Source organism: Hyperolius riggenbachi, chromosome 9, assembly GCF_040937935.1.
Source record: "Hyperolius riggenbachi isolate aHypRig1 chromosome 9, aHypRig1.pri, whole genome shotgun sequence".
Taxonomy (NCBI): domain Eukaryota; kingdom Metazoa; phylum Chordata; class Amphibia; order Anura; family Hyperoliidae; genus Hyperolius; species Hyperolius riggenbachi.
In genome coordinates this window covers 93788393-93895616 of record NC_090654.1, presented here as the reverse complement: position 1 = coordinate 93895616, position 107224 = coordinate 93788393, and the positions used below count along the sequence as shown (strand labels likewise).

At 45.5% G+C, this 107224-nt stretch overlaps 1 protein-coding gene across 6 annotated transcripts; it reads right to left on the bottom strand.

Annotated features, from left to right (window-relative positions):
• Positions 1–5768: 5768 nt before the first annotated feature.
• Positions 5769–106853, bottom strand: LOC137532567 (uncharacterized). 6 transcript variants are annotated; one of them, XM_068253208.1, is made up of 17 exons: positions 106760–106853; positions 102785–102880; positions 100053–100127; positions 95301–95391; positions 92140–92276; positions 88128–88250; positions 74135–74204; positions 70176–70787; positions 54930–54963; positions 48839–48872; positions 47757–47795; positions 39645–39704; positions 36173–36439; positions 32508–32571; positions 23145–23261; positions 7005–7142; positions 5769–5937 (listed from the first exon to the last, which is right to left on the bottom strand). In XM_068253208.1, exons 2-16 carry the CDS (start codon positions 102869–102871, stop codon positions 7006–7008), a joined length of 1947 nt encoding a protein of 648 aa, XP_068109309.1. In that variant the 5' UTR covers positions 102872–102880; positions 106760–106853; the 3' UTR covers positions 5769–5937; position 7005. The 6 variants fall into 6 exon arrangements, with proteins under 6 accessions (XP_068109309.1, XP_068109313.1, XP_068109312.1 ...); XM_068253212.1 differs by having other exon boundaries at positions 36209–36439; positions 106760–106851; XM_068253211.1 differs by having other exon boundaries at positions 74144–74204; positions 106760–106851.
• Between the last annotated feature and the right edge of the window lie 371 nt (positions 106854–107224).

Sequence of the window (107224 nt, the reverse complement as noted above, 5' to 3'; positions counted from 1 at the left end):
ATATTTTCTTCCAGCTGTACCACAGAGAGCGGAAAACCTTAGGATTTAAATACAATGATGAGCCCCCCCCCCCCGCCAGTCTCCAAACATGACCCTTTTTTTCTTGAACTCTTACTTCTGTTTTTCTTTTTCATCTTGATTTAATCATCTAAGATTCCAGGACGCAAGCTCTACCTATACTGCAATTACACTGCTCCATGTGTACAATGCAAGTGTTTACAGTGCCTGGATATATGTACAGCGTGGCAGATGAAAGCAAATGACTCACTTTCTGGACGATCCTTGTATGCACGTCTACAAATGCACTTAAAATTGTCCCAAAAAAGTAAAAGTCAAAACATACATACAGACGTCATACTTACCTCCCGTGTAGTCTACTCATCAATCTCTTTCTACTCTCTCACGCGGCGCCCTGTTTGCCCACTGTGATCGATGGAATTCTGTCCTCCATTTTGAAAATTGCCATTACTCCATAACAGCTTTCCGGTCAGCACACTGTTAACTACTACAGGACCGTGTCACACAAATGGGCGTGAACGCGGTGGCTCCCCCAGGACTGTCTAACGCAGATTGGTGTAAAGTCCTGGGGGAGTGTTTTGCAGGATTGTGCGTGCAACGCGTGCGCATCCCCGCTTGGATGACGGAGCTCCGCTCTGCCTTCAGTCTCCCAGTGGCGATTGCTGCTTGGAGACTGTTAGACAGCACCGTCTTTTATTGCTGTATAGTGCTGCGATCTATGGCAGCGCTGTACTGGGGACACCCGTGTCACGCGGCTGTCCCCTCCAGAGGCTCAGGGGTGATCCGCTGTCATAGGCTGAAGCCTATGACAGCCGATCGCAGTGATTGGCTGGCAGGGGGAGGGAGCTAGGGGGGAAAAAATACACAAATTTATTTAAAAAATAATAAGAAAAATATTTATAATAAAATAAACAAACACCCTGGGAGCGATCTTTGCCCAAAAACAGAGAGCTCTGGGGAATCACTAGTGTGCTGACATATACGGCCCTGCAGCAAGCCCTTAAAGCTGCAGTGGTCTAATTAATCGCCCGCTTGACCCATAGGGAAACATGGACATTACCTTGCTCATCGGTAGTCCTTTCCGTTATAACTGACAGCAATTAATATATACGTGACAGCAACTGATATTTCAGTTCTGACAAAACGTCAGAACTGGAAGGGATCGTTGTCAGAAGAAAAAGGTGAGCTGAGAGGAACTGATGGCGAGATAAGTATGTAATATTCATTTGCAGGTACATCATGGTTTTATTTTAAATAATATTACTCGGTTTAGGTTCACTTTAAAGGGAATCTGAAGTGAAAATAAACATGATATAACAACTTGTATGAGTACAGCTAAAAAATAGAACATTGGTTACAAAGAACAGAGTCTTTATATTGTTTCCAGTACAGGTAGCGTTAAACTTCAGTTATCTATGCAAAAGAGTTCCTCTGAGCTCTCCGACCCAACTTGGGTCGGAGACAGCCAGATTCTCTGAAGCACATATACATCATAGAAACAGCGAGACAGCTTCAGATAGGATTTTACTGCAGGAAAGTTCAAAGGGTCATTAGTTCATAGTTTAAAATACAGTGTGTGGTTTTTAATTGCAAATATGACAGAATGATGCAATGTTATAATAATAAAAAAAAAAAAAAGCTACATAAAATAAAAAATGTGAGACTCTTTCTTTGCTACTAATGTTCTATTAATCATCTGTACAACACCTACAATTCATTATATCATAGGTTTTTTCCGCTTCAGTGTTAACTATTCCTGCCATTGAGGAAAAGGGGGCACTTGCCCTAGGGTCCCCATCCTCTTCCAGACCCCACCATCATTACCCTACCCCTTACCCCCAGTGGTCTCCCCCTGACTGTTCCCGAGACCCCGGGGACCCTACATGATGTGTAGTTGCATTGTAATAACTCACCTATCCTGGCAGCTGCTCCATCCATGCCCCATCTTTAGCCCCGCTGCCTGCCTCTACTCTATGACCAGGCTATTTAAGCATAACGTGTGCCCCATTGAGAAGAGGCAGGCTGAGCACGGACCTGGCAGCCGTTAGGACAAGCGAGCTACTACAATGCAGTCATAAATTGTACAGGGTACCCAGGAAGCAGTCAGAGGAGACCACCAGGGGAAGGGAGGAGACAGGCTGCTTAGAGTCCACGGTGGCTGGTCTTGTTGGGGGGGGGGGCGGGCGGATAGGGGCCAAGTTACCTTTGCTCCAGGGCCCCACATGCCGTGTAAACTGGCCCTGGGTATTTAGCTGTAATAAACCGTTATTTGCTTTCTTGCAGACAATGGCAGCCACAACTGCAGTGGGCAGCAGAGGCTTTGATAATCGAGGATCATGATAAGAACTTGCATAAGACATAAATGAAAATCACCACAAATACTTAATGTCCTATTTATTAACAAAATTTTTTTATAAGAATATAATACATTGAGACTCTTCTTAAATTATACACAAACATATGTACAGTGAAAACTACTGCTCTGGAAAATAAAAGGTGTTCTACAAGCACTCGAAATCAGTTTAACCCCAAGATCTGACTGACGGGACTGAAAACTCTGAGCTTATAGGACAGCTGTAGCAGAACAGCACTATACCTGGAGGAAAGACGCATAGGAACCATAGCTGGGTATTAGAGTACAGACCTGTGTCTGCTATGTCTCACTAATCAGGAAAGACCACCCATGTGTGGCTATGACATTTATTGGATCATGCGGAGAAGTGCTCCAGCAGAGTACAGGATTTTCCAGCACAGAGGAAATAAAGCAGCTTTCCTAGCCATGAGACTGGTGCTGCCTGGTCTTCTGGTTTCAGGATTACTCCATTTGCTTAAATGGAGCTCCTAATACTGTGCCGGAGGTGGTGCCCACAGCTTCCAGGGACTGGCACTGACCATGTATGTAGACTTCACTTTTATCTTCTTGGCACAATGCTCTTCTCATGACCATACTTCAGGATGCGAGCATATTATGGGTTCTTCTTTACACTTTCCAGGTCCGGAATAGTGTTAGTCACTGTGTGTGTGTTTAAGGTGCTATATTAGATTCAGAGGGGAATTTATATTTAGGACTTGAGGGGGGCAGAGGGGTTGGAAGGGGGTTATGCAAGGATTTTGGAATGTTATGCTTAGGTTCCAGGAGAAAGGGGGTTAGGCTAGGGTTTAGGAAGGAAGGGGGTATTGGTTGGGTTTTGGAAGGAAAGGACGGGTGTAATGGAAGGATTTTGGAAGGAAGGGAGTTATGCTCGGGTTTCAGAAGGAAGGGAGTTATGCTCGGGTTTCAGAAGGAAGGGAGTTATGCTCGGGTTTCAGAAGGAAGGGAGTTATGCTCAGGTTTCAGAAGGAAGGGGGTTATGCTTGGGTATCAGAAGGAAGGGGGTTATGCTCGTGTTTCGGTAGAAAGGGGGTTATGCTCGGGTTTCAGTAGAAAGGGGGTTATGCTCGGGGTTCTGGAGAGAAGGGGGTTATGCTCGGGATTCGGAAGGAAGGAATGGGGTTATATGCTCTGGTTTTCAGAAGGTAGGGGATTATGCTAGGGTTCCGGAAGGAAGGGGTTATGCTCGGGTTGTGGGAGGAAGGGGGTTATGCCAGGGTATCAGAAGGAAGGGGGTTATGCTCGGGTTTCAGAAGGAAGGGGGTTATGCTGGGGTATCAGAAGGTAGGGGGTTATGTTCGGGTTTCGGAAGGAAGGGGGTTATGCTGGGGTATCAGAAGGTAGGGGGTTATGTTCGGGTTTTGGAAGGAAGGGGGTTATGCTCGGGTTTCGGAAGGAAGGGGGTTATGCTTGGGTTTCGGAAGGAAGGGGGTTATGCTTGGGGTATCAGAAGGAAGGGGGTTATGCTCGGGTTTTGGAAGGAAGGAAGTGGATGTTATGCTAGGTTTTTGGAAGGGAGGGCTATGCTAAGTTTTTGAAAGAGGGGTTATACTAGGTTTTGATAGCTTGCACTAAAAATGCACAGAGCTGAGCTGTCAGAGCTGAAAGTACCGAAGAACTGTACACAAGTGTCAGAGAAAAGCAAAACTGCCTTGTAAAGTTCAATAAACACCCCTATGCTGCTGTGCCAGAAACTATGTACCCAGCGCTCTCTTATCTGCCACATAATATAGCTGCGCAGCATAAAGGATGGCGACACCGTTTACCAGAGCCGGCTAATTCACGTTGTGCGGGTCCCTCCCTGTACTTTTGGATGCTGGTGCATATCCCACTGGCAGCAGCCACCATGAGCTTTCCACCCTCTATATGCCCACCATATTACGGCCAGCCAATCAGCTTTCATGTAATTAAAGCAGATTTAAGTTTTCACCCACCATGTTCAAAATAAAGTGAGATTTCACGATTAAATTGAAAAAAAAGATTTACGGTAGATGACTTCATAAGATTGCCTAAATTAAGAAAAACTCCAGTCTAAGTGGATTGTGGCAGCTATAACATTTCCAAGGTAGCTGTGTTACTGATACTGAAAGTGAGGAAGATCAGGTCAAATAAAACAAGTGGTTAGTGTTGGGGTCAGCTTAGGTACGATAAATTTCTTACCCATAACACGAACCTAATGGGAGTGTGACCCAGGACAGTGAATGAGCTCGGGAAAGGCTTGGCAGGGGTCATGAAACAAAACACCTTATGCCAAGTTTTTTCTATCGGTACCTTGTGCATCCTGTAATCCCTCCCCTCCCACAAAACGCTAAAGCATAACCCAACAAGTCATCCCATCGGAAATCACTGCACCATACCGTAACAGTAACAGCATGAAAGCCCCTTTAGACCTATAGTGTGAAAAGGAGCCCAAAGCCTCCAACCCTCCTTGGCCAAGCAACCAGTGAGAGCATTGTTCTCCCCACTTACCCCGCCCACTACCTGACAGTTCTCGTGCATCGCTTTGACATCCCTCCTCCTCCATGGATAGAAACAGATTATACCGATAGCTTTCAGGCTAGTGACATGTCTGTATAACCTCAGCCCTGCAATGTCACAGAGGTACCAATCTCCACCAGGCAACAGTCTTCATATGTGTGTACGAGGCTTAAGGTAAACCTACAGATCTGGACAGCTGGAGGCGATGATACAAAAAACATATACAGCTAAAGGTTTTCTGTGAAAACTACACAGTAAAAAACTCAAAGGTGTCAGACATTTAGACTGCTGAAATTAAAACACTGCAAACTGAACTGTAGAGCTTCCCTATTGGTCAGTGAAGCCACTGCAGACTACTAGTAAAGTATGGAATATGGACAAGGCAGGATCAGAGTCCACTGTCAAGAAAACAAGAAAAAAACAACCATTTTGACGTGCAGTGAAAAAACATGCTGTTTTTGGTAATCCCAAGCCTGCGTCGGGGTAAACGCTGGGCAGGATATGCAGAGAGCGCAGCAGTTTGGCATTCAGAACTCACCTACCCTAGATCCGGACAGTCGCAGCAAGTCTTCTTCAGGTCCTCCAAGTCTCCTTATTACTTGAGTGAGATCGCCATCTGTCACGTGACGACAGAGAGTGATCTCCCCATAGAGAGAGCACCTCCTGGAGGACAGGAAGCAGAAATGCTGCACTGGTCTGGATCCTGGAGAGGTGGGGGGAGGGGAGGCTACCTAAACTGGGGAATCCCTCTGGTGTGTGGTTATTTCTGTATTTTAGGGTCTAAAAAAAAAAAAAGAAAAAATTGCACTGCTTTTAGACCCTATAATCTGGAAATAATCATACTGCCAAGGAGGTTAATGAGATGCATTTGTCATAGTAAATACAGTTTGGATTGGCCAGATTTGTGACAGGTGCACTTTACAAATTACTATCCAGAGAACAAGGCTTGGTGGAGCTCTATAACACAGTGTACACAAAATAAGAACTTGTGTCATCTTGTCCTGACCAGAGCTGAGCATCCTCTTCCTCATGATTTTGTTGAAGGACCATAACGATGGCAAAGAGACAGGCTGGAATAGGAAACACAAGACAATAATTAATGATGCTATTCCCCATTCTATCCTCCTTACTACTCACAGTGAATCCTAAAGGTGGGTACACACATTAGATAAAAGTCTTTGGAAAAGGCAAGATCACAGACCAATTTTACCCCATTACATGTAGTATGAGAGCCATACTCTACACAGTCTATTTTATTGAGCTGAACTCCCCATCAGATAAAAATCTTTGCAAGATGCTGCACATAAAGATGCTGTACACATTCAAAAGATCAGTATCTGCAAAAGATCCGTTCCAGCAAAATGTATTTATAGGTCTATGAGATCTGCAGATCCTCATACACACCTTGTTTAACAGACATTAATCTGCATATCTGACAATCATCTGCAGATCAGAAAATCCATCCTGGTGGATCTGATCTGCAGATGAATGTCTGTTAAACAAGGTATACTGACAAATAAAAAAACAAGACCAGGCAGTATAAAATAAAAAATTGGTATCAGCTCAAAACCATTAGCATCTTAACTATTTTAATTACTACACAATAATATCAAAGACTTGTGTTTTACACGTGAAATGGGGGAACAAAACATGTTTATATTAACTTTTTTACGTTTCTGAAAAGTTTGATCGACTTTTCTCTACCATCTGTTTCCCCTTCTCTCTACTTCTTTACACCATTCTGTAACTTTCCTGAATGGCTGTTTGTTATCTCACCGACAACTCCAGGCTGGAGGAAAAATACCAAACATCTTATTTGTTTTACCGCATGTCTTTGGGAATTGAAGTTTATGAGGCATTTACCTTGATCATTTACCTCAGTAGTCAGTCATTTTAGTTTTCCACCCTTTGTGGGTTGACGTTTGACAAAATGTTTGGTATTTGTCACAGAGGTACTGCCTCTGCCTACGAAACATGAGGTTATGAGTTTGACTCCCAGTGGACGGGGGGAAAAAAAGTTGTTTGCTACTTTACCGCATGTGATAATGCTTTGTAAATTGAGCCCCAAGTCAAGGACAATGCATAAAAGAGAGCTGGAGGACTGAAGCAGAAAGACAAAACGGATATCGGCACTTACGTTAATGTTTTGCTGTAGAACTCTCTGTTTTTGATCCATGTGGTAACACTCCTCTCTGAGGCTGCGCATTGATCCATCCTCCTTGTAGCATCTCAGACGACATTGTGTTGGATTGATGAAGCCAGCGGCTTTGCGGCACTGCAAATCAATATGTACGTTAGAGGCTTTATACAGTATCAGGAGAGGACTGGGACCATTTGGCTTGTGGGGCAAACACAACCCAAGTGTCCCTAGGAGGAGGGTGTTGAGGAATGAGGAGTACCAAAAGAGGTGGGTGGTGCCACAAAAGTGTCAAATACAACGTGACAAAGTTCCAGTAGCCCAGCTGTGCAGTGCTCACCACAGTGCATTACCTGCTTTTCAGTCCCGTTTCATCTGAACTTCCTCCAGAATTGATAACGGCTTTCGGGTTTACCTCACAGTAGAGGTGCGCGCACACCTGTGACGGATGTTGCTAGTCGGGGATCGGCACCTGATCCCCTTGGGAGACATTTCTGGGCCAGGCTGTAATGATGTGAAGTCAGCTGAATAGCCGAAGACACATTCTATTGCTATGTGGGAAGGAGCGCGAAGGGAGGATGGCACAGCGCATATGAAACATCACGCAAGGGGCAAGGAAGCGAAGAGTTGGCTGTCAAATTGATCACATTACTTGTGGAGCGGTGGTCAGAGGCTAATTAATATATGCCTGGTTATCGGCTGAGGTGGTTGCTATCGGCCGCCTCAGCCGAATTTTATCATGCGTGTGTATGGAGCTTAGCTCAGGTTTGTGGTACTTGCTAACTACTGATAGTGGCAGGGATCACCTGTGACCGAGACTGTGGCCACCTACAACTACTGGCTGATACGGGGGACTACCTATAACGGTTAAAATGGACCTGAACACAGAACTTCCTCTCTGCTCTAAAAGATATGCAACAGCATAATGACCTTTAAACAAAAACATTTCTTTGTTATAGCTGATACTAATCCTAAAATAAATCTTCACAGTTTCTACTTCCCGATTCAAGGAAGCAGACATATTGTTAACATCCTGTGCTTTCAAATGAGCTTATCTGCTGTGGCAGTCATGTGACACGGGAGTGATCAAATTACAACTTGTGATTAGACACAAACGAGAGGGAATTAAACAGGATGCATTTCTCTAGGTTTTCCCTTTTGTTCAGGTCCACTTTAACAGAGACTGAAAATCCACTTAAAGGGATACTGTAGGGGGGTCGGGGGAAAATGAGTTAAACTTACCCGGGGCTTCTAATGGTCCCCCGCAGACATCCTGTGCCTACGCAGCCACTCACCGATGCTCGGGGCCCGCCTCCGGTTCACTTCTGGAATTTCAGACTTTAAAGTCTGAAAACCACTGCGCCTGCGTTGCCGTGTCCTCGATCCCGCTGATGGCACCAGGAGTGTATAGCACAAGCCCAGTATGGTCTGTGCCTGCGCAGTACGCTCCTGGTGACATCAGGGGAAGCGAGGACACGGCAACGCAGGCGCAGTGGTTTTCAGACTTTAAAGTCTGAAATTCCAGAAGTGAACTGGAGGTGCGGCCGGAGCAACGGTGAGTGGCTGCGCGGGCACAGGATGTCTGCGGGGGACCATTAGAAGCCCCGGTTAAGTTCAACTAATTTCCCCCAGACCCCCCTACAGTATTCCTTTAAGACTGCTGGCCAATGTGGCGGGAACCCTGTGTTCCAAGAATGAGAGACTCTGATAAGGACTGCATAAATTTACACAAAAGTATAGTATAAAAACATGCTTCAACTCAGAACGTTTTCACCTCACTTGACAATTTCTACAGTTTAGCACAGAGAGGTAGCCAAACTGAAGCAATACCTAGATTAGTAACAGTGTAGCTCTATTAGCATAAGCAGATGGCCCCAAAACAACTCCTTTTAAAGAAAATAGTGGCATATGGCGTAATACCTTCCTGGGCCAGTCCACCCTGTACTGTATTTCTGTAAACTGTATACCTGCAGTCACTTAAAGCTGAAGCCTTTGTATACACTAATGGCAGCAAAGAAATGAAGACATCCATTTCCATATTTTCATCTGAATGCTGCACTCAGTGACATAAAGTAACTAGAGGAGAGCAGCCCCTGCGACCACAGGGGGGCCCAGAGCTGCGGGGATCCCCAACTACTAACCTGCCCTTCCTCTGATACAGGGGACTATAGTTCAGATTGGGTGTTTTTGTGGCTACACCTGTTATGGGTGTGAAGATCATGATGGCCACAGTTATTTTACAACCCTTGTGAGATGAGCCCCAAGGCTGTGAAGGGCACCAAGGGGAAGCAGTGGCAAGGGTGTGACCATTGAAGGGCCCCATTAAAGATTTGCTGGGGGTCCCATGAATTTTAGTTACGCTGCCGTGTGGTCATATCCTAGAGGGAGTTAAGCTCAGGTGGCAGAAAGTAGGAACCTCTAAGGAGATACAATAAAAGCACACACAGAACAGACCACAACTCAAAACCAGAAAACACAGTGACAAATGTTAACAGGTTTACCTTTATCAACAAGCACCTTGCCTCTTTTTGCTATATGATGTACCACAATTTACAGTGCAGTTCTCCGACTTAGAAACTTACTTGTGAAGTGATAGCTATAAACTATATGCATACTAGCAATAACTGTCAGCCCTAAGGAGAAGAACTCATTCCCTACGGCATGAGTTCCGTGCACAAGCTCATACAGACATATCCTTTAAGGGTACCTGAAGACAAAATGTACAAACTGTGTGGCTTTTCAGCTTCACTGGCCTCCCCATGTGTTGGAGCTACGCCCCATGTTCAAATCTGTCGAACTAAGGGTGTATACTCTGTAGAAACCGTGCACACCTAAACAGTTGAGCACAGCAGCCAGGAACAAGATATAGAACGGTTTGGTTTTTAACATTCTATGAATGGAGGAGGGAAGAGGCAAAGTTACAGGGTTTAAGAGAGGACAGAACATCAGAAAGCATTAGCCTTGACTAGGACAGGCATTCCTATTTCCTATTGAAACACGTTTGGCTGCTATTGGCTGGACTGAAGTGTGACGTCTTTACCGGATATCCAGTTTCCTCCTCTGTTGCAGAGCTACTCCAGACTCTGGAAGTTCACCGGCCGGGAACAGGAGTCTGTTAGAGCCTGCCCCAAGACTGCAGTGTCCCCACTGCCTCCCCCACAAACTATCTGCAGTAAGCAGAACTTCTCATGGGAAGATATGTGGGTGCACTGTTTAAACCAGTCGCAATCTGGATCCATCTGACGCTGTTGAAAATTGATCAACAGCGGGACGTATTGGTACTGATTACACGTTTAAGCGGACTTCAAGTTTATGCAGAATGAAACACACTAGGGTTAAAGAGTGCACTCTAAGCTGCTAGTTGGTGGATCGGTACATAGTACCCAGTATTAAAGGGAACCTAAACTGAGATGGATATGGATTTTTCCTTTTCAAATAATACCAGTTGCCTGACTCTCCTGCTGATCCTGTGTCTCTAATACTTTTAGCCACAGCCCCTCAACAAGCATGCAGATCAGGTGCTCTGACTTAAGTCAGACTGGATTAGCTGCATGCTTGTTTCGGGTGTGTGATTCAGCCACTACATCAGCTAAAGAGATCACCAGGACTGCCAGGCCACTGGTATTGTTTAAAAGGAAACATCCATATCCATCTCAGTTAAGGTTCCCTTTAAGTTGGGAACAGGTCACTAGAGTTCCAATTGAAATCGGGGTTTGTGAAACGGTGTGAGCAGACATGGAATGAGTGGTGGTTTTAGAGTGTTAACCTATCTTTTATTCACATCTGTATATTTATTATGCTTATTTTAGGTGGTATATGGTTTTTATTGAGTGAGCATTTTTATTGCTGATTAAAAAGGCCTTTAAGACTAGTTACAATTCAGCACAAATCTGCATAACGTATTATTGTTATACAAGTCTTTCTGCCACTGAATGGAAATATCATCTATCAACTTTAAGTTGCACTTGCTACAACTTCCTAGAAACCATAGCAACAGTAAATGGCTTTATGCTAAAGATACCCAGAATTCTCCTCTCAGTCTTTTGGTCTCACCGATTTGAAAGCCTGCACAAAGCAGGATGTTACATTTACTGCTTCCTTCACATCCCTACAGTACCCATTGGGGTTATTGCAGGGTCCCCCAAGTCCCTCCGCTCTGCTCCGACCCCCCCCCCCCCCCGATTGCCACCGTTATACGTACTAGCCCCCGGATCCCGCAATAGTGCAGCCTCTCCAATCATCTCCAGGCTTCGCTATGGGGAGAAATCGGGACTGCGCATGACGTCATGTCCGATCGTCGCCATAGCGACGACTGAAGCTGATTGGGGAGGCTGCGGCTCTCGCAGGATCGCGGCTGGGTAAATATAAGCGCCGGCGATCGCTGCAGTCAGAGAGGTGTGGGGGACTTGGGGGACACAGGTAGCTAGCCTAGTGCTAGCTACAAGGTTTACAACAAGTTTTATTCAAAAAATTACTCCCGCAGACGCAACCACCGAAACTGCGTACCGCAGGAAAGTTAACAACTGGCAGGGCCACAACTCTGAACCTTTCCATATGCTCCACTTGGAAGGCATAGGAGAGAGCAACCATCACATTACCTGTCCGGTAATGCAAGGTGTTTTATTCCTATTCCTCTTACTGAAAAATGTCAGCACTAGTCACAGCTTGGCAAAATCCTGTGCATTCTGCATCTCTCTGCATAGTGATCTCACTTTGTTTTTGTAAAGCTCCATACACACAGTAGGTGGTTCTCGGCCGAAGGGGGCCAGTTGTGGAATCTCACGTGTACAAGGGCCCCAATGCACTGTTGAGAGATCCGGAGTGCCACATCATCTTGGCCGATTTCAGGCCAAGCCCAGTGTTCTTCCCCTCCCCCATCATGCACTGTGCCATCGTCTCTTTGCCACCCTCCATAGCAACAGAATGCGTCACTAGCCTGTAGGCTAGCAACTAGTGTACTGAACTGGAACCCTGAACTGTTGCCTGAGGGATAGCGTTTTATCCCTACGGGTGACAGTAATTGTCCATGTGTACTTACGCTTCTTTGTGCTAAATAAGTGTTTTCTTTTTAGTTCAATGTTTGAAAAATGCAGATTAATTTCCATCCTTTGAGCACAAAAGTACTGTAATTTGGAAGTGACTGCATCTCCCAATCGGCTACACTTTTTAGCCATGTTAAGGCAGGAATCTTCCGTCCGCTTAAAAGTAAGGTGCACTTTAACCCATTAGCAGCATCAAAGGAATTATCTTGTTTGAGACAAGTGCACTGCTTTTGACTTCAGTTGGCAGAACTCATTGAGCTGTAAATTCTTGGGATGCTTTGATGTCTCTCTGCTAGTAGAGGATATGGAAACTGAAGGCAGAAGTCCTCTGTTATGGTCTCACATTGCCCTCTTGTGGCCACAAATACACATTACAGCAGTACTAATTTGTAGCAAAGAAATGGAACAATGAAAAAAAAATGTGCTAAAATAAATTGGCCTGGAACACTTGCAAAGCAAAGTGAATCTGCCATGACAGAACAGGTAACCTTGCTGCTGTCTGCATTTTAAACAAAGCAAGCAGAACATGAACAAGGAAGACTGCACTTTTACAAACGTAGTGACAATACTTGCTCCCAGATTCTATCCTGCAGGTTCCCTTTATAAACCTGAAAGCCATGAGATAAACCAGAACACACTGGAGCAATTAGTGTTCATCCAGCCTGGGAACTCCTTGGAATCCCTGAGAAAGAGATTGGCCTGTAGCCAAGCAAGTGTAAGCTGGCCTGCTTAGCTTGCAGGTCCCTCCACGACCACAAAGCCAAAGAGGACTGAAGATGCAGCAACATTACTCATCTGTGTATCTATCTCAGCAACAGAATATATAAATGCAGACAGGGCAAATGAGCTGGATGATGGATTTGCTTCAGCTGTACAACCCTTTGGATATACTGGCGAGTCTGCACATTGCTGCAGCATGTTTTATGCTCCTTAACAGAGAATTCATAAAAATTACAAGAAAACCTAAAAGGGGATCTGTACTAGGGATGGTCAAGTAGATGCAAATAACTGAGTTGATGCAAATGTATTCAGCTTGAAAAATGAACCAATCAAATCCCCCTAAGTTAAAATTGTATTGGTTCATTATCAAGCTGCATAAAAATGTGCATAAATTTGCATCAACTCGAAGTTATTTGCATCTACTTGTCCATCACTATTCTGTATGCAGTATTTAGAGTAACCTGTTCTGGACTCTTGCTGTTTGTATCTTTGCCTGGATGTAAATTCCCCTCTCCCCCCCCCCCCCCCCCCACGAGCACCCGCCACTGCTAAACTTAATAGCCTGTGTGCCAATCAGATTGGCTCCTGACCCTGTGAGCCAATCGCAGTGATCACAGTATAAAGGAAAAAAAAAGGCTCTAGTCCTTAACAGATTTGGTACCGGCAGGCTCTGGCCCTTTAAGGACTAGAGCCTTCTATTCAATCTTGAAGTTTGCTTCCACAGCCAGCAGCGATCATTTTGGCACTGGGGATGGTCAATGAGATGCAAATAATTTCAAGTTGATGTGGCATTATGCAAATTTTGTATGCACATTTATGCAGCTTGAACATGAAACAATCAAATCCTGCTGAGGTAAAATTCAACGTATTTATTTTCAAGCTGCTTAAAATCTTCATAATTCTGCATCAACTCAAAATGATTTGCATCTCATTGACCATCCCTACTCGGTACTGCAGAAAGCTGTGACATAGAATTTACGCTGCATCAGAGATAGAGAGCCACAGATGCAGTAGATTCTCACTTCCGTGGTCCCAAGCCGGTTAAAGGGAACCTGAAGTGGGAGAGATAGGGAGGCTGCCATATTTATTCCTTTTAGCCAATACCAGTTGCCCGGCGGGCCTGCTGATCTATCTGGCTTCAGTAGTGTCCAGAGTCAGGACAAGGTCCTCCAGCACCCAAGGCTGAGACACCAAAGTGCGCCCCCCATCCCTCCCACTCCAGCCGTAAACACAAAATATGGGATATATGCTCATTTGTGTATGATTATACTTGTAGATGCATTTTGTATGATATGCACTATGCCTTATGCTGGTTGTACTTTCTCTGCACAAACTTCTCGGTTAAATAAAAAAACAAAAAACAGAACTCAAGAAAAGCTTTATGACCTATATGTCTTAAGTGCAGTCCAAAAATAAGAGTTCTTAAGCCTGTTAATCTCAAGTACCTAAATAAAGCACACATTTAATATCTGATATTTGGCCTCTGCATCCATGACTTTCTGTCACAGATACCAACCAAGCATTTGACCTCTTCCTGCCTACAGAGCCAAGTATAGACCATAGTAGCTTGGAGGCTGAAGGCCTCTAGTGAACACACAGATGATATTTCAATATTAGAAATCTTCCATCCCTCATACACTAATGAACTAATAATCGTGATTGTAAAAAGCTGAACATTGTATTTTCTGGGTTGACAAGTGCTGCTCCTTCCCTTCTCAGCTAGCCTGTGTGTTATTATTATTATTTAGTATTTTATTTAGCGCCGACATCCACAGCGCTGTACAGAGTATAGTCTTGTCATTAAGTGGCCCTCAGAGGGGCTCACAATCTAATCCTACCATAGTCATAGTCTATGTATGTTTCGTGTAATGTATGTATCATAGTCTAGGGCAATTTAGGGGGAAGCCAATTAACTGTATGTTCTTTGCGATGTGGGAGGAAATCGGAGTGCCTGGGGAAAACTCACACAGACTTGGGGAGAATATACAAACTCCTTGCAGATGTTGATCTGGCTGGGATTCGAACCGGCCACTAACCACTACACCACCGTGCTGCCCATGTGTACCCATAGTGAGAAACAGGAGGGCGTGTCCTGGACTTCCTAACTCTCTTTATTCAGACAGACACTGGGTGGGAGCAGGAAGAACTAAGATAAGCATTAAAGAGGAATTTTACTAAATATAATATAATTAATAAAATTGCTTATTTTTTACTATATTCATTTATAAAAGACTGCCAGTGTTTGCCAATTGAAAAATCTTTATTCACTATGATTTACATGTTTACTGCTGGCAGGTGCATCACTGCGGAATGTTTGTTCACTGTGTTCCAAACCCAGAAGAAACAACACCTGGCCTCTCAGAATTCTGGGAGGAGAATTCTGCATATCAAACAGCCTAAGCTAAAACTCACTGGGAGGGCGGGGCTACATACCAATATAGAGCTATATATAGATACAGGAAGTGCTTCTGAGGCTGAAACAAGGATAATTAACATAAAGGGAGTATACTGAATACTTTACTACATTCTACTATATGTCATTACGTTTCCTCTTTAAGGCTGCAGAGATAGATAGAGAGAGAGAAAGAAAGAGATTGGGAACAGCAGTGAACATCAAAACTGTTCTAAGAGAAACCGTATACAGATTGGCCAATCATGGCAAATTTTCGGCAGATTTTTAAGAATATTTTTTAAATTTGATAAAATGCAATGTTGAAAGCAAATTTACTTGTCCGGTTTCTGTTAACTGCAGCTTATGAATATTGTGTTGTCCGCAAAAGTGCTCAAAACAAACCATCTTTGGTGAACTACCTGTGGAGTAAAAGCCAGGGAGATGGGACATCATTGATAATGACATTGCAAGGAAACCAGGGTTGCGCAGAGGCATGATGGGAAACATGGGCCTCAAAATGTAACTTAGACCAGGAGCTGTGAAAGCAGAGGCAAACTAACATTTCACATTCTTTATATTCATGCTGCAGAATCTGTACACAAATATTATAGGACAACCGGGTTACGGTAAGAGCAAAAAAAAAAAAAAAAAAAAAAAAAAAAAAAAAAAATTATATATGAACATATATAGGGATTAGGAAATCACAGTTACTAGCAGTTAAGCTGTTTAACCAGCAGCTGTATTCAGTGATTTGGTAGATCATACCTCCCACTTCTGTGTGGGTGTTATTTGCTTGTTAACCTCCCTGGCGTTCTAATTATGCACAGCTGCGCATGGTTTTTTAAGCCTATTTTTTTTTCTCATGTAGCTAGCCTATCGCTAGCTACATGATGCCCCCCCCCCCCCTCCCTGCAGTTTCCCACCCACCCCTCCGATCACCGCCGGCGCGCTTGCCCATAAGGAAATCCCTGAATTCTGAACGGGATTTCCTTTAGGGCTTCCCCGTCGCCATGGCGACGAACGGAATGACGTCATCGACGCCGTGACGACATAGGGAGTCCCGATCCACCCCTCAGCGCTGCCTGCCACTGATTGGCCAGGCTGTGCACAGGGTCTGCGGGTGCCCTCTTTAGCGGCAAAGTACTAGCTGCGCGTTTGAAAAAAAAAAAATTATTCAAATCGGCCCAGCAGGGCCTGAGTGGTGACCTCCGGCATCTCAACAGCAAGACTCCCCACAAAAGAAAAATAAAAGAGTGTGTGTGCGTGTGAGTGTGTGTGAGTTTTACATATTTATTAAAAAATTTTTTTGAGAAAACATGTGTACATAAGTATTCACAGCCTTTGCCATGAAGCTCAAAATTGAGCTCAGGTGCATCCGGTTTCCCCTGATCATCCTTGAGATGTTTCTGCAGCTTAATTGGTGTTCACCTGTGGTAAATTCAGTTGATTGTAGAAGATTTGGAAAGGCACACACCTGTCTATATAAGGTCCCACACTTGACAGTCCATGTAAGAGCACAAAACCAAGAATGAAGTCAAAGGAATTGTCTGTAGACCTCCGAGACAGGATTGTTTCGAGGCACAAAAATTTCTGCTGCTTTGAAAGTCCCAATGAGCACAGTGGACTCCACCATCCATAAGTGGAAGAAGTTCAAAACCACCAGACCTCTTCCTAGAGTCTGGTCAGCACTCTAAACTAAGCAATTGGGGTACCGTTTTCCCCTAAAATAAGACATCCCCTCAAAAATAAGCCATAACTTATATTTCAAGCATGCTTGAAATATAAGCTCTCACCTGAAAATAAGCCCTAGCTAATTGGGACTCTTTGCTAGTGTATGGGGAGGTGTGCAGTCTCTTACAGCACCTCGCTTCTGTCTGCATCCTCCTCCAGTCACCTGAAACGGCTCTGGAGTATGCTGGTGACAGGCTCAGATGAGCTGTGGGCAGACGCCACTATGCGCTGTAGCACTAACACACGCTCAAGCAGGAGCAGGCAAGTTACACTGTCACCGCCCCCACCCATGCCAGTACGGTACAGCAGGGTGTGTTGAGGCAGCTTGTTCCATGTAAGCGAGGGACCAACACCAGTACACTGGCTCCGGATCTGGTTACATATGTGAGCAGGAGCTCACCAACTTTCCTGCAAGTATTGAGCCCTTTTCTTCTATGCCACTCTGGCCAGGAATAGGACTTTGAGGAATATATGCTTCACCACATACCATCAGCCCATATATAGCTGGCATATATAGCAGGCGGCCTAAGATCCCCTGCATATTGTAACATACTGGATGTCCTTGAGGCCCCCTGGGTAGCTGCATAATAGGGCTAGTGTTAGGATACACTGTGTGGGGTGAGTAGTGCTGGAGGCATAGGGTAACCTGTGACAGTGGCACCAGTCATTTGCATACGCACTTGCTGCGCGATGTCTTGGTGCAGTAACTGTCACCGTGGTTGCCTTTCTGTGTTACTTTCTCAGTGAACGCTCACTACCAGGTATCATGTTAACAGTGTCGCTATTTTAATGGTCACAAATAATGTTGTTTAAATCAAATTCAATTTGTACTTTGAGACCACTACATATATTGTGTAGTTAACCCTCAAAATATAAGCCCTCCCCGAAAATAAGCCCTAGGACATCTTTTGGGGGAAAATTAATATAAGACAGTATCTTATTTTCGGGGAAACACAGTAGAATGGCATTAGGGAGGAGTCCAAGAACCTTATGGTCACTCTGTAAGAGCTCCAGAGGTCCTCTGTGGAGAGAAGAGAACCTTCCAGAATGACAACCATCTCTGCAGCAATCCACCAATCAGGCATGTATGGAAGGAGTGGCCAGACTGAAGCCACTCCTTAGTAAAAGGCACATGGCAGCCTGCCTGGAATTGGCATAAAAGGAACCTGAGGTTCTTCTCCCATTAGAAACAAAATTCTCTGTTCTGACGAGATAAATATTGAACTTGGTGTGAATGCCATGCATCACGTTTGGAGGAAACCAGGCACTGATCATCACCAGGCCAATAACATCCCTACAGTAAAGCATGGTGGTGGAAGCATTATTCTGTGTGGATGTTTCTCAGTAGCAGGAACTGGGAGACTAGTCAGGATAAAGGGAAATCAAAGCACTCTTGAACTCAGACTGGGGCGACGGTTCATTTTTCAGCAGGACAATGACCTTATGCACACAGCCAAGGTATCAAAGGCTTCAGGACAACTCTGTGAATGTCCTTGAGTGGCCCAGTGAGAACCCAGACTTCAATCCGATTGAACATCTCTAGAGAGGTCTTAAAAATGGCTGTGCACTGATGCCTACCATCCAATCTGATGGAGCTTGAGAGGTGCTGCAAAGAGGAATGAGCTAAACTGGCCAAGGATAGATGTGCCAAGCTTGTGGCATCATATTCAAAAAGACTTGAGGCTGTAATTGCTGCCAAATGTGCAACGAAGAATTGACCAAAGGCTGTGAATACGTATGTACATGTGATTTTTCAGGGGTTTTTTTTAAATAAATTTGCCAAAACCTAAAGTAAAAGTATATATATATATATATATATATATATATATATAATATTTTTATTTATTTTTGGGCCCAGTTCCTCTCCCTGGTGTCTATTGGAAGGCACCCCCAAAGAGAGCGAGTGGCCACTAGAAACCAGAGAACATGCTATGGGAAAGGGAGGGAACACCACTAGACATTAGAGACATTGTAAGGGGTTGGGGGGTTTACTGGGGGGTTTACTAGACCCCAGTTCCACTGTATGAGGGAGAGGAGGGAGGGGACCATCTATATGGGGTTGGGAGATGGCGGCGTTAAGACACCAGGGCATTTTCACCTGAGTTTTCTTCTAGGAGATAATTTTTCATCTTCGATTTAAAATAACTTTCCAGCATTTTTTAACTGAAAAAGTACCAAAAGTAGGTGAAAAAGTACTGTCAAAATTATTTTGAGTATTTTCTGGCTTGCTGGTGGCTTAACCCCCTGGGCGATACAATTATATCGCCCAGGAGGTGGCGCAGCACTATTTTTTTTAATTTTTTTATTTTTTAAATCATAGCCGCAGCGCAGCGGCATCCCCCCACCCACTCCGATCGCCTTCGGCGATCAGAGTAAGCAGGAAATCCCGTTCAGAAAGTGCTAGCTGCGTGTAACAAAAAAAAAAAAAAATTATGCAAATCGGCCCACCAGGGCCTGAGAAATCCTCCTGCGCGATATACCCCGAGCTCAGCTCGGGATTATCGCTCAGGAGGTTAAAAGGCATTTTATTGACAAGTTTAAAATTATCACCTAGGAGAAAACTCAGGTGAAAAAATGAATTGCATATGAGCCCGGGGGCCATATGCAATTCACTTTTTCACCTGAGTTTTCTCCTAGGAGATAATTTTTCATCTTCTATTAAGCACTCTGCAATAGAAAAGGTAGGTGAAACCAGCGTCGGACTGGGACACTGGGGGCCCACCAAAGAAATTTCAACCTGGGGCCCACACATCCCATGATTGCGGTGAAAAAAGGGTGTGACCATGCACCGGAAGGTGGGAGTGGTCATGATGTATTATGGACAGGGCCAAATGTACATGATCTTAGCAGCATTGTAATTCAGAGACACTGCTGCCCAGCAAAACTTTGCATAGAGTCCCCTCCTTCAATATAAAGTAATGTCCTTCTTTGCAGAAGTTGCGACCGCATCGGGGCCCTTGGGCCAAAGGGGCCCCGAAGGGCCCTCCCTCAACTACAGTATTACCTCTCTATTGGTCCTGTGCTCATAATAATCACTTCTATAGATACTTTGAACAGTGGTAATCATTAACAAACTGCTCCCCATCCCTTTCTTGCACCTCTGACACTGTAGTTGCCATTGGCAGGTTTTGGTGCATCATATCAATTGTTATGTATAGAGTGCTTGGGGGCCCCATTGTAAAATCTGCATCGAGGCTTACAGCTCCATAGTTACACCACTGCTCTCAGCATGAGTGATTACAGCACTGAGAAGAGAATTTTTGTGCTGCAGGCAGCAATTGGAGCTCTGTCAGACAAGGAGGGGGGGCCCACCAGAGACTTGGAGGCAGGGCCCACCGAGGGAAAAAACTGTACTCCTGTGGCCCAGTCCGACCCTGGGTGAAACAGTACTGTCAAAATTATTTTGAGTATTTTCTTGCTTGCTGGTGGTTTAAAAGGCATTTTAATTACAAGTTGTAAAAATTTCACCTAGGAGAAAACTCAGGTGAAAAAATGAATTGCATATAGGCCCAGGTATGCTGTATGGGGGAGGCAGGGGGAACCATTAGGACCTCTTCCTTGCATTTATGTCCTGAGGGTGGATTCTGAATCTAGATTTTGGGGGACATAAAAACAACCTTATTGTATCTTGTATCATTTTATTAAAATCTTTCCTTTCACAGTTTTTATTTTTTTCTGTTGCTCCTGGAATCCTGCATATTTTCATACCCATATACAAATCGTGGCACTGGAACCACCTGTCAGCGGCGTCTCCATCAGCTGGAGGAAGCAGGTTGGCTGCGGCCTGTTGAAGCCTGGTGGAATGTCTCCTACACACTTTAAATAATTGTCACCTTAAAACGATCAGTAGTAATGGTTTCGGGTGGCATATAGAATGAGCGCTGTACAGCCATGCAGCACATTCCATTATGTGGAGAGGACATACAACTGGCACCTCATAATGGGGAATACAGTATATTAACAACAGCAGCCAGGCATAAGCTATCCAACTTACCCAGTCACTGAAGGGGAGACTGATAACATTGGGTGACACCTGTAGACAACTCTACATTTAATGGCTAAAATGGACAGTCACAAATCATTTTGGCTAAGTAGTTTGAAAAGCATTGTCAAACCAGTGTAAAGGGTCCTTTCCAGATATCCAAAAACGTTCACAGGTATATTAATCTATCACAGGTTAACTGGTTCTCATTCCACAGTTTTGACCTCTTAAAGGGGAACTGAAAAGAGAGGTATATGGAGGCTGCCATGTTTATTTCCTTTTAAGCAATACCAGCTGCCTGGCAGCCCTGCTGATCCTCTGCCTCTAATACTATTAGCCATAGCCCCTGAACAAGCATGCAGCAGATCAGGTGTTTCAGACTTTAAAGTCAGATCTGACAAGACTAGCTGCATGCTTGTTACTGGTGTTATTCAGATACTACTGCAGAGAAACAGACCAGCAGGGCTGCCAGGCAACTGGTATTGATTAAAAGGAAATAAATATGGCAGCCTCCGTATACCTTACTTCAGTTCCCCTTTGAGGTTCCTGACATTTTTGATACGTGTAATTTTGATACAGCAGTAACTTTTCAACTACTCATGCCATCTTAGTGATATCTTAGTATATCTTGTTTTCTTCAGTACAATCTAGGCTTTCTTTGGGTCATATTTTTTCACTAAACTATTTTATTTTGTAGGCATTTTTTAGGGGGAAAAATTAAACGTAAAAGCAGAAAATACACTTTTTTTTCATTTTTCAGCATTCCTAGTTTTCACATGACACATCTCACAGTTATAAAAATGAATTACTTGGCCCTTCCCAGTTAAAAGGATACCCCATAGGCCATAATTTATTAACAGCTAAGCACATGGCAGAGCGTTATCGCCAGCCTGCGCGTCTGTGGCGATTGGATGCGTTTGCTAGGGCAGCCGTTCGGGGGCCATAAAGCTGGACAGATACATTGCTAGGCAATGGCAGAGCAATTCATCTGTAGAGCACTGGGGCCCCGAACCTTTGCCCGAGCAATTGCATCTGATCAGTACAGGTGGCAGTCATTAAAAGTTTATAAATGGGTATAGGTATTGCAGGGGTTAACAATGGGTTAATAGGCTAGGCTGGGGTTAAAAATTAGGTGGGGGGGATTTAAAAAAAAAAAAAAAAAAAAAAAACACTTTATTTTATTAGGACCATGTCACTTAATTTTTTTTTTACTTTTACAATTTTTTTCTCTTACGTAAATTTATTATAAGATCGTTGCTAGCAATAGCAACAATCATTTGCGTAAAAAATCTACAAGGAACAATTACCAACTGGCATAACATCTATCTGTCTATCTTTATCTATAATAGGCTACGTGCCTCAACCTTCGAGCAACAAGGAGAAGTATCGCCCTGCCCCCAGGGCCAGTCCAAGCAGAAGGGGCCGGTCCAAGCAAGAAGAAGAAGTAGCGCCCTGCCCCCAGGGACAGTCCTAGACTTGCCACCGAGCTGGAGGGTGTCCCGCCGAGCTGAAGGGGGGTAGCGGGCAGGAAGGGGGTAATGGGCACAGCGGCGGGGAGGGGGGGGGCCGGACCCCCCCTCCCTCACCTGGGTCCCCCATCTGTGCTCCCCCTCTAACTTAAGTTGAGAAGCAGCCGCCGCTATTAGCAAGAGGCAGCGGGCGGGGATGACTCACCTCTTCTGCGTTCCACTGTCGTCACTTCCTGCAATGCCGCCCACTTACAATACAGCGGGCGGCATTGCAGGAAGCCACGACAGTGGAACGCACGCTGGAACGCGGAAGAGGTGAGTCATCCCCGCCAGGTGATGAGACCCAGGTGGGGCGTCCGACCCCCCTCCCCGCCGCAAACTTAACCTGGAGGGGGAGCGCACATTGGGGACCCAGGTGAAGGAGGTGGGGTCCAACTCCCCTCCCCGCCAGTGCGCCCAATACCCCCTTCCTGCCCGCTACCCCCTTATGCGGCGTATGCTACGCCGCGGGTCGGCTAGTACACTATATAAACCTGTCTCAACTTCTTGTCCATATAGTTGTCCTACCTGTTTTTGTCACAAAGTAATGTCTGAGTAAAAAAAAAACGCACCCACCCATTTTACAGTACTGGCAGTCCCAGTATCACACATTGCATTTTTGGGTCCTATCCTGTTTTGAAGAAGCTCCTGACTTTTCTACCAGGAGTAAATACTTTTATATTAAGCTATTAGATTTAAGACTGATCACATGGAATACTATTATTTTCCTATAACTGAAAAGAAATAGAATCTTTGGAGAGCTACCTGTGGGATACACACAAGGTGGATGAGGCATCAGTGGTGCCGACATGGTGGCGAGTCCAGAATTGTTGAGAGGTGTGTTGGGAAATATGGGCTTCGAACTAGAACTTGGACCAGAAGCTGTGAAAGCAGAAGCAAACTACATGAAACACATTTCACAGTCTTAAGCTTCATTCTGTAGATTTTGCACACAGAACATTGGTGGACACAACAGGTTATGGTAAGAAGTGATGAGCAAATATATGTTAGTCTTACCCAGGATGCAGATACTGGGATTAGCAAATCACAGCTACTAGCAGCTGTTATACCAGTAGCTACATTAATTAGTCAGTGATTTGGATGCTCTGACTTCCCCCTTCTCGGTGAAGCCAGTTAGCTTGTTGGGATAATTTGTGGTCATCACTAGTGAGGAGGCGAGGATAGAAATCCCTCTAAAATGTAATTTTTAAAAAAAAAAAGCAATGCTTTCTTAGGGCATGAGCCCACTGACGCAGTTGTGTCCGCTTTTCAGTTACACATCAATGTTACAGATGCTGAAATGCGGACAGAAGCGGATGTTGCATTAGTGGGCTCAGGCCCTAAAAGTGTACCCGAGCAGAAACTTGGGTCAAAAAAGTAAATACTTACTTAAGAGAAAACCTTCTAGATCAGTGGTTCCCGACCTTTTTCAAGCCATAACACGTCACGCCAAACGGTCACATCTCTGTGACACGCTCTTGCTGGCGATTGCTACTGCTGCAGGTATAGTGGTAGCTGCTAATCAGTGTCATATACTACTGTTGATCTAGTGTCAGCTGCTAATAAGTTGCTGTAAAACTGCTGCCAAGCTACAGGATTGTGTTTGGAGGATGCATGCAGTTGGTAGAGGACACGTGCCCCCCAGTACAGGTGTGCTTTGGGAAAACAAAAAACAAAACCTCACCAGCTCTGTTACATATACACAAAGCACATACAGTGGTTTGCAAAAGTATTCGGCCCCCTTGAAGTTTTCCACATTTTGTCATATTACTGCCACAAACAGGAATCCATTTTATTGGAATTTCACATGAAAGACCAATACAAAGTGGTGTACACGTGAGAAGTGGAACGAAAACCATACATGATTCCAAACATTTTTTACAAATAAATAAATGCAAAGTGGGGTGTGCGTAATTATTCATCCCCCTTTGATCTGAGTGCAGTTAGTTGCCCATAGACATTGCCTGATGAGTGCTAATGACTAAATTGAGTGTACCTGTGTGTATATTCTAATGTCAGTACAAATACAGCTGCTCTGACGGCCTCAGAGGTTGTCTAAGAGAATATTGTGAGCAACAACACCATAAAGTCCAAAGAACACACCAGACACATCTGGGATAAAGTTACTGAGAAATTTAAAGCAGGCTTAGGCAACAAAAATATTTCTAAAGCCTTGAACATCCCACGGAGCACTGTTCAAGCGATCATTCAGAAATGGAAGGAGTATGGCACAACTGTGAACCTACCAAGACAAGGCCGTCCACCTAAACTCACAGGCCGAACAAGGAGAGCACTGATCAGAAATGCACTCAAGAGGCCCATGGTGACTCTGGACGAGCTGCAGAGATCTACAGCTCAGGTGGGGGAATCTGTCCATAGGACAACTATTAGTCGTGCACTGCACAAAGTTGGCCTTTATGGAAGAGTGGCAAGAAGAAAGCCATTGTTAACAGAAAAGCATAAGAAGTCCTGTTTGCAGTTTGCCACAAGCCATGTGGGGGGGACAGCAAACATGTGGAAGAAGGTGCTCTGGTCAAATGAGACCAAAATGGAACTTTTTGGCCAAAATGCAAAACGCTATGTGTGGCAGAAAACTAACACTGCACATCACTCTGAACACACCATCCCCACTGTCAAATATGGTGGTGGCAGCATCATGCTCGGGGGGTGCATCTCTTCAGCAGGGACAGGGAAGCTGGTCAGAGTTGGTGGGAAGATGGATGGAGCCAAATACAGGGCAAACTTGGAAGAAAACCTCTTGGAGTCTGCAAAAGACTTGAGACTCTGGCGGAGGTTCACCTTCCAGCAGGACAACGACCCTAAACAAAGCCAGGCCAACAATGGAATGGTTTAAAACAAAACATATCTATGTGTTAGAATGGCCCAGTATAAGTCCAGATGTAAAGCCAATCAAGAATCTGTGGCAAGATCTGAAAACTGCTGTTCACAAATGCTGTCCATCTAATCTGACTGAGCTGGAGCTGATTTGCAAAGAATGGAATCATGTATGATTTTCGTTCCACTTCTGTGAGACTATCAGACTGTTTCACCAACATTCCTGTTGTGCTCTACAACTTACAGCCCCAGGCCGCCCAAGAGGCGGGGTGAGGCAGGTTCCTCAGGTGGCAAAACTAGGGGGCGGCGCCCCGCCTGGCCGTGGGTGGGGTGCCGAGCTAGAGGGAACAGCAGTCAGGAAGGGGGAGCAGTAGGCACAGCAATGGGGAGGGGGGTCAGACCCCCCTCCCCCACCTGGGGCTCCCATGTCTGCTCTCCCCCTCCAGCTATTTGCTCAAATAATTTGCGACACTTCCTGCAACCCTATGTACTTCCAGCAATCTTACTACCTATTGGGCAGCATCCCAAGTTTGCCTCAGGCAGCAAAAAGTATAGAATCGGCCCTAGGAACTGATCTAACAATGATCTGGATTAACTTTGTGGCAGGAAGTTATGAATGAGCAGAAGTAGGGTGTAAAGTTAAAAAGTGCATCCCCAGCATCCTCCTCAATGTGTTCCAGAATCCCACATACATACACACACATTCTTCATCTCTGTGTAATGAATGGGTCAGTAAAGTAATGCTACACAAAGAGATTCTGTAAATATTGCTTCTAGATATCTAAAGACTTCTAAATAAGTCCTGGGCCAAGCTGTACACATTGTATAACATAGCTATGCTTTACAAGTTTAGTTTGAATGTTTTACCTGTAAGCTACTGCCGCCCTGCCTCCCACTTCGCCTTTGCTCCGATTCTAGTTAGAGCAGGAACACAAAAAAATGGCCGACGATGTCCACGAAAGTGACTCCAGCGGCCATTTTCTTGTAGCCCTCTAATTACAAACAGAGCAGAGGAGGCGTTACAGCGGCAGCTGAGAGGTCAAACAGGAGCCAGAGTGGGAACACAGAGTATGCGTCAACACATACCAGCGGCTGCCGTGACACATTCTGGCCCCGGGGCAGCGGCAGAGAATTATGCAGAGGCTTCTCTCTCCTAAAGTACTTATTTTCTGAAGTTTTTAACACCTCAGCTTCTCTTTAAAGTAGAGCTGAATTTAATTAATTAGTTAACTTTGCATATAGATCTGATTAGAAAGTAGCCGTAATTTGTATCCACACAGTAGTTAACATACACAAGAATGAGGCTGGTTTCACATATGGTGCGGTCGGTACAACTGTCCTGCGGCAGGAGAGCCTGGGGCAGGACAATCACACCTCACCATTCCCCCGTGCATATCACTGTGCGTCAGGAGAGCCTGGAGCAGGACAATCACACCTCACCATTCCCCCATGCATATTGCCCCAGGGCAGGACAATCACACCTCACCATTACCCTGTGCATATTACCCTGTGGCAGGAGAGCCTGGGGCAGGACAATCACACCTCACCATTCCCCTGCGGCAGGAGAGCCTTGGGCAGGACAATCACACCTCACCTTTCCCCCGTGCATATTACCCTGTGGCAGGAGAGCCTGGGGCAGGACAATCACACCTCACCATTCCCCTGTGGCAGGAGAGCCTTGGGCAGGACAATCACACCTCACCTTTCCCCCGTGCATATTACCCTGTGGCAGGAGAGCCTGGGGCAGGAAAATCACAATCACACCTCACCATTCCTCCGTGCATATTACTCTGCGTCAGGAGAGCCTGGGGCAGGACAATCACAATCACACCTCACCATTCCTCCGTGCATATTACCCTGCAGCAGGAGAGCCTGGGGCAGGACAATCGCACCTCACCTTTCCCCAGTGCATATTACCCTGCAGCAGGAGAGCCTGGGGCAGGACAATCGCACCTCACCTTTCCCCCGTGCATATTACCCTGCAGCAGGAGAGACTGGGGCAGAACAATCAAGCCTTACCATTCCCCCGTGCATATTACTCTGTGGCAGATTGCACCAACAGGGTAATATGCACAGCTCCCCCCAAAAACAGCGACGTGCTCCTTACTTGACAGGAGGTATGCCACTGTTTTCCACCTGATCGGTGCATGTGCTCCACACCGCAACAATCTAAATAGACATTTGCAGTGCCATAGACACCAATGCAAATGCCTGCCATGCAGTACTACTTGACAACACACTGCAGTCTGCGTTGCCTCTGTGTAGTTGTGACCACTTCCGCCGTATCGCACTGCAAGTAGTGTGGCCAGTCTCATATAGACTAATGGCCACTGCGACACGGGGAGTGGCGGGGGAGCATGATACGACACAACGCTATAAGAGTGAACATAGCCTAAAGGTTTGGCTGGAAAGCGTGGCATTTTAGAGGCCACCTGAAGCGAGATGTAAAATGATGAGTTAAAATGTCCAAGTACAGTCCAAGGCCTACTTAGAACTGGCCTGTGTTCCTTTTCTGTTACTATAAGGGTTAGAAAATACAGAGCTCTACACTACAGGTTCTATGCAGTAGCATAACTCTCATTGACAATCAGAGGTCGTAAAACTCCTGTGTGACTGAGAAAAACACATTTGAGTACAGGGAATAGATTAAAATGTTCAAAATTTGTGTGCATGGGAGCTGAATAACTTGGATTTCTATCCTTTAAATATTAAATAAGACTATAGGCTCTGGAAAAGTTCCATGTAGGATTAGTACTACGTACAATTTTCGCTTTGTTTAAGCCAACACTATTGTGCCTAACAAAATACATTCTGGGAGATTTCTATATGAGCAATCAGCCTCGAGACTTTTTCTCTGCACATCAGGAAGTGGTCATGATGACATGGAGGCAACTAGTAAGTGTGAAAGTAGCACTCTAAGGGTGGCCCTGTTCACATTGCATGCGTTCCCATCCGCGTTAGGGGAACGCGTGCAGGAGGCAGACACGCACGACATCAGACAGTGCATAGACAGCACTGTCTGATGTTCGCACTGCATGCGTTCCGGACCGGCGCGGTCTGGGAACGCATGCTGCACACATTTTTTGCAGAAACGCGCGGCTGACCCATTCACTTCAGGTGAATGGGATCAGCCACGCAACGCATAGAAATGCAGATGGTGTTGCGTTCCGAACGCATGGCCATCCGCGTTTCATAACGTGGCCTAAATGTTATTTGTCTTGTCTTGTCATACACTACTCGATTTTGCAGGCCGATCTGCAACAACCTTCTTAGCTACTCAAATGATCGAATCGGAGGAGAATCTTTGCCGCAACATGGCCACCTGATTGATGTTTCAATCGATTTTGTTCAAAAGGATCGATTGGGAATGCTGACAAAATCGTGGTCGCAAAGGTAATGATATTTGAAAGTGCGACAACCTGTGAACCTGATGTACCCATCTGCCAGTGTCGGGATGGAAGATCCTTGCCAGGTTATAGTGTTAGAGATGCCCTGACCTCTTCACCTGGGGCTGGCATATAAAGGCATTTCAAGCTATATAAAATACACACACCAAAAATGCATTTGCCCCACTTACAAGCTTGTTCACACAGAAGGCTTTAACCTCCTTGGCGGTAACCCCGTACTATACACGGGGTAGCCGCCGCGGAGGATCACATGGCCCCAGGACCATTTTTTTTTTAAATGGTGTCCATACGCTCTATCTAGCGGATCACTAGCTAAGCGTATGCTCAAAGTTGCTCTGGTCCCCCGTGATCGCCCACAATGGCTTCCGGTATACGTACACCCCAGCATTCCCACGCCGGCGCAGCTGCCCAATCCGCTCCAGGCTTCGCGATGACGGCGATCGGGATTGCGGTTGACGTCATGACGTCGTCATCTCCGATCGTCGCCATAGCAACGCCGGAAGCCGACCGAGAAACTGCGCTTTTCGTGGGATCATGGCGAGGTACGTATAGCCGGCGGCGATCGGCGGGCATGGGGGGGACCGGAGCAACTTTGGACATATGCTTAGCTAGTGAAATGCTAGCTAAAGCGTTGAAAAACATTTTTGGGGACAAAAAACCTCCCGGCGGACGCAGCCTCAGAAACTGCGTACCACCAAAGGGGTTAATAACGTGAACCTGAGGTGAGAATAAACTGATGAGATAAACAATTATATTTATCCTCCTACTCCTAAAAATGTATGCCAGGGTTTTCTTTTATACATTAACAAAGTAATTTGCATGCAAACGAGAAGAAGGTGTAGACCGAGAGCCTGATATAGTGTAGTATTTAAAGCATAGGGATATATTGCACAATTTTAAGAATTTTATACTCACAAACACAGGTAACCGCAAAGGCAACCACTGTAATCGCAGGTGGGGAGAATTATAACCTGACCCTAATCAGGTTTAAGAAGTCACGCTCTGTAGATAGGAAGAAAGATGGGGTAGCACCCCTCCACCCAGGGTGGACTATATATACTTTACAAAATTTCTTTGAACAGAGGTGCCAAAATACGATAAAAACGTCTAAAAAATGTTTAAAAGGGGAAAGCGGTGGACTTACCTCCCTCAAGATTAAAAAAACAGGGATTTGTTATTTATATCAAATACAACATCTATTGAACATACACTCCACTTTGCAACGCGTTTCGCAGGCAGATTCCCTCTTCATCAGGCAATAATCGGAGCGACTACAAAGTGTCTGTAGCATGGCCAAGCGCCTCTAAGTGGAGTGTATGTTCAATAAATTTTATTTTTGATATAAATAATCTTGTTTAATCTTGAGGGAGGCAAGTCCACCGCTTCCCCCTTGTAAACGTTTTTTAGACATTTTTTTTCCTACTATGGCACCTTTGTTCAAAGAAATTTTCTAAAGTAGGTTTCATGTTTTACGATCTCTAAATTAGTGGCAGCCTATTAGGTGTCCTGGAGTTACAGAAAGGTCAATAGTTCATGTATTTTATCGCTCCCTGCCCTCAGAAGTTGTATTCTGCCAGGAAAACTTTCTGGCTGCAATTTGCTTATCAGTGATGTTTACTATATTGACAAGGTACCGACAAAACAGAAGCTGTCACTTCCATGTCTAGAAATTAACTTTCAGGCAGAAAAATAAATAAATAAAACAACCTTGATAATATGTTTTGCGCTGTACATACACACGTTTATCTCATGTGACGTTGCTTCAGGTACACTTTAAACAACGTATGCTGGACACTAAAAGATACTACATTGTGAAGGATTCCAGAGCAGTGGAAACCTAAGAGGACTAAACGGACGTCACAAGCTGTACTTCAAAATGGATTATTTAGAATGAGATCGGCAATGGCAGCTTCCATACTCAGCACAGGTCCACATTAAAGGCAACCTGGAATGAGAGGGCTCATACAAAGACAGAGAGGCGCTCATGCTTGCTACACAGCCATAGTAGTTAAGGCACCTGTTTTTTCACTGACCTGAGTTAGCGGCCAAGCACCCGCAAAACGCGTTGTCAATTTTAGGTGCTCAAATAAAAGACTGTTTTTCAATAAACTGGTCCAAATTGTTTAACCTCCTGGTGGATACAATTATATCGCCCAGGAGGTGGCGCAGCACTATTTTTTAAAAATTTTTATTTTTTAAATCATGTAGCGAGCCCAGGGCTCGCTACATGATAGCCGCTGTGCAGCGGCATCCCCCCGCCCCCTCCGATCGCCTCCGGCAATCAAAGCAAACAGGAAATCCCGTTCAGAACGGGATTTCCTGTTTGGCTTCCCGGATGACGTCATCGACGTCGTGACGTCAGAGGGAGGCACTGATTGGCCAGGCTGCGCACGGGGTCTTGGGGGGGGGGGGCGGCACCGCGGGTAGCGGCGAATCAGCGCGGAGCGGCGGCGATCGGTATATACACGCAGCTAGCAAAGTGCTAGCTGCGTGCAACGAAAAAAAAATTATGTAAATCGGCCCACCAGGGCCTGAGAAATCCTCTGTGGCGGCTTACCCCGAGCTCAGCTCGGGATTATCCCCCAGAGGGTAAAGAGAGGTAAGGTTCCCTCTCTGTTTAGGACATTAACAGCTTATTAGCCTATCTTTTATTCATTGGGCGCCTCCACCCGTTTTACGTGACGTGAGAGGTATATGGAGGCTGCCATATTTATTTAATTTTAAGCAATACCAGTTGCCTGGCATCCTGCTGATTCTCTGCCTCTAATAGTTTTAGCCACAGACCCTGAACGAGCATGCATATCAGATTTTTCAGACAAAAATCTGACAGGATTAGCTGCATACTTGTTTCAGGTGTGTGATTCAGACAGTACTGATGCCAGGATGATCAGGAGAAAAGCCAGGCAACTGGTATTGTTAAAAGGGAAATAAATAGGTCAGCTTCCATATACCTCTCAAATTAAATTTCCTTCAGGGATAAACTCCTCCCTTTAAAGAGTTCCTAAACCAAATGGAAAACAACGAGTTTCACTTACCTGGGTCTTCTACCAGCTCCCTGCAGGCATCCTGTGCCCACGCCGCTCCTCCGTTCCCCCGCCGCAGCAGTTTCATTTTCGCCAGCGGGCCACTGCGCGTGTGCAGCCCTGGCCATCCGTATACTTGTCCGCATTGCCGTCCGCAGGACGCTATTGTGGACAGCACCGCGGACAGGTGTATGGATGGCCAGGGCTGCGCAGACACAATGGCCCACCAACTCCCAGTCAGGAAAAAACGAAACTTAGCGGCGGCGTGGGAACGGAGAATCGTTAAACGGCGTGGGCACAAGATGGCTGCAAGGGGGCTGGTAGAAGCCCCAGGTAAGTTAACACATTTAGTCTAAGTTCCCTTTAAAGCCATTGAGTCCACACCTAAAAAAAAAAAAAAAAAGTCAGATACTTACCTAAGGAGAGGAAAGGAGAGGGTCCTAATGAGCCTTCCCTCTCCTCTCCCGGTGCGCTTGGTGCTGCATTGGCTCCCCCGTTCAAATCCCCCGCCACGGGGACTTCGGAAATCTTCGGGAGCTGAGGCGGCTCCATACTGTGCACGTGCGAGTGCGTCATAGAGAACGCTCGCGCATGCGCAGTGTAGAGTGGCCCGTCTCGAATTTCCAAGGCCTCCCTTCGGCGGGAAAACCGCTGTATTTGACCGAAATGAAATGGTCAAATACGGCTATACCGCTACGGGGAAGCCAGCGCAACAGCGGGGACCGGGAGAGGAGAGGGAATGCCCTATGGGACCCAGAGCCTCCCTCTCCTTAAGCGAGTATCTGACTTTTTTATTTAGATTTCGGATCCCATTCACTTTAAGGATACAATGCTACAAACTGCAAAGGCTGTTAAAACGGTACCTTGTTTTTTGCTTTTGGAATCTTTGTGAGAAGGATCATTCATTTTCTTCTGGTCTTCAAAGGCCTAGTGTAAACAAAACAAAAAAAAAAAAAAAAAGGAAAAGTCAGGTACTCGTATTCGAAATCTATTACAAAATTAGAACATAGTGTAAAAGTTCATTTATTTCAGTATTTCAACTTGAAAGGTTAAACTAATATATGAAGTAGACTCATTACATGCAAAGCGAGATATTTCAAGCCATTATTGGTTATAATTTCCATGATTATGGTTTACGGCTTATGAAAACCACATAATCAAGATCTCAGACCATTAGAATACTGTGAAAATGCTCTATATTCTAGGCTCAAAGTGTCAGACTCTAATCGGCTAATTAATCCAAACGCCTGCAAGAGGGTTCCTATTTCATATATCTGTTTTACCTTTCTACTTAAAGACCGCTCCATGCCAATGGGCATGGCCGCGGCGGCAGCCCCAGGACCACCTAACGCCAATTGGCGTCAAGTCCTGGGGCTCTGTTTTGCAGGCGATCGCGCGCAGGCTCCGCCCCCTCTTTAGTCTTTGAGAGGCAATCGCCGCCCGGGAGACTGTTGTACAGCGCTGCGATCAGCAGCGCTGTACTGGGGACAGCCGTGTGACACGGCTGTCCCCTCCTGACTGTCGGTGGTGATCGGCTGTCATAGGCTGCAGCCTATGACAGCGGATCACATGGATTGGCCAGCAGGGGGAGGGAGGGAGAGCGGAATATTATCAATATAAAAAAAACAGCAGAATTTGTTTATTTTTGCCTTAATGTTTGTTTTTCTTAATAAACAAATAAACAACTTGGGTGGGGATCAGACCCCACCAACAGAGAGCTCTGTTGGTGGGGAGAAAAAGAGGGGAGAATCTCTTGTGTGCTGTGTTGTGCAGCCCTGCAGCTTGGCCTTAAAGCTGCAGTGGCCATTTTCACAAAAATTAGCCTGGTCTTTAGGGGGGGGTGGGGGGGGGGGGGGTGTTCCACTGTGGTCCTCAAGTGGTTAAAGTGGACCTGAACTCTTGCACAGGACGGAAGAAAAACCGAGAAAAGAAACCAGTGTGTATTTAGAGAGTTTAGCCTGTTTAATTCCCCCTCATGTGTGTCTGATCATAAGTTGTAATTTGATCTCTCTCATGTCACATGACTGCCACGGCAGAGATGGCAGATAAGCTCATTTGAAAGCACATGATGTTAACAATATGTCTGCTTCCATGAATCAGGAAGTATAAACACTGGAGATTTATTTTAGAGTTTAGCCTGTCTATTTTCCCCCTTATCTTTGACTAATCACAAGTTCTAATTTGATCTCTCATCTGTGTCAGCTGGCTGCCAAGGTAAGGGCTGGTTCAGATGGACGTTTGGAGGCGTTGCGTTCGTTGGCGTCGCGGCGGCAATGCGTTCGGGCTTTCAGCAGCGTTCGCATTGCGTTCGCGTTTTTCTTCCCCTAGGGAGACATTACCCGTCGCGGTTAACCGCCCCTGGAAGCAACATGTAGCTTCCAGGGGCTCCTTGAACGCCAGTGAAAATCGGGACCCGAACGCCGCGTTCGTGCAAACGCGTGTAAAAGCTTGGTACAAACGCTCCCATTCACTTGAATGGGAGCGTTTAACGCCAAGCCCCGAACGCTGGCAGTAAACGCTCTGCAAGCGTCCGTCTGAACCAGCCCTAAAGCAGCTAATTTGTAAACACAGGATGTTAATACTATCTCTGCTTTCATGAAAGCAAGAAGTAGACACTGTAGATTTATTGCAGGATTTGTATCAGCTGTAACAAATAAATGTATTTTTTTAAAGGTTAGTATGCTGTTGCATATCTTTTAGAGCAGAGAGGACGTTCTGAGTTCAGGTCTGCTTTAACCTGCCTGGCGTTCTGATTCCCGCGGCCGCGTGAACTTTTTTTGTGCATATTTTTTTTATTATGTAGCTAGCCTAGCGCTAGCTACATGATTCCCCCCCTCCCTGCGGCGTCCCTCCCACCCCTTCGATCGCTGCCGGCGCAAAGACGCGTCCAGAAATCCCGTTCTAAACGGGATTTCCTTCAGGGCTTCCCCAGTCGCCATGGCAACGAACGGAGTGACGTCATCGACATTGTGACGTCACTGGGAGTCCCGATCCACCCCTCAGCGCTGCCTGGCACTGATTGGCCAGGCAGCGCCTGGGGTCTCGGTGGGGGCGGCCCTGTATCGCGGCGGGTAGCGGCGGTGATCGGGTAGGACACGCAGCAAGCAAAGTGCTTGCTGCGTGTTTTAAAATAAAAATTATTCAAAATTGGCCCAGCGGGGCCTGAGCGTGATCTCCGGCATCTAGGGAGGTTAAGTTGAACTACTGAAATAAATGAACTTTTGCAACTGTGCTTTCTGTTTACGGTAGAATGCTGCAGGCCTCAGTTTACGACAGGGGTCTCAAACTCAATTTACCTGGGGGGCTGCAGGAGGCAAAGTCAGGATGAGGCTGGGCCGCATAAGGAATTTCACAATCGCGGAGCATCGCCGCCTCTGCCCGCCCCTCTCACTCTTCCTTCACAGAGAGGGGCGGGGAGAGGCCACGATCCGTGTGGCGATTGACGTCAGGAGGGGCAGAGCTGAAGCTGAAAGCTCTGCCCCTTCCAGGAAATGCCGGCGGATTGCCCCCCAGGCGATTTGGGGGCTCTGCAGCCCTCGTTTAGCAGCGGGGATGCGGCGGATTACTTGGAAGCACTGAAGCGAACTATAAGGAAGCTTTTGCCGGCGAGGGCCACAAAATATTATATCGAGGGCCGCAAATGGCCCGCAAGTTTGAGACCCCTGGTTTAAGATATCTGTTCTCAGAATAAATGCCCTTCCATCTGAAAGAAGTGAAGCTGAAATGCCATCAGAAGAGGCCCATTTCTTGCAACACGCTAATTGTGTATTTTTACGCTAGCAATACACAGCTTGATTATAGCCTGATATGCCAAACCAATCAATTCCTAATATACAAGCAAACTCAACTTTCAAGATTTCAATAGAGGTCTATTGAGCATCAATAATTATTATCATTTAGTATTTATATAGCGCCGACATCTTCCGCAGCGCTTTTCAGAGTATATATAGGCTCGTCACAATTGAACCGCAAGCAATATTCTGCTGGAAGAAGGGCAACACTATGGGTCATTGATCTGCTACGGCTCCTGAATTAAAGGGAACTCGAAGAGAGCGGTATATGGAGGCTGCCAAACGTATTCCATTTTAAGCAATACCAGTTGCCTGGCAGCCCTGCTGATTCTTTGCCTCTAATACTTTTAGCCACAGACCCTGAACAAGCATGCAGCAGATTCAGGTGTTTCTGACATTATTGTCAAATCTAACAAGAATATCTGCATGCTTGTTTTTGGTGTGATTCAGATACTACTGCAGCCAAATAGATCAGTAGGGCTGCCAGGCAACTGGTATTGTTTAAAAGGTGATAAATATGGCAGCCTCCATATAACTCTTGCTTCAGGTTCACTTTACCAAGTGTAAAAAAACAACAACAAAAAACAAACAGAACGTTGTGGCGTGAGAACCATGAATTTGAAGATAATGGTCCGCAGCACATCTACAGCTGCACAGCATTTTATGGGTCTTCAATAAAGCCAATTTACACTTGGATGTGGTGCGGACCATTATCTTCAAACAAGATGGATCTTCACCCTGTTGGTACAAGGGGTTGGTTCCCGCACACCCACAGAGGATTGCCGAGGTGCTGTTCCATCCTTCGTGGCAAGCAGGGATTTGGCATTTTTGAATTGCGCTACAGTAAATGCCTTCTTTTCCTCTTCCAATTTCAGCTTCTCATCTGCAATGCGTTTTTGTAAATCTTCCACGCGATTCTTGTGTTTTACCGAAGCTTCCATAAAGACAGAACAGACTTTCACAATGAACCTCTCATCATCGCCGTCTTCGATGTGGTAGGTTTTCTGAGGAGATGAAATAGTTGTGTTACACAAAGATAACGGATGTGACTTGTATCCATTTGTCTAGGTCAGTGATTTACACTGATCTATGGCAGTCTTTCAACCTGTATTCTGTGGATGTTAACCATAATTCCATATGGGCTCTCCAGGGATGTGTGAAAGTTTTATAATTACGTACTGGGCTCCTCTGTGTCATCTTCACTCACACTTACTTGGGCCCTCTATGTCATCTTCATATAATCCTAAGTACCAGCCTACCATGTACCGTATATACTCGCATATAAGCCGAGGTACCCAATTCCCCCCTGAAATCAGGAAAAAGTTATTGACTCGCATATAAGCCCACTACCCAGTATGGTCCCCTCCCCAATATAGGGTAAATAGACAGCAGAGTATACATAGCCAGACAGTGTGAATAGCAGGGAAGCAGATGCCATAAGGCAAGGTAATGATGCAGGCTCAGGCAGTAAACATCCTCCAAGCACTGAAAGGGCAGCAGTTTTTAATCAATCATTGCCCGTTTGCCTGTGGTGAAGTTTGATTTTGATATTGATCACCTAGCTATTGATCACCTGCAGCTCTTCATCTTCATTAACTAGGACAGTGTAAATGGTGAGAGAAACTTGCAACACTGAGGATTCCTGCTGTTTCTGTATCAGCCCTCCTACTCCCTCAATATGGTGTGGAGTGTGTGGCAATAGGACAGCTGACCTGTGCCCCCGTTGTGGCTACAATGAAGAAGAGTGGAGAGAGAAGCATTCCATGCTGCGTTGGGGTCCCCATTGTGCCCTGTGCCCCCCCCCCCCCCCCGCGCAACATGATGTGGGGAATGCGGCAATAGGACAAGTGACCTGTGTCCCAGTTGGAGCAGAGTGGAGATATAAGCATGCCGTGTAGCACTGGGGATCCCCGCTGTGTGCAGTGTCTGTGCTCGTCCACCTCCCGTAACAATGTGGAGTGTGTGGCAATAGGATGACTGACCTGTGTCCCATTGTGAAGGCTGTGGTGGAGTGGAGTGAGCAATCGCGTCCCGTGCAGTGCCGGGGATCCTTCTTTAGCATCTCCGTGTGTCTGTCGCTGTGCCTCAAGACACCACTAGATGGCGTCCTAGATATGAGACACAGCCAGTACATCAGAGAAGCACATGAATCCCTGGTGATGCATGTGATGCTGTCGCTCTCCTGCGCCTGCTGCAATGGGACACAGGTCAGTGGTCCTATTGCCGCATGCCCCACATGTTACGGGATGGGCAGACACAGAACACAGCGGTGATCCCAAGTTCTACATGCAAGCTTCTATCTCCGCTCCTTCCGCAACACAGACACTGGTTTATCTATCCTATTGATGCATGCCACACACCATGTTACGGAGGAGGTGGGCGGGCACATGCACCGAACACAGCAGTGATCCGAAGTACGACTCGCAAGCTTCTATCTCTACTCCGCTTTACAATAGCAACAAAGGGACCACCGGTCATATGTCCTATTACCGCACTGCAGGCATGGAAACAGCTGATGGTGGGGGCACAGTACATGGCTCGCATATAAGCCAAGGGGTAACTTTTCAGCACATTTTTTGTGTTGAAAAATTTGGCTTATATGAGAGTATATACAGTATGTGTTCATTACTGGCACAATGATTACATGACTGCCATGACACATGACCACATCCTATGGTGCTGAATAAGAACCTGGAAGGCCTGAGGTTGAGACAGTGGCCCATATGCAATTCACTTTTTCACCAGAGTTTTCTCCTAGGAGATAATTTTTCATCTTCGATTTAAAATAACTTTCCAGCACTTTTCAATTTAAAAAGTACCAAAAAGTAGGTAAAAAAAGTACTATCAAATTTATTTTCAGTATGTTCTTGCTGTCTGGTGGCTTAAGGCATTTTATTGACAAGTTTAAAATGATCATCTAGGTGAAAAAGTGAATTGCATATGGGCCAGTGTGTGAAGAGGAAATGGGGAAGGCAAACCAGTAACTATATGTTAAAACTCTAAAGTGTACCAGAGGTGGATTAGTGGGCAGAAGTGGGACACAGGCATGTTCCCATCTAAAGGGCATGCCTCTGTGTCCCCTCAGCACTGCTCTCTGTGCCTTCTGCACCCCGCTGACCCCCTGATTCTAACAACAGCCAGCTTGGTTGGCAATCTAGATAGGTAAGGGGAATCCTTAGCAGGAGATGCACCTCTGCATAATGCCCCTTCCCAGCATCTCACTGGCTCTTCCCCTCCACTGCATCTCCCCTTCCTCTCCTCTGAGTGCTCTCGGAGGAGGGCACGGAGCTGAGTCTGCAGCATTGTGAGCCCAAGGTTGGGGCTATTTTTTTTTTTAGCTGAACATGAAACTGATAGGCAGAGAGAGAAAAGAGCGATGGTAAGGGACGCTACCTCATCCGAGTAGCCCTCTGGATCAGACAGAATCTTTTTTTTTGTTGTTGCCGTCACAGTTTCTCTTTGAAGATGAGCACTATATGTGGAAAAAAAGGGCAAGTGCTTGCTAAGCAGCACCTGACTTATTTATGGCTTCGGCAAAGACTTCTCAGCAAATGTAAAGCCACATAATGTGCTATATACAAGTCAGGTGCTGCTTCTCCCCATGCAGTGTACAGCTTCTAAGTCACTTAGCATACCTGTTCTCAAAACTAACTGGCTGGAGAAACCAGCTGCAGTGACCTGTATCTAATGACTTTACAGGAGGAGCAGAAACACAAACTACTGCAGAGAAGTCTCACCACTGCAATGTCCAAGATAAAGGAAACCGAGAGATAATTGAAGCTGCTGAAAACTACTGACATCATTGGGTTAAGAACATACATGTCAAACTCCAGCCCGCTGGGCTAATCTGGTCCTCAGTGCCATTAAATTTGCCCCCTTCCCCCCCCCCCCCCCCCCCCAGTGGTTTCCCCACTTTGCATTATGTTTGTCCCACTGTAGATCAACAGAGAAGCTATATCTGATGTAAAGCCCTCTGACACCAGGGAAGCCATATGGGGAGGGAGGGGGAAATCACTAAACACTAGGGAACTGCATGGGGGAGGCAGGGGGCCACAAGACACTAGGACTGTATCAGGGTTGGTGGTGGTGGTGGTGGTGGTGGGGATTAGACACCGGGAAACTTTATAAAGGGGGGGGGGGGGGGGGGAGTTCATATTCGGCCCACTTTGTATTTGAGTTTGACACCCATAACTTAAAAGATATATTTACCAAGTATTCAAACAGCTCCGGATTGCACAAGAAAGTATCCTGGTCACTGTCACTGAGATCCTAAAGAAAGACAAAGCAGCATTACAGATGCAGCTTGGATTGGTCCCCAAAATTGTAGCAAAGAATCTGCAACACAAGTGGAGCTCTTCCCAAAACAGGAAGTCTGATCGGATACTGTAGTCTCCCCTGCTTATTTCTAAAAGCTCCACAGCTTTGCGCATTCCCACTGCTGCCCAATGGTTTGTGTGTCTACACTACTTCCATAACTGTGATCAGCAGTCTACACATCAAACCTGACAGGACAGGAAGTCTCTAAAAAAAAATAAAAAAAAAATACATGAGTTTTACTTACCTGGGGCATCTACCACCACCCTGCAGCCATCCTGTGCTCTCGCAGTCATTAATGGCTCCTCTGGTCCCCCGCTGCCAGCTAGGTTTATTTTTGCCGACTGGGAGTCGGCCAGCCACCATGCGTACGGTTTTTACGCATTCCTGCTGGTGCAGGAAGCTATTGCAGACATCAACAAGTACATTTTTACGCGTTACGAGTGTAGTGCGTAAAATTTTACGCATTACAACCGTACATTTTACGCGTTACGGTTGTAATGCGTACATTTTTACGCATTACACCCATAACGCGTAAAAATGCACTTGTTGATGTTTGCAATAGCTTCCTGCACCAGCAGGAATGTGTAAAAATGTACGCATGGCAGCCAGCCGACTCCCAGTCGGCAAAAACGAAACTAGCTGGCAGCGGGGGAGCAGAGGAGTCATAAGTGACTGCGAGGGCACAGGATGGCTGCAGGGGGCTGGTAGATGCCCCAGGTAAGTAAAACTCATGTTTTTTTTTTTTTTTTTTGTTTGTTTTTAGAGTTAAGGTTCCCTTTAAAGTGAACCTAAAGGCATAAAAAAAATGAGATGAACTCACCTGGGGCTTCCCTCAGCCCCCTGCAGCTGATCGGTGCCCTCGCAGCTCCGCTCCGATGCCTCTGGACCCGCCGGTGACGACTTCCGGTTTCGCCGTCACCGGCCGACAGGCATGGGAACACGAGTGATTGTTCACGTTCCCAGCCTGTATATCTCCCCCTATGCTGCTATTGCGGCCAGCAGGGATCAATATAATTGTTTATCTCATCAGTTTATTTTCACCTCGGGTTCACTTTAAACTTGTATGTTTCTATGCCAACTACCTTCTGTCACCATGAACCTAGCTGGTTGTATGGCCGCACACTAGGCATCATTACTACCTCAGCAGTACTGGCTGCTGTCACAATCGGGGCTTTATGGAGTACCCAAAGTTAGTTTTCAAGTGGGGAGGGAAAAAGGAGGTAGTGTTTATAGGGTAACAGGAAAAAAAGGACGCCGGCGGCTAGTGGATGAAAAGGGCACCGCCATAGACTAATGCATTTATCATTAACCACTTCAGGACCACAGTCTTTTCGCCCCTTAAGGACCAGAGCCTTTTTCTCCATTCAGACCACTGCAGCTTTCACGGTTTAATGCTCGGTCATACAACCTACCACCTAAATGAATTTTACCTCCTTTTCTTGTCACTAATACAGCTTTCTTTTGATGCTATTTGATTGCTGCTGCGAGTTTTACTTTTTATTATATTCATCAAAAAAGACATGAATTTTGTCAAAAAAATGACTTTTTTAACTTTCTGTGCTGACATTTTTCAAATAAAGTAAAATTTCCTATACATTTGAGCGCGAAAGTTATTCTGCTACATGTCTTTGATTAAAAAAAACCCATTCAGTGTATATTTATTGGATTGGGTAAAAGTTATAGCGTTTACAAACTATGGTGCCAAAAGTGAATTTTCCCATTTTCAAGCATCTCTGACTTTTCTGCGCACCTGTCAGGTTTCATGAGGGGCTAAAATTCCAGGATAGTACAAATACCCCCCAAATGACCCCATTTTGGAAAGAAGACATCCCAAAGTATTCAGTGAGAGGCATGGTGAGTTCATAGAAGATTTTATTTTTTGTCACAAGTTAGCAGAAAATGACACTTTGTGACAACAACAACAACAAAAAAAAAGTTTCCATTTCTTCTAACTTGCGACCAAAAAAAAATGAAATCTGCCACGGACTCACTATGCTCCTCTCTGAATACCTTGAAGTGTCTACTTTCCAAAATGGGGTCATTTGTGGGGTGTGTTCACTGTCCTGGCATTTTGGGGGGTGCCTAATTGTAAGCACCCCTGTAAAGCCTAAAGATGCTCATTGGACTTTGGGCCCCTTAGCGCAGTTAGGCTGCAAAAAAGTGCCACACATGTGGTATTGCCGTACTCAGGAAAAGTAGTATAATGTGTTTTGGGGTGTATTTTTACACATACCCATGCTGGGTGGGAGAAATATCTCCGTAAATGACAATTTTTTTATTTTTTTTACACACAATTGTCTATTTATAGAGATATTTCTCCCACTCAGCATGGGTATGTGGAAAAATACACCCCAAAACACATTATACTACTTCTCCTGAGTACGGCGATACCACATGTGTGGCACTTTTTTGCACCCTAACTGCGCTAAGGGGCCCAAAGTCCAATGAGTACCTTTAGGATTTCACAGGTCATTTTGAGAAATTTCGTTTCAAGACTACTCCTCACGGTTTAGGGCCCCTAAAATGCCAGGACAGTATAGGAACCCCACAAATTACCCCATTTTAGAAAGAAGACACCCCAAGGTATTCCATTAGGAGTATGGTGAGTTCATAGAAGATTTTTTTTTTTTGTCACAAGTTAGCGGAAATTGATGTTAATTGTTTTTTTTCACAAAGTGTCATTTTCCGCTAACTTGTGACAAAAAATAAAATCTTCTATGAACTCACCATACTCCTAATGGAATACCTTGGGGTGTCTTCTTTCTAAAATGGGGTCATTTGTGGGGTTCCTATACTGCCCTGGCATTTTAGGGGCCCTAAACCGTGAGGAGTAGTCTTGAAACCAAATGTCGCAAAATGACCTGTGAAATCCTAAAGGTACTCATTGGACTTTGGGCCCCTTAGCGCACTTAGGGTGCAAAAAAGTGCCACACATGTGGTACCGCCGTACTCAGGAGAAGTAGTATAATGTGTTTTGGGGTGTATTTTTACACATACAGATGCTGGGTGGGAGAAATATCTCTGTAAATGACAATTACTTGATTTTTTTTACACACAATTGTCCATTTACAGAGAGATTTCTCCCACCCAGCATGGGTATGTATAAAAATACACCGCAAAACACATTATACTACTTCTTCTTCTGAGTACGGCGATACCACATGTGTGACACTTTTTTGCAACCTAGGTGCGCTAAGGGGCCTAACGTCCTATTCACAGGTCATTTTGAGGCATTTGGATTCTAGACTACTCCTCACGGTTTAGGGCCCCTAAAATGCCAGGGCAGTATAGGAACCCCACAAGTGACCCCATTTTAGAAAGAAGACACCCCAAGGTATTCCGTTAGGGGTATGGTGAGTTCATAGAAGATTTTATTTTTTGTCACAAGTTAGTGAAAAATGACACTTTGTGAAAAAAACAATAAAAATCCAATTTCCTCTAACTTTTGACAAAAAATAAAATATTCTATGAACTCATCATACACCTAACAGAATACCTTGGGGTGTCTTCTTTCTAAAATGGGGTCACTTGTGGGGTTCCTATACTGCCCTGGCATTTTACGGGCCCAAAACTGTGAGTAGTCTGGAAACCAAATTTCTCAAAATGACTGTTCAGGGGTATAAGCATCTGCAAATTTTGATGACCGGTGGTCTATGAGGGGGCAAATTTTGTGGAAGCGGTCATAAGCAGGGTGGCCTCTTAGATGACAGGATGTATTGGGCCTGATCTGATGGATAGGAGTGCTAGGGGGGTGACAGGAGGTGATTGATGGGTGTCTCAGGGGGCGGTTAGAGGGGAAAATAGATGCAATCAATGCACTAGGGACGTGATCGGAAGGGGGTCTGAGGGGGATCTGAGGGTTTGGCCGAGTGATCAGGAGCCCACACGGGGCAAATTAGGGCCTGATCTGATGGGTAGGTGTGCTAGGGGGTGACAGGAGGTGATTGATGGGTGTCTCAAGGTGTGATTAGAGGGGGGAAATAGATGCAAGCAATGCACTGGCGAGGTGATCAGGGCTGGGGTCTGAGGGCGTTCTGAGGTGTGGGCGGGTGATTGGGTGCCCGCAAGGGGCAGATTAGGGTCTAATCTGATGGGTAACAGTGACAGGTGGTGATAGGGGGTGATTGATGGGTAATTAGTGGGTGTTTAGAGGAGATAAGAGATGTAAACAATGGATTTGGGAGGTGATCTGATGTCGGATCTGCGGGCGATCTATTGGTGTGGGTGGGTGATCAGATTGCCCGCAAGGGGCAGGTTAGGGGCTGATTGATGGGTGGCAGTAACAGGGGGTGATTGACGGGTGATTGACGGGTGATTGACAGGTGATCAGGGGGGATAGATGCATACAGTACACGGGGGGGGGGGGGGTCTGGGGAGAATCTGAGGGGTGGGGGGGTGATCAGGAGGGAGTAGGGGGCAGATTAGGGACTTAAAAATAAAATAGCGTTGACAGATAGTGACAGGGAGTGATTGATGGGTGATTAGGGGGGTGACTGGGTGCAAACAGTGGTCTGGGGGGTGGGCAGGGGGGGGTCTGAGGGGTGCTGTGGGCGATCAGGGGGCAGGGGAGGGGGAAATCAGTGTGCTTGGGTGCAGACTAGGGTGGCTGCAGCCTGCCCTGGTGGTCCCTCGGACACTGGGACCACCAGGGCAGGAGGCAGCCAGTATAATAGGCTTTGTATACATTACAAAGCCTATTATACTTGTTACATGCGGCGATCCGGGTGCTAGTAACCCGCCGGCGCTTCTGAACGGCCGGCGGGTTACAACGAACGGTGGGCGGAGCCAGTCCCCGGCGGCTGATCGCGTCACGAATGACGCGATCGCCGCACAGCCACTCCCGCAGCCGCCCCCGCCGATGGGCGTATTGCGGTCGTTTGGGCCCGGTCTTTGCCGCCGCCCATCGGCTGGGGGCGGTCGTTAAGTGGTTAATATGGTGCCCAAAGCAGAAAAAAGGGTGCCGAATATTGTTAGCAATATTAGAACATTAAAGTTTTTGAAATAGGTTATCGTTTTAGTCATATTAATTTGTTTGTATGTACAGATTTTACAGTATCAAAGATATTATCGTTTCTATGTGTAAAAGGGTGTTTGTGCAGGGGAATGGTTCGGGATAGGCAACAACCGAAGGGGGGTTAGGCACAACCTGGTGGAGGATGAATAGGGTTAGGCACCACCGGGTGGGGGGGTGGTTAGGGTTAGGAACACAACTGGGAGCAAGGGGGGGGGGGGTTAGGGACCACCAGGAGAGTGGTTAGCTTTAGGGCTGGTTCACACGGACGTCTGCTGAGCTTTCGCTTGGCGCCGCGTTCAAACGCTAGCGTTTAAGAGCTAGCTTTTGGGAAGCGTTCAAGGCTAGCAGTTCTGGTCTCTGCTATTGTTTTCTGGCATTTACCGCCTCTGAAAGCAAGATGTTGCTTTCGACACTAGACGCAACGCTGGGATCTACTGCCAGGCTTTCATGAAAGCCTGCAAAAGCCAGCTCTAAACGCTCCCATTCACTTGAATGGGACGGCGGTAGATCCCAAAAACCGCCGCGTCTAAAACGCCGCTTAAACGCCACAAAAACGCCCATGTGAACCAGCCCTTAAGCATCACCAGGGAGTGTTCTGTGTGAGTAGGGTTGGGTTATGCTGTATTGTTAAATTACGTAATGATTTATACTGTTAATATCTTTTCGTTAATATCTCGCGTCTGTTTTAAAACAGTATTACCAATTTTGTTAACAATGTTTATTGTTATTGAGATTTTGTTATCCACTGGGACCGATTCATTATCCAGCCAGGCCCTTTTTTCCTGATGCCCTTTCTTCCTGATGCCCTTTTTTCAAGCAACCGTTTTTATAGTTTTATTCCAATCTCCCTGTTCTCTGTCTTGAAGCAGATTTACAGTTTGGCATACCATACAACAAAGAACACTGCTTATTGCCAATATACATATCCTATCTGCCTTTGCAGTAAAGTAATTTGTGTAAAAATGTACAAGTATGGTTAAGTGACTGTGATAATCATAAAAAGCTACTGAAAGGGTTAATATACTTTATTCTGAAGCTTAAAAAAATGATGTGCCAATTTCCGCAAAAGTTGTGCTTCGAACACTAACAAAAGTTGACTGACTGAACAAATACAGAGGGTTTATTTTCCAGCAGGATTCAGTGTTTTTAGTTAGGAAAATCTGTATCCTATCCATATACAGATACATTTCTGAATGAATTTGATGATATACTATGCATGTAATGGCAGCTTCTAGCAATGCTGTTCTGTGAGCTGGGAGGACTTGTGATTTTTAGAGACGACATTCCTTATTAACAAACAATTAAGATGAGGAACTTAAAGAGACTCTGTAACATTAAAAAGATCCCCTGGGGAGTACTCACCTCGGGTGGGGGAAGCCTCCGGATCCTAATGAGGCTTCCCACGCCGTCCTCTGTCCCACGGGGGTTTCGCCGCAGCCCTCCGAACAGCCGGCGACTGTGCCGACTGTCAGTTCAATATTTACCTTTGCTGGCTCCAGCGGGGGCGCTGTGGCGGCTTTCCGTTCCGAACTACACGGAAATACCCGATCTCATTCGGTTCCGCTCTACTGCGCAGGCGCAGGAAACTTGCGCCTGCGCAGTAGAGCAGATCCGACGGCGATCGGGTATTTCCGTGTAGTTCGGAGCCGACAGCCGTCAGAGCGCCTGCGCAGGAGCCAGGAAGGTAAATATTGACGTCGCCGCTGCACGGACTCCACGGAGGGCTGCAGCGAGACCCCTGACGGATGGAGGACGGCGTGGGAAGCCTCATTAGGATCCGGAGGCTTCCCCCACCAGAGGTGAGTACCCCCCAGGGGATCTTTTCATGTTACAGATCCTCTTTAAAGTGAACCAGAGACGAAGCACCCTCATGTATTTACCATATATATCAGTGGGAACATTAGAGAAAACACCTACCCTGCTCTCTGTTTCATTCTTCACTGCTTAGCCTGCTTGTTATCAGCCCTGATAAAATCCCTGACTAAGCATTCCGTCTGGCTTTGCTCAGGAATCATCATAGCTGAGATGTTTTTTCAAGCCCAAGCCTGCCTCCTTTTGGCTCTGCTATAATGACTCAGCTATAATGATTCCTGAGCAAAGCCAGACTGAATTGCTCAGCCAGGGATTTTATCAGGGCTGATAACAAGCAGGCTAAAGGTCCGTACACATGCCGGACTGCAGGCAACGACAGGTCCGTCGTCACCTCCTGCTGGGCGAGTTTTCAGCAGACAGTCCGGCGTGTGTACAGTCTGTCGGCGGACTGATAAGGCTGTTTCTGAGCGATCCGCCGAGCGGATCGCTCAGAAACAGCCGTACCAGTCTGCGGACAGACTGTACACACGCCGGACTGTCGCTGGAACGCCTGCCCAGCGGGAGGTGATGACGGACCCGTCGTTGCCTGCAGTCCAGCGTGTGTACGGACCTTAAGCAGTGAAGAATGAAACAGAGCAGGGTAGGCGTTTTCTCTAATGTTCCCACTGATATATATGGTAAAATACATGAGGGTGCTTCATGTCTGGTTCACTTTAAATTCAGTTCAGTACTTCTTCCTAGTAACAAGCTAGTGTCAGAATTTTCCAACATAAACAAAACGAATCTACAGAACAAAAGAAAAAAAAACAAACTAGAAAAATACTACAAATTGATTTACAGCAACTTGCTATGACATTTTGATTCACATTTATTTGAAAGGCCTATTCAGAGTTCTATGTTTTACAAGCATCACAAGGATATCTAAAATATATATGAAATGTGTATAAACATAAATTTGGAAGACACTTGTATATTAAATGGATTAAATGGGCCCTTAAGTGATTGCACCACTAAACCTCCAGATTTCAGCTTATCCAGCCCCATGTAAAAGTGATTGGTGGTTGTCGTAAAACAGCACAAGGCCAAGAAGTGTACATCTTGCTACAATAATGTGCACCTGAGTATACAATAAAGCTCCCTGGACATTTCTCTATATAAATATTCGGTTGACTTCATACCATGCTGCGCACTTCCATGTCGCTGTCGTAGTTCACTTCCTGAAATATGTAGAAAAACATCAATGCAAAGATCACCGTTACAGAATACTATAAACTTAAGAGACATTACTGAAGGAAACACACAGCGATTATTGTTTATTTGCTTTAGTTGTTAGTTTTGTTGTTGTTTTTTTTAATTAATTAGTAGCACTGAACTGTATATTAATTTCTTGTTTATACAATATGTTTACAGCAGGTATGACTTCCAATAAGTCAGCAAGCGTTGGCTGTAATATTGATTAGCTAGTAATTCATGGTCTTTAAGGGTAACAGATTAACTACATGTCAGGTTTACTTACCTGGGTCTTCCTCTAGCCCACTTGAGGCTGCTCGGCCCCTAGCCATCTCTACTGGGTGCTTCTGTCCCCTGCAGGACAGCCTGGTACTTTGCCCGTGTTACGCTTTATTAAAACCTGACATGTATTTCATCTCAGGTTCACTTCGAAGACTGCAGTCTCAAGACCTACAGGCCATAATATTTCCTCGCTAAATCGCAAGTGTTTTGTAGAGTGATTTTTTTTGTTTTTTAACTGAATGCGAAAGTATGCGATTTTTCATCATTTAACATTTGAACCACGATCGCTCCAAAATCACAGAAAAGTGATGCATGCACGAGTTTCTGATTTTCGCGAGTCACTGGCAATCACTGCAGTGAGATCACAGTCATATGACATAAATTAAACAAGCGCTTTTCAAAGCGCTAGCGATCGCCAGTGATTCAAAGTGCTGCGGAAATTGCACGGAAAGCTCTCCAGTGGGCCCTAAGCATGGCTGGGTTGTGACTTGCCCTCCACACACTGTATTCAATAATCAGTGTAGGGAGGGACATCCAAGTATAAAGGCTCCAGGGGAATGTTACAGAGAGACTGCAAGTTCTCAGAGAAGGAGGAGCCTAGCTCCTGGGTCATGTGACTTTGTTCATTATGAACATGTGAGTGTGACTCCAAGAAAGTTCTATTTAGGGTTAGTTCTACAAATACAATTACTTATTGCCTAAGTTTATTTTTACTACAGGTTTGCTTTAAATAACTACCAGTACTAACCAGATCATCTGTAACATTTTCAGGACAATATTTGCTGTTGGAGAAGGGGAGAAAAAAGAAAATTCATAAGACAAGTTCAGAACATTTGGACAAGGATATTATAATTTCAGTCGTAACACCACAGAGAAGGCTACATTGTGGTCAGGATAGAAGACTGGATAACCCTTTAAGGCCAATGGGAATCCGTACAAAAAAAAAAGCCAGATACTTACCTAAGGAGAGGTAAGGTGCTGAGTCCTATAGAGCCTTCCTGCTCCTCTCCTGGTGCCCTCGTTCCAGCGCTGGCTGCCCGGTAGCAGTATTCAACCAGTTTGACCAAATACTGCTCTCTCTGCCACTTCAAAAGTAGATCACCAGGGAGGGGGACAGCACTAGATACCAGTGAACGACTGTATAGGTGAGGAAAGGGGGGCCACTACACACCAGCGAACTGTATAGAGGAAGGAGAGGGCCACTAAATACCAGGAAACTATATATGGGAGGGAGGACCACTAAACATCAGGAAATTGTGTAGATGAGGGTGAGAGGACCACTTCACATCAGGCAACTGTATAGGGGATGGAGGGGGCTATTAGACACCAGGGAACTTAATAAGGGAGAGAGGTGGTCACTAGACATTGAGGTTGGTCCGCAACTTGGTCCCAGAGCTCAATTTCGGCCCACTTTGTATTGGAGTTCGACACCCCTGATCTAGACTATCAGTGACCATAGGGGATGAGGAAAACCCAGTGTTTACCATGTTTGCAGCCAGGGAGGGTTGGAGAGCTTGGAGGTTTACCCATGGAATGGGGTAATGGTATTTGCAGGAGTAGAGGTGTGTGGTACCTGTCTTTCCATGCATCAGTGGAACTTTATTATAGAAACTTAAACCTAGTACACACTTTCAATTATAATTGGCCAATCATTGACCAATTTTACCACCTCCATGTAGTATGAGGGTTTACTTACGCAATCTGATAATAGTATTCAATATCTGTTGATCTTTATAGTACTTTATACTACTAACTTTATACTACTTTAACTTGGTCAGTGATTGGCCAATCATAACTGAGAGTGTGTACCAGGCATTAAGCCTTTTACACTCATCCAATTTTGGACAATTTGTAAGTAGTTTGAGGCCGGCCCACTTATTAGGAAGATTCTCTCACTTCCTGATCTTTTTGACCCTGTCACAGAAACAGGAAGAGAGTGGAATTAGAACAAAAAACAGATCTCAGATGTGCTCAGTGTACCCTTCCATAAATTAGCATATAGCAAGGCAGTTAAAAATTTCACCGGTGTTCAACATAAAAGGACACATTAAGTGAGAGGTATATGGAGGCTACCAAATTTAATTTTCTTTTAAACAATACCAGTTGCCTGGCTGTCCTCCTCCTGATCTTTCATGCACCAGTAGTGTCTGAATCACAGACCAGAAATAAGCAGGCAGCTAATCCAGTCAGACTTCAGTTAAACACCCGATCTGCATGCTTGTTCAGGGTCTATGGCTCAAAGTATTATTATTATTATTATTATTATTATTTAGTATTTATATAGCGCCGACATATTACGCAGCGCTGTACAGTGTATATATATATATATATCTTGTCACTAACTGTCCCTCAAAGGAGCTCACAATCTAATCCCTACCATTGCCATATGTCTATATTATGTAGTGTAAGTACTGTAGTCTAGGGCCAATTTTTAGAGGGAGCCAATTAACTTATCCGTATGTTTTTGGAATGTGGGAGGAAACCGGAGTGCCCGGAGGAAACCCACGCAGACACGGAGAGAACATACAAACTCTTTGCAGATAGTGCCCTGGCTGGGATTCGAACCGGGGACCCAGCGCTGCAAGGCGAGAGAGCTAACCACTACGCCACCGTGCAAAGGATCAGCAGGACAGCCATGCAATCTTCATTGTTGAAAATGATATAAATATGGCATCCTTCAGATTCATCTCACTTCAGATTTGCTCTAAATTTCTGTACACCCATCTTAAAGCAGTATAAAACTCTAAATATTATTCAATAAAAACATGTTTTCCTACTTTTTATATCCCATACAGTTATCATATTTGGTTTTGTGCAGAAGTATTATTATTCATTTAGAAATTACAAGTTCCCAATGTACATTTTTTTTGCTCTGAAAGCTGACTTTGCATTTTATTCATAACTGGTGTGTTCATATTGTAATGTACCCAGAAATGCTTTCTGAGTGTCTGTCTGTGTTCAGGAGAGTCTGCACAGTCAGAGAAGTGTTTACATTCCTCACTTGATACGATGAAGTAAACACAGGGTAATATCTCCAGTTCGGATGCGCCCAGCTTTCCCTGCAGGGAGCTTGTAAGTCCTGTGTTTAACTAGTTGAATGCTGTTCTAGCTGTTCTAGTTCTGCACGGCACTGCTTCTCTCACCGCCACACCTCTCTATAGCGTGGTGTTTCACAGCCTCCTCCTCCTGAATGCAGGGGAATAGCAATAGCCATAGCAGCTGCTATGGGGCACTGGAGCAGAGGGGGACCAAGTGGTACTTGATGTATTCACCATTAACTTTCTTGAGTTCCTCCAGCCTCTGACTTTGTCTCAGTGCTCATGATCTATGAAAATAATTAACGGATATCCATAAGGTAGGTGGCGTTGATCTAGAGTGCCTACATCTGAGGGCCCCATGAAAGTTATGCTATGGGACCCCAAAATCTCTAGCTATGCTACTGCCTGAATGGTTTCCATATATCCCTCAATGAGCTGGGACGGTCTTGGCAAAGTTTACAATTGGGCTTACTAGGGTACTGCAGTAATCAACAAACATCTCTAGTGTGGATATCATGTCCTTAGGGTACATAGAATCATCTGATCTAGTAAACCTAGACTGGATTAAAAAAAGGACTACACCTTAGCAGCTGAGATTTGCCATCCTCCTGCATGCTGGTTTCCTTCCCCATTCCAACAACATACTGGTAGACTTAGTGGCTTTCCCCGGAATCCAACGCTAGACAATGAGGATGGTAGATGGCTGTGAAATCCGTTGAGGGACTTTTCGTGATATAAGGTAGGTAACTGTGTACCTTGTAAAGCACTGTGTAAGGTGTCAGCGCTAAAAATGCTTAATAAGTAAAAAACTTTAGTGAATCAAGCTACTCTAGGCTTAAAGAACAAGTACACACATCTTTAAACACTTTGCGATTCAGGTGACAGAACGTTATTAGCAAAAGTGGATACGTGTAAAATTCTTGATTGGTACCTAGTTCATTTAATGAACAGAGATATATTTTTCAATCTACTCAAACCCCATAAGCTACATTAGAAAACTTGCCTGAAGTTGAAGATTGTTGATAATAGTTTTGTAGGGCAATTCAGGAATAATCATTATACAGATACTCTGCCAAGCAGCCAATTCTGCTCCATGGAGAAGCAAGAGGGAGAATGAGCTGGACGCACTGGATCCACAATAGTGATTGGCCAAGTATTATCCAACTCAGACGGTGGCTGAAGGAGAGGCCAACACTATAGTGGATACTTGAACCCAATGCTTGTCTGTTACCCAACACAATCACAATTGATCAACTTGATCAAAGAAAATCTTGTACCAGCATTTCCTCTTTGCTCTAAAAGATTATTTACAGCATAAAATCTACTAGCTCATTGCTTCAGTGAGCAGCTTCTGGCTGCCTCTGTAGAGGTGTTAACATATTTTGTTTACATTCCTTTCTCATGTACATTTAGTAATTATCAGCAAACTGCCAGATGTGTCCTGTAGAGAGCTGAGAAGTGATCACTAGATAGATTTTAATATATAAATACAGCAGCTATGCAATAGAATGCAATGACAGCTTTCAGAGCAGATACATTGTACTTTAGGAATTTGTAATTTATAGACAGACAATAGTACTTGTGCACAAAAGTAAATATGTTAACTGAATAGGTAATAAAAAGTAGGGAAACACATTTTTATTGAATGTTATGTCAGAGTTAGCCCGCGTTAAAGAGTACCTAAGCTAAAAATCCTCCGAGGTAGATGGAGCAATCACCTGCCTGGAGGGAGGCTGCCAGAGGAGGGGAGTATTTAACCCCCATACGTCCTCATTAAAGGGAACCTTAACTGAACAGGGGGTAAAGAGTTTCACTTACCTGGGGCTATTACCAGCCCCCTGCAGCAGTCCTGTGCCCTTGGAGCTGCTCTGGAATCCTCCGGTCCCCCGCTGTCACTTAGTTTCGTTTTTGACGACTCACCAGTCGGCCGGCCGCCATGCGTATTATAGGACGCATTCCCTACTGCAATTAGCGCTGTTGCGGACCGCAACGCGTACAAAAATACGCGTCGACGCATATCTATGCATGCGGAATGTGGCAACTCGTATTTTTGTACGCGTTGCGGTCCGCAACAGCGCTAATTGCAGTAGGGAATGCGTCCAATAATACGCATGGCGGCCGGCCGACTGGTGAGTCGTCAAAAACCAAACTAAGTGACAGCGGGGGACCGGAGGATTCCAGAGCGGCTCCAAGGGCACAGGACTGCTGCAGGGGGCTGGTAATAGCCCCAGGTAAGTGAAACTCTTTACCCCCTGTTCAGTTAGGGCCCGTTCACACCTGCAATCGCAGGCGCCGGCGTTTTGCGGGAGTGATTTTCCCCGCGATTAGCGCGGAAAAAATCACTGGACACTGCGGCGGTTTTGGAGCGATCGCGATTAGCGTGCTGTGCACGCTAATCACGATCGCTAATCGCGGAACGCTCGTCGCCGTCAAACCGCTGCCTGCGTGAGAACACTGCCACTCGCTAGCTAGCGGTTTGCCGTGAGCAGGAATCGCTCGATTCCCGCTCAGGTGAGAACGGGCCCTTAAGGTTCCCTTTAAGACAGAGCCTCTCCTGACAAGTTGTGAAATTTCCAGTCAGATTATTGTGTATTCTGAGCAGCTCACTGTGCAGCACTAGAGGCCAAAAGAAGGCAAAAGCAAAACGCCACAGAATCGGGACCCAGGTTTGCTGAGAATAGCAGGGAAAAGATCAATTGTTCACTAAAGGTAACTTTTTAAAAACTAACCATAAAACACACAGGGGAGTCAATTTATAAAGAGTGGAATCTTACAGTGAAATCTCACTTTGAAAAATGGAAGGGTGGTACAATTGCACTTGTTTAACTTTATGCAACATATATGCTGAACTGAAACCTTTTCTAAGCAGCAGAACACTCATTAGCAGCTTCAATAGAGTTCTTGTTTGAGACAAGTGCACTGCTTTTGAGCTCAGTTAGCAGAACTTGTGCTGTACATTCTTGGAATGCTTTGATCTCTCTCTCTAGCAGAAAAACTATAGAAACTGAAAGTCCTCTATTATTGTCTCACACTGCTCCTTAGTGACAAGTAGAGATGTGGCGAACCGTTCGGCGGCGAATATCTCTGAATCCCTGGGGGGGGGGGGGGGTTTACCACTTCTGGGTCGCTCTGACCTGGAGTAGTACGCCTGCGCTGCCCGGCGGAGCGTGTCCTAGATCACGCTCCTGTTGCCGGGCACTTTCCGCGCATGTGCATGAGGTCATGAACAACGTCACGCTCATGTGTGGAGAGTGCCCGGCAACAGGAGCGCGATCTAGGTCGCGCTCCGCCGGGCAGCGCAGGCGTACTACTCCGGGTCAGAGCGACCCGGAAGTCGTAAACCCCCCAGAGATGTTCGCCACATCTCTAGTGACAAGTGAACGTAAATACACATTACAGCAATACTATTTAGAAGCAAGAAAATGTAACAAAGAAATGAAAAAGTGCTAAAATAAATTGGCCCGGGAGCACTGGCAAGCCTCTAAATAAATTGGCTGCTAAAGGGTTAAAGCTCAAAGCAGGTGGCTTAGTCGCACTGTGGCAAAACTAGGTGCCACATAGCAGCAATGTTATACTGCACGGGGCGCGTAAGGAGAATTCCACCTCCTCCAAGTTGTGACGACTAGGATGGGGAATAGTATTTAATGCCAACAGGGATTTGAGCTGCAGCAGGAAGAGACATACAGCTCACCCTGCTGCGCCCAGCTCACCAGCGGTAAAGCTGGCAAGTCACATGACAGGACAGCATTAACATAAATGTTGCCATTTCACTATTAATATTGGGTGAGGGTATATAAGTACCTGTTACCATCTGCTTTATGGGCTGCCTTTAACTCTGAAAGAAAGATGCAGAATATGTAAGTAAGCAAAATATTGTAATGGTATACTTTTGATAGTTTGATAACATCTAGTTTACCAAAATGTACAGTGGTTTGCAAAAGTGTTCGCCCCCCTTGAAGTTTTTCCACATTTTGTCATATTACTGCCACAAACATGAATCAATCCTATTGGAAGTCCACATGAAAGACCAAATACAAAGTGGTGTACACGTGAGAAGTGGAACGAAAATCATACGAATCCAAACATTTAAAAAAATAACTGCAAAGTGGGGTGTGCGTAATTATTCAGCCCCGAGTCAATACTTTGTAGAACCACCTTTTGCTGTAATTACAGCTGCCAAGCTTTTAGGGTATGTCTCTACCAGCTTTGCACATCTAGAGACTGAAATCCTTGCCCATTCTATCAAAAAACTTTCAGGATAAAGAATGAGGGAAGTTGAGTCAAATGACCACACTGGTTTTTTATAAAAGTATCAAAAAACACCTTTTTATTAATCAAAAAACAAAAACAACACAGACAAACATCTAATTAAAAAGAGTCACCAGATGGCCACACAACTCTGCTATGGCGCCGTCATGCACACAAACCACGCACACAACTCCTATGTAACCAATAGTATAAACTTCTGGATATAATGATATAGCCTAAATGTTGATCAACCAATAACAGTGACGTCACAAAGATATTAGTACCACAAATGATAAAGGTATTCATGCACAGTTCAGCAGTAGGTTGAAATATACAGGCAGGCAAACCATGCAGGCAAAGTTCAACGGGTTAGACTGCAGTGTGTATGTAGCCAAAGAGAAGCAGCACTGAATTTAGCATGTATAGCATCTACGAGCATGCGGGCCCATTCTTCTTTGCAAAGCAGCTCCAGCTCAGTCAGATTACATGGACAGCGTTTGTGAACAGCAGTTTTCAGATCTTGCCACAGATTCTCGATTGGATTTAGATCTGGACTTTGACTGGGCCATTCTAACACATGGATATGTTTTGTTTTAAAGGGAAGGTTCAGGGAGAGGCAAAAAAAAAAAAAAACAAACATCAAAATCCACTTACCTGGGGCTTCCTCCAGCCCGTGGCAGGCAGGATGTGCCCTCGGCGCCGCTCCGCAGGTTCCCGGTGGTCGACCCGCAGTACAGCCCGGAGGACGTCCGATGACGTCAGCACGCCCGCGTGAAACGCAGATTGGAGCGCAGAAGAAGCCCGACATGGCAGCCGGCCTGGCCAGGTCGGCCATCGGAGACCACCGGGAGCCTGCGGAGCAGCGCCGAGGGCACATCCTGCCTGCCACGGGCTGGGGCAGGTAAGTGCACTTTTTTTTTTTTTTGCCTCACACTGAACCTTCCATTCCATTGTTGCTTGCCCAGGCTTTATGTTTAGGGTTGTTGTCCTGCTGGAAGGTGAACCTCCACCCCAGTCTCAAGTCTTTTGCAGACTCCAAGAGGTTTTCTTCCAAGATTGCCCTGTATTTGGCATTCATTTTCCCATCAACTCTGACCATCTTCCCTGTCCCTGCTGAAGAGAAGCACCCCCAGAGCATGATGCTGCTACCACCATATTTAACAGTGGGGATGGTGTGTTCAGAGTGATGTGCATTGTTAGTTTTCCGCTACACATAGCATTTTGCATTTAGGCCAAAAAGTTCCATTTTGGCCTCATCTGACCAGAGCACCTTCTTCCACATGTTTGCTGTGTCCCCCACATGGCTTGTGGCAAACTGCAAATGGGACTTCTTATGCTTTTCTGTTAACAATGGCTTTCTTCTTGCCACTCTTCCATAAAGGCCAACTTTGTGCAGTGCACGACTAATAGTTGTCCTATGGACAGATTCCCCCACCTGAGCTGTAGATCTCTGCAGCTCGTCCAGAGTCACCATGGGCCTCTTGACTGCATTTCTGATCAGCGCTCTCCTTGTTCGGCCTGAGAGTTTAGGTGGACAGCCTTGTCTTGGTAGGTTTACAGTTGTGCCATACTCCTTCCATTTCTGAATGATCGCTTAAACAGTGCTGCGTAGGATGTTTCAAGGCTTTGGAATTCTTTTTGCAGCCTGCTTTAAATTTCTCAATAACTTTATCCCTGACCTGTCTGATGTGTTCTTTAGACTTCATGGTGTTGTTGCCCCCAATATTCTCTTAGACAACCTCTGAGGCCGTCACAGAGAAGCTGTATTTGTACTGACATTAGATTACACACAGGTGCACTCAATTTAGTCAATAGCAATCATCAAGCAATATCTATGGGCAACTGACTGCACTCAGACCAAAGGTGGCTGAATAATTACGCACACCCCACTTTGCAGTTATTTGTAAAAAATGTTTCGAATAATGTATGATTTTCGTTCCACTTCTCATGTGTACACCACTTTGTATTGGTCTTTCACGTGGAACTCCAATAAAATGGATTCATGTTTGTGGCAGTAATATGACAAAATGTGGAAAACTTCAAGGGGGCCGAAATCTTTTGCAAACCACTATTTATTACATGAAAACACACATACAATATAGAGTTTGGGACAATATAGAGTTTGAGAAAAAGGACATATAATCATAAATCATACAAACATCAAAGTAAACATGTGATAGAAGAAACCATCAGTTGTTTCACTGAACATGATTAAAGGGGTTATGTGGTTCTACTGGCCCCCTGCAGCTATTAAGTCCCACGTCGCCACCGAAGCCTCTGCAGTACGCCGCCGGTGACCTGCTAATGATTCGTCTAACTAGACTAATAGCACTGCGACTACACGGCCGTGTGCGTCCTCTCTGCCGCGCGTATCCTCTGGAGCTTACTGCGCAGGTGCAGTATGGAGTTTTCTTGTACTGCGCCTGTGCAGTAGGCTTCCAATGACACGCACGGCCACGCAGGCGCAGTGCTATCCATCCAGTTAGACAAATAAATAGCAGGTCACCAGCAACGACGAACGGCGGAGGCTTCAGTGACGGAGTGGGACCTAATAGCTGCAGGGGGCCGGTAGAAGCCCAAGGTAAGTGACACTTTGTTTTGTTTTTCTACACCCCACAAAACCCCTTTAAGTATAAACCAAAACATCATGAAATGTCTAACAATAAAATGGTAAAAAAAAATAAACTGATTCCAAAAACACCGCACAGACAAAAACCCCACATAAGCTGCCGGAATTCCTCAACTAGTTTAATGCAAACCCAACATTAAGTTCCAGGGGTAGGCCAACTATACTCTATACCAGCGCCGGGCGGACACTCTGTACTTCCTGCCCGCCGATAGGCACCCGATTCCTCTCCTTCCTACCATGCAGAGTCGCGGGCGACAGCAGTGGGTTAATACTCAACTGCTCGCCGATTCCAGCGTTACGTCTCCATGGCAACATAGCATTACATGATTCGCCATAAGAACGTGCCAGAGTATTAGACGCTGGCAGCGAGTCATGTGACGTCCTGTAGCCATGGAGACAAGACACTGGAATCAACAAGCAGTTTTTAACCCACTGCTATCGCCTGCTCGCAAATCTGCATGGTGGGAGGGAAGGAGGAGGGGCCGAATGCCAAGAATGTGGCCTTTGGTCCACAGCATGCGGCCCGGGCCATGCAAAGTTTGCCCAGCCCTGCTCTATACTATATGTTTAACAATCGAACAGCAGTTTTGGAAAGGTACCTCGTGATTTAACAGTTTCCATGATTAAATCAACTTGGTTTTTGAACTGAGAAGTAGGAAGATTTCCAGTTAATACACTCATCCACTGAGCAGCTAGCAAGAAAGCAAAATAAATCCTTCCGAAGGCTTTAGGCACGTCTGAGTTTGGAGCCAGGAGCAGCACTTGTGCAGCAGTAGGCTCAACATCTTGCTTGGCAACCTTTTAAATAGGTTCCAGATCGCCTTCTAAAATGCTTGAACCTCTGTGTAATGGCAAAATATATGAACTAGGTCTCCATTTGACCCACATTTATGAAAACAGTCTGGTGTGAGAGAGGGGTACAGGGGCGTAACTATAAATCACTGGGCCCCCCTGCAAATCTTTGGATGGGGCCCTCTCCTTCCCCTCACACACATGGTGAACAGAAAACGCATACAGAAAACCGTCAGACAAGTGTGCTCCCAGCCTCAGCTTATTACACTCACTCAGTCCATCTTTGATGGGGCAGAACTGGCTCTGCAGACTTCTCCAGCATCACTACAGTACAGAGCACTTGGGGCTAAAGAGGATGGGGGCTGGGGGCAATAAACAATACTCTGTTGCACATTGATTAGGGACTGTCTACAAATCTTTGTCTGCAAAACTTTGTATGTTTCCTTATCAGTGGCTGAGCAGAGGCAATCATTAGAACAATTGTGCAGACAACAGAAAGCTTTTTCGCTCCGTGCCCTTAGTTGTCAGTATCTCAGGACAGGGAAAAGAAACTTCTCCCCCATGGGGCCCCTGCTGCTTCTGGGCCCCCCTGCAGCTGCATCCCTTGCAGAGTCTATCGTTACATCCCTGGAGGGGTATATCTTATAGAGATTACAGATCAAATATTCATTTCTGAAATAGCACCCCTACCCTAGGATTTGCAATACACAAAGATCCAAAAGGAGAGGAGGTGGGAATCTTGTTTACCAATTTGCTCAATGACAATAAAATGTCTAATCTGAAGGTATGAAAACCTTTCTGTATCAGCGATATCCCTAGTAAGTTTTAACAAAAATATGTGAACTTTTTAATAAAACTCCTAAAGAAGCTCCATAGCAGTCCTAATCAACAGTACTTAAAGAGACTCTGTAACAAAAATTTCATCCTGTTTTCTACCATCCTACAAGTTCCTAAACCTATTCTAACGTGCTCTGGCTTACTGCAGCACTTTCTATCACCATCTCTGTAATAAATCAGCTTATCTTTCCCCTGTCGGACTTGTCGCCCTGTGTCTGGAAGGCTGCCAACTCTTCAGTGTTGATCTGCTATGAACGCGCGTGTGTGTGTGTGTGTGTGTGTGTGTGTGTGTGTGTGTGTGTGTGTGTGTGTGTGTGTGTGTGTGTGTGTGTGTGTGTGTGTGTGTGTGTGTGTGTGTGTGTGTGTGTGTGTGTGTGTGTGTGTGTGTGTGTGTGTGTGTGTGTGTGTGTGTGTGTGTGTGTGTGTGTTATTTACATTAGCCAGCTTTTCTCTGCTCTCTTATCTTTTACAAGCTGGATAAATCCTCTGTTGTGAAAGGAGTCACATGCTGTGGAATTACAGACACGGGCAGAGCTGTCTCCAGGAAGAAACAATCAGCCTGTAACACTTCAGTGGGTGAGAGCTGCAGGGGGGGAAGAAACACACAAATGATCTCTTGAGATTCAAAAGGAAAGCTGTTTACAGCCTGCTTGAGTATGGATGTATTTTCTATGTGTGGACATGCTGTACATCAACCTACTTCCTGTTTTGGTGGCCATTTTGTTTGTTTATAAACAAAATTTTAAAACTGTTTTTGACTACTTTTAATGCGGCGGGGAGCGGCGAACTTGTGACAGAGGGGAATAGGAGATGTCCCCTAACACACTGGTATGTTTACTTTTGTGCGATTTTAACAATACAAATTCTCTTTAAAGGACAACTGAGGTGAGAGTTGTATGAAGGCTGCCATATTTATTTCCTTTTATGCAATATCAGTTGCCTGGCAGTCCAGCTGATCCCCTGACTCAACATAGGAGAAAAGTAATTTATGGCTCATTTTACTCTGGAAGAGATGATCTTATTTGTGTGTTTACATGTATTTTAAATTTTACAATTTTCGCAATAGTGGTCCTTTAAAGAGGAGCTGTCAGCCATATTACCTCAGAAAAAAATAACACATATATAAGTAGATAAATACTTGCTCTACTTACATAATATATGTACTGCACTGTCCACGTTTTGATTTTAATGATTTTTCTACAGTAAAAATAGATAAAATCCTTCTTAGCATTTCCCATTTTAAGTGTGGCTATTTTGAAGCCAATCCTGATCTAATTTCCTCCCTTACTCTCCTCTGCCTGATTGTGTATGTATTGCCCGCCCATTACTATAGAAAGTGCATTGTCTCAGCATGAGAAATATTGGCCAATCAGAGAGGAGCAGAGGTGTGGGAGGGGAAAACTGGAGGGAAAGAGGCTTCAGCCAAACAGGCTGCATTAGTTAAATCTGAGGGGAACTAGAGAAGTTAAAAAAGGGAAACCCAGCATGCCCTGCAACTTCCTTTTTGTGTACCAAATTTTGTGTGTACCAAAATAAGAGTCATGTAAACTGGGGAATGATCATTAATCAACAAGAAAAGTAATAGTGACTTTAAACTTTAGGATTACCTGATTAGCATCCTTATTACTTGTTTACCAGATAAAAAAAAGAATGGATTTTTTTATTTTATGCCCGACAGTTGCACTTTAACCACTTGAGGACCACAGGCTTACACCCCCTAGTGACTGGGCTATTTTTTTTTACAATTTAGCACACTGCAGCTTTAACAGCTTGCTGCAGGGCCATATGATGTAGCACACAATTAACCACTTGAGGACCGCCCCCAGCCGATGGGCGGCGGCAAAGACCGGGCCCAAACGACCGCAATACGCCCATCGGCGGGGGCGGCATCAGCGGTGGCTGTGCGGCGATCGCGTCATCAATGACGCGATCGCCGCCGGCAATAGGCTCCGCCCACTCTGCACGGAAACCCGCCGGCCAATTAGCAGCGCCGGCGGGTTTCAAATGCGGCGATCCGGCCAATCAGAGTAGTATAATACACTTTGTTATTGTAACAAAGTGTATTATACTGGCTGCCTCCTCCGCTGATGGTCACTCGTCGTGCGACCATCAGAGAGGACGGCAGCCTTGCAGCTAAGTGTAACACAACACATTTTCACCCACACAGACCCCCCGATCGCCCACCCCAGCCCTCAGAACCCCCCTGACCACCCCAGCACACCAGCATCTGCACCCCACCACCCACCTAAAAACCCATCAATCACTCCCTGTCACTATCTAGGGACGCTATCACCTAGGTTAGGTCCCTAACTGCCTCCTAGGGTCCCCTGATCACCCCCCCTACCCTCAGATCCCCCCCAGACCCCCCTCCCAGACCACCCCCCTGTATGCTGTATACAGCTATATAGCTGTCTTACCCACTGAACACCTTTCTATCACCTGTCTATCACCCCTTGTCACCACCACCCATCAGCGCAGACCCTAAACTGTCCCTTGGGGGCACCTGATCACCCACCCAGACCCTCAGATTGCCCTCAGACCCCCCCCTCCTGATAACCTCCCCAGTGCATTGTTTACATCTATTCTCCCCTGTAATCCCTCACTGATCTCCTATCGTCACCCCCTGTGTCTGCCACCCACCAGATCAGGACCCAGTCTGCCCCGTGCGGGCACCTAATCAACCCCCCACACCCTTAGATCGCCCTCAGCCCCCCCCCCCCCCCCCAATCACCTTCCCAGTGCATTGTATTTGATTGTGCTGCAATTGTATTTGATTGTGCTGACATTCAATTTCATTGTGCTGACATTCAATTTTATTGTGCTGTAATTGTATTTGATTGTCCCGTGATTTTTTTTGATTGTCCCGTGATTGCCCTGTGATTGCCCTTTGATTGGCCTGTGATCGTCTTTGATTGTCCCGTGATCGGCTTTGATTGTCCCATGATCGGCTTTGATTGTCCCGTGATCGGCTTTGATTGCCCTGTGATTGCCCTGTGATTGGCCTGTGATTGGCCTGTGATTGTGTCGTGATTGGTTTGATTGCCCTGTGATTGGCCTGTGATTTGCTTTGATTGGCCTGTGATCGGCTTTGATTGTGTCGTGATTGGTTTGATTGCCCTGTGATTGACTTTGATTGTCCCGGGAATTGAGTGCCCTGTGATTGGCCTGCGATTGCCCTGTGATTGCCTTTGATTGTCCTGTGATTGTTTCTGATTGCCTCCGATTCCCCACTCGCCACCACCCCCCTGTCACTATCCAAGTGATCTAAAAACAGTGAAAAAACTGTCACTTTTTTAGTATCACTAGTGTTAGCAGTTAGGCCAGTTAGCTAGGCCCCTTTGTAAGTGTCAGTTAGTGCTCAGCCCACTGCACCACAGTCACTAATTAGCGTCATCACTGTCGCTAATCAACATTGGTACTATATAGTATCTGTAAGTGATCATTACTGATCGCAGTCAGATCTATTAGGGTCACTAGGATCCACAAAAAAAAAAACGCAGTGTTTGCCCGATCAGGCCTGATCGTTCGCCTGCACTTGCGTTCAGCCCGCCCCACCGCAGTGACAGAATTTTTTTTCTGATCACTGCAAAAAACACTGTACAATAGCTGTGGCACTGTAAACCTCAGTTTTGATTTATTTTTTTTATCAAAACTCAGTGAGCACAGCTTTCTACCTCTCAAATACTCCCTTTTGCTAGGTAGGTGCTCTTTTTTCTGCGTAGTCTCAGAGGAGTACCCCCTAAATTTAGCAGCCCACCATGGCAAGAAAGGGGTATTCCGATGATGAGGTTCTCAGGTACATGGCCCAGTCGGATGAGGACGATTGGGACGCCTCATTCGACGAATCTTCCGGGTCAGAGTTTGAACCTGAATTGAGCAGTGGCTCACTGACCGATAGTGATGACGAGGTTGAGGTCCCGGCTAAAGCCAGGCGTACCACACCCCATGTTGTTGGACCGCAGGTGGCGCAGGATCAGCCTCAAGGGCAGCAGAGTGGTGTTCGTGCTGGTCTGAGATTTCATGGTGGGGCAGGCACCAGCAGCACAACATCTCCTGGACCTAGCACCAGTACTTCCGTAGACCCTGGTGAAGTGGCGAGCACCAGCATGGAAGTTGAAACTGGTTCGGTGGCACGTGCAGTAAGATCCCAGTCGCAGCCACCAAGAAGACGGGCCCGTACTACCCCTAATTTACCAGAGGTGCTGGCAAACCCAAATTGGCAATCCCCTGATTCCGCCGCACCCGTACTTCCCCCTTTCACCGCCCAGTCTGGAGTCCAGGTGGAGACAGATAATCTAGGATCGGCCCTAGACTTTTTCTATCTGTTCTTCACCCAGTATCTTTTGGACTTAATTGTGGCAGAGACCAACCGTAAGGCCACACAATATATAACCGCCAATCCGGAAAAGTACCTTGCCCAGCCTTTTCGGTGGAAACCAGTCCAAGTTTCCGAAATGAAAATTTTTTTGGGCCTTCTCCTTCACACGGGACTAGTAAAGCAGAATGTGTTGCGGTCTTATTGGTCTACGGACCCAGCACATCATGTTCCCCTGTACTCTGCTGCCATGTCCAGGACACGATTTGAGAACATCCTGCGCTTCCTGCACTTCAATGACAACGAAACCTGTCATCGAAGTGACCACCCTGCTTTTGACCGGCTCCACAAAATTCGACCCCTCATAGACCACCTGTCATCCAGATTTGCAGATGCTTATACCCCTGACCAGGACATCTGCGTAGACGAGTCCCTCATACGCTTTACCGGGCGCCTTCGCATCAAACAGTACATCCCAAACAAGCGCGCCCGGTATGGGGTGAAACTGTATAAGCTCTGTGAAAGGGCCACAGGCTATACATCTTATTTTAGGGTCTATGAGGGAAAAGACTCAAAATTGGAGCCGGTCGGATGCCCTGACTACCTGGGGAGCAGTGGAAAGGTTGTGTGGGACTTGGTGTCACCCTTGTTCCAGAAGGGGTACCATCTTTTTGTGGACAATTATTACACAAGTGTGGCCCTCTTTCAGCACTTAAAAATAGAAAAAATCCGATGCTGTGGCACCGTGCGGCCTAGTCGCCGGGGCTTCCCCAACGGCTCATTACCACCAGACTTCAACGGGGGCAGAGGGCCGCCTTGTGTGCTGACGACCTGCTCGCGGTGAAATGGAAGGACAAGAGGGAGGTTTACTTCCTGTCCCCCATTCACGCAGACACGACAGTTGAAATTCAACGGCGAACTAAGGTCATTGAAAAACCCCTTGTCGTCCACGAGTATAATACTAACATGGGAGGGGTGGACTTCAATGACCAGAGGTTAGCGCCCTATTTAGTTGCCCGAAAAACAAGACGCTGGTATAAAAAAGTGTCTTTTTACCTCATTCAATTGGCAATTTACAACAGCTTTGTTCTCTACAGTAAGGCTGGGAGAACTGGCTCGTTTATTCAATTTAATAAACAGATCGTGATGGAACTCCTGTATCCAGGAGGTGCCGTGGCCCAACCCCAAGATGCAACTAGCCGGCTGCATGGAAGGCATTACGCCTATCCAATTCCGACTACCCCAGGTCAACGAATCCGAAGAAAACGCTGTCGTGTCTGCAGCAGGGCTGGAATAAGGCGTGACACCACTGTTTATTGTCCCACCTGTCCTGACCAGCCTGGCCTATGCCTAGGGGAGTGTTTTTGAGAGGTACCACGAGCAGGTACACTATTAGAGAGTAGGGAACTCCACACACAGCGGTAGGCACACAAGGGTCTCTGTGCTATTTCACACTGCTGCGATGCGTTAGGGCAAAATGCCTAGCAAAAGTCACACTTTGCGGTCCCCCCATACGCCGGAAGTGCTTGACTTAACGCTAGTGCAGGCCTACGTTACTGCGTGGCTTCTGTGGCAATATCGATCGGCGCGGAAGTCATGTTAGTCTATGGCGACGCAGTTCATTACTAGGCCGAATGCTACTCTTGTGGTATTGCCTGAAGGTCTGTTTTGGACGATACGGTGCGGCGGGCTCGACCCACCGGATATGTCAATATGCAGTGTGAAACCAAACATCGGGTTTCCATAGACCCTAATACACAGGGCTGCCAGAAACCTCTCCTTTCACTTGGGACAAATTGCGTAATGTATTTCGCCACAACTCTGTGCAATTTGCACTTCGCACATTGTTCCATGGGGGAGGAGAGGTTTGTCCTCGGGAGGTAAGTTAAAAAAAAACAAAAAACAGGTAAGCAAAGAAGTTAATGTTTGGTTTGCAATGTTAAGTTTTTTATTAAAAAAGTTCAAAGGTTATTAATGTTAATGAAGTAATTGCTTTGCTGCTTGCTTGTTTTTTGGGGTTTTTTTTCTCTTTTTCCATCCAATAACCTTCCAGGTGGACCGAGCGAATGACTAACCAGCTGCAGTACTGATGGTGCATCCTGACAGAACGTTGCGCGTCTGTCAGCTTACACACAAGTCGGTGCATGCAGCGCTGCAGGACGAGATTTCTCCTCCGCAGTCAAAAAGATACGTTTGCCGAGGCATATGGGCCGAGGAGTGGTGTTGGGGATTCATATGCTTTGGCAAACACTTTGTATCAAAAAAGAACTCTGGCAATGATTTGTTCATCCACATCGATCGGTGTGAATGGATAAATCAGGTTTGCCAGGGCATACGAGCTGGTGGGTTTGGATTTTTGGGGCGGCAGCTCCTATGTCCTGGCAGACGCCTTCCCCTCCTTTTTGTATTGTTTTGTCTTTTTTTCTTCTCTCTTTTTTTCTATCCAGACCGACCAATCAGCTGCAGCACTGATGGTGCATCCTGACAGAACATTGCGCGTCTGTCAGCTTACACACAAGTCGGTGCATGCAGCGCTGCAGGACGAGATTTCTCCTCCGCAGTCAAAAAGATACGTTTGCCGAGGCATATGGGCCGAGGAGTGGTGTTGGGGATTCATATGCTTTGGCAAACACTTTGTATCAAAAAAGAACTCTGGCAATGATTTGTTCATCCACATCGATCGGTGTGAATGGATAAATCAGGTTTGCCAGGGCATACGAGCTGGTGGGTTTGGATTTTTGGGGCGGCAGCTCCTATGTCCTGGCAGACGCCTTCCTCCTCTTTTTTTTTTTTTTTTTTTTTTCAAAATTTTTTGGCAGATATTTTTTCATCCACATTGATTGATTGTTTGACGTTCATTTTTCCTTTCAGCCCACAGTGCATTACCCTTATGCCCAATATAAGGAGTATAGCAGAAACTCCTAATACTGGCCATACATGTAATGATTGCAGAGACCCTAAAATGCCAGGACAGACCCCACGAATGATGCCATTTTGGAAAGAGGACACCCCAAAGTATTCCGTGAGGTGCATGGTGAGTTCATAGAATGTTTTATTTTTTGTCACAAGTTAGCAGAAATTGTGGTTTTGTGTTTTTTTGTTTTTTGTTTTTTTTCACAAAATGTCATTTTCCGCTAACTTGTGACAAAAAATAAAATTTTCTATGAACTCACCATGGCCCTCATGGAATACCTTAGCGTGTATTCTTTCCAAAATGGGGTCATTTGTGGGGTTTGTTAACTGTCCTGGCAAGTGGGCGGGGTGCTAAATTTTGAGCACCCCTGTAAAGCCTAAAGGTACTCATTGGACTCTGGGCCCCTTAGCGCAGTTAGGGTGCAAAAAAGTGCCACACATGTGGTATCGCCGTACTCGGGAGAAGTAGTACAATGTGTTTTGGGGTGTATTTTTACACATACCCATGCTGGGTGGGAGAAATAACTCTGTAAATGACAATCTTTTGATTTTTTTACACACAATTGTCCATTTACAGAGTTATTTCTCCCACCCAGCATGGGTATGTGTAAAAATACACCCCAAAACACATTGTACTACTTCTCCCGAGTACGGCGATACCACATGTGTGGCACTTTTTTGCACCCGAACTGCGCTAAAGGGCCCAAAGTCCAATGAGTATCTTTAGGATTTCACAGGTCATTTTGCGGAATTTGATTTCCAGACTACTCCTCACGGTTTAGGGCCCCTAAAATGCCAGGGCAGTATAGGAACCCCACAAATGACCCCATTTTAGAAAGAAGACACCCCAAGGTATTCCGTTAGGAGTATGGTAAGTTCATAGAAGATTTTATTTTTTGTCAAAAGTTAGCGGAAAATTGATTTTTATTGGTTTTTTTCACAAAGTGTCATTTTCCACTAACTTGTGACAAAAAATAAAATCTTCTATGAACTCACCATACTCCTAACGGAATACCTTGGGGTGTCTTCTTTCTAAAATGGGGTCATTTGTGGGGTTCCTATACTGCCCTGGCATTTTAGGGGCCCTAAACCGTGAGGAGTAGTCTGGAAATCAAATTCCGCAAAATGACCTGTGAAATCCTAAAGATACTCATTGGACTTTGGGCCCTTTATCGCAGTTAGGGTGCAAAAAAGTGCCACACATGTGGTATTGCCGTACTCGGGAGAAGTAGTATAATGTGTTTTGGGGTGTATTTTTACACATACCCATGCTGGGTGGAAGAAATATCTCTGTAAATGACAATCTTTTGATTTTTTTACACACAATTGTCCATTTACAGAGTTATTTCTCCCACCCAGCATGGGTATGTGTAAAAATACACCCCAAAACACATTGTACTACTTCTCCCGAGTACGGCGATACCACATGTGTGGCACTTTTTTGCACCCTAACTGCGCTAAAGGGCCCAAAGTCCAATAAGTATCTTTAGGATTTCACAGGTCATTTTGCGGAATTTGATTTCCAGACTACTCCTCACGGTTTAGGGCCCCTAAAATGCCAGGGCAGTATAGGAACCCCACAAATGACCCCATTTTAGAAAGAAGACACCCCAAGGTATTCCGTTAGGAGTATGGTAAGTTCATAGAAGATTTTATTTTTTGTCAAAAGTTAGCGGAAAATTGATTTTTATTGGTTTTTTTCACAAAGTGTCATTTTCCACTAACTTGTGACAAAAAATAAAATCTTCTATGAACTCACCATACTCCTAACGGAATACCTTGGGGTGTCTTCTTTCTAAAATGGGGTCATTTGTGGGGTTCCTATACTGCCCTGGCATTTTAGGGGCCCTAAACCGTGAGTAGTCTTGAAACGAAATTTTTCAAAATGACCTGTGAAATCCTAAAGGTACTCATTGAACTTTGGGCCCTTTAGCGCAGTTAGGGTGCAAAAAAGTGCCACACATGTGGTATCGCCGTACTCAGGAGAAGTAGTATAATGTGTTTTGGGGTGTATTTTTACACATACCCATGCTGAGTGGGAGAAAGATCTCTGTAAATGGACAATTGTGTGTAAAAAAAATTAACAAATTGTCATTTACAGAGATATTTCTCCCACCCAGCATGGGTATGTGTAAAAATACACCCCAAAACACATTATACTACTTCTCCTGAGTACGGCAATACCACACGTGTGGCACTTTTTTGAAGCCTAACTGCGCTAAGGGGCCCAAAGTCCAATGAGCACCTTTAAGCTTTACAGGGGTGCTTACAATTTAGCACCCCCCAAAATGTCAGGACAGTAAACACACCCCACAAATGACCCCATTTTGGAAAGTAGACCCTTCAAGGTATTCAGAGAGGGGCATGGTGAGTCCGTGGTAGATTTCATTTTTTTTTGTTGCAAGTTAGAAGAAATGGAAACTTTTTTTTTTTTTGTCACAAAGTGTCATTTTCCGCTTACTTGTGACAAAAAATAATATCTTCTATGAACTCACTATGCCTCTCACTGAATACTTTGGGATGTCTTCTTTCCAAAATGGGGTCATTTGGGGGGTATTTATACTATCCTGGAATTCTAGCCCCTCATGAAACATGACAGGGGGTCAGAAAAGTCATAGATGCTTGAAAATGGGAAAATTCACTTTTTGCACCATAGTTTGTAAACGCTATAACTTTTACCCAAACCAAAAAATATACACTGAATGGGTTTTTTTTTATCCAAAACATGTTTGTCCACATTTTTCGCGCTGCATGTATACAGAAATTTTACTTTATTTGAAAAATGTCAGCACAGAAAGTTAAAAAAATCATTTTTTTGCCAAAATTCATGTCTTTTTTGATGAATATAATAAAAAGTAAAAATCGCAGGAGCAATCAAATAGCACCAAAAGAAAGCTTTATTAGTGAGAAGAAAAGGAGCCAAAATTCATTTAGGTGGTAGGTTGTATGAGCGAGCAATAAACCGTGAAAGCTGCAGTGGTCTGAATGGAAAAAAAGTGGCCGGTCCTTAAGGGGTAGAAAGACTGTGGTCCTCAAGTGGTTAAATCTTGCACCAACAGAGCTTTGTGTTGGTGGCATCTGATTGCTGCTGTGATGTTTAGTTTTTTTTTAATTAATTTATAAAGTATTTATTTTTTAATACATTCCCTTAGGTAAGTATGGTACCTGAGACGAGAAGCGTCTCAGGTAACCTTTAAAATTGAAGGTATGTTTTCTGCAGTCAGCTATGAACCGATTTAGATAATAATGACTTTTTGAATCCTGCACAGCTTATACGAATGCCCTTTGAAGTATGGCAAAAAAAAAAACATACCTCGAAATGATGTATAGTGTCCTCTCATCACACCATGGTTACTTCCATTCCCATAGTAACCATCAGATGCTGTGCGTGTTTGTAGGTGATGATCACGATCATTGGGAAACTCTGCATATCTGTTTTGAGTTCTGTCCCTGTCACGTGCATTGTATGATAACCATTCACTCTGCAGATCACGCTCGTAAACAGACCCTCCATTTTGCCTTCGTTGGTTCTCAGCATTAGCGTATCCGGGTTGTACAATGGATCCCTCAGCATCACTGTAATTAAATGCCATCCTTCTATGCGACGGAGGTTGGTAATCACGCTCACACTGATAATCCGGAGAATAACGCTGCGGCATTCTGGGAAATGTATTGCTTTCGCCATCTTTCTGTGTGTATGACCCTCTCATGAATAGGTCACCATGTTCGTCATACTGATTGTGCAATGAACGATCTATAGGAAGATCAGGCTGAAATCTGGAGTTACGGTTACTAGTTCTTTCATAGTTGACAGAGCCGATACTGCCATATCTGATCTCTTCTAGGTTGCTCTCTCTGTCTCGAGTATTGTCAGGATTGATAAAGCTTGATTTTTGGTTGCCTTGCTCATCCTCGCTTGAGGCATCTAGGAATAAAATAAAATTAAAAAAAAAGAGACTTATTTTACAAGAGATGAAACAATTTAAACAACTGTCACATGCATCCTGTACAGCACAAAGCAGGCACAAAAACAGTGGAAGTGTGTTTGCGGTTTTGGCTATAAGTGCTTGTTGGATATGCTTGGAGAAAACAAATACAACCACATGCAGAAACAAATGAAAGAAAGTAGGTATTAATTTTGCATATTGGTTGAAGCCTGGCGTAGAAAAGCAAGGTTAAAGGGAACCTAAACTGAAAACGATAAGGATTTTTCCTTTTAAAATAATACCAGTTGCCTGACTTTTCTGCTAATCCTGTGTCTCTAATACTTTTAACCACAACCCCTCAACAAGCAACAAGCATGCAGATCAGGTGCTTTGACTGAAGTCAGGCTGAATTAGCTGCATGCTTGTTTCAGGTGTGTGATTCAGCCACTACTGCAGCCAAAGGGATCAAAAGGACAGCCAAGCAGCTGGTATTGTTTAAAAGGAAACATTCATATCCCTCTCAGTTTAGGTTCCCCTTCATGCGCTAGAGATAGATGTTGCCCTGACGGGGACCAATCCTGCGGGCGACATCCCTAGGCCGAGGCAGTAGAGAGGCGTAGGTAGCCTACAGGGTAACGATGCATTGTTAGAATGTGTTGGGGCCAATGGTGTGGCACAGATGTGAAGTCACATGGCAGGCGAGGCAAGCGGAAAAAAAACAAAGCTATTGGCTGTCCAAAAGGATCCGGCTGGTAGACTGCTGGACAGGCAGCAGTTGGGGGCTGCTGTATACATGTGCCAAATTATCAGCAGAGGTGGTCATTAGAGATGTTCAATGAGATGCAAATTATTCCAAAATTATGCAAATTTTTATGCAAATGTATGCAGTTTTAAAATGGAGCAATCAATTTAAAGAGGAACTCCAGTGAAAATAATTTAATATAAAAAGATGCTTAATTTTTACAATAATTATGTATACATGATTTAGTCAGAGTTTGCTCATTGTAAAATCTTTCCTCTCTCAGATTCACATTCTGACATGTATTACATGGTGACATTGTTACTGTGGGCAGATTATGTAGCTGTTCTGGCTTTAACAGACAGCTATAAACAGCCATTTCCTGTGTGTGTCATTGTTACATTGTGGCAGTTTGCCCAGAGTACCGTACGGTACCAGAGCCTCTTGTGGGAGGGGTTTCAGCACAAAATCAGTCATACAGCGCCCCCTGATGGTCTGTTTGTGAAAATCATTATATTTTTCATGTAAAAGTGGGTATCAGCTACTGATTGGGATAAAGTTCAATTCTTGGTCGGAGTTTCTCTTTAAAACCAGGTTTAAATTGACTGGTCCATTTTCAAGCTGCATATATTTGCATAAATTTGCATCAACTCTGTACAATTTGCATATCAGTGATCATCCCTAGTGGTCAGACTTTAGTGTTAGGACTTTAGTGTTAGGGTCAGCCTTTAGTGTTAGGGCAAATTAGAATCAAATTGATGACAGCAATTCTTCTTGCTCCTTTGTAATGCCACTTCAACATTCTCAAATGGTTAAACAGCTGTGTTGCTAGCTTAACCGCTAGTAGTAGGCTTATGTGCAGGGCCCCGCTACGCAGCGTGCACACTGGAAGTGTACCCATAACCATACCTCTCCTAGCTCCACCCCTTGCATCTAGAACTCACTAGAACTCACTGCGGTCACATGGCAGCACAAGAGTCTGGAGCTCTAGTGCCAAGTTATGAACCTGCAGGGGAGACGTGAGGACTAGAAATGGAGGGAGCAGAGGTAGCTATGGTTTCCAGTGTCTGTCCAAAGAGCACTGCAGCAGAGACATGCTACACATAACATCTCACATAATAATGCAGCGCTTGAGGCCCCGCCTGTACTGCTCACCTCCATTTGAAAGATTAGAGCAACTTACAGGTAATGTAGCTCCCTTAGCAGCAGTTAGGAGGGAGCATAGAGACTGGCAGCCCGAGCTGCCCCTGCTGCCATGCAATTGTTTATTTTTATGTGAAACCGAAGTCTTTTCCTTACACCAAGCTTTGCTTTTTTTAGTAGGAGGGCTTTTTGGTTCCTTTCATCCCCCTATACATTCCTAGTAGTTTGGGTCACCCTAAGCTGCTTGGTTACTCTGTTGTTCCTTAGATAGATGTTCAGCCCCTGCTAGATTTAGTACTGTAGGTGTAGGAACACTTGCTGTGCCTTTATAGTGAACCTGGGGAGAGAGGCTGCCATATTTATTTCCTTTTAAAGAGACACTGAAGTCTCCCCACAAAAAAAAAATCAGGTTTTTACTTAAAAAAACTTCTTTAACATAATTGCCCCACCTCAAACACTGCATACCCGCAGCTGAAAACTCGATCACCCCAAACTCCCTGGGGCTAATTGCAGAGCTCCTTCTGTGAAGAGGCAGAGCTTTGGGCTGTAGCTCTGCCTCTACACCCGTCCATCTGCGTGAATCTCCGCCTCTCCCCGCCCCTCTCAGTCTTCAGCGCAGATTGAAGCGTATGGAGGTAGAGCTACAGCCCAAATCTCTGCCTCCACGGGAGGCAAAATCCACGACCAGGAAAGTTGTGGATTTTTGCCCCAGGAGTTTGGGGTGATTAATTAAGTTTTCAGCCGCGGGGATGCAGTGTTTTAGGTGGGGCAATAATGTTAGAGGTTTTTAAAGTAAAAACTTCATTTCTTGGAAGCTTCAGAGTTTCCTTTAGCAATACTAGTTGCCTGGCAGCCCTTCTGATCCTCTGCCTCTATTACTTTTAGCCATATACCCTGAACAAGCATATGCAGATCAGGTGAAGTGCGCTCTTTGCGTATCTCTCCAGCAGTTGCTGGAGAGATATGTAGAGGGCGCACTTCCCTTACGTCAGACTGGCTCTGACTGACGAAATTACGGGAACCCGGTACCGGAGTTGCAGACATCGGAGGACGGCGGCATGGGAGCAATCCAAGCGGATGGGGCTGGAGGAACACCCATGTATGTATGTATAAATCTTTTTGTTTTAGTGAGCTCTGGTACACTGCTTTAGCAGTGCAGCTTAGTGAATCAAGCCCATTGTGTATTCCCAGCATTAGAGGCAGAGGATCAGCAGGGCAATCGAGCAATTGTGTTGTTTGAAAGGAAATGAATCACTACAGGTGTGCTTCAAGGTTGGGGAAGAGAGTTCTTATGCAGGGGTGAAGTCACTGGAAAGTAGAAGAAAAAGAAAAGACAAAGGGGAAGTAATGTTGAAAACTGTCTATGGACGTTAAGTTCTCGCTCTTGCTGATGTATAACTGGTCCCTTATCTGAGTTACACATATCAAGCATGTAGAAAGATACACAAAGTGAAATGAACGTACTGTCAGTACCTGGCTCTGAATTCCCCTTTGCGTTTGTGCCTGCCCTCCTACAGAGAAAGTTGTTGACAACCTAAAATATATAAAAAAAAAAAAAAAAAAAAAACACCTAAAGATATAGTCAAATTTAGCAGGTGATTATTTTATCATAACTACCAAGGACAAACTATGGCCACATTTTCAATTTTGTTTAAAGAGGAGCTGTTAGGTATAAGGTCTCAGAGAAAATAAACACATATATCAGTAGCTAAATATAGGCTGTACTTACATTACATATGCATTTCACTGTCCACGTTTGTACTTCACAGAATTTTTATATAGTATATGCAGAGATTGATGCTCCTGACAGCTCATGGCAGGTTCCATGTTTTTCTGTCTTCTATGAAGCCAATTGTGTCGTCATGTCCTCCCTGCTTCCTGATCACAGAAAAGCTCCTACTGAATAACACAGTGTGCAGTGAATATTAATTAGCCATGTGGCTAGGAACAATAGCGGACTCCTGCAGTGTACTCTGCCCGGAGATTTATCAGTGCTACGCGCTGGACTGATTACAAGCTGCTGTAACGTCTCATTAGCAGCCGAGGGGAGGGCCCCAGAATGCTTTGCAGTATAGTATGCGGCTTGCGTCCTGCTTGGGTCTAACAGCTTTTCTGATAAGCACACATCAAAGGTAAGAGAGATTTTTATCTTCACTAATGCCTTTTTGGCTTCCTTCTAAACTGTTTAACACAGGAGAATAGAGGTTTAAATTAGCTTCTGCAGCCTGACAGTTACTCTTTAAACAATGTGATAGATGAACATTTTAGTATGTAAAGGTTTTTTTCCCAAATGGAATGTTTAGGAAAAATGTTTAAATATGAGGTTATAAACCCAATTACTGAAAAATGAGATAAATCAGATAATTAGCTAAATGACACCATAGATCACACAATTTAAAAAGGAACTGAAGTGAAAAGAAGGTAATGAATACAATTGCTTATTTTTTTTTTTACAATGTTCATTTTTGAAGTGTTTGCCCATTGCAAAATCTTTCGTCATCACGATATACATCCGGAAATTTATCACAGGTGACAAAATCTTTAATTGTGTCAGGTAATCTTTGCGGAATGTTTTCACGAAGCGTTCCACGCACAGAGGCAGATACTGCTTGTTTGGCAGTTGGAAATGGATGTTATTTACCACAATGCAATGAGGTTCACAGACAGGAAACTGTCACGGACAGGGAATACCTATAAATATAGCACCGGAGAATGCCGACAGTAGAATGCAATAAAATTACTGATATTCTTCTACTTCATTTCTATAGTAAAATATTGGTACTCTTTACTGATATTTTACTATTACCTAAACTTCCTCTAACACAGAACCCTATCTCTACCTATGCCTAACCCTAACACCCTCCCCCCCGTGCTGCCTAACCTTAACCATCCTCCTGCCTAAACTTAACTACCCCGGCTCCTTACCTTATCCCACCCCATGCCTAGCCCTATCCCCCTAAACTACCCCGCTGCCGCCATTGGAGCCAATACTAAAAGCCAAACGTAGCGGCAATGAATGGTAATGCTGGCACCTGGTTCATTGTGACTTTTACTATTGCCCCCTATGGGGATGTCCATTTAAGCGGTGCCTCTTGTGCGCTGTAAAATATTTGATCAGTGTGGGAGGGTTTCACCACAATATCAGCCATACAGCGCCCCCTGATGATCTACTTGAGAAAAGGAAGAGATTTCACATGGGAAAGGGGGCATCAGCTACTGATTGGGATGTAGTTCAATCCTGGGTTACAGTTCCTGTACAGCACCTGAGCTATGCTACATTGACCTCAAGACACCGTTCAATTACTTAAAGATGTGGCACAGGCTCAGCAGGACAGCCAGGCAATCTGTATCATTTAAAATGAAATATGGCAGCTACATATCCCTGTAACTTCAGTTGTCCTTTAAAGAGAACCATTGAGGAGAAAAGTGCCGGCTGCTTACCTGGTAGCAGTGTTCCGGCGAGTCCTCCAGGACGGCCCCTCCTGAGATTGTGTAAGTCCCCCCTCCCAAATCGGAAACACCTTAATAGAATTAAAATAATTAATTGATGCAGTATAAATCCCACCTCCTCACAATCTCCCACAGTTTATGCAAAGAGAAGAATAACGAACCACACTCCCCTTATAAATAAAAGTTGAAAGTCAGGGTTGGGAACTAGGCGGCCGTCCTGGAGGACTCGCCGGAACACTGCTACCAGGTAAGCAGCCGGCACTTCCTCCCTTCGTCCTCCAGGACGGCCCCTCCTGAGATTTAGCGAGAAATTTACCCTAGGGTGGGATGACTGCTTGCAGAACTTTACGACCAAAAGATTGGTCTTGAATGGAGAGGAGTTTAACTCCGTAATGCTTAACGAATGTCGAATGCCTGGACCATGTCGCAGCCCGACAATCTGTTCCAAAGAGACTCCTGACCTTTCTGCCCATGACGTCGATAAAGATCTGGTCGAGTGTGCTGTAATATGAGCAGGTGCTATTACCTGAGCTTCTGAGTAAGCAAGAGTAATAACCTCCTTAATCCATCTAGACACCGTAGCTCTAGAAACCTGAACTCCTGTTCTAGAACCTCCGAAAGCTATCAGAAGGTTAGCTGAATTTCTCCAGTCCTTGGTTCTTCCCAATGGGACATGAAGTCTAAGATGCAATATAAGTACTACCTCATTCTACCTATCCTGAGTGCATTGAATATTACCTTGAATCAGTAGGAGATTTAGCAATGGATTTAGGTGGGTATATCCATTTGTTGTGGAGGCTACGTGGAAAACTAATTACCGGTAACCATACTTTTTGGCTTCTGCTTGCCTCCACCATAGGTGACCAATGAGAGTTAGAATAGAACCTCTTCTCAGGATAGGACCACTCCAAGGATTGATTTCTTGGTAGATCCAAAATGATAGAGCTTTATGAATGTGACATAAGAGGCCCATGCGGTAGCTTCACCCTCATATCCAGTGAGCTTAATTTACCTCTTTTTTAATTGAGAAATTAGCACATAAGGAAAAGAAAGATTCTCTGATCCTTGTGGAAATCAGACCTAAGTTTCGTAGAAATAAGAGCGGTAACCTGAAATCAATTCTATTCTTCAGGACAGACATGGATGGTGGTTAAATGTATAGGGCCTGTATTTCTCCAATACACCTGGCCACCGCTGTCACCACCAACAAACATCTAAGGACTAAGTCTGTATAGTGATAGCCTTACTAATTCAGACGAATGGCAGCCTCACTTTAGGATGAGCAGACTGTTGGAATGAAAGTATACTTGAATTCTAGTCTCAGGTACTGAAGTCTAGAAAAGACTTGAGATACAGGGTCTCTTTAAGCAGAGTTTCTCAGAGAGAAATGATACAGTAATGTACCAGGAACATGTCCCTCTTGGAAGGCCACATAATGGGTTATCAGGTCTAACTGCCCCCGACAGTTAGACGGACACCATAAACAAAGCCGATATTTACAAAACATTGCATTCTTTGTAACTAGGTTATAAAGCAATGGCTTATTAATTAATGAGGTGGGTCACATGCCCATGCCAACACAAGATGCTTAATAAAGCCCTTTGAAAGGTGAAGAAGGCTGTCTCCGCTCTATCCCCTGTATGCTGATGAGTTTCTGGTGCCGGAGCAAAAGGTGTGTGGTGCTGTTGCCAATGGCAACCAGCATATACATTCTTACACAGACCATGCCTTCAGATATCAAGAGGCCACTATAAAATGGCCTGACCCTGCTTCACAAAGATCATCCAAGATCTGCAAGAACAATGGCACCTTTACCAAAGGTAGGGCTACAGCAGATGCCAAACCTGTTTTGGTCAGTCTGACGCAAAAGAATACCTGTGGTCTGATCCTACATCCCTTTTCGAAGTACCCTTCAAGGGGGAAAAAACAAACGTATGCTCCCCCCTGTGCCGCAACAAAAGTGTTCACACTCTCTGGAGAAAAAACGAACAACATTGTTCCAAGCAGAAACCAGGTAGCTGCAAATTGTCAAACATATTTGTTCGGACACCAGTTCTGAGATGGTTGTTTGCAACTCAACCTACATGCTAGAATAATATCCCTTCCTTTGAGATAAACTGATCTCAAGGAAGCACCTTGTTCACTGCCCAGCAGAATGTCTGAGCATAGGAAGTTTAAGATTATGGGTGGACTATAAGTCCCACTTGTTAGTTTAAACTGAGTCACAAGTGTAATTCCCAGTGTGAAGATTCACGAATCTGTTTTCCAACCGATTCTCTCATCTCTGGAGAGTACTCCAGACTGCCAGTAGATTAAAGAGAATATTTTCTCCAGTGAAGCACACCTGTCATGCATTTAATTGAGATTCAGATGCCCTGTACAACTCCAGAGTCTTGCATCTGTCGTAATAACGAATGGATTTTATAATCCATTCGATTGCAGATTTGGTTGAGAAGTCCATTTTTAGGGAGAGTCACTGGATCTGACATCCAGATCGATTTCTCTATCCAACCACTGACATAGAATTGCTGTTTGACATATTGTGTAGACAGTTTGTGCATAAGCAACAACTGGAATACAGGCAAAATGAAAGACATAGCTTGTCTGTGACCACCTTTGCTCTGAAAAACTATCAAGAGTGTTTTTGATCCAATCCTTTCTGCAGATCCATCCTAAATACTCTACAGTTGTAAAACAACCTGCATATTATCTTAGGTCTTCCTTCATTTTCACAGCTAGGTAAAGCTAGAAAATATCTTCTGTATACTCAGATTGCTGCTATTAAAATCATGTTCTTTCATAAAGATCCTGGGAACACTTGTAACCCATCAAGGAAGTACTCAGGACTGCAAATGAAAAAGACTTGGGATTGAATCCTGAATTGCTGTCTCAGCATTTATGTTGCGCTTCTGTCCCGACGGACGGAAGGCGTCTGAGCTGCAGCCATTAAGGTACGCTCAGTAGGCAGTAGCAGTTCCAAAGAGCCTCGCCCAAGGACTCCTTACCAAACAGGTGTAGGCTTTCTGAACAGGGAGAGCTAAGGTACTAATCCCAGTCCCCAGTGTCAGAGGTAGAGCCCTTAACCACCACACTAGCCACTGTCCCTTTAAAAAAAATTTTTTTTTTTTTTCAAACTTGCCATCAGAATAACTTATGCATCAACCTTGCATCTATTTATATGCAAAAAAAACAGTGTTGCAATTCAAATGTCTATTTGCAGAATCCCTGCACATAAGTAAAAACACATCTGCTAATAGCTTGACTCCTGTGCATATTCCCTGCACAAAATGATCTTCTGAAAGCACACCTGCTACCAGCATCATTATCTGAAAAGAGCACTTGCTATTGCAAACAGAATGTCTGTGTATAATTATTACACACCATTGTTATCTGAAAATTAGCTTTGCAAACTGAAGGTTTCTGTGCATATTTTTTGCATGTAATTCTGCATTGCATTCAGAACATGTGCCAATCCCTGAACATAACTCCTATCTGAAATGCACCATTGCATTCAGAATATCCATGTGCTAAGCCCTGCACATAATTATCTGATAAGTAGCATTGCATTCAGGATCTGTAAAGCACACCTGCTGGCAGATAAACTAAGCATGCATATAATTGTCTGAAAATGTATGCACACAAATCATTAACAGAAAACCCAAACTTGTTATAACATTTGTGCACAAATCATTACATGAAAGTATAACTGCTTTCAGAATATTATGGCCAACCAAAATATGTATGCATGTATTTGCATAATCCGCACCACAGCCATTCATTGTAATCAGCCATGCTTCAATCAAAATGCACAATCCCTGATTGTGGAAAAATCTACTTTGAGACCCAGATTTAAATGATTCCAACAATCAAGCAATTGATTATGTATATGGCTGCTCCCCTGTGGTATGAACGCTTGAATTTGAGGGAATTGCCAGCACAAAAAGGTGTAGCCTGCATAGGGCAAGAGGGTAAAGCTGCCCTGAAAGCTGAGAAAGTTGTAGCCATTTCCTGTTTCATGGGTTTCATCAGGTCAAATAAAGCTACTGTGGTACTTTCAGGTCCAGGAGCATAAGACTTAAGGCTAGTACACACTAGCAATTTTGATTGACCAATGATTGCTCAATTTTACCACCTCCATGTAGTATGAGGGCCAAACAGATGTTCAATTCTATGCAGATTATATAGGTAAATGGTCATACTACATGGAGGTGGTAAAATTGAGCAATCATTGGTCAATCAAAATTGCTAGTGTGTACTAGCCTTTAGACTTGATATAACTGACCAAACAAAGTCTTAGAGGTTCCTTCAGGCAACTTGCAACCACATTTAGGCCCTGTTCATATTATGTGCGTGTGGAAAACGTGCGTTTTTGTAATGCGTTTGTATGCGTTTTTTCCTTATGCGTTTTTGATCATACCTGGAAGAGTCAGCTACTTCCGACGAGAAACGCACCTCCGAATACGCATACAAAAACGCATGCCATGCGTTTTTAGTGCGCGCCCATTGACTTTCATTATAATGCGTTTCTGTGCGCGACGCACAGAAATGCATTCAACTATGCGTTTCTGCCACGCATACGTTTGCCACGCGTATATGTGAACGAGGGCCATACCTTTGCATTGATTTTTCTGGCCCTCGCAAAACGCACACAAAACGCGTACCTTAAAAACGGACACAAACGCGTGCAGTGTGAACGGGGCCTTAGTACATCAGCTAGACTTTGAAGTGCTTTTGAGTTTCTGTAGTACAAAACAACTCAAACACCAAGAGTCTTACTAACATGTACCCATTAACAATATGACAGGAGTCTGCAATAAACACTGCAATGTGTTTGCTTACCGGTGGATGTGACCTGACTGCTCAGTCTCACCAGTTGCAGCACTCTCCTGAGCTTCTGTGGTGGGCCCACTTGACTGCACCATGACCCCCTCAGAGCTGTAGCGTCTGCGTGTATAGCGTGGCCATGGCGGTTTACAAAACTCGCACTTTCAGCCGTCTAACACGATTAGTACGCATGACGTTTTATGCATGACGCAGTACGCACCACGCGCTCACGCGTATCCAATGATGCATACATGCGACCTATCATGCAAACTTGCGTCATATTCGGGCATGCGGAAAATCCGGCATCTCTGCTTACCGCCGCCATGCCCGCAGAAAGTATAATGAAGAGAGGGAACCTCTCCAGTCCCCTTCATTCAAAATAGGAAAAAAACAGGTAACCTCCTGCTTAGCTTCCTATTCTAGGCCGCACACCAGTAACAAGCCTAAATTATACTTTACAAAAAAATAAAAAAACAAAGAAAAAAACAATAAAAATGGTGCAGCAGGTGCCAACAGGCTTCCCCTACTGAAAGGAACAACCTTCCCTGGTGCTTCCGTGGTGAGGTCTGGGAAACAAACAAAAAACTGTGGGAGATTGTGAGGAGGTGGGATTTATACTGCATCAATTAATTATTTTAATTCTCTTAAGGTGTTTCCGATTTGGGAGGGGGGACTTACACAATCTCAGGAGGGGCCGTCCTGGAGGACGAAGGGAGGAAGTAAAGCTTTTATACATACCTGGGGTTTCCTCCAGCCCCATACGCACGGATCGCTCCCACGCCGCCGTCCTCCGCTGCCTGGATCCGCCGGTACCGGGTCCCGTCATTACCGCCCGCCGGCCGACGCGGCCAATGCTCAGCATCACAGGGGCTACCTCCATACACGTATGCTTGCGGCTGCCTACTGCGCAGCCGCATGCCTAAGGGTATGGAGGGAGCCCCTGTGATGCTGAGCATTGGCCTCGTCTGCCGGAAGTGACGGGATCCGGTAGCGGCGATAGAGGAAGCGGAGGATGGCGGCGTGGGAGTGATCCAGGCTTATGGGGCTGGAAGAAGCCCCAGGTATGTATAAAAGCTTTTCCTTTTTTTACCCTCCATTCCTCTCTGGTTCCCTTTAAGAGGCAACAAACCTGCAGATAGGCCTTAGCGGAAGTAGTCATGGTGGTAGTAGTGGGGTAGGGGGAAGTTAAAGGGCACCTGAAGTGAGAGAGATGGGTAGGCTTCCATATTTACATAATTTTTAAACTATACCAGTTGCCTGGCTTCTGTGCTAACCTCTGCCTCCAAAACATTTAGCATGCAGATCAGATGTTTCTGCTACATGCTTGTTTCAAATTGTTTTGAATTTGATGCCAGGACCACATTTCAAAAAATTGTAACCAGGGCTGTGGAGTCGGTACATAAATCATCAGACTGCAACTCCGACTCCTCAGTTTATGAAATCTCCGACTCTAGGTTCCCAAAATGGCTCAGACTCCTCGACTCCGACTCCTTAGTCTAATACTTACCAGGGCTGTGGATTTGGTACAAAAATCACCCGACTCCGACTCCTCCGTTTTTGAAGCCACGGACTCAGACTTCAGGTACCCAAAATTGCTCCGACTCCTCAACTCCAACTCCACAGCCCTGGTTGTAGCGGACAGGTTTAATACAGCTCTTAGCAATATTCTTTAAACGTTTGGGAACTGAGGCAAACAATTACTGTAGTATTGAGAGTAAAATGATGCCCAGTCTTATTTGACATGGTTCCAGCTGCTCAGTCCCTTTGTCATATTTTCTATTTCATAATTAGTGAAATGTTTTCAATGGATGACAGGTCTGGACTGCAGTATTTCCAGTTTGGCACCCAGAAACTTTTGTTCAGAGCCATGCCAATGTAGTACAAGCAGAAGGCAGTTTGGCATTGTCTTGCTGAGATAAGTAAGGCCTCCCCCAAAGAATGGCTTTGTCTGGATGGCAGCATATGCTGCGCCGAAACAGGTTTATATCATTCAGAATTATTCGCACCATCCGAGAAGTTCAAGCGACCCATGCAAACATTATACTGACTACTGAACCATTCACTGATAACAGGTCGGGTGGGCTTTCTCTGTAACATGAAGTATGTAATAATATAATAATAATAATAATGTAGTATAAGTGTTTGCCAAAAAGATTCAAGCTTTGATACATCAGACTACAAAACAGATTTCCCTGTTGCCTCAGCCCATCTTAAAGTGGATCCGAGATAAACTTTTACTCAATGCATATTTATGTTCCTTTCATACAGTTTATAGGGCATTTCTCAAGCCAAATACTTTTTTGATTTTGTTTTAATACTTTATTTCCCTATAAACTAAACTAGCTTCGCCCACAGCTCCTTTTGTGCCTTGGCACTGTAGCAAGGGCTTATGGTAACTTAGTCTGGGCAGGAGGAGGAGGTGTTACTAGCCAGAGATTTCAGAGGCAGAGGGAGGAGAATAAGGTTTTCACAGGCTGAGGGCTGGAGATGCAGATAAGCTTGCCTGAGTGTAATGTTTACAAACAGAACATGGCCGCTGTCATTGTATCACAGGAAGAAATAATCATATTCTGTTGAAGCTGTTTGCAGCTAGATTTTAGATTAGATTTTGCAACTAAACTTTAGATAAGATATATAGACAAGTTACTTGTTATAGTTCGTTTTTCATCTCAGATCCGCTTTAAATGAACCTAAAGAAGGTGTCAGCGTTTCTGGATCATGTTAATAAATGTTGTGTTATTTGCATAGTAAAGTTTAAAAGTTACATTTCTTGATGCAGTAAAGAACTGTGTTTTAGGGCCCATTTCCACTAGCGCGAATCCGCATGCAGACAGCGCATGCTGATTCGCATAAGCAATACAAGTGGATGGGACTGTTTCCACTTGTCAGTTTTCATTTGCGTTTTTCTGTGCAGGATTTTTCTGCACGGTAGACCCTGCAGAATTCGCCTGCGTGTGGAATGCAGGCGAATCGCAGGCAATGTATTTAATAGGGAAATCGCATGCGTTTTTTCCCGCGATTTCGCATTGAAAGTAATGTAAATTGACACAGGCAGTGACATGGTTAAAAAAAAAATCGCATATACCCTGCCTATGCGAAATCGCGGCAAAAACCGCATGCGGAATCGCATCCGCATGCGATTTTGTCAGCGGTGATATGTGGCGATTTCGCACCGCAAAAGTGGAAACGGGCCCTTAAAGAAATGCTGCCAAACAGCCTTCCAAAACTGGCTTTCAGTCTCTTCTGTACAAAGATTTCTCTGGATTCTCCAACGTATGCTATTATGTACTGTACTTTATGAAATATGCTTTTTTTTTTTTTCAATTTCACATTGAAGGTCAGTCTTGAAGCACATCTGAAGTGTGAGGTTAATGGAGGCTGACATTTATTTCCTTTTAAACAATGCACATTGCCTGGCTCCCAAGCTGATTAACTACCTCTATTCATTTAGCCATAGACCCTGAACAAGCATGCAGATCAGGTGCTCTGACTGTAATCTTGATTAGCTGCATGCTTGCTTCCGATGTGCAATTCAGACACTACTGATGCCTGAAAGAGCAACAGGACACAAAGCAACTGGTACAGTATTGAATAAAAAATACAATATGGGAGGCTACGCATTTCTCACAGTTCAGGTGTCCTTTAAATTGGTATACTATTATCCCAAGCCATGTTTCACAGAATGGTGTACCTCTCCTCATCTTTACCTCTACAGTTCCTCTTTTCTTTTACTGCCCAATCATGTTACTCAACTTTTTTTTTTCCTCCAAAGCCACCTTATGCTTTGATTACCGCTTTGCACACTCTTGGCATTCTCTTGATGAGCTTCAAGAGGTAGTCACCTGAAATGGTTTTCCAACAGTCTTGAAGGAGTTCCCAGAGATGCTTAGCACTTGTTGGCCTTCACTCTGTGGTCCAGCTCACCCCAAACCATCTCGATTGGGTTCAGGTCTGGTGACTGTGAAGGCCAAGTCATCTGGCGCAGCACCCCATCACTATCCTTCCTGGTCAAATAGTTCTTACACAGCCTGGAAGTGTGGTTGGGGTCATTGTCCAGATGGAATAGCATGCCGCTGCAAGATGCCGTGGTAGCCATGCTGGTTCAGTATGCCTTCAATTTTGAATAAATCCCCAACAGTGTCACCAACAAAGCACCCACACAACATCACACCTCCTCCTACATGCTTCACGGTGGGAACCTGGCATGTAGAGACCATCCGTTCACTTTTTCTGCGTCGCACAAAGACACGGTGGTTAGAACCAAAAATCTCAAATTTGGACTCATCAGACCAAAGCACAGATTTTCACTGGTCTAATTTCCATTCCTTGTGTTCTTTATCCCAAACAAGTCTCTTCTGCTTGTTGCCTGCCCTTAGCAGTGGTTTCCTAGTAGATATTCTACCATGAAGGCCTGATTCACACAGTCTCCTCCTAACAGTTGTTCTAGAGATGTGTCTGCTGCTAGAACTCTGTGTGGCATTGACCTGGTCTCTAATCTGAGCTGCTGTTAACCTGCGATTTCTGAGGCTGGTGACTCGGATGAACTTATCCTCCGCAGAAGAGGCAACTCTTGGTCTTCCTTTCCTGGGGCGGTCCGCATGTCAGCCAGTTTCTTTGTAGCATTTGATGCTTTTTTGAGCCTGCATTTGGGGACACTTTCAAAGTTTTCCCAATTTTTTCGGACTAACTGACCTTCTTAAAAAGTAATGATGGCCACTCCTTTTTCTCTGCTTTTTGCTTGCCATAATACAAACTCTGAGGCCCCGTTCAGACTGCAGAACGCGGAGCGCAACGCATGCGGACCGCAACGCGTACGAATGCACGTCATCCGCGTTCGTATGCGTTGTGTGGCTGATCCCATCACTGAAAAGTGAATGGGACAGCCACGCGTTTTTACAAAAAATGCGTGCAGCATGCGTTCCCGGACCGCACAGGTCCGGAACGCATGCAGTGTGAACATCAGACATTGCACTCTATGCAATGTCTGATGTCGTGCGTGTCGGCCACCTGCACGCGTTTCCAAAACGCGGCTGGAAACACGTGCAGTGTGAACGGGGCCTTACAGTCTATTCAGTAGGACTATCAGCTGAGCATCCATCCACAACGCAACTGATGGTCCTAACCCCATTTATAAGGCAAGAAATCCCACTTATTAAACCTAACAGGGCACACTTGTGAAGTGAAAACCATTTCAGGTGATTACCTATTGAAGCTCATCAAGAGAATGCCAATAGTGTGCAAAGCAGTAATCAAAGCAAAAGTTGGCTACTTTGAAGAACCTAGAATATGACCGTTTCATTCAGGTGTTTCACACTTATTGGTTATGTACTATACTTCCACATGTGTTAATTCATAGTTTGGATGTGCTCAGTGTGACTTTGCAATGCAATGTTCATAGTCATGAAAATAAAGTGTGTGCGTGCGTGCGTGTGTCTACACACCCTCTTTACCTGAAAATAAGCCCTAGCTGGAATTTTCAGCATGCTTGACATATAAGCCCTATTTGATCCTGTCATCCCAGCACACAGCAAGGTTATCAGCTGTGTGCAGAGAAGACAGGACAGACAGGTGTCTGATCAGTACAGTAGCATACTTCCAAATCCATGAACATCACAGTACAAAGGAACAGGAAATGTTCTGCTCAGAAACACTTCCTGATAGAAATATAAGATATCCCCTGAAAATAAGCTGTAGGACATCTTTTTAGAGCAAAAATTAATATAAGACGCGGTCTTAATTTCCGGGGAGTGCGTGTGTGTGCGCGTGTGCGTGTGTGTGTGTGTGCGTGCGTGCGTGCGTGCGTGCGTGCGTGCGTGCGTGCGTGCGTGCGTGCGTGCGTGCGTGCGTGTGTGTGTGTGCATATACATACACACCGTATTTTTCGGACTATAAGACGCACTTTTTCTCCCCCAATAGTGGGGGGGGGAAAAGTCACTGCGTCTTATAGTACGAATACTACATTAATGGTACCTGCGCCTCCTTCCCCGTGTCTGTGTCCTGCTCTGTCCTAGAGTCTGCGTGTCCCCCGTGCATTAAATGCATACAACATGCAGCAGTAGCTTTCCTCAGCTGTCCCCGATGTCTTTAATAGGTTCCCCAGTCAGCACGGCCGCTTTGAACACTGCGCTGTCCCCTCACGTCTTCAATCAATACATTCTCTTATCCATGCTTCCGCTTCAATCAAAGCGATGTCCCCCGGTGTATAATACAATATATTTTCCTGTCCCCGGTATCGCCGCAGCTTTTTTTCGTAACGAAGTCCCACATAACTTTGTGGACAAATGGACCAATCAGGCGGGGGACTCTGGTCCCAACCACCAATCACGCTGCCCATTGCTCGCAGCTTCTCTGCTAATACGAAGTGATGTCTCGAGGGCGGGACCAGTTTCCGTCATTGGGGCCAATCACTGTGCACTCTACACAGCTGAGGAAAGCTGCGGCTGCATGTTGTATGTATTTAATGCACAGGGGACACGCAGACTCTAGGACATGCAGGACAGAGGAGGACACAGACACTGGACACAGGGAAAACATGACACAGGGATGGAGGAAAGTGGGACAGGAGGACAGAGGAAGGAGAACAGGGCACAGGGGGACTGATGACATGGGGACAGAGGAAAGAGGACACAGGAAGACACCAGAGGACACAAAGGGTCAGAGGGGGGTACAAAAAAGGGCACAAGGGGGAAATAATTTTGGGGGAAAGAGTAAATATCATATATCTATCTATCTATCTATCTATCTATCTATCTATCTATCTATCTATCTATATATCTCTATCTATATCTCTATATATCTCTATCTCTATCTATATCTATCTCTATCTATATCTCTATGTATCTATATCTATATATCTCTATCTATATATCTCTATCTATATATCTCTATCTATCTATATATATCTATATATCTCTATCTATATATAAATATATATAGATAGATAGATAGATATAGATATATAGATATAGATATATCTATCTATATCTATATCTATACACATACATACATACATATATATATATATATATATATATATATATATACATATATACATATATATACATACACATGCTCTTCACACAGGAAAATTGTGTAGGCAGCGTGATCATTTGACAATTTTTAATTTTTTGGGGCCTTTATCAACTGGCAATGCATCAACTTTTCCCAAGTGATGGACACTTACATTTATCCTGTTTCTTCCATGATTCTGCTCCACGGTCCAGGCTACCTCCTGTAACTTTGTGTAGTCCTGGGGAGATTCTGCCTTGAAATCATTCCCAATTCCCATCATAGGATAATGCTTACTCTGGAACACACAAATAAACAACTCGCCATTGAATATCATTAAAGTGTACCCGAGAGGACATGTGACACGATAAGATAGACATGTACCAGTATATACAGTAGTGGCAAGCATACAGACACTTATGCTGTGCTCCTTTTTTCCCCTGCCTGTAAGTTTATAATTAGCTATGGAACTGACAGTTTTTATCGAGTCAGGAACCAGTCGGTATTTCTGTGGTATTACTGTGCTCAATTGGCCTGCCAATTCTCCTGACCTAAACCCCATAGAGAATCTGTGGGATATTGTGAAGAGAAAGTTGAGAGACGCAAGAACCAACACTCTGGATGAGCTTAAGGCCGCTATCGAAGCATCCTGGGCCTCCATAACACCTGAGCAGTGCCACAGGCTGATCGCCTCCATGCCACGCCGCATTGAAGCAGTCATTTCTGCAAAAGGCTTCCCGACCAAGTATTGAGTGCATAACTGAACATAATTATTTGAAGGTTGACTTTTTTTTTGTTTTAAAAACACTTCTCTTTTATTGGTCAGATGAAATATGCTATTTTTTTGAGATAGGAAATTTGGGTTTTCATGAGCTGTATGCCAAAATCATCAATATTAAAACAATAAAAGGCTTGAACTACTTCAGTTGTAGTGTAATGAATCTAAAATATATGAAAGTAATGTTTATCAGTACATTACAGAAAATAATGAACTTTATCACAATATGTTAATTTTTTGAGAAGATCCTGTATTCAACAATATGTTCCGAAGTTTCCATTACTTAAATCAGCAGGCTTGAGTTTGTATGTATGTATGTATGTATGTATGTATGTATGTATGTATGTATGTATGTATGTATGTATGTATGTATGTATGTATGTATGTATGTATGTATGTATGTATGTTATATATTTTACAGCCAAAGCCAGAAGTTGGCCAAAGTGGGAACTGACTGGCCATTTCTTTTTTCCCCTTCAGGTACCCTTTAACCTCCTTGCCGGTTATCCCGAGCTGAGCTTTTTTTTGTTGCACGCAGCTAGCACTTTTCTAGCTCCGTGTATAGCGCAATTGCCGCCGCTCGCCGCTACCCACCGCGTTAGAGGGGCCCGAGACCCCGTGCGCAGCCTGGTCAATTAGTGCCAGGCAGCGCTGAGGGGTGAATCGGGACTCCCTCTGACATCACGACGTCGATGAAGTCATCGCGATCGTCGCCATGGCGACAGGGAAAGCCCTAAAGGAAATCCCGTTCAGAACAGGATTTCCTTATGGGCAAGCACGCCGATCAGAACGGCAGGGAGGTTAAACGACAACTGACCTGATAGGAATTAGGAGGCTGCCATGTTTATTTCCTTAAACACTACCATCTGCCTGTGTCTGGATCACACACCTTAAGCCCAATCTACACGATACTTTGTGTGATTCGATTACAATTCTATTTACGATCCAATTAAAACCGACATGTCCGATCGGGATTCGATGCAATTCGATTTGCCATTGCAAAACAATGGCAAATCGAATCCCGATTGGACATGTCAGATTTAATCGGATCATAAATAGAATCGTAATCAAATCGAACAAAGAATCGTATCGTGTAGATGGGGCTTTAAACAAGCATGCCACAAAAGCAGCCAAAACTCTGACCTGCATACTTGTTTAGGGTCTATGGCTAAAAGTATTAGAGGCAGAGGATCAGCAGGACAGCCAAGAAATGCATCATTTAAGAGGAAACAAATATGGCAGCCTCCATATCCCTGTCACTTCATGTGCCCTTTAACGCTTCACCGGCATATGCAGCTGGTAAGGATTTGTAGGCAGAAAAGTGTTGCTTAGGGTGAGACAAGCCACTTACAACAACCAGCTAACTGTAAGTATGCAATGGAGAAGTACTACTGCCTTTTCTGCTTGGGGCTCTGTTGTGTAAGCCCTCATAGTCACATAGAGGGGTGGTCTGGAACTTCAGAACGGTCACTTGAGCACTACACTCTGCACCAATGCATAAGATGGAAGTGTGATCACATGGGAGAGGGGGCAGGCTGCTCCTCTTATATACTCTTTATATGCTGTTACTGAGTGAGCACTGGCTACCTGTTGTTCCTTAGGCCAGAGAAACAGCCACATGGTATAAGCGTGTAGGTCAAAATGGAACAAGGACAATGATTATAATGCATCCATGGTAGCATAAAGACAAAGAAGGTACAGCCAAGAATAAGGGCCCTTTTCCACTAGCAATCGCAAGTGATTGTGATTTTTCATTAATTTTGTTTTGCGATTGAGATTTTTCATTTAACATTATAGCAAAATCGCTTCAAGAATCAATCCAAAAGTCATTGCGATTTTCAGAAAATCAAATCACTACAGTGGAAAATACTTTTCACGATTCCTATGTTAAAGTAGCAACTCTAGCGATTTAAAAATCACTAGCGTTTTGCAATTTTAAACAAACTGATTTTAGTGGAAAAGGGCCCTAAAGGAATATGAGCAATTTTGGGTACCTGGAGTCGGAGGTTTCATAAACTGAGGAGTCGGAGTCTGAGCTGGAGTTGGGTGATTTTTGTACCGACTCCACAGCCCTGATTACAATTACTCAGTATTTCACGTAAATGGTCGCAATTACGCCCATACGTATGCACAATTTGTTAATTCAAAATGATTTCAGTTGATCCATTCAAGATTTCACGTAATTGTTGCGTAATTTTGTGCCAACTTTAGCAAAGCCCCCATATGCTATTGTTGACCTTGCAGTTTTTGAGAAAATCAATTTTAAAAATTCAAAAGGAAAAATGTTTTTTAAGATATCACTTTGAGGGCTCGTTTCCACTATAGCGAATCCGCATGCGGGCACTGCATGCGGATTCGCATACTTAATGTTAGTGGATGGGGCTGTTTCCACGTGTGCGGCGGCGGCGGCGTTTTTCGGTGCGGGGAAAATCTGCACAACAGGGTCGTGCAGATTCGCGTGCGGCAGGAATGCGGGCGAATCGCCGCTAATGTATTCAATAGGGAAATCGCATGCGGCTTTGTCATGCGGATTTCCCCGCGATTTCGCATGCGATTTCGCATGAAAGCCAATGGAACTTAACACAGGCAGTGACATGGTTAAATTCGCATGGCTCCTTGCCACGAAATCGCGGGTAAATCTGCATGCGGAAACGCAGCCGCATGCGATTTCTTCAGCGGTGGAATCCAGGCGATTCCGCACCGCTACAGTGGAAACGAGCCCTGAGAAAAAACAAAAACAAAAAAACACTTCCTTTGCATATTTAAATGGATTTTCACCTGCTGAGCGGTATGCCCGACACTGTCTGGCAAGGAATTTTTGCTGAAAGCGGTATGCCCGACACAGTGTCTGGCATGCTGCTCAGGGGGATTCCCTAGCTACAGGAGCCCCACTGTATAGGTTAACTAAGTGCAGGGGCTCCTGTACACTATCTGCAGCATTAGTCATGTAAGTCATAGTGCCCCCCACCCCCTGATCTTCCCCTAATGCCCCCGATGCAGCTGCTGCCTTGCTAGATACATACCGAGCCTTGGTCCAGTGAGCGCCCCATCTGTCTTCACAGCTCCGCATATCTTCCGGTATGCGGAGGATCGGGACTAAAGTCATGCGGCGTCTGACGTCACATAACTTCAGTTCCAATCCTCCACATACCGAAAGATATATATTCTATAAAAATGACGTGAAAATGTAAAATTATGTTCCTGATTACAGATGAAATTACGTTTTTCCCTAAATCTCGCATTAAGATTTCACATCATAATTGCGAATTTCGATGCAATATTACAACCATGCGAAACTTGTACTTATCACTACAGGCAAGTGTGCCTTTATATAAAAATAAATACTACAATTTCTAAACAAAGAAAATCGTTGCGGTGTTTGGAAAGAGGGAGGTAAATTGTAACTCACCAGGTACAATGTCTTGTGCTTGATCCCTACAATATGTGTGAAAACATTTACATTCCAATGATCCAATTTACATAGCTTGCATTCATACGGTACATCCTTGCCATTGTTGGGGATATATTGGTAAATATATTCCAGACCTGCACAAACAGAAATAGCATTAAACCCCTAGTTTGGGCTTACTTTATTAAAGAATACCTGTAAAAAGCAAGGGGAAAAATTACATACTCACCCAAGATGAGGAAAGGCTCTGGATACCTTACAGCAGCGATTCCCAACCGGTCTGCCACCTTCTCAGATCCGCCTTGTCCTCCGCTCCATCTATTTAAAGCAGGACTACCAGAAATATGTGGGCATCGGCGGTAATTTTTTGGTAGTCCTGCTCTAACTAAACATGGAGCAGAGGCAGAGAAGCGGGATGGAGACAGCAGTGGAACGTATGGAGCTGGTGAGTGAGCCACATGCCACTGGGTGCAACTATAGCTAGCTGGCTACCTATACTAGGGGCACCTACGCCTGGCTACCTATACTACATGGGGCACCTACGCCTGGCTACCTATACATGGGGCACCTACGCCTGGCTACCTATACTCGGGGCACCTACGCCTGGCTACCTATACTCGGGGCACCTACGCCTGGCTACCTATACATGGGGCACCTACGCCTGGCTACCTATACTCGGGGCACCTACGCCTGGCTACCTATACATGGGGCACCTATGCCTGGCTACCTATACATGGGGCACCTACGCCTGGCTACCTATACTCGGGGCACCTACGCCTGGCTACCTATACATGGGGCACCTACGCCTGGCTACCTATACTCGGGGCACCTACGCCTGGCTACCTATACTCGGGGCACCTACGCCTGGCTACCTATACTCGGGGCACCTATGCTTGGCTACCTATACTAAGGGCACCTACACCCGATTTTCCTAAGCCTGGCTACCTACCTATACTGAGTGCGCTTTTTTAGGTAGGGATGCGCACAGCAGCTTAACATGCAGTGCAAATTGTTGGTGCTGTGTGATCATTTCACATCAGAGGGGCCCTAACTGTCCACCTGACTGTCTTTATTAATATTTCTGAAAAGTTCTAGGCTTCATTTTTAAGTTTATTCAGGATAATGCACTCTTTCCATCTATTTCGTGGTTATTTGTATTTTTCTATTATACATATGTGATGTGTCAGGATGATCTGAGAGTTTGGCATTGGGAACCACTGCCTAAAGGTGCCTTCACACATGCGACTATAGTCGTTTGAAACAATAGTTTCCCGATTGTTTCAAACGACGATCGTTTAAAAAAAAGCAACCAACGACCATTAAGTCTAACGACGGATGAGCTAGATCGTTAAAAACGAACGATCTAGCTTGGCGGATTTTTTCCAACGACGATCGTTTGCAAAAGTAGTACATCGTTGGAAACGGTCGTTCGTACTAGGCTTGACATGCGCATTTCGATATTTTTCCATGGAACTTCATTTTTATGCGCATGTGCAATAGTTGCTTTACGTGATGTAACGTTCGTTCTAACGATCTGATCGTTACACACCTTTTAAAACTAACTTTACTTAGGTCATTCTTTCGTCAATTAAAAGATCGTTCGTCGGTCACAACGAACGATCGTTGTCGCATGTGTGTACGTAGCTTTAGAGTCTTCCCAGCCCTCTCTGTGTCCCCTCGTTTCACCACCGGGCTCCCTGTTCCAGTGTCCAACTTTAATGTCAAAGAGGTATCAGGTATCCTTGGAGGACTACAGATGTGAGCGAGCGCACTACAGAGCTGCTAGTCTTTCGGAAGTACTCGGAGACCCGAATACTTCAGTAAGTCTTCTAAAAAGAGTCCCAAAAATGCAGCCAGTGTGAAATTTAAAACAGGGGCCCAGTGGTGGAATGAGGGTACGCTGAGAGGACCGGAAAAGCTCTAAGGCAGGGGTGGGCAAACTACAGCCAGCGGGCAGTATCCGGCCCAGTTCGCCTCTTCATCTGGCCTGCCAATGCAGGGCAGGATTCAGTGCCTCCTCTATCCCTATACTCTCTGCAGTGTGAGGTTTACACCTCATACATACTTCAAGAGGCGGGGCTACCTTCCCTTGGGCCGTGGCAGCTCTGCCCTCTACCTGACGATCCTCCTGTATGTCATAACGTAGTAAGCAGAGTGAGGGCATGGTGGGAGTGTTTTGGATCAACAGTGGGCAGCTCTCATACATCACTGCATAAGAGCTGCCCCGCTGCCGATCCAACCATGCCTTCACTGTTACTACGTTATGAAGCACAGGAGGATCAGACGGGTAGAGGGAGGAGCCACACCCCAAACCACAGCCCAAGGGAAGGTAACCCCACCTCTTGAAGGATGTACTAGATGGAAGCACTGCCACTGGCTGGCGGAGCCTGGGAGCCACTCTAGCGTGCGTTCGTCATGTATGGTTTCTTATCTGCATGTGGTTTGGTGTGGAAAGGAACCACTGGCCATAAAGAGTTGGGAGGTGGGCTGAGTCAGGTGATGTGCATCAGTTTGATATAAATACTATGGAGGAGGTAAAGGCTAGCATATTGTCTTGGACCACATTTCATCTTGATCCTTTCCTGCCGAAGCAGCACTGGGCAGGTAAATATTAAACTGCTCCACTGCGCTACTCTGCAGAAGGGGGAGGAGCTGGCCCCCCATGTTCGCTACAGTTACACCACTTACATTGAGACTGTTCAATAAATGTTAAAACTTAATATGGCCTGCGACTTAGACTAGGGGCTCGATTCACAAAAAGGTTTCGACGTGCTAACTACAGTGCTACGTATTTAGCACGCTCACAGCCTTTTCTCATCGCGCGCAAAGTTTAGCGCTGCACGGTGCGCACGGAACGTCGCATCGGGTGTGGCGAAACCATTTTCGGCGCACCCGGTGCGACGTTCCGCGCGCGCCGCTAAACTTTGCGCTTAGCACGACCTAAAGCTCTTTGGCCGTGCTAAGGGCCTTTTCACAGGCGTGCTAACACTTAGCATGCTTTTGTGAATCGAGCCCAAGGTCTTAGATTTTGGCCCCTTATGTAAACTAGTTTGACATCCCTGGGTTAGAACAGCTTATGCTATGCTTCATTTCCTTCATTAGAAATGGCTACACACAGGAGTTTGGACGCAAGACGTACTCCATTATCGCCTTGTTCTTACCAAGTAAGGGCTCCTCATTTTCAGGCGATTGCAGGAGCTTGTCAAATGTTCTGAACTTCTTTGTAAAAGAAAGATGCTTCTGTCTTCTTTTCTGTGTAAAGTGAAATCATAAAAAAATAAATATATGCAAAAACAGCCACAAGCTACACACTTTATCAGTAGGGCAATTTCTGTGGAAAGAAAGTGGAAGACAGTCAAGAGAATAGAAGAAAAAAAGATTATGGAGTAATAGAAACAGAACATACTTCATTGTAAAAAAAAAAAAAAAGAAAGGCAACCAAAAGCTAGAAACGGAGTTTGCAGAGAAACTACAGTGGAAATAGATGGTGAATAGTAAAGGTGGTGATACACTTATTGATTTTACCCATCGATATTCGGCAGATTTCATTACTCTGACCAAATCTACTAGAAATCAATACAACGAATAAGGCTTGACTGATCGATTTCCAGTCAAAATCGGTCAATCAGACCAGATGTAGCTTATTTGGTGGTGGCACCGGACGGAAGGTAGCTTGATAGGTGTTGGATCGGGAGCATGGCGATAGTGGCCATGGGACGACTGACATGCAGTGTTGGCATCAGAGCTTACACTCACCTATACCCTTGCACGTGTCTTCTCTCTATTCCCGCTAGGCACCCCTCATCTCTTTTCTCCCTCCCTGCCAGTGTCACATGAAATACACAAGAAGCATTTATTGGTCAGCCAAGACGTCATGGTGCTTCTAGTGTTTATCATGTGACACAGGTGTACTTGGAGAGAAGACACAGGGAGGTGTGTCCGGAATACATGTGGATAAGTGAGTGTAAGCTCTGCTGTCTACACTCTAAACAGCCCAGCAGGGATGAACTTACATGGGGGGGGGGGGGGTCTTGGAGGACCTGGCAGACAGTGTGTAGCTCCATAGGTATTCACAAGACTTCATGCTAAAATCTACTGAAAATCTGTGTTTATGTGTGGAAGGATTCAATCCCTCACAAATCAAATTTGATCAGACAGGGATCTATCTGATGGTCAAATCTGGTTGCATCTATTAAGTGTATGGACACTTGTACAGGAGACACAATGGCCCTTATTCAATTAACTTTTTATCCTGGGTTTTCTCAGAGATAATTTTTCATCTTCTCTTTAACCACTTAAGGACCGGGGCTGTTTGCTGTTTTCCCAGATCTGTGATGTCCTGCTGGGGTCTGATCACCGCCGCTGTGTGGCCGAGCGGGGGGGGTGACTCCTCAAAGCCCCCCTCCGCAGCGATTCCCAGCCTCCCTGTCCTTCCCTCCCTCCTTCCTATGGGAGGCACAGGACGGCGATGCGTCCTACACCGCCTCTGATAGGCTTCAGCCTATCAGATGCCGGCGATCCTCGGCCAATCCGAGGCCGGGGATCGCCGATCTCCTTTACGGCGCTGCTGCGCAGCAGCGCTGTATGATGTAAACACAGGGGATTTCTTCACTGCGTGTTTAAATTTAGCCTGCGAGCCGCAATCGGAGGCTCGCAGGCTGTTCACGGAGACACCCTCCGTGAACCGACATGGAACAGCCGGTCGAACGAGCGGCCGTTTCCATGGAAACCCACAAACGACCAGCCGCCACCTATCGGCGTTAGCTGGTCGTTATGTGGTTAACCACTCTGCCACCGCCCATCGGCGGCCACAGAGTAGCTCCCCAGGATCGCCTAACGCCGATCAGCGTCAAGTCCTGGGGACGGAGATTAGTGGGGGGTGCATCCCTGCTGAGTTACGGAGCTCCGATCCATAAACAGCCTGCCAGCCGTGATCAGAGCTGGCAGACTAAAAAAAAAAAACGGCCAAAATTACTTGTACAGCACTGCGATTTAGTGCTTTGTCACTTAGCTATCCCCAAGAAAGGCAATAGCAAAATTAAAAATAGCAATAAAATTAATTTCTAAAAAAAAAAAAAAAAAAATCGCAACAGCAATCAGATGCCACCAACAGAAAGCTCTGTTGGTAGCAAGAAAAGGAGGGCAGATTAATTTGTGTGCAGCACACTGTTAAAACTGGAGTTTGCTGAATTGTAAAAAATGGCCTGGTCACTAGGGGGGGTGTAAGGCTGTGGTCCTCAAGCAGTTAAAGAGAACCAGAGACGAAGCACTCTCATGTATTTTATTACATTTATCAGTGGGAACATGACAGTAAACACCTACCCTGCTTTTAGTTTTATTCTTCTCAGTCTAATCTGTTATCAACTGTGATAAGAATCCACCGACTGATTCAGTCGAGGTTTGACCTGGAATCATTATAGCTGAGTCACTCTTCTGTGGAGTCTTTTCAAGCCCAAGCCTGCCCCCTCCTAGCTCAGATTTCCTATTTAGAGCTGTTGACATGGGAGGGGCTGCTGCTGCCGAGAAAGAAGCTCTGAAACAGACAAGTGTATCTGTGTGCAGTGTGCTGCCAATCATTATCTACTCATACCCCGGAAGCAGAAGGGATATGAGCCGGCGGCCATATTGGATATTTCCTGGAGCAATAATGGATAAAAAAACACTCAAAAAGGCACACCAGAGTGGCGAAATTATCAGGTAGAGCATTTATTCTTTACAAGCTATCAACTGATCTGTTTATTTTGTGTGAATCGTTCATCTCTGGTTCCCTTTAAAATAACTTTTCAGCACTGTGCAAAGTAACAACATGTAGATGAAAAAGTACTTTCAAAGTTATTTTTATTATTTATTGGCAGCAAGGTGGCTTAAAAGGCATTTTATTGAGGTGTGAAAATATCACCTAGGAGAAAACTTAGAGTACTGTAGGGACGTAATGCTCCCCTGCAGGCGTCCTGCACAGCCACTCACCGATGCTCCAGCCCACCTCCGGTTCACTTCAGGAATTTGCGGCTTTAATGTCAGAAAACCACTGCACTTGCGCGGCCATGTCCTTCCTCTGCTGACATCACCGAGAGTGTACTGCGCAGGCCCAGTACTGTCTGCGCCGCGCAGTACACTCCTGGTGACGTCAGCGGGAGCGTGGACTCGGCCGCGCAAGTGCAGTGGTTTTCTGACTTAAAAGTTGCAAATTCCTGAAGTGAACCGGAGGTGGGCTGGGGCATCGGTGAGTGGCTGCGCGGGCACAGGACGCCTGCAGGGGACCGTCAGAAGCCCCAGGTAAGTTCAACTCTTTTTCCCTCTATACCCCTACAGTAATCCTTTAAAGAGAATCTGTAATAAAAAAAGGGCCCCTGGAAGGCACTTAACTTGGGAGGGGAAGCCTCTGGATCCAAATGAGGCTTCTCCCATCCTCCTGTGTCGCTACGATCCAGCACTGGCTCCCCCAAAATATCAGCTGGATGCACACAGGTGCATCAGTGCCAGAAGCATGCCGCAATATTTACCTTTTGGAAACAGCGCAGGTGCATTACCATCTTTCCCCTCAGGCTCCGGTGTAAATAGCCGAGCCAGATTGGGTCTACTCTACTGCACAGCAAAGCTAAATGTTCATCTCAGTCACTTGCTGCAATGCCTGGAGAGCAGGCACTGTGCATACATATAGGCCTGGGACTTTTAAGGTGGCCATACACTTGACGATTTTGTGCTCGATTCGACCGATCGATCCGATATAGGTATCGAATCGGTACAAAATCGGTTACCTTTTGGGGCTATTTTCGATCGATTGCGAACTGTTAAGGGTCGAACCGTCGATCGTACCGTGCGGAAAATTTGGATCGATCTGAGGGGCATCGGTAGCAGTTGTTTTACATTTCGATCGAACCGTGTACGAGCGTGCGATTGGAGGGGGTGTTCCTACATTAGGATCATTCCTTGATTGATATGTCCAGAGGGGCGTGGATCTGCTGAGGGGAGGGGATGGAAGCGGCTGTAGGGGTTTTTTTTCAGTGCTGAGCTGGTGTCAGGTGTGTGGCTACAGAGTTCTGTTGTTGAAGCAGGATGCCAAAGGATGTGGAATGTTTCATTTTGGGCGGTATATTTCACACAGTGTTGTCATGGACCAGCAAAAAATGCGTATCCGGATACAAGTACCATGCAGTACCATGCAATACTGTGCTGCTGATGAAAAATTCCTTCTACAGAGAGCAGAGTTTAAAAGGCACCTTTCTGTAACAACACTGGAAGCAGACTGAAGCTACTGAAAACCACGAGGCACAAGGCATACAATAGAATACAACAAAAGAAATTCCTAAACTACAAACGCCCCTGCAGTTAACCCCACCCTTGTAGAAACCCCCCTCTAGCTTTGCATACTCGATCGTACATGAATTGGATGCATTCTGAAGAAGTCGATGGCTAAATTCGATAGCGTCAAACGCGATCGATCGGAAATGAATCGGAAACAAAAAGGCCACGTAATCGATTCCTTTCAGACAGATTCCGCCATTTTGGGAAAATTTTTAAGATCGAACGATGCATCGATCTGTGCAAAATCGTCAAGTGTATGGCTACCTTTAGAGACCTTTCAAAAGCGATTCATGCTTTCAAGGAATTGCTGGCGATTAAATAAGTGCTTGGCTGCTGAAAGTGAATGGCCATGATCACACAGGAGCGATTTGCCAAAATCACTCTGCATAAAGTATTTTCTGATTTCATAAGGGGAAAGCAGGGCGGGCTCAAAAACACTTGCCCTGAAATTGTTCCAGAAATCGCTCTGCTTTTAAATTGGCAAAATCACTCTCCAAAACAGTTGTTGTTTAGAGCATTTTGGAATCACAAGTGGGTCCCAGGCCATACTGCTAAAAATATCACAATTTAATGTTCTACTTGACGCTTATATAAAACAGATAACTCACCTTCATAAATTTATGAAACAAGCTGGTATTGTGCTGCACCCGGTCATGTGCGCTGGTTAAGTTTACATCACACATCTATAAACAGACATACAAGTACATGAGTTAATGATGTAAATAAAAAGTACTGTGACAATGTAAAGAAAAGTAGACGGATATTTTGAATTCTAAATTAAATCAGCTTTAAAAGAGGGGGGAGAGCCTTTTAACTCATAATTCATTCCAGTAACAAACTATAAAATTTTATACAGTGATACAGTATTAAATGTACAATTTTATATTCCAAGAGTGAGAGACTGTGGCTCACAGCGTTGCATGGGATTGGGGGAAGCGTGGCTGCCGGTGGCACGGGAGATCGCGGCTGAGCAGGTGAGTGAGAGACTGTGGCTCACAGCGCTGCATGGGATTGGGGGAAGCGTGGCTGCCGTTAGCACGGGGGATAGCGGCTGAGCAGGTGAGTGAGAGACTGTGGCTCACAGGGTTGCATTGGATTGGGGGAAGCGTGGCTGCCGGTAGCACGGGGGATCGCGGCTGAGCAGGTGAGTGAGAGACTGTGGCTCACAGCGCTGCATGGGATTGGGGGAAGCGTGGCTGCCGGTGGCACGGGGGATAGCGGCTGAGCAGGTGAGTGAGAGAATGTGGCTCACAGTGTTGCATGGGATTGGTGGAAGCGTGGCTGCCGGTGGCACGGGAGATCACGGCTGAGCAGGTGAGTGAGAGACTGTGGCTCACAGCGCTGCATGGGATTGGGGGAAGCGTGGCTGCCGGTGGCACGGGGGATAGCGGCTGAGCAGGTGAGTGAGAGACTGTGTCTCACAGCGCTGCATGGGATTGGGGAAAGCGTGGCTGCCGGTGGCACGGGGGATCGCGGCTGAGCAGGTGAGTGAGAGACTGTGGCTCACAGCGTTGCATGGGATTGGGGGAAGCGTGGCTGCCGGTAGCACGGGGAATAGCGGCTGAGCAGGTGAGTGAGAGACTGTGGCTCACAGCACTGCATGGGATTGGGGGAAGCGTGGCTGCCGGTGGCACGGGAGATCGCGGCTGAGCAGGTGAGTGAGAGACTGTGGCTCACAGCGCTGCATGGGATTGGGGGAAGCGTGGCTGCCGGTGGCACGGGGGATAGCGGCTGAGCAGGTGAGTGAGAGACTGTGGCTCACAGCGCTGCATGGGATTGGGGGAAGCGTGGCTGCCGGTGGCACGGGGGATCGCGGCTGAGCAGGTGAGTGAGAGACTGTGGCTCACAGCGCTGCATGGGATTGGGGGAAGCGTGGCTGCCAGTAGCATGGGAGATAGCGGCTGAGCAGGTGAGTGAGAGACTGTGGCTCACAGCGCTGCATGGGATTGGGGGAAGCGTGGCTGCCGGTAGCATGGGAGATAGCGGCTGAGCAGGTGAGTGAGAGACTGTGGCTCACAGTGTTGCATGGGATTGGGGGAAGCGTGGCTGCCGGTGGCACGGGGGATAGCGGCTGAGCAGGTGAGTGAGAGACTGTGGCTCACAGCGCTGCATGGGATTGAGGGAAGCGTGGCTGCCGGTGGCACGGGAGATCGCGGCTGAGCAGGTGAGTGAGAGACTGTGGCTCACAGCGTTGCATGGGATTGGGGGAAGCGTGGCTGCCGGTAGCACGGGGGATAGCGGCTGAGCAGGTGAGTGAGAGACTGTGGCTCACAGCGTTGCATGGGATTGGGGGAAGCGTGGCTGCCAGTAGCACGGGGGATAGCGGCTGAGCAGGTGAGTGAGAGACTGTGGCTCACAGCGTTGCATGGGATTGGGGGAAGCGTGGCTGCCAGTAGCATGGGAGATAGCGGCTGAGCAGGTGAGTGAGAGAAATGGCTCACAGTGTTGCATGGGATTGGGGGAAGCGTGGCTGCCGGTGGCACGGGAGATCGCAGGTGAGCGAGAGACTGTGGCTCACAGCGTTGCATGGGATTGGGGGGAGGGGGGGGGGGGGGAAGCGTGGCTGCCGGTGGCACGGGAGATCACGGCTGAGCAGGTGAGTGAGAGACTGTGGCTCACAGCGCTGCATGGGATTGGGGGAAGCGTGGCGCCAGTAGCATGGGAGATAGCGGCTGAGCAGGTGAGTGAGAGAAATGGCTCACAGTGTTGCATGGGATTGGGGGAAGCGTGGCTGCCGGTGGCACGGGAGATCGCAGGTGAGCGAGAGACTGTGGCTCACAGCGTTGCATGGGATTGGGGGGAGGGGGGGGGGGAAGCGTGGCTGCCGGTGGCATGGGAGATCGCGGCTGAGCAGGTGAGTGAGAGACTGTGGCTCACAGCGTTGCATGGGAGTGGAAGAGCGTGACAGAGTGGTCCAGAGAAGCATGGCTGCCGGTGATACATGGAGGAGTGTGGCTGGCAGTGGCTCAAGGGAGTGGGGGAGAATGGCTGGCTGTGGCACAGGGTAGCATGGCTGCTGGCGTTGCATAGAAATGAGGGAGCGTGGTTGCAGGAAGCAATGGAGAGTGGGGGAGCGTGGCTGCTAGAACCGCAAGGGTGTGGGGGGAGCATGGCTACCTGCGTTGCATGGGAGTAAGGGAACGTGGGCGCAGGGAGTGGGAGAGCGTGGATGCCGTCAGCGCCGTGGAGTGTGGCTGAGGGAGATTATCTTTTTTTTTGCTCACCAAATCCTTTAATGCCACCTGAGGTTGAGTTTAAAATTGATAAGGTTTTTGTTTTGAGAAACAAGCCTATGTATTATTGGGAGCTGCTGCATGTCCTGAGATGAAAATATACTTACCACACACCTCCGGGTTGGCCTCGTTTTACCCAGACTTGTACCCTCCAGACTTACTGTACCCTCACCAGAGGCCATGTTCACATTCATTTTGCAGATCTAACAAAAAAAACCCAAAAGAATAAATGATCATTAGATGCACACTGTGTTGCAAGTACATCACTAGATGAACACTATTTTGTTTACTCATCACATGCAGTAAAGAAAAGCCTACCAATCAGCCTATAACTAGTGATCATGGTGGTATAGACCAGAAAAAGGTGCCACAGGAAGCCAGATGTAATGCTTAAACTATCATTTGCATTTGAGAGCCATGGAGACGGCCATATTTGATCACCTGACTGTAGTGGATGGGGGCAGAGCATTGCATTAAAACCGAGCTGATAGGTGCGCTTTAAAGAGGAGCTGTCAGCCATACTATCTCAGGAAAAAAAACACATACTGTATATAAGTAGATAAATACTTGCTCTAATTACATAACATATGTATTGCAGGGATGCTCATCACAAATTAATCACAAATAACCACGGTGGTTACTCGTGATTCAAATGACCTTTAATTGCTGCAGCTGAGCGGCTAGATGTGGCCGGGTCAATTACCCATAATGCCGCTCTCCGCCCAGTGTTTCCGGCTTGAAGGAGGAAGTGCGCATTGCGAGGCTTGCAACGCGTCCAATAGAACGCTTGCAAGCTTGTTGAAACACTGAGTGGAGAGCAGCATTATGGGTATTTAACCCCACCACATCTAGCCGCTCAGCTGCGGCAATTAAAGCTCATTTGAATCACGAGTGATTAATCTGTGATCAGCATCCCTGATGTATGGTTGCACTGTCTACGTTTTGATCTTAGTGATTTTTCTTCAGTAAAAAAAAAAGAAAAAAATCCTTCTTAGCATTTCCCATTTTAATTGTGGCTATTTTGAAGCCAATCCTGATGTCATTTCCTTCCTTACTCTCCTCTGCCTGATTGTGTATGCATTGCCCGCCATCCACTATAGAGGCTTCAGCCAATCAGGCTGCATTAGTTAACTCTGAGGGGAAATAGAGAAACAGAAAAGGATGACCCAGCATGCCCTGCAGCTTCCTTTTTGTGTACCAAATTTTGTGTGTACCAAATAAGAGTCAGATAAATTTGTGAATGATAATTTATCAACAAGAAAAGTAATAGTGATTTTATCTTTTGGATTGCCTGGTTAGCAACCTCATTACTTGTTTACCAGATACAAATAAAGAATTGATTTTTGATTGTATGCCCCACAGTTCCACTTTAAGAAGTTAAATTACACCTTCAACTTAAAAAAAAAAAAAAAAAAAAAAAAGTTAGCTGCTTGCCTAAGTAGAAGGCTTCCCTATCCACCCACAAGCCCAGTGCCACTACACAGGGTAACATCCAACAAGAGCTTGTCGTATGTGTTCTTGTGGCTACACTACCCTCCGTGTAGGAAAGCAGAAGTACTGTGCAGGCGTTCACATGCACGAGCAATCACGCAATACTCTGCATTAGGGCAGCAGGTGGAAGGAAAAACAACAGGCCATATTATGCAAGGAAAAAACAAAACACATTTACAAGTAGATAAATATTTGTTCTACTTACATGACATATGTATTGTACTGTCCACATTTTGATGTCAGTGAATGTTATGTAGTAAATAAAGAGAAACGGTTTCAGGCATTTTCCATTTTTACGGCTTTTAACTGAAGCCAATCCTGATGTAATTTCCTCCCTTACTTTTTTTTTCTCCTATAAACTGCACTGTCATATCTAGCTTGCTTTAGAAATACATGTGAGCACAGCATAGATCCGATTTCAGCAGCTTCACACTGAACTGCCCTCAGACAATCAGTGAGGAGCAGGTTTGTGGGAGGGGAGATGAGAAGCTTCCCTCTCGTCGTCAATGTATCAAATAGAGCCAGGCTGAGATAAGATTTAACAGCAGAAACATTTATGATTGGATTGGAATGCTTGCAATAGTGTCAGGTTGTAGACTGCATAATAAAACAAAGAGAAGTGGGTAAATGGAATTCGATTTTGTGCTGACAATCTCGCATGTAAAACCCGCTAACGTCATTGGGTGGACCGCACCTCTTGAACTTTTAGGTTTCAAACAGGTTGTAGTAATACCTACACCCACTCTATTCAGCCAATTACAAAGCTTCAAGTGTACCTGAGCCGAAGCTTGGGTACAAAATGAGATAGTTACCTCAAGAGAGGGAAGACTCAGGATCCTATCGAGGCTTCCCTCAGCGATCTAGTGTCCCCCCTCGCTGAGCGAAGCCTCCTGGAATATTGATGACAAGGTATAGTTGCCAATCATATCAGGGCCATGCACCTCCTCTTAGATCAGCAGTACGCCGAGAGGCTCTGTGCCAGTACAAGTGCATGGCCGTACTCTTAACAGGAGGCGCGGTCGTGCTGGGGGGTGGGGGAATCAGAGCATGGAGGGAAGCCACAATAGAATCCTGAGGCTACCCTCTGTTTAGGTAAATATCTCTTTTTAAACCTGTGCTTCGGGTTCCTTTTCAAGTTATTGCTGGGTGCGGTGATTGGAGAACTGTTCCCTATGAGGTTTCCTACTGGGTCATCTCAAGTAGACTAGCAAGGAAGGAGCACACCAGCTGGAGCTATGAGGGTCAGAGTGCTTCACTGTGCTATACCTCTGCATTAGGTCTGGGGGAGAGCAGACAGGTAAATCTATAAAATAAAATAAAAAATCAGTGTGCACTACATGGCAGCAATAGATGTCTCTGAGAGAGGGATCTACATTTTGGGCACATCAGGAGGTGGTCTGCCAGTGTGTGGCTTAAAGGGGTTCTCTTGGGGGGGGGGGGGGGGGGAATCTAACACTTACCTGGGGCTTCTATCAGCCCCTTGTAATTGTCATGACCTGCGTTGTCCTCCTCCGATCACCCGTTCCCCACCACCAACACCGGGCAATTATTTGTCTAATGCTGGGGATACACGGTACGTTTCTGTACCGTGTATCGGCCAGCTGATAATGTTCAGCTGGCACGATCAAGGCGCTCAACCCCCGCCCGCTCGATTCCCGCCTGCGGACAATGGCAGGGAATCGAGCGCTGATAAGGAGGCAGGGGCGAGCGGTAATCGATCCGCGCGGACGAGCGGGGACGCGGCTGGGGTCGATCCGGCGGCTAATCGAGCCGGTCGACCCGTGTATCCCCAGCATAACAAGACGAATAATGCGCACTCCCGCTCGTGTCATCGGGAGCTTACTGCACAGACGCAGTACGAAGTTTTCTTGTACTGCGTCTGCGCAGTAAGCTTCCGATGACACGCACGGCCACGCATGCCGCAGTCAGATGAGATGCCGCGTTAGACTGGGGCTGGCGGTGGGGAACGGCGGATCGTTGGAAGACGGCGTGGGACACTACTGCTACAGGGGGCCAGTAGAAGCCCCAGGCAGTGAGATAGGCCCTGGTGCGAGTTTTAAATGGGGCTCCACTAAACACTCTACATGTAACACTCGATATGGCGCAACAAAAACCTGCCAAGGTCATCCACAGTATTAGAGGTGCAAGAAGGGGATGGGGAACAGTTCGTTAATGATTACTACTATTCAAAGCATCTATAGAAGTGATTATTACCACCACAGGACCAATAAATAGCTGATACTTTGGTTGAGGAAGAGCCCCATGGGGCCCCATCTACAGTCCCAGCGAAACATGATACAGGCTGGATTGTACCTCCACAATAGCACAAAAGATTGCCTATATGGACTATATGCACGAATAATAATAATAAAATACAGAAAACAGTAAAGCTCTGCAGTATTATTAGTAGCGCCCCTGTGTCCTGACCAGAATATTCACACCTGGTCTCAGCCTGGAGACTGCTAATCAACGACGAACCATCTATCTCCTATTACTGCTGCGGCGCCCAAACAATATACGCATATTTCTTCACCCAAACAATATAAGCATAATACTTCACCCAAACAACAGGATAAGCATGAGTACTTTACCCAAACTCTGTCGCCGAGATCACAGAGAAAGCTATCTGCTTCCTCCTTCCTGTCCCACTACCACAGCTAGAGCTCCCAGCAATCACGTCCTTAAAGAGCGGCCATTTTCCTGGTGATATTTTGCTTGAGCTGTGTTCTGAGAGGCTCCGAGAAAATGGAAGTCGCTGTGCATCTGACTGCTTCTGACAGGAGACAGAGACATAGAGAGTGACTTCCAGCTCCAGCTGCACACGTGCACCAGCATTCACACTAAGAGCAAAGAGCAGGGGGAATTGATATGTCTTGTAGGATGTGTTTATGCATATCTCCCGACTTTTTGAGATGAGAAAGAGGGACACTTAAGCCACGCCCCAGCCACACCTCTGATCACGTCCCATCACACCTCTAGTCACGGATACCATAAAGATGTCATAAGAAAAATATGTTGTTTTATAATTCAAACCACACTGGTCCTTTATATCCTGG

What these genes read in the sequence shown, in the direction of transcription:
- LOC137532567 (XM_068253208.1), bottom strand. Translation starts at nt 102,871, where the DNA reads ATGAATGTGAACATGGCCTCTGGTGAGGGTACAGTAAGTCTGGAGGGT. An exon ending in ACACTATACATCATTTCGAG is followed by an intron (nt 54,964 to 70,175) that starts GTATGTTTTTTT and finishes TCTTTCTTTCAG; the next exon opens with AGTTAAAGGCAGCCCATAAA. An exon ending in CATAAAGCAGATGGTAACAG is followed by an intron (nt 48,873 to 54,929) that starts GTACTTATATAC and finishes CTTCTCCAACAG; the next exon opens with CAAATATTGTCCTGAAAATG.